Here is a 144,179-nt window from a genome sequence, read left to right on the forward strand (position 1 = left end):
ATCTATGGGGCCCTTTTACTAAGCCGTATAAGCTTCTACGCATGCCCAACGTACACCAAAATGGTGTTACCGCATGGCTCTTGTGGTAATTTCATTTTGGTGCGCGTCCGAAAAATAATTTTTATTTTCGGACATGCGTATTGGGCACGTGCTAAGTGGCATTTGACGCATGTAGGTCATTACCGCCTGGTTTCCACGTGAGACTTTACCGTTAGGTCAATGGCTGGCAGTAAAGTCTCAGACCCAAAATAGATGCGTGGCAATTTTCATTTTGCCACACGTCCATTTTTGGCAAAAATGTTAAAAAGGCATTTTTTGCAGGTGCACTGAAAAATGATTCTGCGTGCGCCCAAAACATGTGCCTACACTTCCGCAGGCCATTTTTTAGCGCACCTTAGTAAAAGGACCCCTATGTTTATACCTGAGGCATCGGAAGGTTATTAGGCTCATTTTCGAAAGAGAAGGACGTCCATCTTTCGACATAAATCGGAAGACGGACGTCCTCCCAGAGACGTCCAAATCGATATAATGGAAACCCGATTTTGATTTGGACAGCTCCAACTGCAGTCTGTCGCAAGGACGTCCAAATTTCAAGGGGGCGTGTCGGAGGCGTAGCTAAGATGGGACTCGGGCGTGCCTAACACTTGGACGTCTTTGATCCATAATCGAAAAAAGCAAGGATGTCCCTGATGAACACTTGGACGTTTTCACCCAGACATGTTTTTCTTACGGATAAGGCACAAAAAGGTGCCTGAAATGACCAGATGACCACCGGAGAGAATCAGCACTGGAAGTGTAGGAACATAGCTCCCTAACCTTGTGTGTTGAGCCCCACAAAAAAAAAAAAAAACCCACTACCCACAACTGTACACCACTAACATAGCCCTTATGGGTGAAGGAGGGCACCTAAATGTGGGTACAGTGGGTTTGTGGTGGGTTTTGGAGAGCTCGCAAGTAAACTAGTGGTTAGAGCACTGGACTTGCTCTTTGTGATCTTGGGCAAGTCACTTAGAGGGGCATTTTCGAAAGAAACAACCAAGTTGCGATTTGGACGTCCTTGCAAAATAGTGAAATCCAGGGGCGGGGAAACCCGTATTTTAGAAAAAAGATGGACGTCCATCTTTCATTTCAAAAATACCGTCAGAGACGTCCAAATCCTTAAATTTGGACGTCCCTAGACATGGTGTAACCAGGTGCCTCTCTTGTGCAGCCAAGGATAGAACAATCTCCTCCAGCCACAGGCTCCCGGTACAGTGAAGAAAAAAATGTCCACCAGTAACTTCAATCTTAAGAACTTTTATTCCATGCAGGTTTCTAGTACACAGTTCCAATAGCAGCATAGCACATACCAGGATTCAATACAGGCTTACAGGCTCCAGTCTGGGTTCTTTATCCATTAGGCCAATAAACAGTAATTCAATTCCCAAGACAAACAGTTCTTTCAGTTCATCATCACAGTTCAGTCACCAAGCAGCATTTTCTACCTTCTATCCTCTTTACCTTCAGGAGAGTTCAATATTTTAGGGACTCCTTCAACCCAAGGGTTTTCCCCTGCATCAGCTTCACAGTGAAGTCAATACTTTTGGGACTTCCTGTCACCCAAAGAATCTCAGCCTGCTTCAGTACTTTAGGGACCTCCCTGCCCAAGGATTTTCAGCCTGCAAATGCTTCTCTCCTTCTGCTTCTCCTGAACTAAACTCCACTCAACTCCTGGGGCTCCTTCCCACCTAGGGTTACCATTTTTTGTCCTCATAAAAAGAGGACACTTGCCCCGCCCCTTTCACATCCCCTGACCCGCCCCTTTCACGTCCCTGACCCGCCCCTTTCACACACTCGCCCCGCCCCTGACGCATATTCCCCTCCCCCGTCATCTCCAAGAAGTATCGCTTCTAGACTGGGTAACTTGGCAGCTTTGCAGTAACGGTGTTATTTTAGCAACAAAAAGGTGACTTTTAATTTTTGTTTCTATGTTTTATTGCTGTTGATTACCTTTAAAAGTGGACTAACCACACACACCTCTGTACTGAAGATGGAAGCAACACGTGAGAAACCGTCATGCCAATAAAATTATTTATGTTTGCTGTGGAGAGGTACATAGGCTCCTCATTTATAAAACTGTTCCTTTAATGTTTGAAACATGAATAATGATGTCTGTGGGTCTCCTTCTACTGATGTTACCGACACCCCACAGTTCACCCTAACCCCGGAGCTCTCACACTGCCTCTGAAGTGTTTTAGAATGCACTGCTGCAGCCTAAAAGCGTCCAAAGTCCGAGAGTCGGACCCGCTAGCGTCGCAAAGACTACACAAACTTTACAGCGGCCGGCCAATCACACAATGACAGCTCCTGCCTTCCTCTCCTCTCATTGGATGCAATGTTCAAGGCCACCAATAGGAGTAGCTTCTCCAAGGTCCTGGGGGAATCACTGTAGGCTGTAGCTAAGTGTCACTCTGGAGCACCTGTTATTATGGCGACGTGGGCTGTTGGAGCGCGAGGCCTGCGCAGGCTCCTACTTGACGTTAGCGGCGTTCTCTATGACAGCGGTGGGGAGGACGGACTGGGCAGCGCTATTGCAGGGTCTGTGTAGGCTGTGCATGCCCTCCCGCATGCACGTTTGTCCAGAAATCCAGACAAACATGCGTGCGGGCAAAACCCGCCGGACGCCCCGGACATGCCCTCAAAAAGAGGACATGTCCGGGGAAATCCGGACGAATGGTAACCCTATTCCCACCTGCCTAATCAATCCCTGGCTTCAGCTACCACAACCAATCATTCTCCTTCCATTAGCTTCCCCACACTCAAACCAGCTGAGTTAAGCATTAGACTAATGAGACCAATGATGAGCTCCTGAACACAGGGTTTCCTAACTCTCTTTCCACCTAGTGGCAGCCACTCTACACAACCTGCCAGCTTACACCCATGTCTTCCCCGATTGCAGCTAGGAGTCCATTCTGGGTTCTTCATCTCACCCTCTGGCTCCTTGCCTGCAATGCCTTCTGGGACTTGTATTTCAGACTGAAACTGCCTTAACCCAACTATCCTAGAGTTGACTTTATCACAATGGACGTTTCTGACTTTTGGCGATTTTCGAAACCAAAGACTTCCATGTAAAAAACGTCCTAATGCAAGCCATTTGGACATGGGAGGAGCCAGCATTTGTAGAGCACTGGTCCCCCTGACATGCCAGGACACCAACCGAGCACCCTAGGGGGCACTGCAGTGGACTTAATAAAATGCTCCCAGGAACATAGCTTTGATCCTGAGGAACTGAGTTCCATTCCCACTGCAGCTCCTTGTGACTCTGGACAAGTCACCTAACCCTCCATTGCCCCTGGTACAAAATAAGTACCTGAATATATGTAAACCGCTTTGAATGTAGTTGCAAAAACCTCAGAAAGGCGGTATGTCAAGTCCCATTTCCCTTTCCCTTTATTTCCTGTCACAGATTTTCTTCTTACTTTATTTACTGTATTTGCTGGCACTTTATGATCCTTCTGTCCCCTTTTGCTGTCACTGAATGGCAGGACTCTTATTCTAGGGCCAGGCAGGTACTCTATTACCTCTGTAATTGTACATTTGTTTAATTAATTGCTCATTTTGTTCCAGTACTGTCAAGTTGGCTCTGTGCTCCCAGGCATGCATGACTGCCTAAGAGGTGACAAGGCTCCAGGAGATGACTCTGTCCTTCTCATTTATTAATGACACCTGGTCATATGATCCTGTGCTAATTGCAGACAGGGTTGGTTGAGCCAGTCACCCAGCACAGTGGAACAGACTGCTGCCAGGAAAGATTCTTTTTCAGAAAGAGAGGAATAGTATTAGGCAGTACTTTGGCAACATATCTACACATTATGATGCCAATAAAGTTTCCTAAATATGAATTGGGGGGGGGGGGGGGACAAAACAAAACTGACTTACTCCCAATAAGATTTATCCATCCAGAACAAGTAATACTCCAGTGCAGCACTGCTTGCCCCGCACATGCACTGCATTGTGAAAAACAATATATAATGCACAAGCAGAAATGCATACAAAAAAAGCACTAAGAGGGGTCCAATGATCCTTAACATAAGAAACATTATGATAGGTCAGACCAAAGATCCATCAAGTATCCTCTTTTGATATGGCCAATCCAAGTACTCAGCAGGATCCCAGAGATCTATTCCTTGTTGTTCACTATCACTCCCCTGAATAAATGGTGGCTTACTCTGATTTACATAGCTAATAATGGTTTATGGACTTTTCCTCCAAGAACTTGGCCAAACCCCTTTCAAACCCAGCTATGCTACATTCCCTTATTTATTAGAATCTGATTTGGTATTTGTGCACTGGGTCAGATTTTTATGGGAATCTAAACATTTTAACAGTAATTATATGCACTTATTTATTTATTTGGACTTATTGACTGCCTTTATAAAGAGATTCACCCAAGGCCCTGTACAGCAGGTAAACATAAAACTTACAATTTTGTTAACAACATAACAATAGTAATATCAAATATGAGCATACATACAGTCAATGAGGTAAATTAGAAACGGCAAATTGAAACCAAGTTATAGGATGAACATGAAACAGTATCAGAAATATGGAGTGGAGGAGTGGCCTAGTGGTTAGGGTGGTGGACTTTGGTCCTGGGGAACTGAGGAACTGAGTTCAATTCCTGGCACAGGCAGCTCCTTGTGACTCTAGGCAAGTCACTTAACCCTCCATTGCCTCCCACATTGAGCCTGCCATGAGTGGGAAAGCAAAGGGTACAAATGTAACAAATATATATATATATACACAATTAACAGCACAGCAGAAGAATCATATTGTTTACTGTAAAAAAAAAAGTCTTATTCTGTATTATCCCACAAATTTTAAATGGATTTTCAGTTAACATACATAATTCAAACTCTCACAAAATAACAAAATACAAACCCAGTCCAACATCACAAAAGTCAAATAACAAATAACAGAAATATGATAAATATCAGTACAATACAAATGATTCTATAATAGACAGCATAGAAGAAAACTGAAATAACACAAATATGATACTAATGAAACACCTAATAGGCAGCATTAGAACATTCAAATAACTTAGATCTGATGCTAATGCAATTCCTGCAGTACAATAAAACATCTTACTATGTAGACAAGACAGCAAGTGCAGTTGGGCTATATAGAGGGGACAAGATGGGTAGTACAAAGTCATACGAACATAAGAGGAGCCATACTGGGTTAGACCAATGGTCCATCTAGCCTAGCATCCTGTTTTCCAAACAGTGGCCAAGCCGGGTCACAAGTACCTGACAGAAACCCAAATTGTGGCAACACTTCATACTACAAATCCCAGGGCAAACAGTTGCTTCCCATGTCTGCCTCAATAGCAGACTGTGGACTTTTCCTCCAGTCAGTTGAGACAAATAGATGGGTGGTGTAGCCAGACCTCGGCAGGAGGGAGGTTCAGAGCCCGAGGTGAGGGGGCACAGTTTAACCCACCTCTCCCAGCTGCCGACCCTCCCCCCGTCGCTGCCGCCACCAGGTACCTTTGCTGGCGGGAGTCCCCAACCCCCGTCAGCCGAAGCCTTCTATTTCTGTGAGTCCTGACTCCTGACGTCAGACCTCGGCAGGAGGGAGGTTCAGAGCCCGAGGTGAGGGGGCACAGATTAACCCACCTCTCCCAGCTGCCGACCCCCCCCTTCGACCCCCCTCCCACTGCCGACCCTCCCCCTGTCGCTGCCGCGACCAGGTACCTTTGCTGGTGGGGGTCCCCAACCCCCGTCAGCCGAAGCCTTCAGTGCCAGTCTCTGGCACCTTTGCTGATCTATTTCTGTGAGTCCTGACTCCTGACGTCCTGCACGTTAAATGCACGCAAGACGTCATGAGTCAGGACTCATAGAAACAGATCAGCGAAGGTGCTGGAGACCGGCACTGAAGAAGACTTCGGCTGGCGGGGGTTGGGCCCCCCCCCCCGTCAGCAAAGGTACCTGGCGGGGGAGGGGCGGCGGCGGGAGGGGGGATCAAAAGTGACAGGGGAGGGTTGTCAGCAGGGGGGGGGGTCAAAAGTACAGAGGGCCAGGGCTAAATCTGTGGGGGCCCATGCCCCCGTGGCCCCACCCAGCTACGCCCCTGGGTTAAACTGAAGGCAAATTATACGTACAACTGAATCAGCTATGAGGAACTAGTCTGTTACTTAAAGAGTAGGACTGGTCTTCTTTAGAGATGCATACGATACACACAGTGGCGTTCCTTGGCTGGCAGACACCCGGGGCGGATCACCGATGCGCCCCCCCCCCCCCCCCCGGTGAAATTACACCCCCTCCCCGGGTGCAGTGCAACCCCCCCCCGGGTGCATTTTTACCTGCTGGGGGGGTGCCGCGCGCCTGTCGGCTCCGAGTCTGCTCATTCCCTGCTGCTCCCTCTGCCCCGGAACAGGAAGTAACCTGTTCCGCGCAGAGGGAGCAGCAGGGAGGGAACGAGTGGACTCGGCCAACCAGCGCGTGGGACCGCCCCCACCGCCCCCCCCTCTTGGTATGCCACTGGATACACATACTATACCAGGACATGTTTATCCACTCTTACCCTAGCCAAGGCCCCTGTTTACAAAGCCACTCCAGCAGCTGGCAGTGCGATACTGCTGACACAACCCATTCACTTTTCTATGGGCTGGCAATGCCACCCGTTTTTGTAAAATGGGGGGGGGGGGGGGGGTAAGATAATATTCAAGCACTTTTCTGATTTCATGTGCAGCTTTCTTAAATTAGTCTCCTTTATTTACTAACACCTGTTACTCTATCCTACCTATTTATATGTTTCATCTTTGCTTACACTCTATGCTGTCTATTAAAATGTTTTATTATGAATTGTGTCGAGGCCCATACTATTTATGATGTCATTTTCAAAAGAGATAAATATCCAAAAATTGTCATCAAGCACCATTTGGATGGATTTCTTCTCCAAATGTCCAAATCAATATTTTTGAAACCTATTTTGCAGAAGTTTATCTATCCATTTTGTCTGCAATGTGTCCAAACCACAAGGGGGCATGTTGGGGTATTTTGAAGGCAGGAGTAGGATGGGCTTAGGGCGATGCCTAACATTTGGACGTTTATAGCCATAACGGAACAAAATGAAAACATCTAAGGTGAAAACTTCAACATATGACTTGTAGCACTATAGAAATAAGTAGTAGTAGTTTTGGTCTAGACCTGTTTTTTTTGTAATGAATAAGGCCCTAAATGAACAGATGACCACTGGAGTCTGGAGGGAATCAGGGATAACACCCTCTCACCCCCACATAGAGCAAAAACACTCCATAGAACTTGCTTGCTGACTGTCTACCTCTTTTTATCTGTCCATTACAAAGCACTTTCTACCCTATTATAACAACTGTTTATTGCAGCTCGAACAATCCACTGCCCTGTACACAATCTACAATTTATATAAGAAACCTGCCAAATAAATGATGTTAACATGCTTAAACAGAGTCATTTAGCAAAACAAATCATTTAAATGCACTCAGCTGCACAGGTAGGTAACAGGCTTTTTCTCTAAGTAATGAACTGGGCCGGTGCTGGACTGCCACTCTCTCCAGCAGTTGAAACTTCAGGAGAACCTGTGACTGACAGCTCATTAGAAGATGCCAAACTAGCAATATTCAAACTGTGGTCGGTATCTCTCACTTCCTCCTGCCTGGGTGTATTACTGGTCAGCAGTGGTCCGAGTGAAACAAAGATCTCCAGAAGAAAACAACATGAAATTTTAATTGCCCTGTAGAAAGGGTTGGTAATGGATCAGTGTAGGCACTATTACCTTTGAGAACCCCATATATTTACCCACACAGATACACACAAGCACTGATGCACGTAGGGGTAATTTTATACAGTACGTAGCAGGATTTACATGTGGAAAATGGATCTTATTCAATTATGTGCTGACAAGAGCATATGTACATTTAGGGGAACCGTGCACAGGCATTCCCAGGATTGGGAATGCAGCTTGCGCAGAGCTGGGGTAGACTTGTGATATAAATGCATATTCTATACATAGGGCTTCTATTTTCAGGTGTTCATAAATTGTCCAGCTGATATTCAAAGCGATTTAGACACTGACCGGTTAAATCGCTTGTTCACAGCTATCCAGTCATTTTCAGCGGCACTTAACTGCTTATCTTCACTGAAAAATGACCAGTTAGCACCAAATTCAAAAGCGGCTAACTTGTGGGCATTCCAGGGCCGGAATTGGGTTAAGTGCCGATATTCAGGTCCTCACTACATATTTAAACTGCTTAAACTGAGCCACATAAATAGCAGTCCTATCTTTACGTAGTTTGGCTTATGCGGATATGGGTTGAATATTGACTTAGCTGGCTATGTGTTAGCCGTTTCAAATAAAAAATGAATATTGAATGCAGAAGGCCCGGCACTGAATATCTGGGAATAATGCCGCTGGTGGGCAGTAAAATGCTCGCCGCTGCCGGCTGAATATCAGGGGTGTGAGTGTAGTTGTTTATTTTACAAATTAGGGGTTCTTTAAGAGTATTAAAAAAATCACACCAAGGTACTATTGCTGAGTAACTTTTGCAGTGGAATCAAATATGCAGTGTATTTTTTTCTAGCGAAATAAGGTACTGGTACTCAAATGCTAGGTACCGGTACTCAAACAAAATTCAATTATTTTTCATACTTTGCAGTGCATGGGCGCCTCCACCGACATGCGACATGTTTCGCAAATTGCTGCCTCAGGGTATGGTATTTTCCAAGCATAAGCTTTGGCGGACCACACCCTGATGCAGCCATTTGCGAAACATGCCGCATGTCGGTGGAGGCGTCCGTGCACTGCAAAGTATAAAAACGTTTTGATAAAGGATTACCATTGAAGTGTTTTATAAGCATTTCTACAGAACTGAAAAATGTTTGCACAAGCCAAGAATACATATTGGATTTTGTGACAATAAATAATTGAACTTTCCAATAATTTTGTTATGCAGTTTGGAACCGATTTTGAAATTTGAAGAATGAATTAAGAGATGACAATTATTAGATACAGTTGGGTTTATTCATTTTATAAGAGGAGACTGACACTGAACAATGGCTAGTTGTTTTGTTCGACTTGTTTGGACTTTGTAAAAATCTTAATAAGATATACAGTTAAAAATAAAATTAGCGCACGCTAATCATTAGCACACATTAAATCCATTAGCTCGCCTTAGTGACAGGACCCCTAAGTCATTTTGAGTGTGGCTGTCATAAAGGGCTTTTTTCTATATGGGTGTGCGCTGTTAGCATTAGCGAGCGACCTTACCATAGGAGCACTTATTGCCCCCTATTTAGGAGGTGCTAAGGACTCCTGTGTTACGGATGCGCTAACCAGTTAGCAAAGCGGTAATGTCAGCACGCTAGCTGATTAGCATATCCTACTACTACTACTTATAATTTCTATAGCGCTACTAGACGTATGCAGCGCTGTACACTTGAACATGAAGAGACAGTCCCTGCTCGACAGACAAACAGGACAAATAAGAGATAACGGAATATTAAGGTGAGGAGGATAAAATAAGGGTTCTGAACAAGTGAATAAGGGTTAGGAGTTAAAAGCAGCATCAAAAAGGTGGGCTTTTAGCTTAGATTTGAAGATGGCCAGAGATGGAGTTTGACTACCGGCTCAGGAAGTCTATTCCAGACACATGGTGCAGCAAGATAAAAGGAACAGAGGAGGAGAAAGATGCAGATAAGAGAGATTTACCAGTGAATGGAGTTCCTGGGAAGGAGTGTAGGGAGTGATAAGAGTGGAGAGGTGCTGAGGAGCTACAGAGTGAATGCACTTATAAGTCAGTAAGAGGAGTTTGAACTGTATGCTCATTCTCTGTCCCTGACACGTCCCCTCCAAAAAAAATAATAACTACTGCATGCTTAGCACACGCAGATGGCAAAACTATCCTGGAACACTTTAGCACATCCCATGCATTAGCACCTAACGCAGCTTAGTAAGAGGGCCCCTTAATTTCTTTGGACTAGAGTTTGTCTGTATTTCTTGTTTAAAACCAAAGACCTATTTATCAAATACACTTGTACACACAACAAGGAGCTGTGCAGATTTAAGTGTCACATATGCATGCAAATGCTGGTATTGTAATCAGATCTGTAAGTATGCAAACACATATGCAGATAAATGGCAATAATCGTTTATCGTTTATTCATTTACTATACCGTTACAAATTGTGTGCACAAAACAGAACGGTTTACAATATCAGTATATTTTATCACAGATTATTTTCGAACGTGTTTTGAAACAAATATGTTTTCAAAAATTTACGAAATTGAATGTAAGACTGCTCCAGTCTAAGGTTTTTGGGAAGGCAGTTCCAAAGAGAAGGGGCTATGCAAAAGAAAGCTGAGCTTCTGGTAGATTCCCATCTAGCCTTCTGTAATGATGGGATAACTAATCTATTATCTGTAATCTGGCTATGCATTATTCTGTAACTATGTGCACATCTTTGATTGCATTTATTTTGCAGGTGGAAATTCCCATGGTTGGAGTGTGGGTGGGGTGCACACTTATGTGCATAACTTATAGAGTACTATAAGTTATATGCATATCGCCCAAATCAAAGCACAAACATTTACATCAGCTCTATGGTTGGCATAAGTGAACATTTCTGAACACATACGTGCATATATTTTCACGCATATAAGGCGTACATTATACACATTTTTACAAACTGCGCACACTCTACACTATGGCCAAATTCAGTAAATTGCGCTCAAAAATCAGCTCTAGAAAAAAAAAGGCACTTAGTACTATTCTATAAAGGTCACTCTGGGCTGAACACCTTTACAGAATAGCACTCAAAGAATAGTTAAGCTCTGGAACTCATTGTAGGATGTAGTAACAGCAGTTAGCATATCTGGGTTTTAAAAAGGTTTGAACAAGTTCCTGAAGGAAAAGCCCATAGTCTGTTATTGAGATGGACAGGAGGGAAGCCACTGCTTGCCCTGGGATTGATAGCATGGAATGGTGCTACTAATTGGGTTTTTGCCAGGTACTTGTGACCATTGGTCTGACCCAGTATAGCTATTCTTATGTTCTAGAATGAGGGGGCATATGACAAAATTAAGATGGAATAGGCTTAGGAGTAACCTAAGGAAGTATTATTTCACAGAAAGGGTGGTGGAGGCGTGGAATGGCCTCCCGGTGGAGGTGGTGGAGTCTAGGACTGTTCCAGAATTTTAAAACTCATACAATCGGCAAATCTTTTTTTCTCTATAGAGATCTTTTGGATACAAACTAATAGTCCAAAATACTTATATTGTATCCCACTATATACCTTCATACACACCTCAATTCATACAACAAAAAATTTTTTTGAATTTTTTTTTAAATTTTCTGAATTTTTTAAATATTTAAATGGCCTCAGCGATGTCCATTGCCATCCAAAATTGTCATAATGGCAACGTTACACGACATCCATCATCTTCATAAGCCCACTTAAGTTGCTCTTTATTTATTATTTCAAAAACTATTATTAATATAATGTTAACTTAGCTTCTTTGTCTTAGATGTTCATTTCTTCTAACTCAGGGGGGAATGCCCGACATATGTTTCGCCCGAGACCGAGCTGTCTCAAGGACCACCCCTATAAATACAAAACCTCTTATTATTAAAAGAACCAAAACATCTTATTATTAAAAATTTTTATCCATTGCAAACATCCCAACTACTTTAATGGGACATAAGCATGGAACATAACCTTTAAGACTGACTTACCCTAAGAATTTTTAGCGCCAGCTCTGCCCTGAATTAGTTTGAACAAAGATGGCGACGGCGTCTTTTCTCCTAATTTAAATACCCTCCATCGACGTATATAGCCCCTCCCCCTCAGCTCTGATTGGACAGAGCCTAAATCAGCAATGTCCAATCAAGCTCCGCATTTAATCCTGCCGGAAAAACAGTCTGTAGAGAAAAAAAATATACCACTGTTCTCTAAAATTTAAAACCCTGTCGATGGTTCCCCCCTCTTTCCTCTCCTCAATATGCTCAACAACCCTCCACTTTATGTCATCCACTTTATGACCCATCTGCAGCCAATGTTCTGGAGCTTGGAGGTTCTGAGTATTTATCCGAGACTTATGTTCTGTAAGACGAGTTCTAACAGATTGTGAACTTCTCCCTATATAAATCAATTTACAGGGACATATAATAGCATATATAGAATTCTTGCTATCACATGACGTATTAACATTCGAGATTAAAGTTCTATTCTTCCCCGGGACCACCCAAGAGCTGCCTATGATGGCCGAAGGACACCATTGACAATGTCCACATATATTATGAGTACCTCCATCCCCTCGCACTTCCCCCTCCTAAAAAGCACTCACAGACCCAATACACAAACCACCAGAATTCTTTGTCAGTTCAGACAAGCAGATTCAATAAACTAAAAAGGTTTAGTGTCATAAAAATATTGAGCAGTGAACTATAAAAACAGATGGAAAATAGGCAAATAGGTAACTGAATAAGGATCAATTATAAAACTATATAAACATTTTATCACTACCTGCATAGTGCCTGGGAAGTACAGGAAATATAGCTGCTCACAGGTAAAAGTATATAACTGCTCACAGGGTCTCAGTAAAGAGGTCTTTATCTCTCTACTTCCAAACTGAGACTGGAGACAAATCCAGTATTTCAAGACTGAATTTGAGCTCCCCCCACGAAGGAACCCCCCTGGGTGCACGCCGCTGGGGGGGGTGTTGCGTGCGCCTGTCCTCCGTTGTTCCATGCTTCTTCTCTGCCCTGGAACAGGAAGTAACCTGTTCCGGGGCAGAGAAGAAGCATGGAACAACGGAGGACAGGCGCGCGCAGCACCCCCCCCCCAGCGGCGTGCACCCGGGGCGTACCGCACCTACCGCCTCCCCCTAGGAATGCCACTGGTTAGAGCCGTTCCATACCGAATTCCATAGCGAATCGGTAGGGAACGGCTATGCATGAAGGAAAGGGAATGCAAATGAGTTGCTTGTTGCAGCTCATTTGCATTCTCTAATCCTTCGTAAAACCGTCGGATAATCGGCCGGTAGAACATACGCAGAGCAGCCAAGCGTTATGCTGGCTGCTCTGCGCATGCCAAGGACGTAAAAAAAAAACCCACGTCCTTTATGGACATCCATTATGGACGGCCTTGCCCCCCTCCCGCCCGAGGTCGCCACCGCCACCGCTCCCTGCTCCCCCTCCCCCTGCATTGAAATCAGAACTTTACGCAGCCCCGGCCCCCCTCCCTTCCTTCCTTCCTTCCTTCCTTGAAATGACAGCTTCCAGAAGGGAGACCGGCGCTTTTGCTGTCGATAGATGCAGAGAAGGCCTTTGACCGTGTGGATTGGGCCTTCCTGCAGTCCCTGTTATTGAAGATGAATATGGGAGAGAGATTTGATAACTGGATAAGCCTTATATATGATAAACCCTTAGCTCTACTAAAAATTAATGATGGGCTATCCAATCCGGTGCAACTCTACAGAGGCACGAGACAGGGATGCGCCCTCTCCCCTTTATTGTTCGCTTTAACAATAGAGCCTTTGGCCAGAATTATCAGAGAGCACACAGGCATTAGAGGAGTGGTTAGGGGTACATGTGAACATAAGATAATGCTTTTCGCGGATGATATTCTATTGACTATCACTGACCCGGTCCGCTCATTGCAGAAATTGATGCCAGTAATTGCACAATATGGGAGAATGTCAGGATTTAAGATCAATATGGCAAAATCTGAGATATTAAATCTATCAGTAGGCCAGAGAGAAATTCAAGAGATACAGCAAAGATACCCATTTATATGGGCACAAAATTCTATCAAGTATTTGGGTATCCAGATAACAGGGAAAATTGACCAGCTTTATCAAACAAACTATCCCTCTAAGGTTAAAGAACTATTTTTGGAACTAGATAGATGGGAAGCTATGACAATATCATGGTCGGGTAGAATCAATGCAATAAAAATGATCATACTGCCCAAGCTACTGTATATGTTTACGGCCCTCCCGATACCTATACCACACACCTTCTTTCAGCGATTAAATAGGAAAATATTTGCATATATTTGGAAAAGGAAACCTCCGCGGGTACGTAGGAGGGCAATGCACCATCCATCAACGTCAGGGGGGATGGGAGTCCCTGATTTCTACCTATATTATCAGGCAGCCCAGTTGAAAATCTTGGCCGAATGGCAGCCCGGTAACAATAAAAAATGGCTCCACTGGGAAAGAGCATGGATGGGCACGAAGTTTTTAGGTAATATATTGTGGGGACCAAAGCAACAGATACTGGCAGCAAGTCGCAGTCTGCCAGTGGGAATGGCCCACCTACTTACTACATGGCTTCAAATCAGAAATAAAGTGTTTCCTGAACGACAATACTTTCTGCAAACGGCTATAAGTGAAGCTCCTGGCTTCCCTCTGGGGAAGGAAGAAAAAGCTTACCAGCTGTGGGCCAGAAAAGGTCTATATAAGCTGGGGCAATTATGGGAGGAGAATACGGTAAAAGATTTTGAGATAGTAAAAGAAGAATATGATCTGACAGGGATCTTGTATATTATCACTGTGTAAGGAACTACATTCAGAGGAAAGCTAGAGATGAATTAGAACTAACTGAGACGGGTTTAGAACGGGCGTTAAGGGAGGGGGGAGGGAAGGGATGTATAACTAGACTTTACAAAGCTCTTTTACTCTTGTCCTCCCCGTTAACATTCTATACAGACAGATGGGAGAAAGCTATGAAAAAAAACTTCTCCATAAAATGGTGGGCGGACAGTTTTAGATTCTTATTGCACACGTCAATTACTCAACAGGTGATTGAAAATGGATATAAGATATTATTCTGGTGGTACTATACACCAGTACGCCTACATAAGATATACCCGAAGATGTCTAAGAACTGCTGGCGTAATTGTGGAGGCCAGGGAACTTTCCTACACATCTGGTGGGAGTGCCCCAAGATCTGTACATTCTGGGAGCAGATAATTAAAGTAGTTAATGACTTGGGCACAGGGGGATATACACGACAAATAGAATATTGCCTGCTACATGCCCGCCCAAAAAAAACGAAGGTACAGGAACATAAACTAGCAATTATAATATTTGCTGCGGCCAAGATGCAACTGGCGAGAGCTTGGAGATCACTGGAGGCCCCCCTCCTGCGGAGAGTGGGGTATAAAGTAGAATATATATATCAAATGACAAAACTGACTGCAATGAAAAAGGGCTCACTGAGGATGTTCCAAAAAGTATGGAGCCCATACGAAGAGAAAAGAGAGAGAATCTGGTTACCAAGCTGAGGGGAATTTCAGGGGAGGGAGGGAAGGGAGATGGGAATTAGGGAATAGATGTGATAAGGGTTATCTATAGTATTTGAATGTTAAAATAAGTGTTACAATGAGGTTGTTTGTTAACCCTGAGGAGACAATATGTGCAATGATGTTTCCAGTGGAATGTTAAAATAACAAAATTTTCAATAAAATATGTTATAAAAAAAAAAAAGAAATGACAGCTTCCCTGCCATCTTCCGCCCCCCCTTGGCACCGCCCCCCCTGAGGTCATCGCTGCCGCCGCTCCCCCCTCCACCCCCCCCCTCCTTCTGCCACCGGGCCCTCACAGCGCCTTTCACCTCCATGTGAAGGCGCTGCACCAGCAACAGCAGCTGATCGCCTCTCCGGACTTCCCTCCTTTCCTCCCTGGCCCGCCCTCGTCTGACGGAGGTGAGAGGCGCTGTGAGGGCCCGGTGGCAGATGGAGGGGGAGCGGCAGCGGCGATGACCTCAGGTGGGGGCGGGGCCATGGGGGGGCAGAGGATGGCGGGGAAGCTATCATTTCAAGGAAGGATGGAAGGAAGGAACGGAGGGAGAGGGGCCGGGGCTGCGTAAAGTTCTGATTTCAATGCAGGGGTGAGCATGGAGTGGTGGCGGCGGCGACCTCGGGCGGGGGGGGGGGGGCAAAGACATCCATAAAGGACGCTCCTGACAAGCACTTGGTCATTTTTGCCCCCTCCCATTTTTTTTTTACATTTTATAAGTTTTCCAAGCCCGCGCAGCCCCAACGAGAGGTACAGACCTCTCATTAGATTTCCCAGCATTTTCCAGCGTTAGGGCAAACGGAAAAGCTTAGTGTATCTCATTTCAATAGGGTTTCTACACAATTTGCTCATCTGCATTCCGTTTGCGTTAGCTGCTACCATTGTTGGAAAAAAGTATTTAGTGCATGCCAGGGTTTATTACTTGCTCATTAATGGCTCGTTATTGGCTTGTAAAGTTTAGTGCATCTGGCCCCAAATAAGCATAAAACAGGTGTATTTTTGAGGTTTCACTTGTAAGTCTTATATGTCAGAAACCCCTCAGCCCGCATTTTGTATATTACAGATTATGACCTAAAAGACCTGAACTAATTTTTATTTGTTATGCAAGTATTGACCGATGTTATATATACAGCAGCATTTTCAGAATCTAAAGGCCTTCATCACCTCCTCAAGGGTAATTTTCAAACTGGAAACTTCACTTTAAACTTCAATTTTAGAATGAGCATGTGGTAACTGCATGGCAGAAGTGAAAGTGAAACACAAACATTTTATTGGTATTTCCAAGTATGTAGAGCCTGGATAAAAGTAAACATGTGATGTTTGTGAGTCCTTGGCCCAGAGGCAGCTGTGTGAGGATCACTCAAACCACCTCTGGGTAGACAGAGTCCCAAAAGTATCCCAAAGAACTGGACTGGATTGCAAGTGAAGGTGAACTAAGGTAGCTTTAATGGCAGCAAAAGAACACAAGTCAAAAAGGCAAACGAACGGCTCAGCAATAATGTAAGAGAAGCGAGGACAATAAGCACACATTCTAACACTAGCTAAAGCAAAACAAAACCTTAAGCATACAATATGGGCAAATAGAAAGACAGCCTAGCTGTACAAGAGGAGCAAACATAGTCAAAGGCCCGCCCTGGCGGGGCAACGGAAAGCAATAGCACTTAGCTGAAAGTGGTGAGACCGCTGGCAGTCAGATAAAGGTTCATTCTGTCAAGACTCTCACGTAAGCCATGGGACCTCCGCGGCAAGCTCGCTCAGAAGCAGCAGCAAAGCAAAGGAACTCAAAATAGTCTCTTCTGGAAGAAAACAGTCACAGAGGCGCCAGATCAGACTGCTCCCAGGGCAAACAAGTTTAAGCAAAGCAATGCCCAAGCCAAAGCTCCCAGGGCAAACAAGGTTTAGCAAACAATGCCCGAGCCAACACTCCCAAGGCAAGGGGATTAAACATAGCAATGCCCGAGCCAATGCTCCCAGGGCAAAGGGATTAAACAAAGCAATGCCCAAGCCAAAGCTCCTGGAGCAAATGACACACAGGCACAGCGCAGCAAGCAGGAACCAGGCACAGCCCATGCGGATCCATCCACCCTCCAAGCACAGCCACCTCGTCCAGTGATATTTCTTGTCCCAGCACACACAGTCCAGAACACAGCACAGGGCCTACTCACTGCAGCCAGCAACCAGGGACTCACTGTGGATGATTAGGGACTCAGCTGAAGGGCAAGAAGCTCTCAGGACTTCAAGGTTTGGAAGCAGGCTTCACTAGAACAAAGCAAGAAAGAGAAAGCTGCAGCTATGCTTCAGGGCACAGCCTGACAAGGAAACAGCAGAAGGAACTAGCAGAGCCTCAGACAGGCCTGAGCTCAATCAGGGATTATTGCCAGAATACTGAGTGCACATAAAATCCAGTTTAAAGGGCTCAGCACTGATGACATCACCAGCTTTTTTCACCACTCTACAGTGACCCCACAGGTCACTGGCTAGAACTGCAGGTAAAACTAATGGGTTTAGATGGAATAAGGCACTGACGAGCAAGGCACAGACGTCGACGACCGTGACAAAACAAAAGCCAGAGCTTCCCAAATGGGGTCACAAAACCTAAGTTTGGGGTCATGATCTAAGTGGGCTTTCCATAGGTGTGTCATTATTCTGCACCTGGTGTTGCTGCCTTTTGATTCATATACAGCAGATCAGAGAGGAAAATGATGAAAAGTAACAGGAAATGATGTAAGACAACAGGAAATGGAATAAGAATTAGTGTTTTCTCTTACTGAGCCCTACTGTAAAAAATTAACACTGGGAGTTTGGTAAACTTAAATTAACACTGGGAGGTTGGTAAACTTATTCTATAAACTATGCACAGTTAAGAGGGAGCATCAGCTGCCTAGTGGTGTGGCTCCAACTTGTGGAGGGTGCAAAAGGGCAGATGCATAAATGCACCCAGATATGTCTAGCCAGATTTAAGGTGGAGTCTTTGTAAGCAGATCTTATTTGTCTTCTTTAATGAATAAAATATCTGGGTGATATGGGACCTTCTTGTCCCCATCAGAGAGAAATGCTTTTCCTGGGAACTTGAAGCTTAGTTATTAAAAATGAAACTGTCTCAGTCTTTCAGATCAGCTTCATCGGCTTCAGTGAAACATCAGCCGGCAAAGGGAAGAGGATATCTTCTGAGGTGGAGAGCAGCACCCTCCAACCTGTGAACTGTGAATGTACAAGAAAAGGGAAAAGACTAGTTTCTTATCCTTTGGAGGTGAAAACTCAGTGTTCCTTGTAGTGAAATCCCTTGATGACATTCTTCTAGGAACCTTCCAAATTACTGACAGATGCTATGCAGTCTTGATATCACAGCTGTCTATCATATCTTGACGGTGAAATGCGGGTAATGCAGGTGCTAAAGGAAGAAAAGGGAAGGTAGGAAAGTCCAATGCTGTAAAGGTTTATACTGAGCTGTTTCTAATATTTTTGTCTGAAGGGGTGTTATTTGCTTTTTTTGTTTTCCAGTTGAAAGATAATTTAATATAATACTAATATATTTATTTATTTATTGTATTTATTTACTTATAAAATTTTATATATATACTCCTCCTGGCAAACAAATTGTCATTCAAGATGAAATCATAAAACACATAAAATCTAATTTTAAAATCTAGGAAACACATTTTCAGTGTCTTCCTAAAGGCCAAATACAATGGTATTTTCCTAATCTCTCAGACGGTAGCTATTCCTGTGGTTCCCAAACCTGGTCCCGGAGGCTCACCAGCCAGTCAGGTTTTCAGGATGTCCACAATTAATATTCACGAGAGAGATTTGCATGCACTGCCTCCACTGCATGCAAATCTGTCTCATGAATATTAATTATGGGTATCCTGAAAACCCAGCTGGCATGGGTGCCTCCAGGTCCAGGTTTGGGAACCGCTGGCCTATTCCATTCTTAACAGCCCATTGTCAGAAAGCCTTCATTCCTCTTCTTTTCCTATAAAAACTGACCTACTTAGAATTACCAAATGGTTCTGATCCATAGATCATAATCTACGATTCAGGACCTACTGATGAATGAAAGAGCAAAGCAATTGTAGAGTTTGTGAATGCAAAATCTTAAAAACCAAAATTAACATTTTAAGCAAACAATGCTCCCATTTTAGCAACAGAGGGAATGCACTTGTTCCCTTCTTACGTTTTGTCAAAAGCCTAGCTACTGTGTTCTACACTACCTGAAGTGTCCTCAACAGGTAGACCCACAGTAGTCAAAGGATGAAACAATAAAAGCCTGTACTACCATTGTAAACAAATTGGTGGTTAGGAAGGGGTGTCCATCTTTTGTTTTGATAATATGATCGGGGACGCCCAAATCTTGACATTTAGGTCATCCCTAAAGATGGTTGTCCTTAGACTTGGTCATTTCTGATTTTCGGTGATAATGGAAACTAGAACGCCCATCTCAGAAATGACCAAATGCAAGCCATTTGGTCTTGCGAGGAGCCAGCAATCGTAGTGCACTGGTCCCCCTGACATGCCAGGACACCAAACGGGCACCCTAGGGGGCACTGCAGTGGACTTCAGAAATTTCTCCCAGGTGCATAGCTCCCATACCTTGTGTGCTTAGCCCCTCAAAACCCACACCACTATCATAGCCCTTATGGGTGAAGGGGGGCACCTAGATGTGGGTACAGTGGGTTTCTGGTGGGTTTTGAAGGGCTCACATTTACCACCACAAGTGTAACAGGTAGGGGGGGATGGGCCTGGGTCTGCCTGCCTGAAGTACACTGCACCCACTAAAACTGCTCCAGGGACCTGCATACTGCTGTCATGGAGCTGGGTATGATAATTGAGGCTGGAAAAAATATATATATATTTTTTTCTTTAGGGTGGGAGGGGGTTAGTGACCACTGGGGGAGTAAGGGGAGGTCATCCCCGATTCCCTCCGGTGGTCATCTGGTCAGTTCGGGCACCTATTTGTGGCTTGGTTGTAAAAGAAAAAGGACCAGGTAAAGTAATCCAAGTGCTCATCAGGGACACCCTTTTTTTTCCATTATGGGTCGAGGACACCCACGTGTTAGGCATGCCCAAGTCCCGCCTTCGCTACGCCTCCAACATGCCTCCAGGAACTTTGGTCATCCCCGCGACGGAAAGCAGTTGGGGACGTCCAAAATCGGCTTTCGATTATACCGATTTGGGCGACCCTGTGAGAAGGACGCCCATCCTGCGATTTGTGTTGATAGATGGGCGTCCTTCTCTTTCGAAAATAATCCTGTTAGTGCCATACTAGCATGCACTGATCCCAAAACCACTGCAGGATGCCTTAGTGAGCCCCACGGTGGAGCTTTTTAACCTACAATAAGCACCCTTGAATACTTACTACAGCTTAGCAAAAGGACCCCTTACCATGACCTTTGAAAATACATTAGTATAATTGGGGTTTTCTTAGATAATTTATAATTTGTTGTCAAAGAGTCCTCCTTCAACCTTGACACATTCACAATGATGATTAAAACTAAACGTGGGCACTAGAGGCCATTAACACTGTACTAGTGCCCACATTTATCAGCGCAGAATGATCAGAGGGGTCTTGCGCAGCAAACAATGAGCGCACCAGGCCTTAGCGCAGAAAGCAAGCAAATGTAGTCAAGTTTATTTAAATGAGGTCATTTTCTATTCCTCCCCAATGATCATAAAAAAAGCGCCCGAAACAAAGGTGCCTTACCACTGTAAAAACTAACGCCAGGTCCGAGCAGGCGTTAGGATGTTGGAAGAGAGGATTTCCCATGATTCTCATGCTTCTCTCGTGATTCTTTCTGCAAAATCTACTGGATTTGATTGCTTTTGGAAGCAGAAGGAAGCCTGTGCAAGCCCTTGAGCGCTGGTTGTGAGAAACAGCAGACCTGAACTTGAAGCATACATTGGCGCAGTGGCGTAGCTACATGGGGCCACGGAGGCCTGGGCCCCTGGTTTAGCTGGCGGGGCTCCAAAACCCCCACCAGCTGAAGGCTTCGTCCAGCGCTGGTCTCCGGCGCCGCCGCATTGCCCGCTCTACTCTCTGTTCCCCTCACGTCCGGCACGCTCCTTTTAGTGAAATTGGGCATTGACCAAAATGTGCCCCCCCCACACCTTGGGCTCTGACCCCTCCGACCTCAAGGTCTGGCTATGCCCCAGCATTGGCGTTCTTGTCCTGTGTCTAATTTAAAGTGGCCACTATCTATCACAACGAGTCAACACCTCCTCAACCTTTGGAGCTTGCACGGGTGTTTAACAGCATTTGCACGGACCATTTTGGACTCCTTTATCTCTACTCTTTTTCTTTCTCTCTACTCTGATTACATATCTATTTAATATTGTATTTGTATATTCACTGGATTGGCACTAGCTTTTTCAGTCACTTGTAAGCCACTTTGAGCCTGCATCTTGCGGGAAAAGGTGGGGTACAAATACGATAAATAAACAAATAAATAAGGCTTCGTCCCGTTTCCCTCACGGCACCTTATGCCTGGAAAAGACTTCCTGAGCCTGTACGTCTAGCTCCATCTCTACCTGTTTTCAAATCCATGCTAAAAACCCACCTTTTCACCACTGCTTTTGGCTCCTAGCCACTACTCAATTACCTCCCCTTGTTCCTTCTCACCCAGTACTTCCCTCGCCCTTAATTGTCTTGTCTGTCTGTATTATTTTTAGATTGTAAGCTCTATCGAGCAGGGACTGTCTCTCTATGTCAGGTGTTCAGCGCTGCGTGCGTCTGGTAGCGCTATACAAATGTTAATAATAATAATAAATAAAAATACAAAGCACATATTGACATCTGTTACTTGCATCTAAATATAAGCATCCAGAAAAAAAACAAAACTAAAACCGCTTATATTTAGGCTGCAGAAAACAAAGAGCAATTTGTGCTCCTTGTTCGGGGTTTACTAGGCGCATGCACACAGGAGCTGAGCTTACCGTTGAACTCTTCTGCACATGTGCCAAGCACAATCCTCCCGCCAAACTCCCTAATGCTCAAAGCTATGAGCATGCCTATATTTGCATCTCATTAGCTTTGAGCATTAGGGCCCTGTTCTTCTGTGCTGCTCCAGCACTATTTTTATGGCACTATTCAGAATAGCAAAACAGCAAAAGTAGAGGCTGACCAATACGCAAACCAGTAGGGAGATAATATCAAAAACCAGTTTATTCAGAATATTCATATCAAGGACCCGACACGGTCCGTGTTTCGGTGCCAAAGCACCTGCCTCAGGGGTCACAATCAACTTTCTCTGAGAAGAAGCTGATAGGCTTGAATAATTCCTTTATGTATGCAAGTTAATCCACAGAGAGAACAAAAGAACAGCCAACTGATCAGCAAACACCATGGCCTATCAGCTTCTTCTCAGAGAAAGTTGATTGTGACCCTGAGGCAGGTGCTTTGGCGCCGAAACACGGACCATGTCGGGTCCTTGATATGAATATTCTGAATAAACTGTTTTTTTATATTATCTCCCTATTGGGTTTGCGCATTTGTCAGCCTCTACTTTTGATGTTTTGCTTTGACTTTCCGTGGAGGCTCCTCCTGTCTTCTTGGATTTACTATTCAGAATAGCACCGGAATTTTGATCATCTGCCCCAAAGTCTTTGTTGCCACTGAGCTGTTGGCTCAATTAATTCTGGGGTTTCATTAAGAACTCAACTGTTTAGTAAGTTCAGATCTCAGCAATGTCTTGAATTTCAGGCAGAAGTTTCTGCTGCAGTAGGAGTTTTGGGGTTATTTGGAAAAATGTTGTGGGTCTCGTTTTTTTCTGGACATCATATATTTAGTAGCACTATGTGAATGACAATAGTAACAGTAAATATGAGTAAAGGAAAAAGAATGTTTCTTCTAGTCAGAGAATATAACACAATGATTAAAGTGCTTCTCAGTGATACATTTTTTCTTCACACACGAGCAATGAATTAAGGTGGCTAGCGAAATGCTAAAGGTTACTCTCTTTGTAGCCTTCAGATTAAAGAGTAGGGTATGATGATCTTCTTGGAAATAAACCCAACATGTGGGTGTCCCACTCTCTCCCTTTAAAAGGGTAAATTGTATTCATAGGTAAAACAGCCTTAGCTGATGGAAAAAGAAAAAACATGTATTTTTCTTTGTTATAAACAGATCAGCTCAAATGTTAAATAACATTTTAAGGGCCTGAGTCACTGTTTCCTCACAGAAAAGGAAGGAGTGATAAATCTCAATAAATAGGTCCCACAAATTTAATAAGGTCATTTTATAACAGGTGAAGGCTAAGTAGGCATCTATTTCTAATCAACTTTATAAATACACATACCCTACTACTACTACTATTTAGCATTTCTATAGCGCTACAAGGCATACGCAGCGCTGCACAAACATGATTTGAACCAGCCACCCTAATTATGTAAAAGTCATCAAAAATTGTGTGTGCAATTAAATTAAATAACAAGCTAATTTGTGCAAATAATTAGCTTTTTAACAAGCAATTATTGGCACTAATTAAATTTAATTGAACTTTACAAGCGTAAATTTGGACACAGGATCCATGCCTAAAATTTATATACGATGAAATGGGAGGATTATGGACAGAATGGGGGCATTCTTAACATTTTATGTGTGTTATAGAATGAGGGGGATATGTGATGCAAATGTACACTTAATTGAGGTGCGTGGATTTGCACCATGTTTCAGTTGGTAAAAATGTCTGCACCTAAAGATAGGTGCAATTCCCAGGCATAAGCACTATTCTATAAATTTAAGTATATTCTACAAAATTTAGGAGTACTTTAGAGAATGCAGCTTTTATAGAATTAGGGGGATAATGACTAGGGCAATTTTATAAAAACTTCTTTACAGACAAAAATACATTTACGAATTTAGGGCTTTTTTTTCTTATCAAGTTGAGCAGCAATGCCAACGGGGCTTATTCAAAGTGAATGGCCTTTGTCGGCATTACCGCACTGGAAGCCACTAGCGAGGCTTGATGAAAGAGGCCCTTACTTTTCAAAATAACCACAGAGCTTGCAGATACGTGGCTACCTTGTACCCAGAGGTCTACAAGCTCTCTGAGGAATATAGGTTGAGAAACTACACACAGTAATTTCAGTAAACCCTTCCCCCCTCCCCCACCCAAACCTCAGATAAAAGTACTCTAGATTAAAGTAGGCACGCTGTGAACAGCACATGTACCTTTTACCCACACTGGTGGCAAGGGAAGAGGGGTGAGCAATTTTCAGACATGAGTAAATACTTGCTTACTCACATAAAAAGTTTGGAAATTCCCCTTCCCATTGGCAATGTTCAGTAAATTCTTATGTTTTCCGTTTTTGTCTATTTCCTGGTCCCATTCCTTCCTTGTTTGTTCTTACTCCTGTCAGTTCTTTTTCTTTTTTTTTTTTTGTGGCCTAATGCATACTTGTATATTTATACGTTTCTGGAATAAAATTTGGCCGTGGCTCTGTTTCTAAAACTGTCTTTCCCTATTTCCACTTTTCTAATGTTTGAATAAGTATCCATGAGTTAGAGAAACCGGAGACCCCAAAATATGTAAAAGCAGTTAACTTACACTGTACCTACTACATGCAAGTTCATTAACATTCTTTCCTGTTGTGTTTGCAGGTTTTGAGTGACATTTGATCATTCATGTGATGGGCATGTGGGCACTGTACTGAAAGTTGACATTTTTTCCCTCTGATCACTGTACCCTGACCTCAATCTCACACTCTCTACCAGCTGTACTTTAATACTGTTTTCTGCCAGAAAGCAAGATGGTCAAACATGTGGATTCCTTTATTTGTGAAGGGAGTCACATGCTTAATACCTCTGTGCATACAGCAGTTTTGGGTCTTTATGGCTCCTTCCCTTTGACACTCTGTAATATTAGAGTGGCCACTGGGTGGCACTGTATGAGCAGTACTCTTACGTAAGAGTGAAGCCTGCAGAGCAATCACAGGACACGCCAAATTACACCCGGATTCTGGAGGATCCTGGCAATGGAATCAACCCCAAATTTATTCCTTGGATCTCCATAGTGACATACCAAGGACTATGTGAGCAGTGAAATCACACAGAGCACATATATGAAGAGGTGCAAAAATTGCTCCCAGCCCACCACCTCCTCTCATTGCCGATGGTGAAGTGAGGGGGGGAGAAGGAGAAGCACCAGTGAGTGAGTGACAAGATGCAACCATAGCTGGATATAAAGTCCTGTGTCTGCACAATTCTTACCTCCAACAGTAGGTCTAATTGGCTTAAGTGCAATTAAGCAATTAACATTCCAGTGATGAACAATTACAATTTGCCTGACTTGTACTCCAGTTCTACATATGATACTGCAGCAGGAGCTCCTGGTCTGGCACACTCTGTTCTAGATTTAATTGCTCACCATTTCCAAAGAGATGTTCAGAGCAAGTTTCAGTCAGGTATACATGATATTTCCCTACCCCAGTGGACTTACAGTGTAAGTCGTAACTGAGGCAATGGAGGGTGAAAAGACTTGTCCAAGGTCACAAGGAGTATCAGTGGAATCTGAACCCTAGATTCTCAGCTTGCTGCTTTAACTGCTAGGCTCATCTTCTTCTCTGATAGTCTATGTCGATGTGAATCCAGCACTTATTACACAGCAACAATTACCATTACACAGGGGTCAATGCAGAAAACCTTGCAGTAGAGCCAGCTTAGCACACAGCTCTACCTCTAAATTATCACTGGAAAACAACCGTGACATGCTATAAGCAATGAGCCTGCATGCAGCAGTAATTCGCAGCTCATTGCAAGATGTCACCCTTTTTTTCAGGACCTGTGCAGTGATTAGCTCAGACATTGACAGGAAGGGTGACATTAAAAAAAAAATTGCCAGTGGTCATCGGCCATAATCTCCCTCCCCTCCCACCGGATCTGACACTCCCCATGATATATATATTTTTAAACTTGCCCTCAGTAGTCTAATGGCTCCCTCTCTTCCTGAAAATTCCCTGGTAATTTAGTGGCCCCCTTCCTCCCCTCACTTCCTAAAAATTCCTTGGTAGTCTAGTGGCCTCCCTCCATCTTGCTTCCAAAATAGTCCCTCCCTCCTCCTCCTGACCCAACTTCTTAAGAAACCTCACTGGTGTTTAGTCGCTCCTGCCTCTTCTGTTAAGGTATGGCGGGTGGGCTCAGGTGGTCCTGGGTGGAAGGGTGCCACTAGATATCATGGATTTAATTTTTTCTTAAGCAGGGGAGGGAGGGCCACTAGACTACCAGGAACATGAAGGGGGAAGGGTTGGGTCATGTTTGTGCAGCGCTGCGTATGCCTTGTAGCGCTATAGAAATGCTAAATAGTAGTAGTAGTAGTAGTAGTAGTAGTCATCAGGGAGGGGTCAATGCTAAGTATCTGGGGCAGGGTGGTCGGGGGAGGAGAGAGGGGGTGCCAGAAGACACCCACTGCACTCACCCAAACCTTCTACGCTGCCCTGGACCTCACAAAAATTTTCCCTCAGTAGCCATGTATCAAGAGCATTCTGTCTCTTTTTTTTTTTAATGCTGCGAGATAACAAATTCACTGCATTTGCATGCGGTGTATGGTCAAAGTTTTTGCATGAGTTAACACCTGTACTAAAACTCTTTCTTCATTTATTTAGATTTTGCTCACACCTTATTCAGTAGTAGCTCAAGGTGAGTTACATTCAGGTACACTGGATATTTCTCTGTCCCTGGAGGGCTCACAATCTAAGTTTGTACCTGAGGCAATGGAGGGTTAAGTGACTTGCCCAAGATCACAAGGAGCAGCAGTGGAATTTGAACCAGCTGCCTGTAGATTGCAAGACTGTGCTCTAACCACTAGGCCACTCCTCCACTTTCTTCATTGCCATCCCATGGTAAAACAGTGTAAAACCCATGCTGTGTAGTAAGTTTCAGGGCCACCTGAGCTAGGCCGGGGGTAGGGCCACCACCACCAGGCCCACCCCCTGGATCGCCGCCGGGCCCGCCCCCCCCTCCCAAGATCGCTGCCACCCAGAGCAACTGGAAATACCTTGACTGGCGGGGATACCAAGGCCCCACCAGCAGAAGTTTTCTCCTCCACTCCAGCGTTGCTCTTCTTCACAGTTCTACTGCGTGGCCTGCACCTGCAGCTGCTTTTTATCTCCAGTCGCGCGTGCTTGGTTTCAAAACTGAGCATGTGCGCCTGAGGGGAAAAGCAACCACTTGGAAGGCAATGCGGCAGTCGACTGTGGAGAAGATCTCTTCTGCCTGCTGTATCTGCTGCTCCTCTGGATCCTCCCCAGCCTCCAAGGGGGGCCCAGCGCTGGAGTTTTCTCTCTCCTGCTCCTGTCGGGACACGATCACCCAGGTCCTGTCAGGAGGAGCAGAAAGAGAGACCCCGGCGCCGGGCCCCCTTGGAGGCCCATGACTGGGGAATTCCCCCCCCCCCCCCCCGGGAAGTTTTCTGCATCAGCCTTACAGGAAGCATGCACAGAACAGTATTCACTGAGGTCCTGATACTCAAAGCTTACTGTGCTTGCAACGTTTGATTTAAACTGATTGTAGCCGGACTAGCGCACATGTTATTCAGTATCTAATGCACAAAACAGTTCTGCGTTGCTTTTACCATTCTCGGTAGCAGCTACTGATAATCCTATGCAAATGTATTACGACAGACTCATTAGTAGTAAAATGAGCATTCCACGGAATGCACAAACATTTACGTGCAATGCACAGAAATGAGCACCTACCTTTAACGTTCAAAATATTCCAGCAGGTCTTGAGCTGTCATTGCATAAAGGTGACTTCTTGGTGGAGCAGTCTGTTTGCAGTTTTTAATAGTATCTGCATGTGTGTGTGAAATGTGCCATGTGTGTGTATTATATGTGTGTGATGCATGTAACAGTAGTGTTAAAAAGTTGTTGTGGGAAAAAAAGGAAGCTCCATGTGACATCACTGGATGCACGCCTACGATGTGGTTGTCACCTCTTTTTTTCCTGGGCCTATATAGAACATCGACGTGTTCTGCAAAACTGTTCTGTGCATGAGCTAGGCGCAGAATTTCTGCGCATCTCATTTGCATATGATTTCTTTTGAGCATCGATCACTGTTTCAAAATCAGTAATTTCAACTGCGGATGTAGACGAACTCGGTATTTATGCAAATGTTTTTATTAACTATACCAATACAAGCACAACGTCAAGAAAATGAAAACCTGGCAAAGAACAGTTAACAGCAAAAAAACAGTACTGTTCCCTCTCTCTGTTACGTTAAAGAACAGTTAACCCCATAAGCCCCCCCCTCCCCCCCCCCCCACACACACAGAAGAAACCAGTATTCAAGCTAAGCAAAGGAACAGTACCTATTCCGCCCTCAAACATCCTCAGTATTTGGGCCTGAGTCAGCTCTCACTTCCAAACCATGGAGAAATAATAGGTAAGAAACACATGGTAGGGGATAAATCACAAAACCCAGAATACTTACAGTTTGGTGCTAACATTCTACAAAATAACAGCTGATGGGGGGGATACTTTGGAGGTGCCTGTGAAATAATTTTGCACTTAAGAGTCTCTGGAGCTTCCCCTCAGCCTCTTGAAAGCTGAAACACTAACCTCTTGACTTAAATCCACTTACTCCACATTCCAGTGGCGTAGCCAAAGGTGGGCCCAGGCCCACCCAATTTGAGCTCTGGCCCACCCAGTAGCAGCACACCTATGATGTGGCTATCTCCAAGCCCCACCAGCCGAAAACTCCCAACAACTGTCCCTCCTGAATACTGACACATACTGTTCACACCAGCCCCACAGCCTCCCCTTTGATGTATTCCTGCCTATGTGGAAACAGGAAGTTGCATCAGAGAGAAGGCTATGGAGCTAACATGAGCAGTGCGTATTAGTTGCTGTTCGCTGCCGGTGAAAATCTGCTATTTAAAAGGTATGTAGGGAAGGGGTGATGTTTGAGAGACCATATCGCATGCAGGCAAGAGAGGGAGAGACCAAATCACTCGTGTGACAGGGTGGAGTTCTGCCCACCTATCTTGGGCCCAGGCCCACCCAAAATTGGGTGTCTGGCTACGCCCCTGCCACATTCTCCATCCAAATGTATCGGGCCAGTTTATGTCTTTATCTCCCCCATCCCATAGTCCTTACCCTAGTTATTAATGTTCAAATGCTGATGGATACAGCTGCACTACAACTGACTGATGAAACTACTTTGTGCTATGTTATTTTATTACCTACCTTTTTAACAGATAAATTCACCTAATAACTGTCACAGATGCAGTGTTGTGGTTTGTAATTCAATTCAGCCCTCAAGACTCAACATACTAGTCTGCTTTTTATGATTTCTGCAATGACTCTGCACAAGGAGTGGCCTAGTGGTTAGGGTGGTGGGCTTTGGTCCTGGGGAACTGAGTTCGATTCCCACTTCAGGCACAGACAGCTCCTTGTGACTCTGGGCAAGTCACTTAACCCTCCATTACCCCATGTAAGCTGCATTGAGCCTGCCATGAGTGGGAAAGCGCGGGGTACAAATGTAACAAAAATAAAATAAATAGTAAGGAATCAAGGAAGCCACATGTACTGACCCAAAAGTATATTGGAAAACAGTTGGGAGGCAACATGAGATGAGGGGGCAATGAATTTAGATTTTCACAGGAAAAAGTAGCAGCTTTCAGCACAATGCCAATGTCCCCAAGACACCTCCTGCTACCCCCTGGAATAATCATGTTCTCATCTTCTACAATCCAAATTCTCTACCTGTCAGCCCTGTTGCACTCTGCCCTAACTGCTACTGAACCCTCTTACGCTCACATTCCCATCATCTCTGGTCAGAGGAGACTCTCACCCCGCATGCCATCTCGTAATTCGTCACAATTTGCCCAACTTGCTACCTCTGTTGCTCCTAAGCCCCACCCTCGCAAGCAATATCATCACACTCTGGTTCCCATTGTGCATGCGAATCAAGCGCAATTCCAATCATTTCATGTGGGCTATATAAATGCGAGATCTGTAGTGAGTAATCCCGAACTAATATCCGACTGGATTTCCTCAGATGCTCTAGACATGTTGTTCATCACGGAAACCTGGATAAGAACACCTAAAGACCCCATTGTGCTGGATCTCTGCCCAGCAGGCTACAAGATCATCCACTGGGACAGATTAGACAAGCGAGGGGGCGGGTTGGCGCTCATTTACCGCTCTCACCTCATAGTAGATGCAAGTTCGGTTTTGATCTCCTCGTCGCTGGAAGTTGCTGCTGTCAAGGTTCATCATCCCTCCCTTCATGGCCAGCTGGCCTGTGTGCTGTTTTACAGGCCACCAGTTACCTGGTCAAGCAGTCATTCTGCGCTTCTGGATTTCATCTCTAATATCTGCATGAACAACGCGAATATACTTTTCTTGGGTGATCTCAACCTTCATTTGGATAATCCCACATCCCCAGAAGTATCCCAATTCCTGGATTTTCTCCACCTTTGTGACCTCGAATGTCCTATCTCTGGTCCAACTCACTGTAAGGGTCACTCACTTGACCTCCTCTCATTTAAATTTTTAGACGATCAGAACTTTTCTGTTCATGATATTAGCTGGCTGGAAACGGCTTGGTCGGATCACTTTAAATTACAGTTCACACTACGCTGGCAAACCTCAGGCCCCCTCCGGCCTCGTCATTCTCACCAACATTACACCAGAGGGGTCATTGACCCCAGCTTGTTCTGGAGGTCTCTTTATAGTCATGGCTCGGATCTGCAACCATCCTCGCCCACTTATCTCACTGACTGGGACCACACTTGTAACGCAGTGCTGAATACAATTGCACCCCTGCGTCACAAATCCTCGCACATTCGTAGATTATCACCCTGGTTCTCAACAGACCTGAGAGCTTTGAAACGTGAGGTACGACATATGGAAAGAACCTGGCGAAAAGGTAAATCTGATCAGGCTCGGGAGGCCTGGAAAAGTAGTCACCGCAAATATAAACATGCCATCCGATTTGCAAAGCGCACCTACTTTTCATCTAAGATGCAGGTGGCTGGCCGGGACATCCGACAGATATATCAACTACTAAACACCTTTCTAGATACTCGCAAGCTAGAACGCTCCAGTGTTGATCCTCCCTCAGCTACACAACTTGGATCTTACTTCAAGGAAAAAATTCTTACCCTGCGGTCTTCAACCGTCAGCTGTCTCTCTGACGTGGATGACTTTCTGGCATCCTTGGACGTGCCTTCGGGTGCTTGCCCCGCTGACCGCTTTTGGACCAAATTCAATCGTCTGTTACCCGATAACGTGACTGCTGCTCTACGTAAATTCATAAATAAATGCTGCAAATTAGATGTATGTCCGACTCATCTCCTAAAAGTCGCACCAAATTGTTACATTGAAGAACTGACTTGTTACCTTAACAATATGTTAAGCGCAGGATTTTTCCCGCCAGGTCATGGAAACATCCTTCTCACTCCAATCCCAAAAAATTCAAAGATCAAGCCAGATGTCATCTCTAACTATCGCCCAGTGGCTTCGATACCTCTAGTTATCAAGCTGATGGAGAGCCTGGTCAATGTTCAGCTCAACGAATTTCTAACTAATTTTGATATCCTCCATCATTCGCAATCAGGTTTTCGAGCTCATTACAGCACGGAGACTGTCCTGGTTACCCTCTTATCCAACTTTCGACAAGAACTATCTGTTGGACGAAAGATTCTCCTGCTACAATTTGACATGTCTAGTGCTTTTGACATGGTGGATCATGAACTCCTGCTCCATCTACTGGATACTTTTGGTATAGGAGGACCAGTTTTGCATTGGTTCAAGGGTTTCTTGACCTCAAGGTCCTATCAGGTCATGGTGAATTCCCACACCTCTGAACCGTGGAATGCTTCTTGTGGGGTCCCTCAGGGCTCTCCCCTCTCACCTACCCTATTCAATATAATGATGATGCCTCTAGCCACAGCACTTGCAAATCTGGACCTCAACCCTTTCATCTATGCGGATGATATTACAGTCTACATCCCTTTTCAATCCACAGTATCAGAAGTTGCTAACCTCATAGATGCCTGCTTCTCCACTTTAGAACAATGGGCCAGGGTGTTTCGCTTCAGGCTAAACAGGGAAAAAACTCATTGTCTCATCCTCTCGTCCAAGCACGCACATGTAACAGACACAATGCTTCCAGTTCTGGGCTCTGCCCTCCCGATTGACAACAGCCTGAGACTTTTGGGAGTGCACCTGGATTCACATCTCCAGCTGGTTGATCATGTACACTTGGTCTCCAAAAAAATGTTCCAGGCCATGTGGAGGCTTCGACGTATCAGATACCTCCTTCCCAGAGACTTGTTCCGTACCCTTGTCCACTGGCTTGTCCTATCCCACCTGGACTATTGTAGTGGTATCTATGTGGGTTGCCAGGCCTCCTTACTGAAAACTTTCCAAACGGCTCAGAACACCGCGGCGAGGCTCATCCTAAACGAGCGGCGTTTTGCACACGCTGACCCCCTACGCTTTAAACTTCATTGGCTACCTGTACAGGAGCGCATTGCTTTTAAGATCTGCTCCCTAACACATAAAATCATCTATGGGGTTGCCCCGGAATACATGTTCCCCTTGATTGACCTTCCGCCTAGAAATGCCAACCCTGCTGCTCGGTCCTATCTTCACCTCCATTTCCCGAATTGTAAGGGAGTCAAGTATAAGAAAATCTTCGCCTCGTCTTTCCGTTACTGGAGTCCCAAATACTGGAACACGTTACCTCGCCACCTTAAAACTCAAGTGGACCATGCCCTTTTTAAGAAGTTGTTAAAGACATTCCTCTTTGCTAAGACTTATCCCTCAATTTACCATGTTGATTAAAACATCCCTTGTCCCTTACCCTACTTAGTTCACTTTGTTAGTTTCTTCCCCCATGTTTACTTCTTTATGCTTGCCTAAGCTGTTAAGTTTGTACTCTTATGTAATTCTCTGTAAGCCACATTGCGCCTGCATGTGTGGGAAAATGTGAGATATAAGTAACAAATAAATAAATAAATAAATAAATCAAAACTAGGGCTGCACATTGATTACAAATTTTAATCACATGATTAATCATAACTAAAAAAATGTTTACCTCAAGGGCCCCGTTTACTAAGGTGCGTTAGTGTTTTTAGCACGCCTACACTTAGCGCACACGCTAACTATGTAGGCACCTATAGGGATATTGTAGGCACATACATGGTTAACAAACGTTAAAAACGTTAATGCGTCTATAACGCTGCTTAGTAAACAGGGCCCTAAATATCTTTATTGACATATTATCAAAGATGAAAAAAGCAAAACAAAAGAGAATACAACATGAAAACCAAAGAATAACATCCCATAAAACTAACAAATCATACCTGCTAATTAAAATTTTTAATCGCATGATTAATCACATAAAGCAGTCCTTCTACTAAGCTGCGGTAAGCACTAATGCATGCTTACCACAGGTTAAAAAGCACTACCACATGATGTAGGGTTACCATATTTTGTCCCCCCAAAAGGAGGACACATGCCCCCCCTTCACACCCTGCCCTGCCCCTTTTATGCCCTCGCTCCACCCCCTCTCATATTCCCCCCCCCCATGTCACACACCCCGTCACTCCCCCTCCCCGTCACCCCCCTCCCCTTACCTTACTACTGCCCTGGTGGTCTAGTGACCTCTTCGGGGCAGGAAAGAGCCCCCTCTTTCCTGCCCAGAGCGCTGCCCTGCATGCATCCTTCCTGTTGGTGATCTCAGGCCCGATTCAAAATGGCCACCGAGAGTTGAAGTAGTAAGGCAGTAGTAAGTAAGGGGAGGGGAGGCTAGCAATCTGCCCGTTTGTCCGGATTTCTGGACAAACGGGCAGGCTGGTGGGCGGGCCGTTTGTCCAGAAATCCAGACAAACGGGCAGATTGGCAAAACCCACCTGGTTGCTTGGACATGTCCTCAAAAAGAGGACATGTCCGGGTAAATCCAGACATATGGTAACCCTAGCATGACGTGCTCGGGCACCTGGAGGTAGTTTTGAGATCAGCAAAAAATAGACTTAATTTTTTAGTGCTGGGGTGGACAGCAGGCGTGTTCTGTTCTAATCAGTTAGTGCAGCTACATCACTGCGTTTTAATCAAGTAGCACGTGCTTAGCGCATGAGTCCTTACCGCCTAAAAAATAGGTGGCGGTAAGAGCTCACACGCTAATTAGTCATGTGCTAATGGGGAAATTAGCACGTGGCCACTAATTGGATAAATAGAAAATGAAGGCCATTTTATCACTGCGTTAAAAGTGCCACAGCGTGCAGGAAAGACCTACGCTGGGGATAGTGCAGGACACTTTTTAGCGTGTTTGGTAAAAGGGCCCCAAAGTGTCCCCCTTACATTTCCTCCTGTACAGTGCAAAATATAGACAGCAGGTATAAATTCTCAAAACTGATATATTTCAATCACTAAACTTAAAATCATTTTTCTTACCTTTATTGTCTAGTCATTTTAATCATCTTGTTCCCTGCCTCTGATTAAGAACATAAGAATAGCCATACTGGGTCAGACCAAGGGTCCATCCAGCCCAGTATCCTGTTTCCAACAAAGGCCAATCCAAGTCACATGCACCTGGCAGAAACCCAGTTAGTAGCAACATTCCTTGCTACCAATCCCAGGGCAAGACGTGGCTTCCCCATGTCTGTCTCAATAGCAGACTATGGACTTTTCCTCCAGGAACTTGTCCAAACCTTTTTTAAATCTAGATACTCTAACCGCTGTTACCACATCCTCTGTCACTAGTTCAAGAGCTTAACTATTTGTTGAGTGAAAAAATATTTCCTCCTATTTGTTTTAAAAGTATTTCCCTGTAATTTAATTGAGTGTTCCATGGTCTTTGTACTTTTTGAAAGAGTGAAAAATCAATTCACTTCTACTCCTTCTACACCACTCAGGACTTTGTAGACCTCAATCATATCTCCCCTCAGTTGCCTCTTTTCCAAGCTGAAGAGCCCTAATCTCTTTAGCCTTTCCTCATATGAGAGGAGTTCCATCCCCTTTATCATTTTGGTCGCTTTTCTTTGAACCTTTTCTAATTGTGCTATATCTTTTTTGAGATACAGAGACCAGAACTGAATGCAGTACTCAAGGTGGTTCTGCTTCCCTCTGTCTATGCTCTGAACTCTGTTTCCAGGGCATCCTGTCCATTCATTATTTATTTTCTCCCCTTCTTTCTTCTTCACTTCCTGCCCTATATCCATTTTTCACATTCAACTTTCTTCCATTTTAATTCCTCCTGAAATCTGTCCAGTTTCCTTCTTTTTTCTTCCATTCCCCTCTCCTCACCTCCATGGATGCTCTCTTCTCCCATCTCCCTTCCCTTCACAGGTACCATCTCATCTCTTCTCTTCTCCCATCTCCCTTCCCTTCCCTCCAAGGGGCACCATCTATTCTCTTCTTTCTTCCCTCCCCTCCCCTTCAAGGGCACCATCTTCTCTCCTCTCTTCCCTTCCCTTCCTCTCCCCTCCCTGGGCACCATCTCCCTTTTTTGTTTATTCCATCATCTATTTTGGGTCCTGGCATCTGAGCCTGGATGCCTCTCCCCTGCCCTTTGCCTGCACTCTGGCATCTCTAACTCTTCTCCCCACCCCCCCCTCAATGGTCTGGATTTCTCTCTGTTTTTTCTCCTATTGGTCCCGTCATCTCTGCCTGCCTCTCCCTTTCCCTGCACTGATGCATCTGACTCTCCTTCCCCCAGTTCACCAAGCTTGCCTTTATAGTCTGCAGTGCAACACACACACTGCTTCTCTCTTACCCCCACAAGCATATTCCTGGTGGTCTAATGGACCCTCCCTCCAAACATCAGCCCCAGTCCCCCCAAACCTTAAAGAATGCCCCTGTGGTCTAGTGTCCTCCTCCCCATCCCATTACAAAATAGCCTGGTGGTCCGGTGGCCCCCCCCCAGCCATGCTGGGTCACACCACCTCCCCTAAGTCACAAGTCATTCCCTGGTGATCTACAGAAGGTCCATGACCCCCATTCCCTGTACCTTTCATTGGAAGCAGGAGTAATGCCCACTCGCTCCTGCTTCTCTGGGCCGCCATCTTCAAAATGGCAGCACCCTACCCTGCTCAGTGCATTCTGGGATGTACTGGGTGGGGCCTATCTAGCATATTACTTCCTTATATGATAGATAGGCAAGGATGCAGTGCACAGGGCGGGGCACCACCACTTTGAAGATGGCAGCCCTGAGGAACAGGAGCAAATGAACATCTCTCCTGATTCCTAGAAAGGTGGAGAGGATGGGGGTGGACCTTCTCTAGACCACCAGGGAGTGACTTGGGAGAGGGGTCCAGCCCAGCCCGGCCCAGCCTGGCCTGGGGGGGGGGACCAATGGGCCACCAGGCTATTTTGTGATAGAGAGGGGGAGTGGGCCACTGGGGCATTCTTTAAGGTTTGGGGGGAGGCCGATGTTCATGCTCAGAAGGTTTTTTTAGGAGAAGCCCATCTGGGATAGGGTGCTCGGGTTGGAGAGAGAGAAGGGGTACTACTAGACACCTCTTCTCTCAACCAACCCTTCTAATGCTGCCCTGAATCTGCTGGAAAGTTTCTGGTGCTAAACATACCTGAGAAACGTTATTTTGTGTCTGTGCATTTCTGCAGGGTAATTGACCCCATTCAAATGTGGTCTGCGCTGAAACCATTAGAGCATTTGGCATGCAATAATATATGCGCAAACCCAACGCTAACCCCCTTTTAGCACTGGTGTTAGTTTTTTTTTTAATTTATGTATTTATTAATATTATCCAATATTTTACAAGACAATCCTCTTGTTCAGGAAAAGTATCTAATAATCTACAAATTATGTAAAAATAATAAAACAAACAGGAAAAAAAAAGTGAAGCTTAAGCTTCACATTAACAGGAAAACTATACTCAAGTCCAACATGTGATCCAAGATTTCAGGAAAATACTGGAGAAAAATTATCTAAAGGTTAATCAGAAAAAATAAATTATACAAATACTGTTAAGTAGAGCAAACACTTGTAATTAACGCTTATCCATTTTCACTGAGGTTATGAGTGAAGATACATGAGACGGCTCTGTAAATACATTTTTTTTCCTTAAACCTTATTATACACTTGCAGGGGTATCTTAAAAAGAAGGTACCCCCCAAGCATAGGCGTAGTTTGACTGTTTCATTTGGGGGGGCAAAGAATGGGCGGAGCATATTAGCATATCATTTGCATATATACATATGCAAATGAATATGCTAATGTGGAGGAAGGAATTGAATTTACAGGCAAAATATCACAGATGCACATTTCAAAAAGCTGACACATTTCAATTAATAAATTATGAATAAAATACTTTTATCTACCTTAGTTGTCTGATCATTTAGTTTTTCTATTCGCTTTGGTCCCAGTGTCTTCTGTTTTATTCAGTGTCTTCTTTCCAGTAGGCTTCCCTCTGCTCCCCACCCCTCGCAGTCCCATCCATCTCTTGCTCCTTCCCTCTGCTTCCCACCCCACCCAGTCCCATCCATCTCCTGCTCCTTCCCACCCCTCCCAGTCCCATCCATCTCTTGCTCCTTCCTTCTGCTCCCCACCCCTCCCAGTCCCATCCATCTCTTGCTCCTTCCCTCTGCTCCCCACCCCTCCCAGTCCCATCCATCTCTTGCTCCTTCCCTCTGCTTCCCACCCCTCCCAGTCCCATCCATCTCTTGCTCCTTCCCTCTGCTTCCCACCCCTCCCAGTCCCATTCATCTCCTGCTCCTTCCCTCTGCTTCCCACCCCTCCCAGTCCCATTCATCTCTTGCTCCTTCCCTCTGCTCCCCACCCCTCCCAGTCCCATCCATCTCTTGCTCCTTCCCTCTGCTCCCCACCCCTCCCAGTCCCATCCATCTGTTGCTCCTTCCCTCTGCTCCCCACCCCTCCCAGTCCCATCCATCTCTTGCTCCTTCCCTCTGCTTCACACCCCTCCCAGTCCCATTCATCTCTTGCTCCTTCCCTCTGCTTCCCACCCCTCCCAGTCCCATCCATCTCTTGCTCCTTCCCTCTGCTCCCCACCCCTCCCAGTCCCATCCATCTCTTGCTCCTTCCCTCTGCTTCCCACCCCTCCCAGTCCCATTCATCTCCTGCTCCTTCCCTCTGCTTCCCACCCCTCCCAGTCCCATTCATCTCCTGCTCCTTCCCTCTGCTTCCCACCCCTCCCAGTCCCATCCATCTCCTGCTCCTTCCTTCTGCTTCCCACCCCTCCCAGTCCCATCCATCTCTTGCTCCTTCTCTCTGCTTCCCACCCCTCCCAGTCCCATTCATCTCTTGCTCCTTCCCTCTGCTTCCCACCCCTCCCAGTCCCATCCATCTGTTGCTCCTTCCCTCTGCTCCCCACCCCTCCCAGTCCCATCCATCTCTTGCTCCTTCCCTCTGCTTCCCACCTCCCAGTCCCATTCATCTCCTGCTCCTTCCCTCTGCTTCCCACCCCTCCCAGTCCCATTCATCTCCTGCTCCTTCCCTCTGCTTCCCACCCCTCCCAGTCCCATCCATCTCCTGCTCCTTCCCTCTGCTTCCCACCCCTCCCAGTCCCATTCATCTCCTGCTCCTTCCCTCTGCTTCCCACCCCTCCCAGTCCCATTCATCTCCTGCTCCTTCCCTCTTCTTCCCACCCCTCCCAGTCCCATCCATCTTCCCTCTGCTCCCCCCCCGCCCCCGAGGTCCAAGATGGTGACTCCGTTTACCCCCTCTCTTCCTCCCTCCCTCCCTCCGCCGCAGGCAACAGTCTTCAGCTTTTCCAGCGTTCCTGGCAGCGGTAGCGATGTACACGCTGCCTTCGGTCTGCCCCGGAAGCCTTCTCTTCAAGTTCCTGTTCCCACCTATGCGGGAACAGGAACTTGAAGAGAAGGCTTCGGGGCAGAGCCAAAGGCAGCGTGTACAACGCTACCGCTGCCAGGAACGCTGGAAAAGACTGCTGCCTGCGGCTGAGGGAGGGAGGGAGGGAGGGAGGGAGGAAGAGAGGGGTAGACGGACACGCTCCTCTCCGTCCGCTACTCCGCTTGGTTTCCCTGCCCTCTCGGTCTGCGTCCCGCCTTCCTCTGACATCAGAGGAAGGCGGGACGCAGACCGAGAGAGCAGGAAAGCCAAGCGGATGGAGAGGAGCGCGTGCGTGCATGTGTTTGGTTTTTTTTTTTTTAACTAATGGCGCGGCGGCGCCTCATCGTCGTTTGGGGGGCATTGCCCCCCCTCGCCCCCCCCAGTCTACGCCTATGCCCCCAAGTGTAAACCTTCAGGCCTAAGGAGCAGGAATTGTTTCCTTCGTCGTCGTGTCTCCTTGGAGACATCAGGAAAGAGTAAAACTTTTAAACCCAAAAAGGGTTTATCTTTATTTCGAAAAAACAGACGAAAGATCCAATTCTTGTCTGGTAATAGTGCAACTGTAGCCACCAATGTAGCTGCAGTTGCTAATTCGGTATCAGAAGTCTCAAGCAAGAGAGAGACATTTATCGGAGCTTCGGGTTGAGAGGTTCCTTTCCCAGGGATATAGTAAACCATAGTCATTGGTGGTAAGTTCTGTTCAGGAATTAGTAAATTTTCACGCATATAGCATTTCAACATATCCATAGGAGCAACATTTTGAAGTCTAGGAAAGTTGACAAATCTTAGGTTATGATTTTTAGTGTAATTATCAAAGGTTTCCATTTTATCTCTAAGACTCGTCAAATCTTTCATCATAATAGGTTGTACCGTTTCAAGCTTCATAATTCTCTGATCCAAGTTAACAAATTTCCCATTCAAATCTTTAATCTGTTCCTCTTGTACCACCAGATTACTTTCCAGAGATTTAACTTTAGGCTGGACATCATTTATCTGCTTAAAGAAAACTTGTCCTAGGTTGGAAACCAGGTCCCACAAAGCTTCTAATGTCACATCTTTTGGTCTAATCATAAATTCTTTAGGAAGTTCAAACCTTACAGGCTGGTCTCGGTCCTCACTCTGCCCCTCTGCTCCTCTCCCCTCAGTTTGCGATGTTTCCACAGGCAAACTGCTCTCCAGTCCTACCTCTGTAGTAAGGGAGGCTTCGATTCGGCGATCTTCTGGGCCCCTAACCTCTGCGGGAGTGGACCCCGTCGAATCCAGGAGGAAAGAGCTGGCGCCAATCGGCTGGGGAGGGGGAGTGCGTTCAGCGGGGCTGAGAGTTACTTCAAAGCCAGAGAGCGCCGAAGTGTCCGTTTCGCCAGCGCGCACCTCTGGAAGCGAACCGCCGTCGCGGTGAACTCCCTGAGATCTCAAATATCGATCCATCGGACCAGGTAATGAGGGAGTTAGCGGGGAAGCCCTACCCACTAGTCTCCCTCTTCGTTTCGGCATTTCTTTTTTTTAGGAGCGTGAGTCGCAGCAACCTAACAGCTTGCGGCCATCTTTGTCTCCACTGGTGTTAGTTTTGAGCATCAGCTCCCAGGTTGGGGCCAGCAGCAGCGGAGAAAAGGAAGCAAGTTTAGAGGGTAACACATTTGATATACTGCCTTTCTGTGGTACAACCAGAGCAGTTTATATATTGTATTACAGGTACTTTCTCTATCCCTAGTGGACTCAATCTAAGAGGCCCTTTTACTAAAGTTTAGCAGACACTAAATGCTATGAAGCCCATTCTATCCCTATGGGCTTCATAGCATTTAGCTTAGCAGGTGCTAAGCTTTAGTAAAAGAGCACCTAAGGTTTTGGACGTGGGGCAGTTGAGGGTTAAGTGACTTGCTCAGGTCCACAAGGAACTGTAGGGGGGGGGGGTGAACTTGGTTCCCTGGTTCTCAGCTACATGTAGCTAAAAGAGGCACTAACCATTAGGCTAGCCCTCCACTCAAGCAGACTTCTAGTTGGTAAATCACCACTCAATAATATCCTTACAACCAAATCTGTTGTGTGAACCTCAAGGGCTGGGTATGATTAGCAGGCTGGATTTAGGCATAGACATCATAGACAACTACTAGGGCACCAAAATTTAGAGATGTCAAATATCCTGGCCAAAGGATAGCCTACTAGAGCTTACTTTTAAGGCAGGAGATCTCAACCCAGTCCTCTGGAACACCCAGCTAGTCAAGTAGTCAGGATACTATATGAATATGCATTAAAGAGATTTTTGTAGAATGGAGGTAGTACATACAAATGTATTTATTTTATATCCTGCCTTCAACCAAGGCAGGTTACAAAGCAAACAGTCATAAAATATGTCATGCATATTCATTGTGGATTTTCTGAAAACATGACTGGCTACTGGCTGCACCCCTGGGGGTCAGTTGTGGCTAGGGCCTGCCCAGGGGCTCTGCATCCTTGCAAGCATTAGCATGGTGGGAGCAGGCTCGACTGGAGAATCCCATTGTCCTGCGTCTTCTTTTCTCCCTTTGCTCAGAAACACTTGTGTTATGGTGTTGCTGGCAGTGGTGCTTGGTGTCATGCACTACTCATCTGCTACATGCCACCCCATAGGGTGGGGGGGGGGGTTGTGAGGCTTGGTCCTTACATGGCTCTCCCCCTTTAGATTAGGGTGAGTAACAGTCTATTTGCATATGCAGATCATACGGAAATGGAGTTACTCACTCTGTTACTGGGTCGCTCATTCCCAGCACTAGCTCCCAGAAGCCTAGCCCTCCATCACCTCCCTCATAGCTTCCCTGATGGCTATTTCATCCCACACAGGGGTCTCAGTTCTTCTCCTTAACTGTAAGAGTGGGCTATAGGACTAACCTCAGACCCAGGTGGTTATCGTCTATGGTCTCACTCTAGTATTATTGCTCTGTGATGGGATAGAGCTTCTCAGGTAGCACTTCACCACTCTCTCAGGACAGGTAGTTAGTATTTGTATGCTCTGTACCTCCCTAATCCTCTAATAAAAACTCATAGGCATGCAGGGCTAAATGCCAATGCATTAGTTTAATAGTGTTGTTGTTCTTCATTAGGTCTAACCATTTTAGTGTAGCATGGTTTGTTATTAAAGCGAAATACCTATCTGAAGGGTCAAGATGGCAATCAAGGCAGACATGTGGGTTTGAGTTTCAGGCATCTTACAGTTTTGTTTTTCAGGGACTTCTCCATTTTGCCCATACTTGTCATGGGCAAGAGGAAAGCCAAGATCCGGGGTGTCCCCTCTACCTCTGGCTGGTAGCTGAACCAGACAACACTGGAAAGATTTGGCGTTCAGCAGCAGGAGGAAGCAGTGCTCACTTTAGTTGGGTCCGCCAGGACAGTGTCAGACCACAGTGCCGAAGGAGTATCGCTTAGTCCTCCTCGGAGGAAGCAGTGCTCACTTTAGTTGGGTCCGCCAGGATAGTGTCATACCACAGTGCGGAAGGAGTATTGCTTAGCCCTCCTCTGATGGCAGTGCCCCCACAACCCGGAAGCGGTCTTGCGGCAGGAGAGGCACAGAGCGACAGAACACCAAGTGAGGTGTCTGTTTCTCCAGTTGTGCGAGGGGGACCCACTGTGACTTCTACCCCTTCTGCATCTGTAGGGGGGCAGCAGGCTGGTTATCAGCTTTTATCAGCTTTTGCCTCCGGTAGGAAGTCTGACCGCCAAGGATCTGGGAATTACAGAGACAAGCTGCTGTGACCATGGAGTCCTTTTTTGATCTGATTCAGGGAGTACATCATCCCTTCAAAAGATTTCAGACTCCTCTGGGAGTGAAGTACAAAGTCTAAGAGAAACCTGTGGAACCCTATCTAATGACCTGGGGCAACAGGGTACAAGAATTGATGCGTTAGATGAAGGAAATAAACAACTTCAGAGCTTCTCTTTGACTACAATCAAGAAAAGAAATATTGTGCCTCGTAAGTTGAAGTATTTAGAAAATCAAACTAGAAAGAATAATCTGAGGTTTCTTAATTTCCCAAACTCTCCTTTGATTTCACCATTGGACATGGTTAAAAAAAATATTTTCAGGAGATATTGAGGATTCCAGCAGAGGGTTTTCCACCTCAGTATCTCTCAGGACTATCTAATAGAGCTGGCGATAGATCTCAAGCAGAAATTAATCTGACTGAATTTCTAGAAAGCTCCTTGGAAGTGGTAACTGAACGCACCACATTGCTTGTGACTTTTGCTCTAGAATTAGATAGGAATAATGTTTTCCGTTTATACTTTCATCATATCAATGTAGTTTTCTTGGGTTCAAAAATACAGATTTTTTCTGATTTGACAAGAGACATTCAAAAAAGAAGGAGGGAATTTTTGGCTCTCGGCCGAGTTTCTTTTCCTAAATAGGACTTTTGAATTGAAATCTTCCTGTCGATGTTTAGTGTCTTTAAACACTATTAATTATGTTTTCTTTGACCCCAAGAAACTGTTACAATGGATAATTTCCAAGGAAGGTGAACTGAATGTACCCATGACAGATCCTGCAAGATAAGGATGTACGATTAGGCTGGCTGTGAGTATTAGCTTTCTTTGTCTGCCTTTGGGATTTTTTATTTGTAAAAGGAATTTTAATTACCTTATATATTTTCTCTTATCTTGGCTCTAAATTGTGGACTAAGTTAATAGCATTATTTTTCCTTAAGACATTTTAGTCATTATTGTACTTTTCTTATGTTTCCACTATCATTTATAAGGTTATTTTATGAATGTTAAGATTGTAATGAGCATAAATGTAAAATATAATTTAAAAAAGTAAAATACCTAAGCGGAATTACCAGAGGGCTTCTACAGCCTATTTCACAGCCAGGCACTCCTTTTCCATGATCAAGTATTTCTGCCTCTGGAGAGCTTCCTGCTAGCATACATGACAGGGTGTTTCTCCTCTCCTTTTCTTCTGTTCCCAGCCCCACCCCTGAAGCGTCTGTTTGTAAGATTGAACCCCTGGCTAAAGTCAATATTCCTCCTTAGTACCTATTCCTTACAAAGGGTTTCCTTTAAGATTTTAAATGCTTGCTCAGCAGCACCATCCCAAATCAGCCAGGAGTTTTTCAACAGGGCTATGAGAGCAGTAGCTTTCTCTGAAAACTGAGGAATGAACTTCCGGTAATACCCTATCATTCCTAGGAATGCCCTCAGTCGTTTCTTTGTCCGAGGAATGACTACAGCCTGAGTACCTCAGGTTTGGATGGCATTGGCTTCACCCACCCATTCCCCACTCAGTGCCCCAAATACTGAACCTCTCCCTGACCCATGTATTTCTCCACCAAGTAACACTTCTTAGGGTTAGCAGTCAGTGACTCTTCCACGTGGACAAGAAAATTACCACATTATCCAGATAGGCATTGGCATACTCCTGATGGAGACTTAACACCATATTCATAACTCTCTAAAAGGTTGCTGGGGTCCCATGAAGCCCAAACAGGAGGACGGTGAACTGTTATAGCCCCTGGGGTGTAATAAAGGCTGTTTTCTCCCTAGAAGCTGGCTCAAGTGGAATTTGCCAGTACCCTTTCTTTAAATCTAGGGTAGATATGTAGTGGGGCCCTCCAACTGCTCTGCCAAATCGTCAATTTTGTTTTTTTTTGTTACATTTGTACCCCGCGCTTTCCCACTCATGGCAGGCTCATTCTGGACATGGGGTAGACACCAAAATAAAATACAGCATTGACTTGCCTAAACTCAATGCAAAATCGGGTCGACTCATCTGGCTTGGGTACCAGTACAAGAGGACTGGTCCATTCGCTTATGGATTCTTCAATGACCCCCTAACTTCAATATATTGGCCACTTCTTTTCTTACTGCCTTTCATTTGGTCTCTGGGAGGTGATAAGGCTTTTGCCTTATCACTTTCTCGGGTTATGTAACTATTCTATGGACCCCTAACTGTGTGTGGCCTGGCAAACGAGAAAACACATCCTGAAATTTCAAAACTAAATGTTCTATTTGTACTCTCTGCTCTGGGGTCAGTGATTCCCCTATGTTCACACTTTGTTCTCCCTCCAACCTGGCTGAATCCGGTCCTAAGTCTTCCTTTCCTTTGAGGGTCTGTACCCCCAACCCTTCTCAAGTTATTCAGGCTTTCAACAAAATTCATATGAAATATCTGACTTCTTTTTCCTTTTTGGTTGACCTCGTAATCCACTGGACCAACCCTTCACCATACCACAAAAGGTCCCTTCCACTTAGCCAACAATTTGTTAGTAGAGGTGGTAACAATACTAGCACCTTATCTTGGGGCTTAAATAGCATTTTTGTCATAGTAAAATTTTTGCTGGGCCTGGGCCTTCACAAGTTCTCTCTTTACTCTCTAATTATTTTCTCTATTCTCTCTTTCTGTTCCAAGGCATGCTCAACTACTGAGCCCACTTGTCTATCTCTTACTGTCCAGCTTCCTGTACTACCTCTAACAGGTTCCTGGGTTGGCGGCCAAACAATAATTCAAATAGGGAAAAACCTACGGAAGCCTAGGGAACTTCTCTATGGGCAAACAATACATACGGAATTACCATGTCTCATTCTTTTACATTATCTTCATTACGCTTCTTCACCATACGGATGAGGCTCTGGTTAAATCTCTCTACTAACCCATCCATCTGCAGATGGTAAGCTGCCATTTTCAAGTGCTTCAGCCTGAACATCCTAAAAACTCTCCTAACGTGTTGGGAAATCAGTTCCCCGGTCTGTCAATAGTTCCCTGGAAACCCAAACTGGCAAAATATTGCCATCAGCTCACGAGCTATTACCTGGGCAGAAGTCACTTGCAGGGCAAAAGTCCAGGAAAACCAGGTTGCATAGTCTACCACTATCAGAATATATTGATTGCCAGCAGTGCTGTGCTCCAGTGGCCCTATGATATTAGCACCTACGCTATGGGGAAAGGGTTTCGAGAACTTTTCTCGGGCAGCCGGCTGGGGTACCTTCTGACATTCAGGACAGGATCGGCAGTACTCTCTCACTTCCTCATAAACCTTTGGCCAAAAAATTGTTGTATAATGCAGGCTACCATTCCATGCTCCCTTAAGTGACCCACTAATGGGTGGGCATCGGCTAGGGTCAACAGGGTCTTTCTAAATACTTTGGATATTAGTAGCTGTAAATGTTCTACCCGATATAGAAGACTATTTTTCTTAATAAAGTATGGTCCTCTACTCTCCTCCCTCTTCCCTGGTCCCAACACTCTGTCAGAGAGGGATCCCCTGTCTGCTCCTCTGGTAACCTGTGAAACCGATTCATATGTTCTTCCCCTAAGGTTTCTACTGTACCTGGAGGAATTAACCCTTTCTATTTCTCAGCTCATTTTTTAGACTTAGTTTTCCAGTTCTTCCCCAGTTCCTCTACAACGCCTTGGGTGGCGAAGGGAAATAGTTCTCCTAATTGCAAGTCCTCAGCGTGTGGAGGGGAATAATTCCTAGCTCTTGTTGATACACATATTTCCTTTGGGTTTAGAACTGTCCCCATTCCTACCCAGACTCTCGCTAAAATTAGGGGAAAGGGCAATTTTTCCACCACAGCTTCTTGAGGGACTGTGTTCTTCCTTCCCAGGTCTCACCTACCTCATAGGTAGGTTCCCGCTTTATATCCCCATGCACACAATGTACCAGTACCACCTCACTAAAGTGGCCTTCCCTCTTCCCTATACAAAGGGACCTGGCTAACGCTCTGGACATGAGGGACTCATTACTCCCGGTGTCTAAAAGGGCTTCCAGACTACATCAGCTACTCATACCCCCATTTTTATGGCCAACCCCTGACCTCCTGGGGCTGGGAATGACTTGACTCCTAACCCCGAAAAGGAGAAGTCCATCAGAGGGTAATCTCTTTGAAAGTGTCCCTCCTTCCCGCAAGTGAAACACCTATAAGTGGGGCGGGTTTCCTGGCGGGAAATGCAGCTCATGGTCTCCCACTTTACCCTTCCTAAATCCCCAGATGAAAGGCCCACTCAGTCCTTCTTGGAATCTACAACCTCTTCCCTAGGGGGTTTAGCTATCTTTTTCCCTACTAGAGTATTGGGGTTTTCTTGGGGCCAGGCACTTCCTTTCCCTTGTTCCACCCCTCTTCTGCTTCCATGTATTTCTCCACCAGTAAAGTAGCCTCCTTGATTGTCTAGTAATCCAGGATTTTATAGAAGAAGGCAAAATGGTTAGAAATTGTTCTAATACTATGGACCTAACCAGTCCTGCGATATTTTCTGTTCTGGTTCCAACCCCTGGGAGGCTAAGTCCATCAATTGTTGTATAACAACCCGGGGTCACTCCTCTTTCTGAAACATACAGGCCCTAAACCTTCTTCAATAATTTTCAGCTGTGAGGCCCAACCTGTCCTGTATAGCTACTTTGACTTCTTTATAGTTCAAGGCTTGGGTGGCACTTAATGCCCTATATGCAGCTTGGGCCTCCCCGGTTTGGTAAGGAGCCAAAATGATAGCCCATTGGTTCAGGGGCCACTGTGCCGCAGTGGACACCCGCTCAAATGTAGTAAAAAATGCTTTTGGGTCATCTTCTGGTCCCATCTTAGTAAGGGGCAACCCCCTAGGCCAGTTCAACCAGGAGATCCCAACTGCTCTATCTGAAAGTTTCACCTCAGATTCCCATTGAGTCTCTCGTTTCTGAAGGCCAGACACAAGGTTGTGTAGTTCCAGGGCCTGCCCTTCCAGTAATTGCAACAAAGGTTGCTGCTGTTGCACCTGTTGTTCCAAGGTCCTGGCAAAACTGGAGGTCCATTGCTTCTTGTTGGGCCTTAACTTGCTCCATGACCCACTTCATGAAGGCTTCCGATGCCATCTTCTTGCAAAACTTGGAAAACAAACAACACCAAGTGCCACTCCTAAAACTTCAGGTGTGCCCTCCCCTTTTGGTTGCTAGGCCCCACCCAGCCCTTCTTTGAACCCCTGCTTTATATCCTCAACCTGTATCCCCAGGGTACCTTACTAGCAGTACAGGTGAGTCTGCATTCTGCAAGGGTTCTTGGGCTGTTCAGCACTGCATGTGGTCTCAACGATCCCAGTACTACCAACACTTATCATATACCTCCCACCCAAAGGTAGTGGGGGAGTCAAGTATCTGTGAATTTCACAGCAACCCAATAATCCAGGGTCAAAGTGGATCAATAAATGCTTTGCAAAAGTCCAACAGCAAAAGAGTGTTTCTTAAACAAAACTCTAATCCCCCCCCCCAATCACAGTCAGTCAATTACTAATTCACTTACTCACTCATTCTTTGTAAGAGAAAGCATTGTGTCCACCAGCCACAGGGTCCAGACTTGGCTCTCCCCTTAAGTTCAGGGTGAGTTTACAACTCTACCACAATCTATCCCCCTGTTTGCCCTAAAGTCCTGGGATGAACAGATCTTTCCCCTTTTGGGACTAATAGGGGGCCTTTCCTTGGCCCTATTAATAAGGAATGTTCACAATCTATCTGCCTATGCAGATCATATGCAAATGATTACTCTTACTGGGTACCTATCACTTGTTCCCAGCAGCACTCAGGGAATTATGTCACTAGCACCCAGAAGGCTAGTTCCCCCTCCCCCATCATCTTCTTCATAGCTTCTCTGATGGCTACTTCCTCCCAAGCTGGGGTCAAAGGTATTTGGCTACAGGGCTAATCTCAGACCCAGGTAACTGTTTTATATGATTGCATTCTGGCAGTATTGCTAGGCTGGGAACCTTTATCTGGCTGTGAGGGGTTATACACCCTGTTGTACACAAATATTTGTGATGATAGATGGGGTGGGGAAGAGATTCATACCAGCAGAGAAATGCATGGTGATAAGAGGGGGATGAAAAAGATGCTGCAGAGAAATGGAGGGGGAAGGGATAGAAACAAATAGATGCTGCAGAGAAATAGAGGGGAGGGAAGAGAGAGAGTTAATTATTGGATATGGAGGAAGGGAGAGATGCTGCAAAGGGTGTGAGGGAAGATAGAGGGAGAATATAAGATGGGGAAGGAGGGAAAGATGCTACATGGATTAGGGGTAAAGAGGATTGATGGAGATGAGGTGAGGAGATGCTACATGGGTTGGGGAGAGAGAGAAATGTTGGATTTGGGGTGGGAGAAATGATGTGCAAGAAGGAGAGGGGCAAGAAAGGGGGAAATGTTGAATATGGGGTGGAGGGGATTGAGAGATGCACAGGGAGAGGAAGAAATGTTGGAATTTGAGGTGGGTGGCAGGGAAGGAGGGAGGGAAGGAGAGATGTTGCATGGGGAGGGGGGAGGATGAAAGGGAGCCAGAGCACAAGGAAGAGGAAGAAGAGGTTGGACATGGGTGTTGAGGAGAGGGAGGGAGAGATATGCACAGGAGGGGGAGGGGAGGTTGGATCCAGGGATAAAAAGGAGGGAGAGATGCTGGACAATTGGAGGGAGGGAGGGAAGAAAGAGAGAGAGAGAGAGAAATGCTCAACCATGGGGGAAGGGGCAGGAGGGAAGAAAGAAGGGAGAGGAAGATGGAAGGGAAGGGGCAATGTCAAGCGGTGGGCAGGGGAGAAAGAGGGAGCAGGTGCTGGGCTAGAAGAGTGGAGTGAAGAAGATGCTGCAAACGGTGGAACTATGTGGGAGATGTCAAACTGGGGGGGAGGCAAGAAAATGAATGAGATGAGGATAGTGATTACAGGGGGTAGAAATATGGTAATGGGGAGTTGAACAGGACAGAGGAGAAAGACAAATGTACAGCGGCCGCTTGAAGGAGAATTGGTAGAATAGAAAAAAAAATTATTAAATGGAATATGTTAGCTTTGGGAATTGAGCATAGTAAATGCTTTTGTATTGTGTTCAACAGTAAAGGAAATGCATTTCTCTTTTTATTTCTCTAGTGTGCAGTACATGCGGTACATGCTAAATTTAACTTCTTGGGGTTCCCAGTTACATTTTTGTGATCCCTTGTTCTGTATTTGGTGAGGGTCTGTTGTATGACAGTGATGGCAGCTGGGAGACAAGAGGGGAGGCAGGAAAGAGAGGGGAGCAGGAGCATCCCCCTTTTATTTTCTGACCTGTGCCCCAGCATGTTTAACACTAGTCCTGACCCTTGCTGTAGCTGGTGGGGATACTCCAGGCTCCGCCTATTCTGCCTCGCCTCACCCTATGCTTGGAATAAACTTCCTGAGCCCTTACGCCAAGCCCCCTCCCTACCCATCTTCAAATCCTTGCTCAAAGCTCACCTCTTCAATGTTGCTTTTGGCACCTAACCTTTATACCTTTCAGGAAATCTAGACTGCCCCAATTTGACTGCCCCTACTTGACTGACTTTACATTTGTCCTTTAGATTGTAAGCTCTTTGAGCAGGGACTGTCCTTCTATGTTAAATTGTACAGCGCTGCGTAACCCTAGTAGTGCTTTAGAAATGTTAAATAGTAGTAGTAGTAGTGGTGGGGATCTCCAAGCATTGCCAGCTGAGGACCTCCTCCAAAGGCAGCCAGAATTTCCTTCTGCCAAGTTCTGCAGTGTGCAGCACTGTCCTTCAGTCACTGACAACTACACATGCATAGGGTGCTGACATCTGTGGCTCAGGGTCATTTTTGCTGCCTGCAGCTTCCAAACTTGATAAAAGGAAGCTCTAGCCAACTTCAGAGGTAGTCTTCAGCTGACAGACCTTGGGGATTTTCATTAGTTAAAGTATTTATATTTTGAGTTGTGAGGTGACAGGGGAGGGGTAAAGATGGTGGTGGTAGGACATGAGCAGAGAAAATGTGACACCCAGTTTGGGCTCAGGCCCACCCAAAATTGTCTGGCTACGCCATGGGCACTACTAGACACTGTTGCCTTCAGTGTTTGGCAGAGCTGCCAAGTTACCCACTCCAGTTTGGGCAATCTTGGTTTTAAACTTACATCTCAAAGTGTAGCATTTGTAGTTCCTGATTCTACTTATTAAAATCAGTGTGGTGTGTCCCATAATGCAACATGATGAGGTAATCCAGGACTGGCCAAAAAGTCTCCCTCCTGGAATAGGTACCAGGCAGCTCTAGTTGGGTCACTTAATTCCTCCTCCCCCCTCCCTTTTATTTGGAATACACTGATTGGTGTTGCCTATCTATGGCAGCAAAATCTAAAATCTGATCCTGATGACCGGTCCAAGTACTCGTATTGACCGTTGGATGCGGGGTTGTTTTTTTGTTTGTTTTTTTGCAGCAGGAGTAGCGCTTCGGATTTGGTAAAACTTCAAAATGAAGACGAGCAAAACTGTTCCTGCTGCGGCTTCACGCCACATTCGCCTGGGGTGGGGAGGGCACCCTTCACTGATGAGTTTTCGCGCTGTTGCTAGGATCGCGCGCGCGCACTGTGCTTTGGGCCCTCCTCTCCCCACTTCCACCCCCACCTGCCGCAGCCCAGCTCGGGGACTCTGAGTCTCTGCACCGCGCGGCGTGACGTCACGCAACCCTCGTCAGTCAGCTGTTCGCTGCTTGCGACTGCCGCTAGTTTGCAGTGCGGAGGCCGGACTCGGGGGCGCTGTGCCGCTTGCTTGCTTTGGTGAAGTGGTCAGGAAACCAGAAACCGATCGCAACTGGGAAGAGTGTGGCAGACCCCTGCGGTGCTCTCCTACACGCTGAAGCAGATCAGGTGAATGAATGATCGCAGGAGCCAGACGTGAAAGACTTTTCCCGGCAATGGCGGGAGCTGATGGCTGCACGTTCCCTTCTAGCAGCAGGTAAGTGTGGTCTCCCTTACCTTCCCGTTTTAGGGCGCACATAATCATGTGGGTAGCAAAGAGGCAACTAATGAGCTCGTACTGGAAAAGTTGAGAACACTTTGCAGCCCGTATTTTTTTTTTTTTTTTTTTTTGCGAGTTTGAAAGCACTTGTGTCTCTTCCCTGACCCCCCCCCCCCTCCCCCCGTTTTGGACGAAGGGTCTCTCTCTGCAGTGGATTGGATCATCAGCAAATCATTTGATTAAAGTTACCACCAGTTGTCTTTTTAAACGCTTGTACCGCGTGTTATTTTTCCTCTAGGATCGTCCTTTTAGTTATTCTACTCCACTAAGTTTCAAATAAAGGGACGGGTTAGGACATGTTCCTGTAGCAACTTTGTGAGTTACCATCCATTGTGCGCCCCATCGGCAGAGCGAGCCGTGCAGACAGGCAAGTTGGCAAGGGGTCGTCGGGCTCCCCATCCTCCATTCCCATACAATACCGGCCGCTGATCTTCATCCATACGGTGACCAGAAGCCCCTGTGGCACCTGACAAGTGTTTATACACCAGACAAACCCAGCGCTCGGGGCAAAAGTACCTATTGCCTGTCCCCTCCCAGGGCACGGTATAAGCAGTTCGCATTTCAAGCGATCGTTGTGCGTAGTTCGTATATGCTGTGCACTAATACATTCTCACAATGTGGACACACCATTATTAAGGTAAATACCCTGCCTTACATCTTCAGCTTATCATTCCGTTATTAAGGTGAACCTGAGCAAAGCCACTGCTTATCCCTGAGGGTACAATCTTGCTACTTGTAGGGATCCTGCATGAATTGGCCACCACTGGAAAGAGAATGCTAGGCGAGATGGACCTTTGGTCTGACCAGTATACTAACTTTTATGTTATCTTGTAGAGACTGCACCGCAAGAAGACTCGGGGGGGGGGGGGGGGGGGGTTACCGGCCCCTCAATGAGAGACCTGGTTGTAGATCTGTTGAGTTTCTTTTTTCGTGACTCAGCACTTATTTGTCTCGCACTGTTTCGGATGCTAGGTGCAGTGTTCCTTGACTAGACGACCCATCTAGCCCCCTAAACTGCTACCGCAGACACAGATAAAACGGAAACGTTGCAGCTGCACGATTCCTGACACTGGAGGAAAGACGGGCTCTCGGATCCAGCACTCGGGCAGGGTTAGCCATAAGTTTAAATGATTTTTTCCTGTGTGATTTGAAAAGCACCTGCAGTGCAGCGTCTGGATTTGAGAACCTCCCGGTGCATGCAGAAACTGGAAGCTGCGATTATTGCAAAATGACATCCACAACTGTAGCTGTCAATCTTTCTGCTACCTGAGCGGGGCAGAACCAGACAGACCTCCGAAACTGCAGGTGCAACATCGGTTTCCTACCTGAATGCGCCCAGAGTACCAGGAGAAAGTCCGTCCATCCACTTGTGCCTTAGCCCCCCAGGACATCTGTCGTCCTATATTATCAAACCATCTCATACATCGAATATGAAGGTTACTAGAGAAATGCTGATGCCCCATAGCAGCACTGAACTCCACAAGAATACGGCTGGTTCTCAGGAGACAGTACTATTGTCACACAGAATAGTGCATGACAAAGGGATGCAAACATGTCACGAGATCCTTTAAATGAAACTGCACCCACCAGATATTGTACAGTATTAGCCAAAGTTTGCAAACAAAGGAGTGGTAGTACACGTTTTGTGTGTCACTTACAAAACGTTAACAAAGGGCTTCTCTTCCATTATGCCTCAATGAAAATAAAGCTTAGTGAATCAGACCCAGAAATTCTTTTAAGGTGCTTCTTTGCAATTTCCCTGCTTTTCCAAAAAAGGGACAGACTGGATGGGCCTTGTGGTCAACCTCTTATTCTGTGTTGTTTTGGTTTGTTTTTTAAAGGAAAACTAACTCCCTCCCCTTAAGGATGATGAAAATGCATTTGATTGTTCAAAAGTTATTTCTGTTTTATTTCTTACAGATTTTGAGCTCCAGAAAGAGTGACACCAGTAAGTTAGGTTATGTAGAGCTGGTACATAGCCAAAGTAGGCGACTGCTCCACTGGCTGCTCGGGTTTTGGTTAAAATGTTCTTTTCCTTCTGGGTTTCCCTGTATATCCAGTCTGTTTGTCCTTTTTCATGCGGCTACATAAAGTGGGGAGTAGCCTAGTGGTTAGAGCCCTGGGCTGACAAACCAGGGAAACCCAGTTCAAATCCCACTGCAGCTGCTTGTGATTTTGGGCAAGTTACCTACCTCCGCCCCTTTTTTTTACAAAGCTGCACCAGCGACTGCTGGTCCTGTAATGTCAACACAGTCCACTCAAATGTAGATGAGCTGTGTCAGCATTGCTGTGTGGCTCTGTAAAAAGAGGGGGGGTTAATCCTCTATTCCCATGGGTACAAATTTACTCCCTTTACTAAGCCACGCTAGCGGCTGGCGGTGCGCTAACGCTGACACAGCCCATTCACTTTGAATGGTCTGTGTTGGCATTGCTGCATGATGTGTAAATGGGGGGGGGGGGAGGGGTTAGATTGTAAGTCCTCTGGGGACAGGGAGATACCTAGTGTAGCTGAACCCTTAAATAAATATTAACCTACCAACATTAACATTTGTGAAAAGAAAAACGGCTATGTAGTTGAGTGGAGACAGATGTTTCTTCTTAACATACAACCCTTTAGGACTACACAAACCTCTCCGTCTCAGGCTTTTAGATCCTCAAAACCTTTGTTAGCACAGACAAATAAGACAAATAATAACAGATAATGCCCTGTGGATATGAACCTGCATAAAATTATTTTATATAGTTTATTATGAGCTTCTGATCTATATTTGAACTCCTGAAAAGTTGTTTTTCAAGCTCAAATAGCAAATAAGATATTCACCCAGTCTTTCCAAACAACCATTTGCTTCTGCTTCCGAGCAGACCTGTAGATGGGTGAAACCGTCCCCAATGTGTTGTAGCTGAAATGTATTCAGTATTCCGTTAAAAAGAGCTAGTGTGAGCTGCAGATATTGCCTTTTAGAATGCAGAATTTGGATCTGCTGCTGCTTCTTAGTCAAGTGATCATTGAATCATCCAAATCAAAAGGTGGCATAGACCAGAGGTGTACAACCCTGATCCTCGAGGACCTTGAATGGCCCCTTCTTTCAGGATACCCACAATGAATATTCATCAGACAAATCTGCATAGCTTAATCAGAGATTCAGCTTCATTTGCATAGTTTGGTTACCTGGAAAAGCAGACCTGTTGGTGGACCTGGACAACAAATGGTGAGACTCAGGCCTAGAACATTCTTCACTGTGGAGTTGGAGGCCCAAGGATCTGAAGTTTCCTTCTTTCTCCAGTTTACCTTTGCCAACCTTTTTCCGCCCATTAAGGTGGCAGAATCTTACAGATCTGGAGACACAGAAGATTACCACAAATCCTCCTCTACTGGTTTAAAAGAAGCTAGCCGGAGCCAACGTTTTATTGCTTCTTGAAGAGCTGCCTCAAAATGCATCTGGATAACTTAACTTTTCTATTGCCAGCTCTCGCTAATGTGTTTCTGGATATCTAGTGCTCCTAAAAAAAAAAATAAAACTGTAAAGGGGAATGAGTCCCACACAACAGATCAGTGCAAGCAGGGTAGAGACTGAACCAAAGTGAGTTTCATTGTTCAAAACTGAGGCAAAGACGATAGAAAGTGAACAAGTTGTCATCTGTCTGTGGATTGCGGTCTGCAAAAATGTTAGAACTCATGCTTTCATATAAGAAAAAAACAGGTAAGAGCTTAGTGACAGACACTGTCTCCTGTTAGTTACCCCTCCTTCGGGGCCAGCTGCCCTCTCCTGTCAGTTACTTTTAAGCTGCAGAAATGTCAGAGGTGTGCTTCAGAGCCATGGCCCTGGAGTGAGGTCAAAGTAACATTTATGAAGTTCACCTCTTGGCCCTTTTGCCTAAAGTTTGAGCAATGAGCTGGGGGAAAGTACCAGCTTAGCCTTTTGTCTGAGATGGAGAACCTGTAGAACATGTGAGAGTATCACTCTATCACCTGACTCCGCTGGGTACATGAAATTATTTGGACCCTGGCTAAATGGGAGGATTAAATTTTCTGTTACACTCCAGTGGTTTCTCTATTTATTGATGTTAAATAACATGGGACAACTGTGCTGTGTAAACCTTTGAGAAGTCAGGGGCTTTCCTGCTGAGGTACCACAAAAGTTTATAACCTCTGCTTGTGATGTGACTGGCAGCTCTGGATAAATTAATGCAAAACATACATCTTTATTGGAACTACTGTAATATGTACTTGTCTTACATCAGTGAGTCACGGGTGACCAGTTTTGACCTTTCTTTTCCTCTCTTGTTGTAAATACTGTAACGTACAACAGGGTGCGCTGTAATGCTGAAATAACAGTATGCTCATGCGTTATCTGGCAGGCAAGTGGTGAAGGCTGGTTGTGTGGTTGAATTGTAAACACTTTGGGGAAGGAAGTCGTTATCTCGTGTACCTGTATGTCTTATGTTTGTCATGGCTTATGCGTCTCCCTGCTTCTGGTGTATGTGTTCTGAATTTCAGGGAAGACTGTCAAAATTAGATATGTAGTGAAAACAAAACTATGTAACTGCATCAGTTATTTTGAAGTTTTAAACTTGATTCCCTGTTGTATAGAATTCAGGACCTAGACCATATGCTCTGAAACAAGAATTCAGGGTACATAAATTGTATTTCATAGTGGGACTGAAACCTGGACAACAGAAAGCACAACAGAGGAAGGAGACTGGCAGGCACCTAATAAATTACTCTTATTATGCTCAGGGTAAATCCGTTAAGACTTGCTTTTGAGTGACTAGATTTTTATGATGCACATCAAGCATTATCTTAAAGGCCATAGTACTTGCTTACCTTCTAATTTATCACATCTATTCAAGTATGCTTTTACCTGTATGTATTGTATACCGTCCACATTGATCATAAAAGACATACTTCATATAAATCACCCAGGTCTGCCTTTGTTCTGTGATTTCTCAGCGCCCATTATCACAAGTAAACGCTGGATAAAAATCCATATGTAAGTGACTTCATGCTTTTATTCATCCCACAAGTTGTGGTCATGCTGGTGACAGCTCAACTTACTCTATAGGCCTCCTAGGGGAAACGAAGCAGTTACATCAAAGGTATAACACAAGGTAGTGTAATATCATGATTACAATAATGAAAATTCCTAATTCAGCCCAACCATATCCTTGTTCTCACTAGGGAAGTGATAAGCCACATCACATAATAATATTCTCTCACAAACAATTCAATAACGTACTGATCTCTTGATGTGAAATATGGAGAAGGTCAGTGCTTCAGCTCCTCTATTTTGTTTTACTGTCCAACTCCAGCTTCAACTCCGATTCCTACTGATATTAATTAGGCTTTAGTTTTTTTATTTTGTTCTGGATTTGTAATGTTTGTTTATTTCGAAACTGGAGCTCTTACATTTTTATCAACTCCGACTCCACCCAAAATTGCTGCCGATTCCATAGCCCTGGAGAAGACATTATAAAGTAGCATACTATGCCATATTATGTATTGTTGTTTGAATATTTTTACTGTTGTAATTGTCTGTTGCTTATGTTTAACTTATTTTTGCTGTACACCGCCTTGAGTGAATTCCTTCAAAAAGGTGGTAAATAAATCCTAATAAATAAATAAATGTCAAGTCTCCATATCCTTCAGGGCCATAAAAAGGGGCAAACTGAGAAGGGGACTTATTAGCCGCTATGATGCCCTGATGATCAATTCCTCACACTGTTCAGAAACAGCTCCCTAAAAATAGCGCTCCAACAGTGTGGGGAATTAACTCCTCAATGATCAACGCTAATAACATGCAAATTTATGCACGTTATTAGCGTTGATCATCCTGGGAAAGTGCGGGAGGATGCTCAGGCACAATCCTCCCGCACTTGTTTAACAGGTCCAGGCTGTCAAAAGCCAAGGGCAGTCGAAACACAGGGGCTGGAGGTCCATAGGACCTCCGGACCCCAAAGCAAGGCCCTGGTGGCCTAGTGCCCCCCTCAAGCACCCACTCACCCCCGCCATGCCACGAGGGCACGGGGTGACTGGAGGTCCGGTGGATCTCCAGCCCCTCCCAACACCCCAAAAAAATCTGGTGGCCCAAGTAGGCTTCCAACGCAACCCCCTCACCTGGTGGTCTAGTGGTAAATCCTCCCCCCCATACCTCGCGGAGGAGGGAGCAATACTCCCTCTTCTTCCAGCCAGTGCCACCTGCAAAATGGTAGTGCCCTGCCCTGCCTGTTGCATCGCCATTTTGAAGGTGGCACTGGCTGGAAGAGGAGGAAGTGTTGCTCCCTCCTCCAACAAGAGGTACGGGGGGGGGGGGGAGGATTTACACTAGACCACCAGGGATGGTAGGAGGGAGTTGCTTTGGCAGCCCACTTGGGCCACCAGGTAGGGAAACCCTACCCAGTGCATCCCAGGATGCATCGGGCAGGGTGCCACCATTTTGTAGGTAGCGCTGGCTGGACGAGGAGGGAGGATTTTCCACTAGACCACCAGGGTGGAGGTTGCGTTGGTAGCCCACTTGGGCCACCAGGTACATTTTCTTGTGTGTTGGGGGGGGGGGGCTGGATATCCACCAGACCTCCAGCCCCCATCGGACATCCAGTCCTGTGTGTTCTCGTGGGTGGGGGGGGGCCTTGTTTTGGGAGGTAGGTCTGGGGGCTCTTGGACCTCCCATACATGGTGGGAGCCTTAACCCTATGCCAGCCCTGAGCTGGCGTAAGGTTAAGGTGCCATTCTGGCCCTACGATTGGAGCACTGTTCTCTGATCTTAGGGGCAGAATACAAGCAGAGCTCATTTAAATCTATTTTAAATGAGCTCTGCATTATGGTTTTGCTTTGGCACTTTCATCCCAATGATCATGGCGCAGGTAACTGCGGGCACTAGTCCGGCGCTAGTGGCTTCTAGCGCCCGTATTTACCTTTCATCATTGGGTTGTGAGCCATTTAAAAATTTTTTTTTTTTTTTTTTTTTTAAGAACTTGTAGTCTGGACTAACATTTTTTGGGATGGGGCTAATTGTAAGCGGAGAGATGAACAGCCAAGGGTAGATGTAGGGTAAGTGGGGCAGTCACCTGGGGCGTAAGAACTGGTGCTACGAGAAACCCCGTTAGTCTGGAAAAGGAGCAGGGCCAGCCTACCTATTAGGCAAACTAGGTAGTTGCCTAGGGTGTCAGCTTCTGGAGGGCAGCAAAGAGCAACTGCAGCAACAGCACAACAATAGATCTGACAGTCACACTAACTCTAGGAAACATTAGCATGTACTTGTATGTATCTCTACGCTGACGACTCCCAGATCTGCCTCTCTACCCCTGACGTCTCAACCGGCATCCAGACCAAAGTTTCAGCCTGCCTGTCTGACATCACTGCATGGATGTCTCAACGTCATCTGAAGCTCGACATGGCCAAAACCGAGCTTCTCATCTTTCCCCCTAAACCTACCTCCCCTCTCCCCCCTTTCTCTATTTCGGTGGATGGCACTCTCATTCTCCCTGTCTCATCTGCTCGTAACCTTGGGGTCATCTTTGACTCCTCTCTCTCCTTCTCTGATCACATTCAGCAGATTGCCAAAACCTGAGCACTCTACCAGAACCCTCATCCACACTCTTATCACCTCTCGTCTTGATTATTGTAACCTACTTTTCACCGGCCTCCCTCTTAGCCATCTCTCTCCTCTTCAATCAATCCAAAACTCTGCTGCGCAACTCATCTTCCGCCAAAGTCGTTATGCCCACATTAGCCCTCTCCTTAAGTCACTTCACTGGCTCCCTATCCGTTTCCGTATTCACTTCAAACTTCTCCTATTAACCTATAAGTGCATTCACTCTGCCGCTCCCCAGCACCTCTCCATTCTTGTCTCTCCCTACGTCCCCCCTCGAGTACTGCATTCTGTAGATAAATCTCTCCTATCTGTCCCTTTCTCCTCTACTGCTAATTCAAGACTCCGTTCCTTTTATCTCGCTACACCTCACGCCTGGAGTAGACTTCCTGAGCCTGTACGTCTTGCCCCGTCTTTAGCCGTTTTCAAGTCCAAACTCAAAACCCACCTCTTTACCACCGCTTTTGACTCCTAACTCCTTGCCCTGTCCTTTATCCTTACCTCTTTATTCCCTTACCCTTAATTGTTCTTTCTTTATTCCTTTACCCTTAATTGTTTTGTCTGTTTACCTGTCTTATCTAGATTGTAAGCTCTTTGAGCAGGGACTGTCTTTTGTGTATGGTGTACAGCGCTGCGTATGCCTTGTAGCGCTATAGAAATGATAAGTAGTAGTAGTAGTAGTACTTGCAAAAAGGATGGGCAGTTTTCAGGTAGCCCATTTACTAGGGAAAATAGCTTTTGGAAACATTGCCAATGTTTTTTTTTTTTTTTTTTTGGGGGGGGGGGGGGGTATATGTGTATGCATATGAATGTATATATCTGTGCACACACAAAGTAAAGTTTAATACTGAAAAGCATCATGTCCAATTCTGTACTTTTACAGGGTCATTCTGGGAAGGATATGTTGGAATGATCATAAGTATCAAAGACCTGGGGAGAGGGAACTAGGGATATAAAATTTAATGGGGAGGGGGGTGCTGAAGGCTGAAGATTTGCCTAAGGCACCTAATACTCCTGCAGCAGATCTGGAAAGGAGAGCATAGATTGAAAGCACACATGAACTGGAAAAGGAAATAAATCCACCCCCACCCACTTCCTGCCTACAGTCTGTTCTCTCTCCTGCTTTGCCAGTGCTGCTTCTGGGCCATCATCGCTGCCTTCACAATATAGAAAAAGAGCGGAGAAAGAAATTGCATGAATGTCCCTTACCTCCAGTAAAGGAAACATTGCCATCAACATTGCTAGTCAAGGGGCTGCTATTGACATTCCAGGAGGTATCCAGGGCACCACCTGTACCAGAGCTAGCCTAGATACTATCAGCACTAGAGAGAAAAATAACAGTGTGGTCAAATGTATTACTACTACTACTTATCTCTCTATATAATAATTGGTCAATCTGCGTCCCTGGATGGCTGGCTGGGTTCATAACCGTATGCTAATGAGCTTACGTCAGCTCGCCTCCAGCGTTCCCTTCCCTCTCAGTGTCCCGCCCTCGCAAAAAGATGAAATGACATCAGAGGAGGGTGGGACGCTGAGAGGGAAGGCTGGAGGCGATGTGAGCCCAGTCTGCTGCCGCTGCGACCTCAGGTATGGAGGGGAGGGGAGGATCGCTGGACATGGATGAGATGGAATGGGAGGGCAGGGGAGAATCACTGGACATGGAGGGGAGAATCGCTGGACATGGAGGGGAGGGGAGGGCAGGGGAAAGAGACGAGAAAACGCTTAGACGACAGCCTTCCTAGGGCTCATTTCATTTACTCCGAAACGGGTGTTTTTGCTTGTCATTTCTATAGTGTTACTAGACGTACGCAGTGCTGTACACTGGATATGAAGAGAAAGTTCCTGCTCAACAGAGCTCACAATCTAATATAGGCAGCGAATGGAGTGGGCCAATGGGGCTGTGGCCTGACAAGCCTTTTGCTCCACATGACATCAACTAGGGAACCTGAGGGGCAGAGAGGAAGTTATCTTGTCCTGTGTCGTCGTCCCCCCCCCCCCCCCATTAACTAAAATGTTATTCCACTACCTCTGAATATCCCCTGAAAACTACAGTCAAACTCATTTTCCTTGCTTTCTTTTCCTGTACTGTGTATAGTAAAACAGTATCTACTCCAATACAACCTAAGTTGCATTGACATTACACAGCAATGCAGAAAAAAAGGGGGTAGACCATTGTGGTTCCAACATGTGTGGTTGATTGGGTGGCAACACCAGTAATTGGGAAGCAAAACCAGTGCTGGCCAGACTTCTGCGGTCTGTGCCCTGATCGTGACTGAATAAATATGGATGGGCTGGAGTGTAAATTTTAAGGGGCTTTAACATTAGCTTCAGAACTTAGTACAAGAACAGTGCTGGGCAGACTTCTACGGTCTGTGTCCTGAGAAAGGCAAGGACAAATCAAACTCGGGTATACATATAAAGTATCACATACCATGTAAAATGAGTTTATCTTGTTGGGCAGTCTGGATGGACCGTACAGGTCTTTATCTGCCGTCATTTACAATGTTACTATGTTATTGACAGACAAAAATTTCTGTATAACTACATCAATGACTGGATGCAGTACTGCGTTTCGACAGCACAAGTTCCTGCTTCAGGAGTCAAGCAATGTAATCCTTCACAATTGATCAGCAATAAATTAATAAATGACAACTGGTGAATACAATTGTTCAAACCAAGAGCATCAAACTGCAAACAGAACAACAAGGGACTCAGGACTCTGCATTCTTGTCAGTGTTCTGTTTGCAGTTTGATGCTCTTGGTTTGAACAATTGTATTCATCAGTTGTCATCCGTCAGTTTGTTACTTATCAACTGTGAAGGGTTACATTACTTGACTCCTGAAGCAAGTGCTTGAGTCGCCAAATTGCAGGACTGCATCAAGTCATTGAGGTAGATATACAGAAATTTATGTCTCTCAATAAATCACACGTGTTGCAACGTTGGTCTACCCCCTTCTTTTTTATTTCTGCGTTGCTGTGTTATTGGTAGGGGGACACTTCTGCTTCTTTTTTTTGTTTGCACTGACATTACACTGTGTTTGCATTGCAGGGAGTTCAGTGGGGGTGGGATTTTTTGTTGTCTGTTTTGTTTTTAGGAAAAAAAAAACAGTTTTTGGAGCTTTAAGGAGGATGACTTTTTAGGGAAGTGCTGATTTTGACTTTTGTTACACACTTCCCCCTTTTGAGACTATTGTTTACATTCTTCTCTACCCCTGGGCTCCTTATTCCTGTCAGACGTTTACAGGAACTGAACTTCTTAGTCACCAACCCAGAGCCTGATAGAGCTTGGGGGTGGGAGGACAGAGAGAGATTAGAGAAGAGAGGGAGAAACAGAGGCCTATGCAGAAAGTCTTGCGGTAGAGCTGCGGGTGGATGTCTGAGCATGTGATTTGTACCACAAGAGCAGGGTTTTTTTTGAGGGGGTACTTGGGGGTACTGAGTACTGGCACCTTTTCCATTGTCTGCTAAAATTGACCTATGGACCCCAAGTTTTAATGGAAGAGCTCAGGCTCTACACACCAATTCTGCCTTGTCATAGATTCTGTGACTGGTTGCAGGGGGCCTGGCTATTGTGGGGTGGGTCCACCAGTGATCACCCCATCCCTGAAGGGTGGCCTAGCATTTGAGTACCGGCGCCTTTTTTGCTAGAAATAACACACTGCACAAGAGTAATACCGCAGCAGGTGGAAAGCAAATTGCATGCAGATTTTATGCATGGCAAACCTGCTGCAAAAGGTTTTGCAGTAAGCATGGCTTCTTGTGGGTATGTCCAAAGCAAAAACAAAAGTGTTGGCACATGTTGGTGCTTAACTTTCTGCGCCTTAATATGAGCCTTGCACAAATTGCTTCCACTTGAAATTTTTAAGAGGCTCATATTTAGGCCCAAAAGCACAGGTACCGATGTGTGCTTTCACTTTCACTTTTGTTTAGATATGTGCACATGTTTTGTAACTTACCAACAGTACCAGAAATACCAAAGACAGGAAAGGCGAAGAACGCACAATGAGAGAAAAATCAAGGTGTGCCGTAGAAACGTTATTGGTTAGCAAAGCAAGACTCGACACGAGTCGTGTTTTGGCCGCAGGGACTCCATCAGGAGTCTGAACCAAACCAACCTGTTATACCTGTGGGTAGTGCCGCTGGATAAACTGGCAACACACTAACCTAACAAGAAAACAATCGGCACTCGGGTTGGGTATTGCACATGCTATATGCCAAAATCATGTATATAGCACTGAACAGAGCTCTCTGTTCAGTGTTACATACACAATTTTGACATATAGGACTAGATTCTATATATGGGGCCTAAAAATTGGTGCTGAAAATATTTCCACCTAGGTGTATTCTGTAAACCCCACCTAGATTTAGGCGCTATATATGAAATATGTCTAACCGGTTTATAGAATACACTTAGTGGCCATGCCTGCGCCTAACTGTAGGCGTGTCCATTGGCGTAAATACCAGCACCTAAGTTAGACGCAGAGCAGATGTATTCTATAACTGTATGTGTAGATTTTAGGAATGCCCATGGTCCACCCATTGCCATGCCCCCTTTTTGGCAGTGTGCATTAGAATTTACACACACCACTTTACAGAATACACCTAGCAAGTTATGCACGTAAATTCTAATTAATGCCAATTAGTATCAGTAATTGTTAAGTGGCAATTATCGGCACTGACTGGTTTGTTAAGTAATTAAATTGTGCATACAAATCCAGAATATGACCCGATTTACATGTGCAGTTCCGGTCGCGCTATATAGAATCCGGGGGATAGTGTGTATGTGATACCCAACCCCCGAGTGTCAATTGTTTTCATGTTAGGTTAGTGTGTTTCCAGTTTATCCAGCGGCACTACTCATAGGTATACAAAGTGGGTTTTGTTCAGACTCCTGATGCAGGCCTAGCAGCTGAAACACGACTCATGTCGAGTTTTGACTTGCCAATCAATAAAGTTTCTAGGCCACACCTTGACTTTTCTGTCATTTTGTGTTCATTGCCCTTCCATATTTGTAATTTACTATCTGCCTCTAAAATTTGCACAGGCTTCCTCCCTCCTTGCATAATAAGACAAAACCAGCACTTTAATGTGAAAGATTGACAAGAAATCCTCTCTGTAAAACTTTCTACACTACTCTGGACCCTGGCGAAAAACTTCTTGCATTGTGCGTGTGTCAAAATTAGGCAGGGTACTCTGTGCATTGCATGGGATACCTAAATCGGCTCAATCAGCAAACATTTTAATGCAACATCTGGCTGTGTCTTCTGTGCAAGTTAACACCTGTGCACAAATCCTTTCTGCATTGCTTGGCACATACAACCGGCGTCCAACTCTCGGTAAATCTGCGGCTAAGCCCGTGGCTGCTTTCTGCATCATCCTCATAAATAGTTAGGGGAAGCCTTCCTTGAGAAGGAAGAGTGCAACCAAGAAGAGGTAGGTTGGGGAACTGAAAATAAACTGAGGGATGGAGTTACAACGAAGGAAGACAACCACCAAGAGGAGAAAGTAAGCATAGAGTGGAGAAGACCTGAGGAAGATGGGAGAGGCACTAAGTACATAAATATTGCCACACCGGGAATGACCAAAGGTCCATCAAGCCCAGTATCCTGTTTCCAACAGTGGTCAATCCAGATCACAAATACCTGGAAAGATCCCAAAAAAGCTCAATACATTTTATGATGCTTATCCCAGAAATAAGCAGTGGATTTTCCCAAGTCAATTTAATAATGGTCTGTGGACTTTTCCTTTTGGAAACAGTCCAGACCTTTCTTAAACCTTGCTAAGCTAACCGCCTTTATAACATTCTCTGTCTACAAATTCCAAAGTTAAATTACACGTTGAGAGAAGATAGATTTTCTCTGATTCATATTAAATTTACTATTTTGTAGCTTCATCGCATGCCCCCTAGTCCTAGTATTTTTGGAAAGAGTAAACAAACGATTCATGTCTACACGTTCCACTCCACTCATTATTTTATAGACTTCTATCATATCTCCCCTCAGCTGTCTCTTCTCCAAGCTGAAGAGTCCTAGATGCTTCAGCCTTTCCTCATAAGGAAGTTGTCCCATCCCCTTTATCATTTTCATCACTATAAAGAGGATGAAGAAGGAAAAGAGGCAAAGTGCAAGAAGAGGGGAGAGAGAGAAAGAAAGGGACAAGAGAGAGGCAAAAAGGAAAGTGATGAGAAAAAGAGGTACCAAGATAAGGAACAGGGTGAGAGGTACCAAGAGAAAGGGTGAGGCATGACCGTCACAGTACCAAGGTATGAGCTACTGAGGAGAGATCAGACAGAAGAGGAAGGGGGCAAGCACAGGAAGCAAAGCACTGAGAGGAGTGTGGGATGGCGAGAGACCCTGTAAATAGAGGGACAGAGCAGAACTAGTAGGAGGGAAGCGAGTATGGAACACAACCTAAATTTCACTTCCTCATTAACACAGGCAGCCGTGACTTTTCAATCCGGCATAAAATTTCAATAACCCACACAAATTAAAACAGGATTCGTGCGTTTGCAAATGGCAATAACTTGGCCGCAGCTTTATTTAAATCCAACTTGACTTAAAATTAGGACACCCAAGTCAACCTAAACCTTTCAAGCTTTAGCATGCCAATCCCAGTCCGCCACCATTAGCAATTCACCAAGCAGCAAACCAAAACTCTCCGCCTCACAGCAAGGTGGCTCAGCCTTAAGTGCGCTGTCCCAGCTACAGAACTTATCTGACATCAGGCTTGGGTACACCCGCTCAAAGCTGCAACATTATGGTTGAAGGTTATCAATAGAAATCAAACAAAATAAAACATGGAAAAGAAAATAAGATGATACCTTTTTTATTGGACATAACTTAATACATTTCTTGATTAGCTTTCGAAGGTTGCCCTTCTTCGTCAGATCGGAAATAAGCAAATGTGCTAGCTGACAGTGTATATAAGTGAAAACATTCAAGCATTACTATGACAGTCTGACAGGGTGGGAGGATGGGGGTGGGTAGGAGGTATGCATGGGGACATCAAAGCATATCATTGATATTCTAACAGGATGGGTGTGGATAGGTGAGGGGTGGGGTGAAGGTTGAAACTGATCGATTTAGGGAGGGAGGAAGGGATGCACCCTTCCCCCCCCCTCCGAGCACCAGCCAAAGATGGTACTCTGCATCTCCCCAGGGGTTATTTACCTCTGGCTTTCTCTCCACCTATCTCAGTAGGGTGCTGGTGCGCAGCAGGAAAACTCCCCAGCCGCCCAGCACTCACCCCACTGCCTAACTTTGTGCAGCCTTATCGAGTGCACGGCGCCAAACATTGTTGATGTTTATCAGACTGGATGGACCGTACAGGTCTTTATCTGCCGTCATTTACTATGTTACTATGCGTGCACCCGAGGGGCACTATGCCTTTTTTTTTACATCTAGAGATACAGCTGTATGAGGAGACAGTGCTGCAGGGTGTGGTTGAATGTGATTTGAATCCCTTTCAGTGAGTCATCCTCATGTCTCCCAGTTCAGTGTTTTTACATTTCTTGTGTTGGGCCTCACAAGGAATAATTACAGAAAGTAGTTTCCTCACTTCTCCCAGGCTCTGGGGACAGAATATTCCAGGCATCCCTTGTCTGACTGTCCTGGGCATATACCGCATGACAGCAACATGAGACTTCATCTACCACTATTTCCTGCTGCCGCTGGAAGATGTTAGGCTGCTTCACATCACTAAATCATAGATATCTAGCACTTTTCCATTTTGGAGAGCCAGGGGTCCTCTGAAGATGGCATTGGCTGCCCTGTTTTCCCACCTCAGTTTTATCATATTCAGGGTTTGTTACTTTGTTTTTGTGAACATGTTGGAATTCCTGACTTCTAGTTTTAAAAGGGGCTCCTGTAACTTGTTCCCATCAATCATTCACTTTTTCAGACAATCTCATTAAAGGATCTGAAACTAGAATGCATTTAAACTTGCTGCTTGTACAAGCACAAATTACAGTGAACTTACACTAAATCAAAGATTTGCCCACGCATTTGGTTTTACTATTTGAAGAGTTGAGCTTTACAGAGCTACAAAATATCATACAACTGCCTGTCCAGTACAACATAGGCTTTTCAGGGTGTTTCATGAAACAACTTTCATTTTCACAGGAAGTTTATGCAGAAGGAGGGTTTCACCTCAAGGTGGCCTGTTGAATTCACACATGTCTAATCAGAGTCACTGTTCATTCTAATTGGTTATTTGAGTACTTAGCAGTGCTTGAGCTCATTACTTTATAATGGGGCTCATTTTCAAAGCCGGTTACTATGGAACTTTGTAAGTCTAAGTGCTTTGAAAATACACTTCAAAATGTCTCCTAATCCTTTTGACTCTCATCCCATTACTTTAATAATCCATGCTGCTCCTTGAGAGGGGAGGGAGTGTGAGTGTGCAAGATGACCACATTCAAGCTTTGTGTTTGCAGCAGGGGCTTATTGTTTTTTTTTTTTCCAGTCTTACATGAACCTTTGCTTTTTTGCTTAGGAGACATTCTTTTAAGGCAGAAGACATGGATCAAGGATATGCAGTGGAGGATTATTCGAGCCTAGAGCTGGATGATGAGGTTTTTCACTCTGATGACTTTGTCTGCTCTGGTACACCGGAAAGAGTGACCCCCACAGCTGTGTTCTCACAGAGCCACCCCTGCACCTGCTTCTTTGGCAGGTTCCAGTTGTTTCCCCTCTCACATTGCTGTGGCCCAGGGATCCGGCATGTAGAACATGAAGATAAGGCAACCCAGACACTGAGCCCCTCTTCACCCTGCCAAGACATCATGTTACCTTGTGGAGTAACTGAAGAGCCTCACAGACTCTTCTACGGTAAGGAAACTAAACCAGTCTGTTGTCCCACCTAACCTTGGCTTGGTCTTTCTTTCTTACATCCCAGATATACACTATCTACTTTATTCTGTGTTCTTGGATTTGTCTTCTGTATATAAAGGCACTGGGGTCTATGTCTGACAGAATTCTATTTCTCAGCACAAGCCTCTTGGCCTTCTTACTAACCAGCCTATGTACCACTTCTGATCCTATAGAAAGTACCTAAGAAAGGGCTTTGCTCTTACCATTACTGATTTGGCTTGGGTCCTTTCTGCTCTTGGCCGGAAGGCGAGGCCTGCATCCATTGCTGGCCTTCCCTTTACACTGGGGTTAAAGAACGGGTTAAGGCTGTACGTTAGTATTGACCCTGTAGCCTTTTTCAGTATAAATATGTGTTCTAGGGATGGCCGAGTAGCCTTTTTCAGAGAAGCACCTTGGGTTTGGACTTGAAGTTTTCCACTGGAATTCAGAGGTAGGCGATAGACTTTATTTTAGTAGTCTTGAGTGATTCTGCAAATGTGGAGGGTAGTTCTATAAACAAAAAGCACCTATTTTTAGGCATCAAAAAGGTGCCTATTAGAAGCCTATTCTATAAAGAAAAGTTGGCGCCAACTTTCCTTTATAGAATACTAACACAAAAGGTCAAATAAGCGCCTATATTTTAGCGTGAGGACTTACAACTGCCATACAGCTGCTATAAATGCTAGTGTCTAGATCAGGGGTTCTCAAATCAGTCCTCGGGACCCATCCCCAGCCAGTCAGGTTTTCAGGATAACAACAATGAATATGCATTTGCATTCAATGGAGACAGTGTGTGCAAATTTATCTCATGCATATTCATTGTGGGTATCCTGAAAACCTGACTGGCTGGGTGTGTCCCAAGGAGTTGGTTGAGAACCTCTCTGGTCTAGATTGTTAAAGAATGCCCATAGATTATATTATTTTATAATCTGTAAGTGTAAATGTGCACTTTGCCCAAAGTCCAGAAGGTAAACAGACATGCAAAAGACTAGATTAAGGGCCAGGGCTGTCTTAAGGCATGAGCCAGGTGAGGCACTTGCTCAGGGCACCAAAAGCCTGCCTTGCTGGCTCGCCCTTCATATAAGTAAGAGTGGGTTTTGTTCTCACCACTATGCTTTCTTTTCTGCGTGGTTGCCAGCACCACCGCAGGTTTAAAGCTGATAGCAGGTACTTTCCTGTTGCACTTAGACCTGTGGTGGTGCTGGCCATTGTACAAGGAGAAGAGAACAGTGGCGAGGGCAAAAGAACATGCTCTGTCTGCTGTTTAAAGATTCATTCTGACAGACAAGGGGATGGCGCTGCATGGGAAGGGGTAAAGAGCCACAGCTGGTGCAGGCCGCCACAGCTTCTTGAGCCTGCATGGATACCAACATTTACATATGTTTTTGCTGCCTAAATCTGAGCAGCTCCTTGTAAAATTACCCCCTAGTTGTCTTGGGACCACACACTCTTGCAATCAGTTTGCTGTTACGTGTAGCACTATAGTTGTCATTGGTGTCACTTCAAATGTGCTTTGATTTTTTTTTTTTTGCTTCCCCAAAACATTCACCTTTGATTAGTACAAGTGTCACCATCTGGTACTGGACCTCTGCTTGGATTTAGTTGTAGGCAAGGGACACCTTACACTGTGTGTCCTGTTCAGCTGTCTTATCCTGGCACTTTGCAAACAAGTCTGATCAGAAATCCAGCAACAAGAAATTGTACCAATTCATGTGTACTATAGCAGCAGACAGGGTAACTGATATGCTATGCTTTATGTCTGATGTTGAAACAGTGGCGTAGCTACATGGGGCAAGGGGGGCCTGGGCCCCCGTAGATTTGGCCCTGGACCCCCCTGCCGACGACCCTCTCGATCCCCCCCTCCCGCCGCCAACCCGCCGTCGCCTGCCTTTGCTGGCGGGGGACCCCAACCCCCGCCAGTCGAGGTCCTCTTCTTCTCGCAAAAGGCTTCCTTCTGTTTCTGACGTCCTGCACGTACAACGTGCAAGGCTTCGTTCTGTGAGTCTGACTTCCTGCATGTTGTACGTGCAGGACATAAGAAACAGAAGGAAGCCTTCTGCGAGAAGAGGACCTCGGCTGGCGGGGGTTGGGGTCCCCCTCCAGCAAAGGCAGGCAATGGCGGGTTGGCGACGGGGAGGGGGGGGCAAAGTTGGGAGGGGGGTCAGCAGTGCCAGGGGGGGCTAAAATGTGCCCTCTCACCTCAGGCTCTGGACCCCCTTCCCGCCAAAGTCTGGCTACAGCCCTGTGTTGAAGTACTAGGAAGATAGCAAAATTGCGATGAGATTAATCTTAATGTGTGAGGGTTGAAAATCTGAGGACAGGCCAGGTGATTGTTGTGCATTGTGCTACTGAATAGAAGCCATGCCTGTATGCTGTTTTCAGACTGGACAGAGGAACTGAATGAAGCTTCCTGTTCCAATGTATTCCAGGGAATGCTGGGTACCGTTTGCATTTCCCAGACAGTTCAGAGCTGAATTCACGTCTTCAAGAGGAGTCACAGCAGGGGCAACAGGAACTGAGTGCTGAAGCCCAGATTGCACACAAACTTCAGTGCATCGGAGACCAGTTTCACAGGCTCCACTTACAGAGGGTAGGCATCCGCTGCACAGCAATTTTATGGTCTGTATAAACAGCATCACAGCAGCGGGGCTGTTGGGAGTCATGTACTTATGGATTTCCACTCTTTTATTAAATCCTCTAAAATGCAATGCATGTAACTAGCCACAGTATTCACTATGACTGTCTTGCATAATGAGCAGTAACAAAAGGCTAGATGAACTAAGCGTTTTCCTTATAATGGAATAAAACCCTTTTGTATATCAGGTCCTAAGGTAATCCATCAGCCAATGTTCATATTGACTGTGATTCTTGCAGTAATAGTCTAAACAGTAGAGTCATTAACTTAAGCCCAAAGATCTGTTTAAATTAATCATGACTGAATGCTAATGCACTTTGGGGGGGGGGGGGAGGATTTGCAGGTGATGTAAGTTTTTTAAGCTCCCTCATTTGCTCAAAATGCTAGGCCATAGAATAATTCTCTGTATCCTAGGGATATGTATTTGTTAATGCCCAAGTGGGGGAGTTATCAATGTGGGCCACCTTTAAGATGTGGTTTTTTTTTACTGTTAACGCCAGTTATTAGTAACTAGATCTCATAGCATAAAATGGGATCTGTGTTAGAGTTGTATGAGTTAGTGATAAAATAACAAGTCTTAATGGTAGCCTATGGTGATAACTACGCCCCACTGTTTGTTGTCATGCCTTTAAAAATGTAGGGGTATGTTTACTAAGGTGTGCTAGCATTTTTAGCACACGCTAAATTTTAGCGTGCGCTAACACTAGAGACACCCATATATTCCTATGGGTGTCTCTAGCATTATCACGCACTAAAAACGATAGTGCGCCTACAGCGCGGCGTAGTAAACAGTGCCCGTAGTGCGTGCAAAATCAGTTTAATGAGTGTTTAATCCATGAATTGGCATGCATAAAGTTGATTTGCCCACATTCAAAGTTCTAACACGTATAAAACATTTTTTATTAACACAAATATATGAAACAAAAATCTGAAAACCAAACAAAAATTTGTTTCCTGGGCACATCTGTACTGCAGCCTGCCAAAGTCCTTAATATTTGAGATGTGGGAAGAAGCAGCAGCAGCAGCAGCAAAGCTGCGGGGATGTGGGAAGAGCAGTGACCCTGTCAAACAGGACACCACAAATACAATATGTATTGTGGCCATTGCAATATATATTGTGGCAATGCTATACTCTGTACCATGCAGTAGTTGTAAGAAACTGCCAGCAATACAAAATAAGTCACATGATTGCAAGGATCCTACCCATGTAATTTACAATCCGACTTTAAAAAGAGGGTCACAGTGGATAGAGGAGTTTGAACTGGGGTCTTCAGTCTTCACATCTTGGGTTTCCAATCCCTGCTCCAATTTTTAAATATCCCTGATGTTCCCTTTCATTCAACCAAAAACATCTCTACTCACAGGGAAATATTTCTTTGTACAGCAGCTGCTCGTTTCTAGTCATTAAAAAAGCCCCTTTTTATAGCCCTTTTACTAAAGTACAGTAGGCAGTTAAGGCATTAATTAGCATACGCTGCTAATGGACAGTCACATTAACAGTTAACTGCACTGGCATGACAGCGCATGCTAATAATTCATGCACCAATAGTGGCATATTTAAACTAGGTGCATCAGTGGCGAATACATCCTCTGTCAGACCCGGTCCTCCCCATCTTAAAATCCTCTCAGCTTTAGTCTTCACCTGGGCAGCAACAGTGTGGCACTGATAAGCTGCCTGCGGCCTGCTCCAGGACTTCCTTCCTGAATCGTCCCACCCCTTCTGATGCAACTTCCTGTTTTGTGAAGGGCTGGGACAGTTCAGGGAGGAAGTCCTGGAGCAGGCCACAGGCAGCCTTATGAGTGCCGCTGCCACTACCCGGGTGAAGACTAAAGCCGAGAGGATTTTAAGGTATGGGGTTTTTGGTGGCGGTGATGTTGAGGGGAGGTGGGGGTGGTGGCACGGGGAGAGATGTACTCCCATAAAATGTTTCTGACTATGCCACTGTGCTCTAACTGCGTCTTGTGGAGTGGGGTGGAGAAGGGATATGGACAGCGCCTTGCAGTTAACACACAGTAACTTACCATGTGCTGTCACTGCTTCACATAGTGCAGATGTACTTATAACCTGCTATGTGTGAGGGGAGCAGTGAAACTGCCATTGCACCTGAGTGGGAGGCAGTAAGGGTGCAATACCTGGGTGCCTCCATTTCAGTAACCTTGACACGTAAGTTCCATTGTAGAATACTAGTGTAACCCGGTACCAAAGCGCCTAACATGCCAGCCAACTGGCATGTGTGGGCATCTAAATCCAGCAGGGACACGTGGAACTTATAGTATGCTGTAAGTTATGTGTGTAAGTGGAAGCCCCGCCTATGTCCCACCCATTCTCCACTCCTGCGTACGCCCCCTTACAAATAACACTCTGTGTAAGTTAAGTGAGTATTTGCAGAATAGCACTTAGGCATATGTTGGGCCAGATTCAGTAAACAGTGCCCAAAGTTGGGTGCCAGAAAAAAATCTGCACCCAGTGTTGTATAAAGGGTGCTCTAGGCTGAGCGCATTTTATAGTGTGTAGCACCGATTCCTGCACCCAATTTGGGCACATATCTGTGGTATTCTGTAACACTGCACAAGTTTCTGGAATGCGCCCCTGAGCTGGCCATGCCCTCTTTTAGGTTGCATGCTATGGGATTTGGGTATGTAGTTTTATAGTTCGTAGCAAGATGCATGTAAGGGTAATGTATTTCATATACTGTCTGTCTGTGGTACAACCAAAGAATGTGCAAATCCAAATTGGAGCCAGTTAACATAATAATTGTAAGCGCTCAATTATTTATTTATTTATTAGGATTTATTTACCGCCTTTTTGAAGGAATCCACTCAAGGCAGAGTACAGCAAGAATAAGTCAAACATAAGCAACAGACAATTACAGCAGTAAAAAATATTCAAACAACAATACAAAGTATAGTATGCTATATCACAATGCCAGCAGAGTACACAATAAAACATTTTGATAGACAACATAGGGTGTGAGCAAAGATGGAACATATAGGTAGAGATAGTGACAGGAGTAAGAAAATGAGACTAGTTAGAGAGTTGCAAATGAGGTCAGAAAGGTGCTTGAACAATTAATTGGCTTGTTACACAATTTAGTTGCTTGTACATCTCAGGGTGGTGCCTAAGTTTAAGAGGCCTTTATAGAATCCGGGGCATTATATGCACATCATTATTTTAAACATTTGATGTGAGCGCCTAGTTTGTACAGTTGCTGTTCAACCGCATGCACGCTGTCACTTCTGTTAACACATGGGAAAGGTTTTTTCGTTTGCAGCAATTGACATCTGAATGGGCAGATACTGGTAACTCTCCCAACAGTTACTACAGAGGCTTTGCAGTTACTCGGGCGCAGTTTGGGGGGGGGGGGGGGGGGGGGGGAACAGACCTCTACTGCACTTTAGTAAAAGGACCCCTTTGTATTTGAAACTGCTCCTATGCTGGCCTGTTGATTTCCTGCTTGGCTAGAGGTGTGAGTGAAACTTACAGCTCAGAGGAGATTCTGGGCATGTGCTGTGCTTTGCAGTTGTCCTGTACCTGGCTTTCCAGTGTGTTTTCACTCAGCCGCATCCCACGGTTTCAGAATTTTGATTTATGGATTATTCATTCTGGACCCGCATAAAGGTCAAGAGCTGAAACCATTAGTCAGCATCACTTTGACAAATAAACTGTCTCGTCGTTCCCTAGCCGAGAAGCTAATGTACCCTGCCTCGTCTTGCTGCTGCTAACCTTCACGAACAGCAAAGGGTTAAACCGGCTGTTTAGGGGGAGTATTTAAAGGAAGCGCTGGAAGACCCGGTTGTGCAGAAATTTGACTCCTTCCAGCTGGTGGGAGTGTGGCCATTTCAATGCCTTTGTCAGGAGAACGTGTCCAAGAATGAAAGAGGAGAAAAAGCAGCGGCTCCTCCCCAGGGCACTGACCTAAACCCGGGGAGGAGGAGGAGGGGGCGCGAGCGGGGGAATCACGTGCTCTGTTAGCAAACAAAGGCGATGGGCGGCGGCGGCGAAGCCGGCGCCAGACCCGTGTGCTGTTAACCCCTTCACATCCGCCCCAACAAAATGAACCAAAAAGAAAAGGGACTTGCTGACAGCTGCTCGGTAATGTGTGTTGCAAGGGCATCAGTCCTGAAGTTAGGGAGTCCCGAGGGGTCAGTTTTGAGTGAGATACAAACACTCCCGGGCTAGTGTCTTTCAATATGTTTGGTTTTACTCATACTGGGACAATAACGAACCTCACTGTAAATAATGCTGACACCATCAGTCTCTCCACTGCTTAGTGCTCACTCAACTTAATATATGCGTTCTGCCAAAAAGAAGTTGGCTGCGGTTTGGGTCCAAGAAGGCAGTTGTTTTTGTGAAATTACAGAAAATGAGCTGCCCATTGTGTTCCATTCTGTGCGGGGTGCTGTCATCGGGTCTAAGTGAATAAGATCAACGTTTGATAAGAAGTCGGTAGTAAGTGTCTGTGAATTGTTTTTGACAAGAGCACCATAGACTGTGCAGTACTTGGCATGGAGGCAGCAGCAGAAAGGGACTTTTGTAAGAAAATAGGTAAAAAAAAAAAAAACCAGATCCGGCTTGGAGGGCTTGTGCCAGTAGAGGTGCAAACAGAGTGGAGCAAACTGAGAATCGGAAAACAAAGGCAGAGCACAGGAGGGGGAGGGGGAATAGCGTGAGTATGAGTTGGAGAAATGCCACTGTGTTTGGTTTGTGGCTGGCTCCCTGTTTATATGGCTCTCTATATTTAGTCTGTGAGTCATCACACTGAGCTACTACCCACAACTCTGGGCACTGCACCTGACTGCAGGGCTCTGCTTTCAGAGCTGCCAGAAAGGACTCATCTCTTTTCAGGCAGTTTTTCTACAACAGTAAATTACTTCCTTTTTTCTAGTAGCAGGTTAAAGCCTTTTTAAAACTAGGTTGAAAGGTAACACTTCTGTCATGAACATCATTACCCCTTATCTTCACCTTACAATGAAAATACACCAGCCATTCAGATGCTGATATTCAGACTGCGGGAGGCAGCCTGGCTAGCTCAACATTCAATGCTGGGTTGTTTTTTTTTTGGCCACTGTGAACCTAGCTGGTTAAGCCAATATTCATCAGCTGACCGGCTAGGTTATACTGTAGCAACCAAAGATGAATCTGTGGGTGTCTATCTGGCTGCATAAATAGCAGGTCCATCTTTGGTCACTAAACTTTGTCAGCTGATGAATATCGGCACTAACTGGCTATGTCGCGCAACATAGCCGGTGACCAGACTAGCCACAAAGTGGTAATATTCAGCCAAGATAGCCGGCTATCTCATGCTGAATATTAGCACAGTCGGCTTAAGGCTATTTATTTATTTATTAGGATTTATTTACGCATCAGTTTCAAAGCCCAGACTTTAATCCACAAGATAATACACGGAGAATCTCCAAATTATATGATAAATCTGATCGACCTTCCAGGAAGAAACATGGCTGTATCCTCACAAAAGTACCTCAACCTGCACTACCCCAGCTGTAAAGGTCTCAAGTACAAAACTTATTATGGATCCAGTTTCTCCTTCCTGGGCAGCCGTCTATGGAACGCTATCCCTAGACCTATCCGAGCAATCCATGACCACACCTTCCATTCAGAAAAGCACTAAAAACCCATCTATTCAAACAAGCCTACCCAAAAGACCCAGATTAATCTCATGAACCCATCTACCTTACATATCAAACATATAAACGGCGAGTGACCGTACTCACTTGCAAATGCGCAGTAGAGACTTCCATATCATCAAGCTGATCAATCCATAGACTGGTGGGTTGTGTCCATCTACCAGCAGGTGGAGATAGAGAGCAAACTTTTGCCTCCCTATATGTGGTCATGTGCTGCCGGAAACTCCCCAGTATGTTCTCTATCTCAGCAGGTGGTGGTCACACACAGCAGCAGCTCTGGCTAGGCCTCCAAGCCTAATCCTTAGGTTTTGTTGAGGCCTGGGGTTGAGGGCTCTTTTGAGCAAGTGCAAACCTGGTGGTGCCAGGTCCCTCCTTTTCTCCCCCCTCCCGCTGGCTCCGTTTAAAAAAAAAAAAAAAAAAAAAAAATTTTTAAACGTCTTTAAAGGCGTTTAATTCGACGTTTCTTTAAACGTTCATTTCAGCTACTCACTGGGACACCAGTTCGTTGCAGCTCGGAGCGGCAAGCAGGTAATTTTACCTTTTTATAGCGGGCAGGGGGTTCCCCGATTCTTCTCCTCGTGGCAATGGCGTCGGAGAGCGAGGGCGCAAAGGGTCGCTCCCCGGATCGCTGGAGCGCTTCTAGAGGGGATGCGGGGGTTTTACAACCTGATTCGCCCTTGATGGGTGATAGTTTAGTGACCGATGAATGTCCCGGTCGTTCCTCCGGCGTGGCGGTTTTTTCCCGCCATAAACGCCCATCCCCGCTCCTCGCCTCCGCCATCTTGGCCGGCCACGCGGCTCGGACGGCTTCTTCGGGGCCGTCCTTGAGGTTGGAGACATTAATGCCATGAACGCCCTTAATTTGGGCGACGGCACAAAAGCGGCTAAAGTTAAGCGCCGTTCTTCCCGCGCGGCTCCTTCATGGAGTTTCGCGCCGGACGCCATTTTGGATGCGCAGCATGTCTCTCCCCCGCTATTGCGAGCGCCGGTTGAGAGTGCGTCTAGGGCTGTTGCCCAGGCTGCGGAAGTGCACAGTCTGGGGGGTTTCTCCCCCGAGTTTGTTTTGCTGCTGCATCAGGCTTTCCTCATGCAAAACCCTGCCCCTGCTCCCTCTTCTGATAAAGAGGTTGAGGTTCCCAGAGGTAAACGCCCTCGGGTTGATTTCCAGGCCTTGGAGGACTTTTGTCTCCTCCGATGTAGATGAGGGCAGCGTGTCTGAGGTCTCCCAACGATCCTTTGCGGATTCCTTGGAGGAGATAGATCCCCGCTTGGATGGAGCGGATGACCCCTCTGCAGCGCGGCTTTTTAGCCCAGAGGATTTGCCCAACCTGTTGTTACAGGCCATGGACACTTTGAAGATTTCCTCTCCGGAGGACGTCTCTCCCTCAGCCCCTGTTGGCTCTGCCATTATGCTGGGGACGAAGCGCCCGCCTAGAACCTTCCACGTGCATGATGCCATGCACACCTTAATTGCGGCTCAATGGGATGTCCCGGAAACGAGCCTTAAAGTGGCTAGGGCTATGTCCCGCCTCTATCCTTTGGCTGTGAGTGAACGTGAGGCCTATCTGTGGCCTACCGTGGATTCTTTAATCACTGCGGTGACTAAGAAAACGGCGTTGCCGGTGGAAGGTGGCACGGCCCTAAAGGACGCCCAAGACAGAAGATTGGAGGCGGCCTTAAGGTCGTCCTTTGAGGCAGCTGCTTTAAGTTTGCAGGCCTCAGTTTGCGGCTCCTATGTGGCCAGGGCGTGCCGGACTATGGTGCAGCGGGCTTCCCCCTCGGATCATTCCTTGAGGGCTGATTGGCCGGCCCTGGAATCGGGCTTAGCCTATTTGGCAGACTTGCTGTATGATGTCTGGAGAGCCTCAGCTAAAGGCATGGCTCAGACAGTCTCTGCGCGGCGGTGGCTCTGGCTGAAACATTGGTCTGCTGACCACGCCTCTAAATCCCGCCTGGCTAGATTGCCTTTTAAAGGCAAGCTGCTCTTTGGGGTCGAGCTGGACAAAATCGTGACCGATCTCGGCACGTCTAAGGGCAAGAAATTACCAGAGGTCAGGGCTCGGGTTAGTACTCGTCCCGATACCTCCAGAGGACGGTTGCAGGAAGCCCATCGGTACCGCCCGGGCAAGTCGGGTTCCTCTGCCCCCTCTTCCTTCAAGAGGAATTTCTCCCCCAAGCAGCATTCCTTTCGCAGAGACCGCAGTCCCGGAGGTGCTCCCTCCGGTCCTCCCCCAGGGTCTCGTACCCAATGACGGGGCCTTGGTCCACGCCCCAGTGCAGATTGGAGGACGGCTGTCCTCGTTTCTGGGCGAGTGGACCACTATAACTTCAGACGCTTGGGTGCTGGAAGTCATCAGAGACGGCTACAAGCTCGAGTTCTGCCAACCCTTAAGAGACGGGTTTGTACTCTCTCCCTGCAAGTCTCCGGTCAAGCTGTGGTAGTGCAGCAGACCTTGGACAACCTGATCCGCCTGGGGGCGGTCGTTCCGGTGCCAAAAAATCAGATTGGCAAGGGACGTTACTCCATTTACTTTGTGGTTCCAAAGAAAGGAGGTTCTGTCCGGCCTATCCTCGACCTCTAAGGGGTCAATCGAGCCTGGAAAGTGAGGCACTTTCGCATGGAGACTCTCCGCTCTGTTATAGCGGCTGTGAAGGCAGGAGAGTTCTTGGCTTCCTTGGACATCAAGGAAGCGTACCTGCATATTCCCATCTGGCCTCCTCTCCAACGCTTTCTGCGTTTTACAGTCCTGAGACGACACTTCCAGTTCAGAGCCCTCCCTTTCGGGTTGGCTACTGCTCCGCGGACCTTTTCCAAAGTAATGGGGGTCATAGCGGCCTTCCTACTAAAGGAAGGAGTACAAGTCCATCCTTATCTGGACGACTGGTTGATCCGAGCCCCCTCTTATGCAGAGTGCGGCAAAGCTATGGACCGGGTAATTGCTCTTTTGAGCTCCCTGGGATGGATCATCAACTGGAAGAAGAGCCAGCTGCGCCCGACTCAGTCCCTGGTGTATCTGGAAGTTCGATTCGACACCCAAGTGGGCAGAGTGTTCCTGCCAGACAATCGGATTGTCAAGCTTCAGGCTCAGGTGGACTAGTTCCTAGTAGCCTCTCCTATTCGGGCTTGGGACTACGTGCAGCTGTTGGGCTCTATGACGGCCACGATGGAAGTAGTGCCCTGGGCCAGGGCTCATATGAGACCACTACAGCTATCTCTGCTGCTGCGCTGGACTCCGATGTCGGAGGATTATGCTGTGCGCCTTCCCGTGGACCCAGCAGTGCGCAAGGCGCTGAGCTGGTGGACGCAGACAGACAAGTTGTCTGCAGGATTGCCTCTGGTGACCCCGGAGTGGATTGTCGTCACGACAGACGCCTCTTTGATGGGCTGGGGAGCCCACTGCTTGGGAAGGACAGCGCAGGGGCTCTAGTCTCCTGCAGAGGCAAGTGGTCTATCAACCTCCTGGAACTCAGAGCCATTCGGTTGGTGTTATTGGAGTTCATCCCGGTACTGGTGTTGAAGCCTGTACGGGTCCTGTCGGACAATGCCACGGCTGTGGCCTATATCAACCGCCAGGGAGGTACCAAGAGCGCCCCTCTAGCCAAGGAGGCTATGAGTCTTTGCCAGTGGGCGGAAGCGAACCTGGAGCAGCTTTCAGCGGCCCACATTGCCGGAGTCATGAATGTCAAGGCGGACTTTCTCAGTCGCCATACCTTGGAGCCCGGAGAGTGGCAACTATCTGCTCAGGCGTTCTTGGACATCACGAAGCGCTGGGGCCAGCCGAGCCTAGATCTGATGGCGTCATCGGCCAATGGCCAAGTGCCGCGCTTTTTCAGCAGAGGACGGGACCCTCGATCCCTGGGAGTAGATGCTCTTCTCCAACAGTGGCCGACACAAGAGCTCCTCTATGTGTTCCCGCCCTGGCCCATGTTGGGCAGGGTGCTAGACCGGGTGGCAAAGCATCCCGGCAGGGTAATCCTGGTGGGTCCGGATTGGCCCAGACGTCCCTGGTATGCGGACTTGTTCAGGCTCTCAGTCGACGATCCTCTGCGGCTGTCAGTGGAGCAGGGCCTGTTACATCAGGGTCCCGTGGTGATGGAGGATCCCTCTCCCTTTGGTCTTACGGCCTGGCTATTGAGCGGCAGCGTCTGTGGAAGAAGGGCTTCTCAGACAAGGTCATCGCCACTATGCTGAGAGCGAGGAAGCGCTCTACTTCTACTGCTTACGCCAGGGTTTGGCGTATCTTTGCAGCATGGTGTGAAGCAGGCTCACTTTCTCCCTTCACTGCTCCAATTTCTTCAGTGTTGGCGTTCCTGCAAGAAGGTCTGGAGAAAGGCCTGTCGCTCAGTTCCCTTAAAGTCCAGGTAGCGGCTCTGGCTTGCTTCAGGGGCCGCCTGAAGGGTGTTTCCCTGGCTTCGCAGCCAGATGTGGTGCGCTTTCTCAAGGGAGTTAATCACCTGCGCCCTCCTCTGCACTCAGTGGTGCCTGCGTGGAATCTCAACCTGGTGCTAAGAGCATTGCAGAAGCCGCCTTTGGAACCCTTGTCGAGGGCATCTCTGAAAGACCTGACGTTGAAAGCAGTCTTTTTGGTGGCTATCACTTCAGCCAGAAGAGTTTCCGAGCTCCAGGCGCTCTCATGTCGAGAGCCTTTTCTGCAGTTCACTGAGGCAGGAGTGACTATTCGCACAGTGCCTTCCTTCCTGCCTAAGATTGGTTCTCGCTTCCATGTGAATCAGCAGCTCTGTCTCCCTTCCTTTCGTAGGGAGGACTACCCAGAGGAGTACTCTGCTCTTAAATATCTGGATGTGAGACGAGTCATCATCAGATACTTGGAAGTGACCAATGATTTTCGGAAATCGGATCATCTGTTTGTCCTGTTTGCAGGTCCTCGTAAGGGTCTGCAGGCTGCTAAGCCTACAGTGGCAAGATGGGTCAAGGAAGCCATTGCAGCGGCTTATGTGGCCGCGGGGAAGGTGCCGCCTATCCAGCTGAAGGCTCACTCCACGAGAGCTCAGGCGGCCTCGATGGCAGAGGCCGGATCCGTCTCCTTGGAAGAGATATGCAAGGCGGCAACTTGGGCTTCGGCTCATACATTCTCCAAGCATTACCGTTTGACTGTGGCTGCACGGGCGGAGGCCCGGTTTGGAGCTTCAGTGTTGAGGTCAGGGATTTCTATGTCCCGCCCTGGGTGAGTACTGCTTCGGTACATCCCACCAGTCTATGGATTGATCAGCTTGATGATATGGAAGGTAAAATTATGTATAATCATACCTGATAATTTTCTTTCCATTAATCATAGCTGATCAATCCATAGCCCCTCCCAGATATCTGTACTGTTATATTCTGGTTGAATTTTAGGTTCAAGTTTAGCCTTCAGTTACTTCAGGAGGACTTCGTGTTCAAGTTCTTCTTTCACTTGGATTCTTCAAGAGTTGAGACGAGTTTGTGTTACAGTGAGCTGCTGCATTCCTCTCCCCTCCGTTTTACGGGGCTGGATTGAGACATAAATTCTGCCGGCACTCCCTCCCGCTTCGTGCGGCTGTAAGGCAGCTTTGTACCCCTCCCGCTTCGGCGGTGTTAGGGTCAGTCAGCTCCTCCCGCGGTTGCGGTTGCAGGATAAGCCAGATCCCCCCGCATCGGCGGGTGTGGTGTCCCTCCCCCGCTCCGCGGGGATGAGCTGGACGGATTCCCCTCCCCCACTTGTGTGGGGATGAGCTGGGTTAATTCCCCTCCCCCGTTTCGGCGGTGGTGAGCTGGGCAGAGTGTCCCTTCGTGGGTGTAATTCTCTAAGTGCTGAGTCCTGCGGATGGAGCTTTGATATCGACATACTGAGGAGTTTCCGGCAGCACATGACCACATATAGGGAGGCAAAAGTTTGCTCTCTATCTCCACCTGCTGGTAGATGGACACAACCCACCAGTCTATGGATTGATCAGCTATGATTAATGGAAAGAAAATTATCAGGTATGATTATACATAATTTTACCTTCCCTCTGCCCCGCCCCCACATCAATACGTGATGACGGGGGAGGGACAAGAGGGAAGTCTCTACTGGCATGCTGCAGACGTCGGAACCGCTCTCCCGGAGTCGCCGCCGCCCCTCCATCTGGCCCAAGCACTGTGAACTTACATCACCACGCAGCTGCCGTCGGGCTTCCTTCTCTGCCTTTGTCCCGCCCTTTCCGACGTTACGTCACATGAGGGCGGGACACAGGCAGAGAAGGAAGCCCGCCCTGACGGCAGCTTTGCTGATGTGCCTGCTGCTGCATGCTGATGTAATTTTACAGTGCTGTTCGGGCCGGGTGGAGGGGCGGCGGCGGCGGTGACTCCGAGCTCGGGGGGGGGGCTCGGAAACCCCCCCATTCCAAAAGTAGCCCGTTTTCACGGGCTCAACAGCTAGTATTGAAGAGAAAACAACATTGACCCAGAATCTATCTCCCACCTTACCCTCCTCTCTCTATCACCTGTCTCTACCTACCTACCCATCCATTTACTACCCATCCATCCTTCTATAATGTTATACTTAATTTCCTACTTTACATAACAAAATTCTGTGTTACCTATTACTATATAAGCCGCATTGAGCCTGCTTTTAGTGGGAAAGTGCGGGATACAAATATAATAAATAAATTTTTGAGGAATTCACTGAAGGCAGTGTACAGCAAGAATATGTCAATCATAAGCAATAGACAATTACAGCAATAAAAATATTCAAACAATACAAAGTATGGCATCGTATACTACATTACAGTGTTCAATTCCAAACAATGTGGGAGAAAATAATGAAAATAATTATTAAAAAAATATATATACAAAATTCTGGACTGATGAAGATAATAGGTTAAAAGTTAGAGTCAAAAGATACAATTGAATGTTGAACTCTATCCACCTTCTGATGGTCCTTCTATACATAAATTTATTGTGGGAATGATATTACGGGTACTCATTGTTCTGAACTGAAGTATGTTTTGGAATCCCGTAGTTCAGAGTATTTTGAGACCACAGTTATTTGTTTACATTACAATGTCAACACAATATACAATAAAACATTTTAATAGACAGGATAAGGTCCTGGCCAGTTAAATAGTGCTGTAGTGCTGAATATCCCCCGGGGGGGGGGGGGGGGGGGGGCAGCATTTGTATTCAAATGCCCTCATGATCAAAAGCAAACTCCGGCGCTAGAGGCTGTTAACGCCATACTAGCGCCGGAGTTTGCTGCTGACCCATGATCAGAGCCCTCGAGCGCCTGAAACAACGCACTCGAGAGCTCTTAGCGCAAGTAGCATGCAAATACATGCTAAACAGGGCTTCGAGTGCAATTAGCTTGCAAGTGCATGCTAATCAGCGCTTAACGCATTCATCCCCAATGATCAGCGGCCAGCACGCCAAAGATTGGGTTGCTGGCCGCGGCAAAATCAACGCCAGCTCTGAGCTGGCGTTAGACTTTGCGGATCATTGGGGAGGAATGGTGAGCCCTGTCTAGCATGCAGTTGCGTGCTGGCAGGCCCCTGTTCCCCCCCAAAGCAAACGCAAACAGGGGACTGGACCTCGTCCCCCCAACGATCCAACCCCCTCCATGCCCAGGGAGGGCTGGAGATCCAGTGGGTCTCCAGCCCCCCCCCCGAACCCCCATAAATCGTGGTGGCCACCTCCGCTGTCCCACCCTCCCTCCCACTCAGCGATGGGGGGGGGCTGGAGATTCGGTGGGTCTCCAGCCCCCCAAACCCCCAGAAATCGTTGTGGCTGCCACCCTGTTATGCATTGATGGAGGGGGGGGGTGGGGGCTGGAGGTCCGGTGGACCACCAGCCCACCCCAACTCCTCCCCCTCACCGGCGTTCTGAATCCCTGGTGGTCCGTGGTCACCCACACTCCCTCCCGGCCGGCCCCCCTACCTTTTGTTGGAGGAGGGACGCAGCCTGCCTGCCTCCCTCCTCTTCCTGTCGACGCCGCTGCAAAATGGCGGTGCCCAGCCCCGCCCATTGCATCCTGGGATGCGCTGGGCGGGGCTACAGACCATGTAAGGGAGTGATTCCCTTATATGGTCTGTAGCCCCGCCCAACGCATCCTAGGATGCAATGGGCGGGCTGGGTGCCGCCATTTTGCAGCGGCGTCGACAGGAAGAGGAGGGAGGCAGGCTGCGTCCCTCCTCCAACAAAAGGTAGGGGGGCCGGGAGGGAGGGTGGGTGACCACGGACCACCAGGGATTCAGAACGCCGGGGGGGAGGAGTTGGGGTGGGCTGGAGGTCCACCGGACTTCCAGCCCCACCCCCCTCCGTCGATGGATAACAGGGTGGCGGCCACAACGATTTCTGGGGGTTTGGGGGGCTTGAGGCCCACCGAACCTCCAGCCCCCCCCCGTCGCTGAGTGGGAGGATGGGACAGCGTTTGGCTGGAGGCGGCCACCACGATTTATGGGGGTTTGGGGGGGAGCTGGAGACCCACCGGATCTCCAGCCCTCCCTGGGCATGGAGGGGGTTGAATCGGTGGGGGGACCTCCAGCCCCCCCGTCGCTGGGTAGGAGGGTGGGAAAGGGTTTGGCTGGCGGCGGCAGCCTCAACGTTTTCTGGGGGTTTGGGGGGGGGGCTTGAGACAACATTCGGTCCTCCAGCCCTCGTTGTTCGGGCCTCGGCAGGCTGTTTGACAGGTTTGGGATTTTGACAGCCCAGACCTGTCAAACAAGTGCGGGAGGATTGTGCTGAGCACATGCTCATGCGCAATTCTCCCGTGCTTAAACATGATAAAGATAATAGCGCTGCTTAGATTTGCATGCATTATCTTTGATCATCGATGCAGAAAAGCCCTGCACTGTCCCGGCGCTATTTTTAGGACGCTGTTTGGAACAGCACGGGGCTTTTGATCATGAGGGCAAAAGTGAGCTGCTGTGTATTGGTCACCTCGACTTGAGTCTTCACAAGAACAAACATCTTGTCCCAAAGAACTCATCCATTTGCAGATTATCTAGTATGTGGGTGACTACTCTGCCATTATTAAGGGGTTAGCTGCCTTCAGCCACCTTTGGTTTCATACACCATCGAGTGGATACCTGCCATATAAGCAAGCCATCCTGCCATGACTCAGTGGGAGCTCCCCCATTCCATGTCCTTACCCTAAAAGGCCATATTTCACATCTTCCGCCAATTCTATTACATTAACCCTATAACAATGACCTAGTGCGTCAGGTTTCCACCACTGTAACATGACAACCGAGCAGCAGGCAGGTGCCAGAAGCAAGGAATGTCATCTCAAACTTGCAGAACTCTGTAAACCCTGCTACTCTCCACCCCTAACCATTCCCCTTCCTCGTGCTCCCACCACCACAAATCAAAAACTCCAGATTCATTGGCCTCTTTGCTTGCTTCTCCTACTGAACCTTCAACCCTCTCTCCCCACCAGGCATGATGGCCACTTAAGATATCCCCCTTTCCACCAGGTGAAATATGACACCACCAGGCTGTAGTCCATGTTAGGGCCTATTGGGAGATAGAAGAACACCTGGTTTCAAACTATAGGGTTCATTGAGTTCAGGTCTTATCACAGTGCAGAATACAAGCTCAGATCTGCTTATGTTGTCTTATTCCCTGGATTTGTAGATTGAGGTGATTTTTAAAGTTTGATTTCAGAAGAACAAAGCAAAAAAAAAAAAAATCAACAACTATTCCAATTTTCCCCAGTTGATATGTATTATTTTTTTTTATCAGGGATTTATTTACTATAAAAGCATGAACTAGCCAGGCTGATTGTTCAGTTCAGTATTGCCAAGGCAAAGCAAGAGGCTTCATTCAGTACCTGTATCAGCTGGGTTAAAAGTATTAACCATACCTCAGGGGAATACAGTTTATGCAGCCCTAGGATAGGAGGTGGGCAGCTATGCTCTTGGAAGGCCACATCCCAGTCAGGTTTTCAAGATTTCCACAATGACTGTGCATGAGATTGATTTGCATGTACTGCATTCATTGTATACAAATAGATCTCATGCATAGTCATTGTGGAAATCTTAAAATCCAACTGGGTTGTGGCTCTCAAGGACTGTGGTTGCCCACTCCTGTCCTAGGAGAAGGTGTGGCCTAGTGGTTAGAACAGTGCCCCGCCCCACCACACACTCCACCCCGCCCCCTTTCACGCCCTCTCCGCCCCCTGTCACATTTTCCCCTCCCCCTGTCATACACCCCATCACCCCCCTCCCCGTCATCCCCCTCCTCTTACCTTACTACTGCCCTAGTGACCTCTTTGGGGCAGGAAAGAGCCCCCTCTTTCCTGCCCGGAGTGCTGCACTGCATGCATCCTTCCTGTTGGTGATCTCAGCGCCGTTTCAAAATGACCGCCGAGAGTTGAAGTCTCACAAGGTCACTTCAACTCTCGGCGGCCATTTTTAATCGGCGCCGAGATCACCAACAGGAAGAATGCATGCAGGGCAGTGCTCCGGGCAGGAAAGAGGGGGCTCTTTCCTGCCCCAAAGGTGGAAGAACGAAGAGGTCACTAGACCACCTGGACAGTAGTAACTAAGGGGAGAGGAGGGGAGGCTAGCAATCTGCCCGTTTACAAATTCTGCTTCTTTCAGAGATGCTTCTTGGGTGAATCATGTTGAGTCTATTTTCAAAGCAACTTACACAAGGGAAAAGCATTTTGTTGCATTAATTGGCTGTCTGAAAAAATGTCCTCTCATTGTAGTGAAAAACATATGCATTCTTCCATGATGCACGTATTAACCTAGGCAGCCTTATGTTCCCCCACCTCCTTCTAGCACCCAGAATTAATACACAAACCATTCTGACAAACAAGGTTGCAGGTTTATTCGATGGTCATGATTCTGATTGTTTATTTGCTTTACTGCCTAATTTGGGAGCAAGTCTACACCACTCATTTGTAGCATGTAGTCTTGCCCTCAGCCCTCCAACCAGAGCTAGCTAGGCCAAGGCCCTAGTTGTGGTGGCCATGCAGAGCCAGCCCACACTCCATTACCCCTTATGCCCCATTTAGGACAGTTTGAAAGCTTTTATGTAAGCTCATTGGGGCAGGGAATTGCCATACTTGTATAGAAATTGTAAAATACCACTGTTATCAAGCTGTTGTACGTGACAGGAGTGAGACCTTTTAAGCACAACTTGCAAGAAATGAAAGTCTATGGCTTGTTGTGGTAATTCTATGGCCCCAGTGGAGTCGGGGAGAATGGGGAGGGGGGGCAGGGAGTTAACGTCACCCCCTCCTCCTGTCCCGTGTTACTCAGTTTCTCAATCTCAGCCAAAAAAACACAGGAGGAGTCATCCTTAGCTCATGACTCAGATCTTATGTTTGATCTTAGCCAAGCAGAAAGGATGAGAAAAGATCCTTCCTCTCCCCTGCCTTTTTTTTTTTCCTCCTTGATGTTTTTCTCGAGTTCTGGGATCGCTTTACCTTTATTGTCTTGCCACTTGTTTGATTGTGTGGTATTAAATCCAGTTTTGCTTGTCCAGACATGCTTTGTTGTTGGCCTAGCTGACTGAATCCAGGTCCTTATAGAATCTGATCTGAGATGTTACAAAGCAAGTCCATGACCACCATCTCCTGTTATCAAATCAGCTATGAAAGTAAACGAATAGTTTAGTTACATTTATTTTCAATGCTTAAAAAAAAAGAGAGAAATAGTCACCACCGATTGCTCAAGACGGAAAGAGAGCTGCCTGTGGCCCTGGGAAAGTCCTGGCCTGCTGCTGCCCCTTTGCTGTTGACAGCTGATTGGCTGTTGTCAAGGTGCTTGTCTGTTTCCACTTCCTGCTTGCTCAGATCACACGGGCAGGCAGGGACTGGCAGCGTTCTCTGCTCTTTGTTTCCAAAAACCTATTAAAAAAAATGGCTCAGCTGCTGTCAGACCTTGATAGGAGGTGGTCTGTAGCAATCTCTGCTGTTTCTCTAACTAGAAGCTACAATTTGCCACTCTTAAGTAAGCTCCATGCCAGCTTTTGGCTTTCTGTATTCTCAAATAGAGGAGTGTGGTAGCCGTGTTAGTCCACTCTTAAGGTTATCAATAGAAATCAAACAAAATAAAACATGGAAAAGAAAATAAGATGATACCTTTTTTATTGGACATGTATTCTCAAACACATTTCATTAAACTCTTATTTTTTTTTTCTGTGTGTGCAGAAAGGAGACACTCAGCTAGGAGTTTGAGTTTCTCTTAAGTGCTGCAGGGCCAGGAGGAGGGGAGTATATTTTACATCCACTTAACCATTCTGAAATACCTGCCATTTTTAGTATATGTAAAGGAAGAACCCCGTGGGTACTTCAACAGAGTTGTGTTCAAATTAACAGGAAGACTATTAAGCACGCAGCTCTTTATTATCAACCAGAGATATTCAGAGTAGTCAGGATGAGAGCTTGGACTGTGGGGTGGGGGGGGGGGGGGGGGAAACATGGAGAGAAGCAAATCGGAAGTGCTGCACTTCAGGTGTGTAGTAGCCCTGTCCTGTCTATGGAATTTTAAATAAAAAATCTGTGTGATGTTGAAATCACCTGGCCTCGTCACAGGCCTCAACAACGACCTTTTTCTGTTCATTTTTATCGTTCTGTGAGAAGTGCTTAAATACACCCAGTGAAATATTTTATCATTATCAGCTTCTGAGTAGGGCCATTATCCAGACCATCTTGCTAATTTATATTCAGAAAATACAGAGCAGAATACAACATAATAAAACAATCATTATTAAAATACAATATTAAAATAACCCATAAGCCCCCTCCCCCCCCCAAAAAAAAGCAAAGCTCAGCATCTTCAACACACACAGACCCTTAATATTAATGATTAAAATATTTAATAAAAGCCAAGTCTTCAACTTATGGTGAAAATGTAAGTAAGATTTTTTTTTTTTTTTTTTAGTTAATTAGAAGCTTATTCCATAAGCTTGGGACAGCCCCAGAGAAATCTTTTGTCTTTAGATTTTCATTTTGTAAAATTAAATTACAATTAGACACAGATTGAAGGATCCAAACCGGGGAGTGCAGCAGTACTTTCATATTCAAATGTAGCAGTCATGGTGAAATGCAAGACTTTTGTTCCAGCTTACAATCTCCTAACCAGAAAAAAGTGCCCTTTGTGCTCCTTTATCCAGCCATGATGGTAAGGTTACCATCTTTACCCAAGCTGAAGAGGCCTTGCAGCTTGCCCACAGTTGCTGGACCCAACAATGTAACCAGGAAGTCTTGTTTAGACTTCTTGGGACCATATTTGTGTGCTACCTTTGCTCTGCATGTACTACTACTACTACTATTTAGCATTTCTATAGCGCTACAAGGCATACGCAGCGCTGCACAAACATAGAAGAAAGACAGTCCCTGCTCAAAGAGCTTACAATCTAATAGACAAGAAATAAAGTAAGCAAATCAAATCAATTAATGTGTACATGAAGGAGGAGAAGAGGGTAGGTGGAGGCGAGTGGTTACAAGTGGTTACGAGTCAAAAGCAATGTTAAAGAAGTGGGCTTTCAGTCTAGATTTAAAGGTGGCCAAGGATGTACTGTCCTTTTAAGCAAATATATTAGTTGGCAGGTTTCTTATGCTGTCCCCTTTTTTGCAGATAAGATTGGGATCTTATCTCAGAAGAGTGGCATGTTTGTATCTGCTTGCCCATACTTAGCAAGCTCTTCACTGGAGGTGCACCTGTTGGATTTATCCATGTGAATTTTTGCTATACAGCTACATTGCTTTAGCTACCAACTTTATGTCCTCTACATGGATTGGGGCATAGCATTTTGTAGTGGTGTTGCTATCCAGCACTCATTTGCACAGTTACTCATGTGCCCTTCTGCAATGATTGCCCCCCCAGGTAGAGATGAGGCGCTAGACCTACGAGGGCCTTTTTTTTTAGCTTTTGGGTTTTATTCTACTCTCTCGTGTATTTTTGTTGTTCATCTACACAGTTGATTGGCTTATGCCCAGGAGGCCACGCGTTTTATTTTGGTGAATCATTTTGGAAGATCCTTTTTTCAGTTTCTGATAGCCAACAGAAGTGTCTAAAATTACTTTCTGGAAAGAATTTCTTGGGAACTTAATTGGCGATTATTGGATTTTGTCATATTAACCCGTTAAAGACCATTAAGAACCTAATGGCTCCAAACTATTGCTACATTCTTGTGTGTTCATATTTTGTGGCTATTGCTGTGTTAAATGATTGATGTTAATTTTTTATGATCTGCTGCTGGATAAGTTTATTGTTATTCTTATATTAAAGTGGATGTGGTGGGGAGAGGGAATTGGGAAGCATACCTTTTCTGACCCCAGTCCCATATGTGGACTCTGTTTCTTTGGAATGTAGAGGAGAGGAGTTGGGTGAGGGGGATAGAAAGAGAGAGGTGAGGGGTTTGAGGTAAGTTGCACCAAGTGGAACAATATTCTAAGGTTTTGGTTCTTCTTTTCCTTTTCTTTGCTTCTTCCTTTTCCTTTTGTTTTTTTATTTTTACTTCATACTTTCTGCGGGTCATATGGGCAACAAACAGCTATCCCGCGTGATGTTTCATGTTTTTGTCTCATTGGGGAGATTGCTAGCTGGGAAGATGTTCCTTTCATTCTTAGCAAACAGGCTCTTTTGTTTCTTATGCGTAAAGAATATTGTCTCTGAGCCCTTTTAATAACATCTTCTTGGAGTGTAGGTGGGGTGATATCGCCTATCAAAAGGCAAAAAAATCCTGCAAACATTGAACAGACAGAACATAGATATGGGTTTACTACAGGAAACCCATCTTACCACAGAAGAACATTAAAAAAATGTCAAAAATGGTGGGTGGGCTCCCTGGTTGAGACCCTGCAGTTCATCGGAAAGTGAGAGTTCTCATTTTATTTTGCAAAGACCTAAATGTACAAATTTACTCTCTTGTGCATGGACCTGATGGTCGCTTTGCCATAGCTAAATTAACTTTTGAATGCTGTCCTCTAATTTTGTGCAATGTCTATGCACCTATCTTTATGATGATCATATTTTCAGATGTTTGATAGATGCTTTGCTCCCCTGTTTAGATAACAACATCATTATTGGAGGGAATTTCAATACAGTTTATGACCCAACTATAAATAAATCTAGCCCAAGGGGGAATACTAACATTAACTTTTATAGAGTCCTACCCCTACTCTGTAGTACTCTTGACTTTATTGATGCATGGAATCTCTTACATCTGGGAGACCAGGATTATATTCATTCATCCAGAGCTCTCTCCACTCACTCTAGAATTATTTGTTTATATCCAGAATATTCTCTGACTTGCTGTTGGCAGAAATAAGAAGCTGTGGAATGAGGGGGCATAGGATGAAGGTGAAAGGGGATAGACTCAGAAGTAACCTGAGGAAATACTTCTTCATGGAAAGGATAGTGAATTTGTAGACCGGCTTCCCGGTGGAAGTGGTAGAGACAAAAACAGTATCTGAATTCAAGGCAGCTTGGGACAAGTACATTTGATCTCTAAGGGAGTGATGGGGGGGAGTAGATGGCATGGATAGGCAGACTGGCTATGCCATATGGTCTTTATCTGCCTACATTTTTCTATTTTTTTCTTATGAAGTATCTGATCATTGCCATTATTTTGCTCCTTATGGACTTGGGTTCCCTGAGGCAGGGCAGCTTTCAGTGGAAATTTCCTTTAGCTCTTTACTGGCACCAATCTTTCCGATCTTTTTCGCAAGAAAATGGGCACATTTTAAATCTCACGACAATATTAACGACCACCAGCCTATTCTTTTTTTGAGACACAGCCAAAGCTGTACTCAGTGGTGAAATCATACCATATGTTTCCAGGCAAAAAAAAAAAAGGACAGAAATTTTACGTCTTGCAAAGTGACTAAGTATAGAATTGCATTTGGTCTTCGTCACATTGAACATCATAAAAACAATCTCTTAGCATTTCAAGCAGCCTCAAACGCATTATTTCACCAGCAGGCTACTAAATCACTGTTCTGTTATAAATACCAGCTTTTCCTTCATGAGGGTAAAAGCGGCAAGTTACTTGCTCACTTGGTTAAAACTAAACAGGGTCCTTCTAAGATCTTATATTTACAAGATAGTACAGGATTTGGAAATGAGTGTGTTTTAAAAGCCATTTTATGAGGCCCTTTATGCACCACTGGCTGCAGGTCCCTTAGATGGTCCATGTACTTGGATACTCTAGATCTCCCCAGAGTTTCAGACAAGCATCAGGTGTTACTTACTGCCCCTATCTCTGAAGGGGAACTCACCATAGCCATACAACAAAGTGCCCTTCAAAAGGCACTGGAGTCTAATGGATTCTGGGCCGAATTTTATAAAACCCTTCAGGAGCAGATTGGGCCTTCTCTGCTGAATTTAATTATATGGTTCATAATAAGGTAATGCCAGAATCCTTGAAAACAGCTCTATGATACCCCGAGTGAGAGTTGAGGGTCAGCCTGTGAAATAAAACAGCTGGACAAAGAACAAATATTTAATTGAATCCTGAGGCCTGAAGTGTCACAGGACCAGGAACACAAGGTACAACGCCTCTGTAGTTCAAGAAGCACAGTCTTAATCAGGCCTCTGGCTGGCAGGCCCAAAACACAGTCTGTGGCTGGTGGGGCTACCACACTCCAAACACAGCCTGTAAGCCCTTCTCAGTTCTTCTCCAAGTTATAAGGTCTGGCTCCAGCCAAACCTCAGAGCAAGGCTCATAAGTCTCAAATAGGAACAAAAGTGGCTTACCTCAGACACCAGGTCATATTCATTAAACTTCCTGGTCCAGACTCCACTCCTGGAGCAGGACTAGTGCTCTTAAAGTGGCTCAGGCTAATCTGAGGGACTATTCTTAAGGGTGAAGGGCAGCGTTCTGTAAACCCCCTCACAAGCTCAAATGATAGTTTTGTTAATACTTGGAAAAGATCCTTGTTCTTCCAATTCTTATCACAACATATCTTTGTTTAATTATGAAACTAAACTATTTGCAAAAAATTTGGCAAATCATCTGTCTTAAATTCTGCATTCTCTTATTGAGGGTTCTCAGATAGGTTTTGTGTGGTGTAGAACAGCCACACAAAAAATATTCGAGCCATCTTAACCTTTTTGGAAGAGATCCAGTGACGGAATTTGCCCTCTCTGCTTATTAGCTTTGATGTGGAGAAGGTATTTGGCCATGTTCTCTGGGGTTTTCTTTTTAAGGTGTTGCAGCCAGTGCATGTTCTGTAATCAGATCCCAAAGCTAATATGTGTATTAATGGGATTCACTCACAACCTTTTCCCTTCATCATGGCACGCACCAGGGATGTCCACTGTCATCCTTATTGTTTATCTTAGCTCTGGATCCTTTTATCAGAGAGATTCATATATTTCCGGAGATTCATGGGGTACATTTTAAAAACTTACAATTCAAAATGTCCGCATTTGTGGATGACCTTTTGGGGCATATTACTGCGCCCTATACATCAACTTACTGCGCTAATGGAACTTTTTGCTGAATATGGGGATTTCTTTGAGTTTAAGTTAGATCTAACTAACTCCCTGGTGCTAGCTTCTTCGCATATGGTAAGGCAGGAATGGTATGGCCAGTTTCCTTTACAATGGGTGGCTCATTCTTTTAATTATTTGGAAATACACTTATCAATGCACACGTCAGATTTATATAAACTTAATATCTCTCACTTGTTTGATTCCTCCTCTGAGACATTAGCTGGTTGGCAGCAGCTCCCTCTTAGTCTGCACAGTAGGATTCACTTGTTTAAGATGATTGAATTTCCACGATGGTTATATGTAATACAAATATTACCCCTTAAATTATTGAAAAAAATATATACACTATATCAGTTATTAGCTAAATTTTGTCGGTTTAGCAAAAAGTCTATGTTGAAATGCTGTTTTGGTTCCTGGCAAGGTGTGGGGGGGATGGGATTACCCGATTTATATAAATATAATCAAGCTTGTTTGTGCCACCATCTTGGTGATTGGTTCTTAGGAGATTATGCTTCAATGCAGATGGAAACTGACTTTTTTTGATCCCTGGCACACAAATTTCCTATTACAGGCACCTTTTAAAGTTGTTCCTGACATACCTTTGACGGAATATTTTCCTATGGCTCTTACAAGCGCTTTGGTGAGATCTGACTAGATATTACTCTGCTGTAACTCTGCTGCACGTCTTATCTTCCGCCTGAACCGATACACTCACATCACCCCTCTCCTCAAGTCACTTCATTGGCTTCCGATCAGGTACCGCATTCAATTCAAGCTTCTGCTACTAACCTACAAATGTACTCAATCTGCAGCCCTTCCTTACCTCTCAACCCTTATCTCCCCTTACATTCCTACCAGTAACCTCCGCTCTCAAGACAAATCCCTCCTTTCAGTACCCTTCTCCACCACCGCCAACTCCAGGCTCCGCCCTTTCTGCCTCGCCTCACCCCACGCGTGGAACAAACTCCCCGAGCCCATACGTAAGGCCCCCTCCCTCCCCATCTTCAAATCTCTGCTTAAAGCCCACCTCTTCAATGTCGCCTTCGGCACCTAACCTCTACCCAGGAAATCTAGACTGCCCAACTTGACATTTCGTTCTATGGATTGTAAGCTCATTTGAGCAAGGACCGTCCTTCTTTGTTTATTTTGTACAGTGCTGTGTAACCCTAGTAGTGCTCTAGAAATGTTAAGTAGTAGTAGTAGTAGTAAGTAGTATATTGGGGCATATTCAGGGCAATGCAGCATTCCCTTCATGTACTAATAATAGGGTTTTCAGAAATTAGGATTGAAAATGTATCTTGTGTTTAGAACATGTATTGCAACCAGATAGTAAGTTATTACCTTTGAGGATGCTGGGAGGAGGTTCTGTGGTTCATTTAGGTGATTCCTTTGCTTACCATCAATTGCAGCATTTTTTATTTATTTAGATTTTGCTCACACCTTTTTTAGTAGTAGCACAAGGTGAGTTACATTTAGGTACTCTGCATATTTCTCTGGCCCAGGAGGGCTCACAATCTAAGTTTGTACCTGAGGCAATGGAGGATTAAGTGACTTGCCCAAGATCACAAGGAGCAGCAGGGGGATTTGAACCGGCCACCTCTGGATGTCAAGACCAGTGCTGTAACCACTAGGCCACTCCACTACCTTTCTACCCTGAATGTAGCTACTTTATCTGCTAAATACAGTTCTATACTTACTCGCTTTGGAAGATAATCCTCAAGGATAGACTTTCTGTATCTGAGTTTCACAAATCTCTTTTAGCATTTCACACCCAAAATGTATGGCTGGTTTGAGGGCAAGGTGGCGTGCAGATCTAAATAGATTGCCCGCTTCCACTGACCTTTTAAAGCTAATTTCTAGACTATCTGATGTGATAGTTAATGCTGAATTGCAGGAACCTGGGCCAGTTCAGAGTAATTCATCACACATTCATTACTTAAACCCAAATATTTAAAATGGGTGGGATTGATTCACCTCTTTGTCAGAAATGTGCCCAAGCTCCTAATTCCTTTTTTCATGCCTTTTGGGAATGTTCCAGTGTTCGCTGTTTTTGGAGATCGATTGTTTATTACCTGGAACAATTATTAGGTACATCAATTCCATTTTCCACATCTGGTTTTCACAGGCATGAGGTTTTTACATTGCAGAGTAGGGATGGCAGTTTATTTATAGGTAAGGTGGCTTTAATTGGTAGGAAAATTATTCCCAGGGTGTGAACTGTTGCAGACCCACCCCTGTATTAGGGTTGGCATAATACACTACATCATGTCATGTTAATGGAGAAGCACAAAGTATGCTTGTCTCTTAGGCGTAAAAAGCCATTTTTGTTAGTCTGGGACCCTTATAAACGTTCTCTTTCTCATAGAGCCCGTAGTTTGGTACTTAACTCACTGTAAATTGGCAGATATAGGAGGATTAATGGAATGGAGGTTGTTTCCCCCTTTATTTTTTAATTATTTTTCTGTTTCTCCAATCCCTTTAGGTGAGGGAGGCCTCTTAATTACTTAATTTACAACTATAAGATATTTTTTTCTCTTCTTTCAGTTATACTCACCTTTTGAGCTGTGCCTTGCCAGTTTCTCTCTCTTTGGTGCTTGATTTAGGGGAGGGTAGGGTGGGTTACGGTTTTCAGGATATATTTGTTTGGAGAGTTTTGTTGGCAGTTTTCATGTGGCTTTATAGCTTCTGTATATATTGTTTACGAGCATCTTTGTTCTAGTATTTTATTTGAAATATAGTTTTACTTACCTATCACAGAAGGTCTATGGACCTCTTCGCATTTCTGGTTCCAACATTGCGTAATATTGGAGGCCCACTAGGGTAGTACTGACTGACATTTATGCGGCCCTCTGTGTATTAAGATTGTCCACCTCTGCTATAAGTGAACAACTTGGCTGCAAAATTCTGCATTCTCTGCGGTCTGGCCAATAATGTTTTTACAAGCCAAGGTAAATCGCATTATAGTAGTCCAGATGAATAGATACCGTCATCTGGGCCAGTGTATCGCAATCCTGTGATTTTAACATTAGCAGTTGATGTGCTAATCAGGATGAGAGCAACTTATATCTCACCTCACTGCTGCTTACCCTGTTTAGGTGCACAAGACAGATGAAAAAATGAAAATGGATGTTATCAGTTTTCTAAGCAACTTTTACACAACAATGTCTCCATAAAGGTTGCTCAGAAAACTGTATTACATTTATTTATGTTTGTGATACTGGTGATGATGTTTTGTCATTTTGGAAAAATAAGCAAAAATGCTGGCCAAAACTAGCAAAACTTGCACTGGGAATCCTGTGCTTTCCTGCTGTCAGCACATCATCTGAGATGACATTTTCTATTGCGGGAAGGACTGTGGAAGAAAGGAGAACTAGACTGAATCATGAGATTGTTGATGACACATTATTTGTCCACCGGTTAAAATCATAACAGTATTTTGATTAACATTAAAAATATACACGTAATGTTTTCCTTTGGTTATATTGGTGATAGGCCTACAAAAGAGCCTACATATTTTGTTACACTGGACCTGCTGTACACCTCTTTGAGTGAATCTCTTCATAAAAGCAGTTAATAAATCCCAATTAATAATATCGAAAGAACTGAAAGGGGAGCAGCTTCAAACAGCTACTGGTGAAACACGTCAGCACTGCTTCCCCTTTTGAAAATTTATATTCAGCTAAGTGATATTTATTATGTTCAAGATATTTAAATATTTAAAGTCTAAAGTATATTTTAAAAAAATGAAAGAAATGATGATGCTTTGGAATTGACAAGAATAACATCTATGGTACTGATGAAGAAGCTGATGTACAGGGATTCCCTTTGCAAAAAAATGTTTTGGGATCAGCATCACTGATGCGCCAAATCTAAAAACTTGACTGATTTATTAGTGAGAGGGTCACAAGGAATCTTCTTTGAATTCATATGGTTATTTGATTCCTGCACCTCTGTTAAATACACTATCCAGCTTATTTTCGAAAGAGAAAGACGCCCATATTTCGACCCAAATCGGGAGATGGGCGTCTTTCTCCCGTGGGCGTCCAAATCGGTATAATCGAAAGCCGATTTTGGGCATCTTCAACTGCAATCTGTCACAGAAACGGCCAAAGTTGACGGGGTTGTCGGAGGTGTGGTGAAGGCGGAGCTGGGGCGTGTTTATCGGCCGAGGAAAGATGGGCGTCCTCGGCCGATAATCAAAAAAAGAAAGGCGTTTTTAGCGTGAATTTAGGTCACTTTTTTTGGACTCTTTTTTTTCACGAACAAGTCCCAAAAAAGTGCCCTAAATGACCAGATGACCACCCCTGACTCCCCCAGTGGTCACTAACCCCCTCCCACCCCAAAAAAACTTTAACAACTTTTTTTTCCAGCCTGTATGCCAGCCTCAAATGTCATACCTAGCTCCATCACAGCAGTATGCAGGTCCCTGGAGCAGTTGTTAGTGGGTGCAGTGGACTTCAGCCAGGTGGACCCAGGCCCATCCCCCCCACCTGTCACATTTGTGGTGGTAAATGGGAGCGCTCCAAACCGCTCCCAAAACCTACTGTACCCACATCTAGGTGCCCCCCTTCAGCCATAAAGGCTATGGTAATGGTGTAGAGTTGTGGGCAGTGGGTTTTGGGGGGGATTTGGGGGGCTCAGCACCCAAAGGAAGGGAGCTGTGGACTTCAGAGGTAGTTAACTGTTTATTTTAAATTGTTACAAGTGCCCCCCTAGGGTGCCCAGTTGGTGTCCTGGCATGTGAGGGGGACCAGTGCACTACGAATCCTGGCCCCCTCCCATGAACCAATGCCTTGGATTTGGTAGTTTTTGAGCTGGGCGCCTTCGGTTTCCATTATCGCTGAAAAACGAAACCGCCCAGCTCAAATCCGCACAAATCCGATGCATTTGCCGGGCACAAACTGTATTATCGGAAAAAAGATGGACGCCCATTTTTTTTTGAAAATACGGTTTGTCCCGCCCCTTCACATACCTGTTCTTGGAGATAGACGCCCATGGAGATGGGCGTTCACGTTCGATTATGCCCCTCCACTTGTGCCAGTGTTTGTGATTAATATATGGTATCGTCATTCTCAAAGCAATTTCATGGCGGTTCATAAGCCAAGGTATCTCACCAGATACCAGACAAAACAACAACAAAGAAATCCAACAGTAACAACATGCAAAAATGAGAGACCCAAAAGGGGTGAGTGAGTATGCATAGCAGAAGAAAGAGCCATGGTAGTCCTGAGAACAGAAACTGAAAACACAAGGTGCAACACAATGGGGGTAATTCTCCAGAGATCACCTAAAGTGGATGCTCTAAGTGCAAATTCTCTAATGGCAATTTTGTGGGTAAAACTGAACAACATCAGCATACAAATAACGTTTAAAACTCAACCTTTGAATTTGCTTAGCCAAAGGGCTAAAAAAAGATTAAAACGAACTGGTGACAAGAGAGAGCCTTGTGGCGCTCCAATCTCAAGTGACATCAGCTGTGATCTTTCATCACCATTGTCATCCTAAAAGTTCTGTTTCTTAAATACTCAAACTATATCAGCCTTCTGTGAACTGGTCTGGATGCCTCAGTCATTAGTTTTCTCTTCAGATAATATTTAAAGGGGTAGCCATGTTAGTCTGTGGAAACAACTAATGGCGCAGAAGCTTGTGGCCCTTTATAGACTGACATATTCATGAGGCAGAAGCTTTGGAGAACAGGAGTTCACCATATGCAACTAGGTGCATGGATATATGGAGAGAATTCAGTTATCATCAAGTGGCAAGATCAGGTCTTCTCGTGCTTTCCTTATCTATATCTGTGTCAGCAGCAAAAAAAATCCCGAAGTTTAGAAATGCACTAGCCTGACATAAAAGACAGGACAAATGGAAAAAGAAATATATGAAACTCATGCTATGTTCAGTTTGCAGAGTTTCTTTCTGCATTTGATTCAAGCCTGCATGATTGCATAATTTGTTGGATAGTGTTTACAATCATAGAGAGACTCATGTTAGAGATGATTCAGCCTACTGGCATTACCAAACTGCCTGTGATTATAGAGCACTAAAGTGTAGTGGTATCACCTCAGTAAAATCACTTTTTTAACCTGGGGAGTGAGGGTGACATCAGCAAGAAGCATGGTAGTTTTAGAGTGGAGCTTCTGAGATTTTCAGGTTAGAGTCAGTGTTATCAAGTAAAATTTGCAACATAAGGGATTGGTGACATGGAATGTTGCCACTGTTTGGGTTTCTGACAGGTATTTTGACCTGGCTTGGCCATTGTTGGAAACAGTATACTGGGCTAGACGGACTATTGGTCTGACCCAGTATGGTTATTCTTATTCTTATTTAATGAGCAGGTTCTAATACCAAATAGTAATTGGGGGGGGGGGGGGGGGAGGGGAGCCCAGATTTAAAGACTACTTGCTACCTAAGAAAAAAAAAAGCAGTATGCACAAGTTGTAGGGCTAGAATCCCAGAATGCTATGGCTATGGTGCTGGGTGAAGAAGCATGGGGTGAACATACAGCCCTAAGAAATCCACTGTCCTCAGTGGCACTGACCAGAATGATCTGCACACGTGGAGGGGCATAATCGAAAGGGACTTCCAAGTTTTGCTGAGAACGTCCTCGCAAAACGTCCCGGTGGAGGGGCGGGGAAAACTGCATTATCGAAACAAGATGGACGTCCATCTTTCATTTCGATAATACGGTCAGGGACGCCCAAATCCTGAAATTTAGGTCGTCCATAGAGATGGTCGTCCCTAGACTTGGTCGTTTCTGATTTTCGGCAATAATGAAAACTAAAGACGCCCATCTCAGAAACGACCAAATGCAAGCCCTTTGGTTGTGGGAGGAGCCAGCATTTGTAGTGCACTGGTCCCCCTGACATGCCAGGACACCAACCGGGCACCCTAGGGGGCACTGCAGTGGACTTCATAAATTGCTCCCAGGTACATAGCTCCCTTACCTTGTGTGCTGAGCCCCCCAAATCCCCCCCCCCAAAACCCACAACTGTACACCACTACCATAGCCCTTACGGGTGAAGGGGGGCACCTAGATGTGGGTACAGTGGGTTTTGGGGGGCTCAGCACACAAGGGGGTAATGGTGAGTTGTGTACCTAGGACCTTTTATATGAAGTCTACTGCAGTGCCCCCTAGGGTGCCCTACTGCTCTGCTGGGATGCCTATGTGGCCAGTCTACTAGGAAACTGATGCTTCCTACGTCCAAATGGTTTGATTTTGTGCGGGTTTTGCTTGGACTTTTTTTTTTTGGGGGGGGGGGGGGGGAAGTGGTCCAAAAAGATAGACATATTAAGCACAACAGCATCTAGGACATGGTCATTTTCAAAGAAAAATTATAGACATTTTTCTGATTTGAAAAATGGTCATTTCCACTACTTGATTTTTGGACGTTTTCACCAAAACGTCCAAAGTCAGATTGAGATGACATATTGAAAATGCCCCTCCACACCTTCTATTCATACCCTCATTCTACTTAAGCGCAAATTGATTATTTCTTGGTGGAGAGAGGGATAGATAGCCAAATAATGATGGGAGATACAGAGAACATCTCAGCGGTCAGATCAAACTGTGGTACATATGACAATGGAGAGTCCTTGGGGAGGCTAGGTGTGGCAAAAGATGGATGCCCATCCAAGCCTTGCTGGCTGATAGTACATATGCTTAAAGCTCTTAACAGTGCTATATTAAAATATTTTCAATCGAATGAAAGTGAGGAAATGTTTTAAGATCAGTGGCGTAGCAAGGGCGGGGCGGTGGGGGCGGTCCGCCCCGGGTCCACGCTGCTGGAGGGGTGAAGAGAGCAGCCGCGCGCCTGTCGGCTCCGCTAGTTCCCTGCATCCTCTGCCCTGGAACAGGTTACTTCCTGTTCTGGGGCAGAGGGAGCTAGCGGAGCCGACAGCAGCGCGGCTGCTCCCAGCAGCTATGAATGCACCCGGGGGGGGGGGGGGGGGGTTGATGCGCTGGGGTGGTGTATTTGTATTTGTTACATTTGTATCCCACATTTTCCCACCTCTTTGCAGACTCAATGTGGCTTACAATACATCATGAATAGTGAGAATACATGAGAAAGTATACATTTAGTAATAGCAGAGAATTTTTGGTAACATGATAATGATAGAACATGGAAGTATTTTAACAAGCAGACATATTAAGAGATATTTAGGAAATGAATTATAAAGAAAATGTGCATTTAGTAATAATAGAGGATATTGGGTAACATGATAATGAAGAAACATGTTAGTAGTTTGGCAAGCAAATATTGTAGGGGCAATTCTGGATGTGTGTACAGAAATTCATATTTGTTGATCTTTGTTGTATGCCTTGTTGAAGAGATGGGTCTTCAGTAGACTTCGGAAGTTGGTTTGTTCATAGGTCGTTTTTAGGTTTCGCAGCAGCGCATTCCAGAATTGTGTGCTTAGGTAGGTGTCATGCTGCACCCTGGGGGGACGGACGCCGCTGCACCCGGGGGGTGGGGGGGTGTGCAGTGGCGATCTGCCCCGGGTGGCAGCCGACCTAGGAACGCCACTGTTTAAGACATACATACTGTAACTCACCTTGAGCTACTACTGAAAAGGTGTGAACAAAAATCCAAATAAATAAATAAATAAATAAGAGGCAAGATAATACAGTTAGCATCCAGGAAGAAATAAATAAAGCAGTCGGCAGAACATGAGTTGAATTAAAAATGTGCAAATGAAAATGTTACAGAATGTAAGAGGCCATCCCTCCCTTCTGAGCAAACTGATGGAGCATAGATAATAACTGGAGGACCGTGATATGAAGAATTTTTTATTTGAAATTTAAACAGATAAAACAGAAATACTAGAAAAATTGGGATCAGCCTAAGAAGCTAATGGCACACCAGATAAAGAAAAAACAGTGACATTATGTAGCCAAGATATGTTCCAGTGAAGGGAAAATGCTATATGACAAACCTTTCCCAAATGTTATCAAACTTTGTATGCAGAAGAGATGGAGAGAATTTCAGACTGAGAAGAGCAGTATTTGGCTATCCTTTCACTCCAGATGTTAGAGCAGGAGGCTAGGGATTTCTTGGATGCTGAAATTTCCAGGAAATGATCGGGCTATAAAGCACTTACCATCAGGAAAGTCACCGGGGCTAGATGGATTCTCATAAAAAATGATTAAAGTTTGTCAAGTGGAGCTTTTATCCCCATTGCATAAACTTTTTCATAAGCTTGAGGAGGACACAAGCCAACAACTACCATTCTGAAAAGGGGAAAGACCCCTTTCAGGCTTATTTTCAAAAGAGAAGGGTGCCCATCTTTCGACACAAATTGGGAGATGGGCGTCCTTCTCCCAGGGTCGCCCAAATCGGCATAATCGAAAGCCAATTTTGGGTGTCCTCAACTGCTTTCCGTCGCGAGGATGACCAAAGTTCACGGGGGCGTGTCGGAAGCGTAGCGAAGGCGGGACTGGGGCATGCCTAACACATGGGTGTCCTCGACCGATAATGGAAAAAAGAAGGGCGCCCTGACGAGCACTTGAGCAACTTTACTTGGTCCATTTTTTGTTACAACCAAGCCTCAAAAAGGTGCCCGAACTGACCAGATGACCACTGGAGGGAATCAGGGATCACCTCCTCTTACTCCCCCAGTGGTCATCAACCCCCTTCCACCCTAAAAAAAAAAAACTTTTTAAATATTTTTTGCCAGCCTCTATGCCAGCCTCAAATGTCATACCCAGCTCCATGACAACAGTATGCAGGTCCCTGGAGCAGTTTTAGTGGGTGCAGTGCACTTCAGACAGGCAGACCCAGGCCCATCCCATTACACTTGTGGTGGTAAATGTGAACCCTTCAAAATACACCAGAAACCCAATGTACCCACATGTAGGTGCCCCTTCACCCCTTAGGGCTATGGTAATGGTGTACAGTTGTGGGTTTTTGGGGGGTTGGGGGGCTCAGCACACAAGGTAAGGGAGCTGTGCACCTGGGAGCAATTTCTGAAGTCCACTGCAATGCCCCCTAGGGTGCCCGGTTGGTGTCCTGGCATGCCAGAGGGACCAGTGCACTAGGAATGCTGGCTCCTCCCTCGACCAAATGGCTTGCATTTAGTCGTTTCTGAGATGGGCGTCCTTGGTTTCTGTTATTGCTGAAAATCGGGGACGACCATCTCTAAGGACGAACTAAATGTTGTGATTTGGGCGTCCTGACCGTATTATTGAAACGAAAGATGGACGCCCATCTTGTTTCAATAATAGGGGTTTCCCCACCCCTTCGCCATGACGTCCTGCGAGGACATCCTCAGGAAAACTTGAGCGCCCCTTTCGATTATGCCCCTCCATGTCACCTAATTTTCTTTTTCAACGCCTGACTTTTGGTGCACTGTATAGAATTAGGGGGTAAGCACTTTGAAAGAGCCAAAATATTAAACCTGAATCATCCAGATGCTTGGGGGTCATTTTAACACATCCATGTTTGGTATATGCCATAAATATCTTTCCTCTAACATTTGCATTGCACTTGTGAGGCAATACCAGATTCATAGGAAGCCCCAAACTTATAAAGGGCAATTTCCAGAAGGTTTGGTCCCTGTCGTTGGCTGACAGTACCGCTGGGTTTTTTTTTTGTTTTTTTTTTTATTTGTACCCTGCACTTTTTCCCACTCATGGCAGGCTCAATGCGGCAGGCAATGGAGGGTTAAGTGACTTGCCCAAAGTTACAAGGAGCTGCCTGGGCTGGGAATCAAACTCAGTTCCTCAGGACCAAAGTCCACCACCCTAACCACAAGGCCACTCCTCCACTTTACTACGCTCTGAACCCAGAGACTGAGAAGGTCACCAGTGGTAGCCCTGCTGTCATGGAGCTTAATTCACTAACCCCCAAATTGTATATGGTGCCTTAAGTTGTATGTACTAATTTGGCCGCACAGCCAAATTGTATGCACAACTTAATTGATTAATAAGCCAATTTGTACTGATAATTGGCGCTTAACAATCAATTAGTGACACTGATTGGCTTTAATTAGAATTTACATGCACGACTTTCTCTTATTCTGTGACGTGGTGCGCATAAATTCTAATGCACACAGTCAAAAAGTGGGCTTGGCTACGGTGTGGAATGGGCGGGTTGTGGGCATTTTAAAAAACTATGCGCACAATTATAGAACACACCGAATGTGCGCCAACTTAGGGGCAGTTATTTAGGCCTGGTTTTAGGTGGCCTAAATGAACGCGCCTAAATTTTAGTCACAAGAACAGCACATGAGCGTAGTTTATAGAATCACGCTAAGCATATGGTTTTATGGCACCGATTTTTAAGGCGACAGATATAGAATTTCCCCCTAAGGCCTTTTGCCCATTGTAGGGATAATTTTATCAAGATTTTTCCATGTGTAAATCTTGTTTTACATGCAGAAAAGGCCTTTTAATAAAATCATGCATTGGTATATGCGCACTGACAAAATGGCAAAAACTTGTATTTGCACCACGAATAAGTGTTCTGGGGCCTAGTTTGGGGTGGAGCAGGCTGAGCACGTGCACATATGTATTTTATTTCTTTATGTATTTATGAAATCTTTTAGCCCACTGTTGTCCAAAAACAGGTTTGGGGTCAAAGTGGCTTACAATTTACAGTTAGGTGAAAATTACAATGATGGCTTACAGTTAATTTATAAAATACTCATGCAAGCATTTACACCTCTGTGTTTGCTGGTTCTGGGAGCCTATTTGCCTTTATAAAATATGTTTAAAACAGCATCTCCAACGAAATTTCACCATAAATCAGCAAAAAAAACGTATTATATATGTAAACAAAATCAGTGCAACTAAATATATTTGGCTACACTGTTTACATGTGGTTTTTGCTGATTTATGCTGAAATTTCATCTGAGGTGAAGATATTTTGGTTCACATTTCCACCCTTTTTTTGGATGTTGGTTTTGCCTTTATGAAATAGGCATCCTGTTATAAAATCGGATTCTCTGTCTAGGGGGAGTCCATGGTCAGAGTTCACTCCTGCACCTAAAAAGAAGTGCAATGACCACTGCAGAACAGGATAATTGGAGAGGTGATTGCAGTGCTACCTTAGAAAAAGAGGTTATGGAGAGTGTGTTGAAGGGCTTTTGTGTGTACGCCTCTCCTGGATCATGAAGCCTGCACATCAACTTCGGGTTTCGTGCCTGACAATGGGACCTGCACTGCTCTTAATTTCATGTATGTTCTTGCTTTAAATGTAATTGGCTCCAGCCAGCAGAAAAGGGCTCCAGGGCTGAGTATTTATGGCTCACTGTCAAATGTAGCTATAAAAAGAGGCAGTGTTATCTTGGAGATGCTGGGGAGTGAGGCAGTCAGGGGGGAGAGAGAGTGTGTTTTTGTACTGGATGAAATCAGAGTTTTGCTGTCTCAGCAGTGTGGTTAAAATTGAAGATTAACCCTAAGGACCTTCACGGTGTTAAATCACTTACAGATGGATCACTGGTTCTCTCTCTTCCTCCTAGCAGCTCCACTCCCCCCTCTCTTCTCTATCCCCCACCAACCCTCCCTCCCCCTCTCTCTCTCTTTTTGTGAAGTTTTTTTTTGTTGTTGTTGTTGTTGTGAGTGCAGCTGGGGCGTTGATGTTAACAGTTTGATCCATTTAAAAGCAAAGTTTAGCTAAACTTTGCAAAATTCTGACTGTAAACAAGAAAAAGAAAAGTTTAGTCACTGTGCACAGTGTCTTCAAGGCTCTGTCCTCATGTTGCCACATGTCTCCAGATGGAAGAGAAAGAAAGGCTGTTGTCTCCTGCATGAGCTCCAAGGCTCCGTGCTCATGTGCGTACATCTGTGTACACTGTTTTCTTGGAATGGATGCAGTTTTGTTATTTTTTTGTGTTAGAAACTTTCAGGCACTTTTCAGACTCTTTGGGGTTTGGGCTGACCTACTACTGACTCAGACTGAGAATCTGTATATATGGGAGGTTGCTACCAGCCCAGCGGGGGACACAAAGGCATTTGGATCATGGCCAGAGGAATTACAATCTGAAAAGAAATCTTGTATGTGTACACACATGCACAAGCGGGACCAGCTTATCAGACTGTTCCTGGCTAAGATCAAAGGAGCTGAGGGTCTGTCCCTTCTTGACTATTTGGCTGAAATTGAAAACATGTAAAATAGGGTTTAACACCCTGACACCTGACCCCGCTGGGGGGCACAAAACTGTTTGAACTCTGGCCAAATTGGGAGGGCTAAATGTCTCATTAAAGGGAAAAAAAAACCCACAATAAAGGCTGTGTCCCTGTATGAGAGCAAGCATGCACACAGCAGCACTAAAGATTGGGCCTGATTCACTGAACTTTTTTTTTTCACATAGACATAGCCTGAGAGAAATGCTATAGGCTAATCAGGCCACAATGGTAGAATTAAGCCCTACAGTAGTGCATACACACGCTGGGAAGAAAGATTGCCAGTCCCTATATAAGGGGAAGATGCACTAAAGACTCGTTAAAGCCCTTCCCTTGCCGATTCCTAAGGAACAGGCATGCATCAAGGAAAAGGAATGCAAATAAGCTGCTCCTTGTAGCTCACTTGCATTCTCTATTCCATCGGTAAACAGTCGGCCGGTCGAGCATGCCGCATGCCGCTGAGAGACCTTGAAGTCTCTGAGCCAATCACAACGTGTTTAGCTGAGCTAAACGTGCTGTGATTGGCTCAGATACTTCCAGGTTGTACTGTCTACAGAGCAATTTTTTTTTTCATGAAAGACCACGGTTTTTTCAGTAAAACTGAGCTGATCAAATCCCTGCACTGGCTCTACCCCCTTCCATCCCTGCTCTCTTTCCCAGCTAAACACGCTGTGATTGGCTCAGAGACTTCCAGGTCTCTCAGCTGAGTGAAGGACATCCAAAAAGGCCGTTTTTATTATTGCAGGGGGGGGGAGGACGTCAAAATAGGACGTCTTTTTGGATGGACGTCCTCAACTGCACTCTCCTGCTATGATCGAGCCGCATCGGAGCCTTCCTGCAGCAAGCCATGGAGGGGGTGAGCGGCGCGGCGTCTTCCTTTTGGGCGTCACAGGTTTTTATTAAGTGAAAGACATCCAAAAAGAACGTCTTTGGAGTGGAGGTTTTTTTTTTTTTTCAAGTGAAGGACGTCCAAAAAGGACGTCCCTGATGACATTTTTTTCTTCTGATTTGCCCCAACGAGAGGTGTAGACCTCCTGTTAGGTTTTTCACAGTAAGGGGATCGGAAAACCGTAGTGCATCTCATTATAATAGCCTTGCAATAGCCTTTGGATCATCTGCATTCCGTTTTCGTTAGCTGCTACCGTGATGGGAAAATGGCCTGTAGTGCATGCCAGGGTTTACTACTTGCTCGTTAATGGCTCGTTAAGTTTAGTGCATCTGGCCCTAAGTGTATATAGATCCCACCAATAAAGCCTCCAGCTCAAAGTCGCAGGTAAAGTCTCCCGAGTGTTCATTTAAATTTAGAACTGAGCTTAGTTGGATAATTTAAAATTCCCCTTCCTGCCTCCTATGCACTGTAACAGAATTTTCTTGGAGACCGCCAGGAAAGACAGGTTTGTTTTTAAATGCCATTTTTAACGCATATGCCTGACTGTTTCTGTTTTTTTTAACAATGTGTCCCGTGCAGATCCAGCAGAACAGAAATCAAGTCTGGTGGCAGATCCTTTTTTTCTTCCGTAACCTGATCTTAACGCCAGGCGAGAACAGAAATGAAGCGGGGTGGAGGTGAGACCGCTCCTGGAGAACCAACCTGACTCAAGAGAGCACTGAAAGAAAGAACACGGGTTCAAGTGAGACACACCGCAGGACGGATGTGGGAACTCTTTTTTTTTTTTTTTTAATATACTGCATTGTACTTTGTCTTTCAGTGTTCAACTGTTCAGACATCTTTCCATGGATTTGTTGTTCTCAGCCTCACGAGGCAGGGAACATTTGTCAAACACTGTTCAGGTGAAGGCTTCTGAAATATTGACGTCGGTGGGAAAAATATCTTTGATAAGAAATCGCAAGCTACTGATTGAAAAGCAAACTTTGCAGGCATTTAAAATGAGACAGCTCGGCCTGCTCTGTTCCGGTTAACAGCTGAAGTAGTGTTAAAGGTGACCTCTCTTCAGCCACCCTGTCTGGAATGAGGCAAAATGCTGTTTGAGTACTGTATTAATTCCTTGAATAATAACTTTTCAGTCTGGTGCAAAATACTGGGGGCAGAGATCGCTGGAGCGTGCAGAAGCAGCCTGGCCTCCTGCAGGGAACAGCAGCTACAGTGCCGCCATCTTTCCTTCTTTGGATGTTAATTCACACTGTTATGACCTTCCTTTGAGGACTGAAATGCCTGGCTGGTATTGCAGGTTCTGATTTATAAACTGCAACGGTGTATTCTCCAGTCAGCTGTAGCCTGATTGCTGCCTTCATGTGCAGTGTCTTATAAAATGGCCCTCGCAAGGGCTAACACTGTAATAATTCAAAACAAAAAACAGCCCCTCCCCTCAAAAAAAGTGCTAGAAATTGTATACCATACTCAGGCTATATACAGCAGCCATTCCTCAGTTCCACCCCTCGCTGAGATGAGCACAGTGGGGTAAATGCTGAAAGGTTGCTGAAATTTAGGTGCCTGGATGACGTGCATTAAACGTGAATTCTGTAGTGGCAGTTGTGAGCTCGACCGCCGCTATAGAATACTAGTAGAAGTCTGCATTTATGCGCCTAACTTCAGGCGTGAGCACTTACACCAGCTCAATGGCTGATATAAAAGCTCGCACCTAACTCTAGGCCGCTAGATGTATAAATAATAGTGTTCTCTAACCTGTGCGTCTAACTGCCTGACCCACCTGCAACCTGCCCATGCCCCCACCAGGTCCACGCCTCTTTGAAGTTGCGCACTCTGGAATTTCAGTGCACAACTTATAGAATAGTGACTAAGGGCAGTTACACAGTTGACCTTATTCTGTAACTTGCACGCTAGTTGGAACTTTGAGCGCACAAGTTGATAAAATTGTGACTGTGTTCTGGACGTCACCTCACTGAGCACATTGGCACCTGTTCTGCAAAACGTCTGGAGCCCCACGAATGGCTCCACCATGCTTTTACCTCATGCTGAAAAACAGCTGTACAGGTCTGCTCAGGGGATAGTTGACTCCATTTCATTTTGAAACTATTACTTCAGTGCATCATTTTTTTTACTTTTTGCACTTCTCTCTATATTATGTTGTAATATAGTGTTAAATTGAGGGGACAGAGAGAAAAATATGTCTATTGGTGGCCCCCACAGGCTCTGTCGCAGTGCCTTAATGGCAGAGCAACTACATTATTAAGCGTTTTAATGCAATCAGAAATCCTCATCCCCCAGAGAGCAATGACTTTGTGTTAACCAGGTCTCGTGTGGCAGAGAATACTGTACATTACACGTAGATCTAGGGAATGCAGAGTCCCGTTTAAGACACTACCTTTGCTTCTAGTAGTCATTTCGTGATAGCAATACAGTGCAACTGGCCTTGTGTTTATGAAAATGATCACATTTCTCAGGTGAGCTAAGAGTTTAATTTTTAACTTGCGCTCCTGACTCAGAACACCCTTCAGGCGTGTGCAAACTCCTGCCTTTGCACACAGCCAGTCACATCTTACTGCTGAACTAAGGACAGCCATTCCTATACTTTGTAGGCAGCTGAGGATGGCACTGTGAGTGGGGTGCGGCATGCGCTTCCACAGGTCATTTGAAAGTATTTTTAATTTAGAGGGTCTTTTACAAAGGCACGCTCATGTTTTTGGCGTGCGCTAAACGTTAGAGACGCCAATGCATTCCTATGGGCAGCTTTAATATTTAGCGCGCTGAAAACATGAGTGTGCTTTAGTAAAAGACATCCTTAGTAAGAGAAGTAAACGAGCTGCTCAAAAAAAGGAAACCTGTCTGTCAAAAGTCATTTTTGAAAGTGTAAAATTCAATCATTGGCTAAAGTATGGCTAAGAACTACCCCTAGAAGGACTCATTTTCCATTTCCACATTGAATTGCTGCCACCACGATATGTAAACATCTGATTTAAGTGGGACTTGTGTCACATCTGGAGGGATGGCTCTTTATGCACGCTGTTCCTTGAAGTCACTTGGTTCAGAGCAAATGTCAGATTAAATTGGGCCGTAATCCAGTGTTGTCTGGATCACGGTACTTTCCCAGGTGGTCTGCTAAGAGGGAATATGAGAACAGGCCAGTCTCTGTGTTTTTTGGGATCAGATCTAATAAAGATTCTTCTCCCAGAATGGGAGGAAGAAGCTCAGTAAGTGAGGCCTCTGGCGATTGAGGCAGATATTTCAGAGAAGCACCACATTAGGAAGCATCCCAGATAGATCTCTTGTCGTCCAGGGTTTTCTGTGCTGCTTTGATTTTCAGAGAAATCACTGTATTTTGCACACCATTTACAAGTTATACTGAACCAACGAAATAGGGCCCAAGGATTTTCCGTTCTTTTGGATCTGTGGGGAAAAAATCTCTTGCTAAATCCTGCTTCTAGTGATTCTCTTTACACCTTGCTTTCATTTATGCTTCCTTAACTTCCCTCTTCTTCATATGTAGCTCAGCTCGGTCAATGTGTTATGTGTGCCACTTTCAGCTCCATGCAGAGACAGCAATACCTGTGCTGCACATTGGCAGTCAGAAGTTCCCTGCAAATTGGTCAGTCCTACCTCCATTTAAGGGAATATCAGAAAAATACTGGAGACCCCCACAGAGAGGAAGCAGGTATTTATCCTTTTGCTTTGCCCATCTTCTGTCATACTGGACATTTGGTAGATGGCTGTGCTGCTTCTCAGCTGGGTTATATCAGATCTTTTTGTGCTTGTACTGAGGGCTTACAGCAGTGTTCATCTCAGTCTTCAAACCTTTCCCCTGGTTATACTGTTTTGATAATGAGGCCACAGGTTTTTTTTTTGTTTTTTTTTGGGGGGGGGGGGTTTAAGGCGAAAGGATCATGGGTCTGATCTACTGCCTTTCTGTGGTACAATAAAAACAGTTTACATTTATTATATGCAGGGCTTCAACAGTGATTTGAAAGGACCTACATGTGATTACACTTGGGCTTCACCTAGCTCACTACAATCATTGCCCAGAGCACCCTAATGATCCCCCCCAAGCTGTAAAATGATTGGAAAAATGTTCAGCTTCTCATGGTTGTTCAATGCTGTGAAACGTAGAGGTGTGTGAAAAAAATAACACAGGCATTCGCTTCTGTAGGGCACAACTAAACACCCATAAACTGGCCCATCATATTTTTTTAAGTCTCTTTTTTATGTGATAAAAAATACGGTAAGCTGAATGTCTCTAGATGTTTGTCCTTGTATCCAGTGTATGACTGACAGAACTGAGGCCTTCATAAAGTGTCATTGCTGTTAAAGCAAAACATGGTGTGCTCAAAATTTGCACTTTCCCTCAGGCAATTCAACTTTATACCATCACTTCCTGTACTTCACTTCCTTTTAAATCCTCGATGATGGGCATGTACATGCAAGCAGTCACATCATAAAGCATCTTTCACCCCTAATCATATCTATGTTAGCAATAATGAATATTGGACAGTGGAGAGAGTATTTCTTGGCAGTGGAGGCCCTGTCGGATGCAGCCAGCCGCACATCCTTCTGGCACTTCCTGCAGCTGAGAGCCCTTTTGGGTCTTTGTCCTACTCTGAATCATTTACAGCTTAAGTAAAAGCAACTGAGCAGGATGTGAGAGTGCTTGAGACTTTATAACATATTTATTGGGATTAGTGAAATGAGGCCTTATGCCACTCAGAGCATTACACAACTGTTGATAAATCAATATTCACCTGAAACATGATTTAAAATATGTTGGAATCATTGGAATTTTGTAAGCACGTTTATCGATCTCGAATTTGTTAATGAAACAATTGCACGGGTAGAAAGAAGGGTCTTTACTTTTAGTTGGGATTTGGGAATCTAGTGAGTGCAGTTAGCTAAGTGAAGAGCTTTCTGTTTACTGTGCCTGGGAAATGCTTTGTCTGCTGGACACACTGACCGGACATGATTCAGACCTTCAGTGTGGGTATCTGTCTCCCACACTGAAAGGGGATAGACACGAAAAAGATCACTCAACCAATGGAACTGAGCAGTTGGTCTGTGGAAGAGAGGGTGTGAATCTGGCCTCTCAGGCACTTCACAAATTATCTGGTTTGGATATGACAGATTACCAGCCATGGAACAAGCATTAGTAAAAATTGATGTAGGGAGGCCAAAAAAATGAAATTACTATATATCCATTCTGTGGAAGCAACAGCAGGAAGGCAAAGTAAGAATGTATCCATTTAGGTTTGTTTTTTTTTAAGGAACATTTTAGAGTCAGATATCTTGTCATCCTCTTTTTCTAGGGGTTTGAAAGTACAAAAATATCTCCAGATTCAAACAAAGTTCATTTTAGTCTGATGTGTGATGGGAGTTGTGTTGAGTTGCCTGCAGGGTTGTTTCAATGGAGAGACACAAGCAAACCTGGGTGGGGTTTTTCAGAAAGTTTATCAGTGAAGAGTCTTGTGTGAAAGCGATCCCAGGGATAGAAGATTATTTAGTAGATGTGCATGCTTACAATTGCTGCCACTATAGTTGGGGTGCAACCAGCAAGGACATTTTGTGGTTTTACTGGTGATTTATTGATCGAATCTTCCTTCTTTGGCACTTTGTATTACAGCAGGCAATTTTACCTCATCAAAAGTGAAATAACAGTGGGAGAAAAAAAATGCAGCCAGCTGTGGGGAGGTAGGGGACAGCAGTTCTGATGCCAAAGAAAATACATTCCAGAGAAATTCTTGAAAGTAGGGTCAACTGAACTCGTCATGAGTTTTCATAAAACATGTTCACACTTTTCTTGCAGTCCTGCCTGTAGTATAGCAGTCTCCCATGCTACTTAGGGAAATCAGAAAATTAAAAATATATCACAACCATGTACAGCTTTGTCAGTACGATGCTATATATGCTACAGGCTAGGGAGGGCCGGCAGGGCCTCAGCCTGGCCAGCTTGTTGTCTCAAGCAGCATCAGCAACAAGGGAGCATGGGAGTCAGGCATGGAGGTTGATTGGTTTGGTTCTCCACCCCCGCCCCCAACCCAAAAGGTATCCACTGCCTCTGGGCTCATGGTTTTGTGGAATCCTTTCTGCTGGACGGAGATCAGTTTGTGTTACGCGTTGCTCGGCAAGATTGATCTCGCATTTCAGTAAGGCATTTGCGAGTCAAAGACGCACTAGCATTTTTAGTGTGCACTAATGATTTGCGCACGCTAAACACTAGAGACACCCATTGAGGTATATTGCAGTAGCATACCAAGGGGGGGCGATGGGGGCGGTCCGCCCCGGGTGCACGCCACTGGGGGGGTGCCGTGGCGCGCGCCTGTTGCCCTGTCTCCGAGTTCGCATGTGTTCACTGCTCCCTCTGCCCCGGAACAGGTTACTTCCTGTTCCGAGGCAGAGGGAGCAGTGAACACATGCAAACTCGGAGCCGACAGGCGCGCACCGCGGCACCCCCCCCCCCAGTGGCGTGCACCCGGGGGGGTGTCATTTCACCGGGGGAAGGTGTCATTTTGCCGGGGGGGGGGGGGGTGCGCCGCATCGGCGATCCGCCCTGGGTGTCAGCCAGTGTCGGAACGCCACTGGTATATTGGCATCTCTAACGTTTTAGCATGTGCTTATTTTTAGCATGCACCAAAAACGTGCACCTTTGTAAAAGGACCCCTTGGCTAAGAACCATGCAGGCAACAAGTTTAAGACTAATTATGATAGTCACAACAGGAAAGAGTTTGAAGCTAAGGGAGCCCTAAGACTGAACTCAGTGTTTATGTTGAATGATTTCCTAAATCCCAAAGCCTCCCCACATATTCAACAGGCAGAGCCGTAGCGAGAGGAGCTGACACCCGGGGTGGGTCGCCGCTGCACACCACCCCCCCGGGTGCAGCACGGCGCACCCTCCTCCCACTGGAGCGCACCCCCCCCCCCCCGGAGCGCATACCTGTAGCGAGGGACGGGCGGGAGGGCCGATCCGCCCCGACTGCACGTTGCTGGGGTGTGTCGGCTCCGCGCTGGTTCACTGCTCTCTCTGTCCCGGAACAGGAAGTAACCTGTTCCGGGGCAGAGAGGGCAGTGCACCAGCGCGGAGCTGACACCCCCCAGCGGCGTGCACCCGGGGCAGACCGCCCCCCCGCCCCCCCTTCCTACGCCACTGTCAACAGGTATCTGTGCGAATAAAATATGTTATTCATTCCCTCATGTTCTTTCTGGTTTCAACAAAATAAAGAGTGTATATGGTAGGGAGCAACCTTTCCCCAGGAATCCTGAAGCAGCTTCTTAGGAGAATTTTGAAGTAGGTTTGACTGCTTGATTCTTTCTGTGCCAGCCCTGCAGTCAGAACCTTTTGCTGCATTCAATGAACTGGGTGTTGGAAGGTGATACTCAAATGAAAGTTTCCTGCAGTTCTTAAAAGCTGAGCCAGTATTTAGTGTTTTGTAAAGCGATTGCTAATAAAGTATCTGGCTTAGGTGTGGAGATAGAACAAGCAACAGTCTGATCCTTTGATTTCAGCATTCTTCCTAGTCACCAGAAGAAGTAGGGTGTCTTCTGTGATGGACTGGTTCTAGCTACTTCGCAGGTGACTTTCTATAGCTGTTCCTTCTGTTTTGCTTTGGCCAGGATTATGCCTGTTCTTCACAGTTGAGCTTGGATTTCTGGCCACATTACTTCAGAAGCCTTGTGTGCTTGTTCTGTGTTGGATATCAAGGAGATTTTATTTTATGTTGGCCTCTTGTTTGAGATTCATTTCTCCGCTAGACAGATTGGGCAGTTTAGTAGAATTTAGTTCTAAAGGCCTTTGTCTAACCTCGGGACAGCTGCCTGGCAAGGAACGAACTGGTTTTGCCTCTCAAGACTTCTAAGAAAATATGAAGAAAGCACTCTGGGGAAGTCGAACTTGGCTGTAACATTTATTTAGACCATACAACTTCTTGCCTTTTTCTAGAGATAGGACAGGCAAACTATTGTGCACTGGAAGGGGAGTTCCACCGTATTTTATTTTAACAAGATTTACATTATTTACCAAATAGCAGCTCAGGAAAATTCTAGAGCCTCACAGAGACAAATATTTGGTTCCAAAAAGAACTCTAAAAGATTTAAGACAACAGGTGCCTTTCCTTTGGCCAGAACTCTTGAGATTATTACTGCAGTAAAAAGGGAACTCAATTACCAGTTTTTGTGTGTCAGCCAGGATGAATAATGCATTAAAACAATATCAGTCTGCATTATATTGCAGAACCGCTTCCATCAACAGTTGGAAAGGGAAAGGGGATGGGATTTGATATACCGCCTTTCTGTGGTTACAATCAAAGTGGTTTACATATTAAGCAGTTTAGTGGAGCAGACTTGATCCTGGTGAACTGGGTTTGATTCTCACTACAGCTCCTTGACTCTGGGCTAGTCACTTAACCCTCTATTGCCACAGGTACAAAATAATTACCTGTATTTAATATGTAAAGTGCTTTGATTGTAAGCACAGAAAGGTGGCATATCAAGTCCCATCCTCTTTCTCATAGTGTCCTATATGTAGTTACTTATTTTGTACCTGGGGCAATAGAGGGTTAAGTGATTTGCCTAGAGTCAGAAGGAGCTGCAGTAGGAATTGAACCTAGTTCCCCTGGTTCACAGGCCATTACATTAACCATTAGGCTACTCCTCCACTCCACTTATACAGAGGTGTTTGGAAAAATCAATGGTTGGAATGATAATGTAGAAATTAGAAATGGCAGCCATTTTTATTTCAGATTGGCTCGTTTCCTGTTTTCACAAAGACACGTCTCCCTTACAGAGGCGTCAAGACCATTGTTACAAGATCACTAACAATTCCTACTTTTTTGTAAAGTTTCTTTTGGTGCTTGCTCACCACTATGGTGCAAAAGTCAGCTCTGGACTTTAAGCACGAACAAAAAATTGACCAAACCGACTGAATGCACTGGAATGTTGTATATTTTATATTCAACTACTGTTAACAGTCTGCAGTTGTCAGCTATGACCTTCCTTGTTTTGGGCCTCCAATTTGCTGGAAGCCATTGTATGTACTAGTGTAATCTGACTGCATTTTTTTACATTTTAATCCTATATGTTTTGTTGATGTGTTGTGAAAAAGACAGATGACCTGAATATATGTACAGTTTTCTGGTTCTTTAGTTGTGGGCTTTGCTGTTAGGGGTTTATGCCCAAGGGACAGAAGAGAGCACCTCCAGAGTGTGATCAGCTGCAGAGAGACCAAACCCATGGAGTGATACAGTCCACCACCACCATGGTTCTGCTAAATTAGCAAATTCAGAACAGCAAAGGAGAGACAGACCGAACACTGTATCCCAGTACTGAGAGCAGGTGTGTACTGCGAAAATGCAGTTAATGACTTGTTTCCTCCTTTTCTTTCTGAAACACAATGCAAACTTGTCTGTAGTAGTATCCCAAATTCCCCTTGGTGAAACACTTATGAAATTTGAGGAACTTCCCTCTTAGTGGAGACTTCCAGCTTCTTTATTTAAAAGTGTTTGCATCAATATCATTTCTGAATGGCCAACCGTCTTGGGAATTCTCTCCGAGAATGTGGTTAGTACCGAAGCTTCAAACATCGTGATGACAGATTTTAAAAACCTAGCAGGCATAGGCACCAGCATTTCAAAAGTACTGGGGAATGCCAAACATAATACATTAATTTCCCTTCCCTGGACACAATCACTAAAAACCAACCTGTTTAAAAAGGCATACCCTACCGATCCAACTTAAATGCTTAATCTCTGCAACACAACCAAACTAAAGCACGTAATGGACATAACACAACTCTTCCATTCTCCAATTCCCTAATGTGGCTGTGCCACATGAACTTGATCTTACCACAACATCACCCTGTATTTGTTCACACTGAAGCCTGCAAAGGCCTCTCTGGTACTATGTAAGCCACATTGAGCCTACAAATAGGTGGGAAAATGTGGGATACAAATGTAACAAAATAAATAAATGAAAGAGCTTGCTGAATAGTAGGGGTGCTCAGCACCCACAGAGCTAGTTACTTTCCTCACCTATTATCTTTCTCATGAGCAAAAGAGCAATTTTGTGGAACTGTTTTGTCCCATTCCAAATGAATTGGCATTCCCAAGAGAGAAAACCTCTAAATTACAACCCTCACTACTGATTTGGTTGGAAGTCTTGATCCTACTTGGCTGGTAAGTTTCTCAGTGTACACTACAGTGGATAGTGTGGTATGCAGGAGGATGCTGCTGGTCAGCTACCTGGATGCTCTCTCTCCCTCTGTTGCTGGAATGGTCCTGAGGTACACAAGCCTTCTCTTCTCTATGGACAGAGACCCAGTGAGAATGTAGCAGTTCTGTAATGTGTGCCTGCCTCCAGGACCCCATCCTACCCTCACCTGTTCAGAATGGGGGAGGGGATTCTCTAATATCTGTGCAATACAGCTGTATAATCAGCTTGCTCATCTTTTCTTGTTTACCCTTTGTTTTTATATTTGGAATTTTGTGGTTTTTATTTTCATTAACTGGTACAATTTGTAATAAAAATATGGTAAAGCAGATATTCTTGTCAGAGTTTCTCTGATTGCTGCTCTCCTTTGCAGTTTGATTACAAATTATTAACCCTTATCACTACTGTTGCTTATCATTTCTTAGGAGGTACTGATATACATTGCATTATACCAAACAAGTACTAGAGCTGCCAACCGGCCTTCACTGAACTGTTCTTTTTTTTTAATTAAAAAATTAACATTTTCTGTTGGTTCAATGGCAGCACTTTTCATTGTCATGCAAAGGACCTGGGTTAATTTCCCAGTTCAGGTCTGGTGATCCCAAATAGGCAGGGGAGTTCTTTGTGAGAGGGAGCCATAGCCATTATGCAACAGTGACACCTAGTGGTCGGATATAGGGCCTATTATTGCTGCCTTCAAGTAGGAGCAATTGTATATGATATTGGCAAAGGGCTGTGTCACAAAACGCATAGCCACCTGCCTGGGGTTACCCCACAGCCACTTAGAGGGTCTATCAGCATAGCTCAGGTCTGCCTGAACCTGCTGCTTGTGCACTACAAGCAACCTCCTCCCACAGACTGGGTCCCAACCGCCTCTGGGTGAATCTCCCGCTCTCAAATTATCCCCAGTGATTTCTAGGTTACTGGAGCCACACTCCTAGTGGTCCCACTGTTCCCAGAAAGCACTCACAGACCCAACTCACAAACCATGAGGATTCTTTATCAGTTCATACAGGCAGAGGCAACAAACTACATTGTTTATTGACTTAAAAATTGAACAATTAACAAAAATGTGCAATCAGCAAACAATTAACAGGTAACTGAAATATGGATCAATTATAAAACTATCTAAACATTTGTTTACTTTCTAACAAGTACCTGGGAAGATCAGGACATATAACTGTTCACCGAGCCTCAGCAAAGAGATCTGTCTCTCTTTTCTCCCTTGCTAAGACTGGAAGCAAAATCAGTACACTCTAAAGGAAATGAACTTACTCCTCACCGGCCTCCCACTTAGCCATCTATCCCCCCTTCAGTCTGTTCAGAACTCTGCTGCACGTCTCATATTCCGCCAGAACCGATATACTCATATCACCCCTCTCCTCAGGTCACTTCACTGGCTTCCGATCAGATACCGCATTCAATTCAAGCTTCTCCACCACCGCCAACTCCAGGCTCCGCTCATTCTGCCTCGCCTCACCCTATGCTTGGAACAACCTTCCTGAACCCTTACGCCAAGCCCCCTCCCTGCCCATCTTCAAGTCTTTGCTTAAAGCCCACCTCTTCAATGCTGCGTTCGGCACCTAACCCTTACCGTTCAGTGAATCCAGACTGCCCCAATTTGACTGCCCCGATCGGACCGACCGTTCACTTGTCTATTAGATTGTAAGCTCTTTGAGCAGGGACTGTCTCTCTTTGTTAAATTGTACAGCGCTGCGTAACCCTAGTAGCGCTCTAGAAATGTTAAGTAGTAGTAGTAGTAGTAGTAGCTCCTGGGCCAATCAGAGCCCAGAACAACAAAATTCAAAAGTATACTGCTTCTTACTTCCTACCTGTATGCTAAAACTAAAGAAAGAACATTAATTTCTCTGTAATAGCTTTACAGCAAAGAAACACCACCTGCTGGCCAAATAGGAGAAATACACTTCAAGACATAATGAAGACAGGAAAATATCCAATATATATTACTGGCTTAAAAATATTGTTTATTCACAGGCTGTTAGTGCAATGACTAGACTAAAGTAAGTTTGGAGAAATATAAAGAGGGAAAAAAATCCCCAGACTTATGACTGGAACTCAGAGGAACAGAAAGAAGCCAGTAGGTTCAAAATGTGGGCATCTTTCAGCTAAATTCTTTTGGTCTAGCACAGTTCAACTGGACATTATGGCCTGTCCCTGAGGTTGGTCAGCAGAGTTTGCAGACAGTTACTCTAAATCATGCATGTCAAGTGGTGCTTAGATGGCAACTCTGGCTGTATCAACTAAGGCTGATGCTGGGCTGGCTTATATGGTCTGAGTCCTGCATATGGCGATCTGGTTTAGGATGGACATGGTTTGAAACATGAGGACAGTGCCGGGCAAACTTTTACGGTCTGTGTCCCGCAAATGACGAAACAAATTTGGATAGGCTGGAGTGGTCTTTGATGCAACTCCAGTAGTTGAAACCTAAGGACAGAGCTGGGCGGACTTCTATGGTCTATGTCCCAGAAACACCAAAGAAAGACCATGATCAAGTATATAATATCACATTCATTGCTAATTTAAATCTTGAATTGATAATGAATGTGACTGTTGGGCAGACTGGATGAACCATTCAGGTCTTTATCTGCAATCACTTACTATGTTGCTCACAATGTCCTGCTTCAAAAAGGTGTTAATGCCCAGGTCAGTAGGTGTTCAGTAAGAAGCTAAAGGTCACTCCTAAGGGGCACTTGAATCTGGCTCTACTGTTATTAGTGGAGAAGGAACCACAATTGATCACAAGGCCAAAAAAGACATGGAGTATCAAACAACTTTATAGTAGCAATCAAATGAGCCCGATGTGGCCACATTACAATGTAAAGAAACATATATACAAATTTCACACAATATATAAAATAAATAAAATCATATCCAGATTGTATTTTTGCTGTTCTTGATGTTGTACTTGGATTGGGGGGGGGGGGGCTGGGTGACTATATATTTTTCTTTCTAACCTTATAAAATGGGGTCTGCAGTTGGGGGCACAGAAGTCGCGCACCTTATGGTGCCCTTTAGAAGATGAGGGGGGAGGGGAGGGTGGGGATCTTAATATGAGGGATGGGAGGGTGGAGGTAGGCAGTGAATATTGGACTGTCACATGGGAGTATTTGCAATGGTTGGCTATCTGGTTGTGGTGGTGGGTGTACTGGCTAAGATACCCTACCCTATCACGCTGTTAGAGTGGTTTTCAGCTTTCTGTACCACTTGTTCAGTGCTGTCACGAAATTCCCTTCAATGTAGTGACCTGGAATGTGGGTGGTATTTCCATACTTCAAGTGCTAAACCATCAGAAGGTGTCCATCGTCCTTCAGGAAACACACCTAGATTGTAAGGAGCATCTGAAGCTTGGTCGCTGGAGGATTGGTTCTTATTTAGAATCTCCAGCTCGGGACAAAAAGGTGGGTGTCATACTAATTAGGAAAGAGATTCAGTTCACTACCCATAAAATTATTCATGATGATGCTGGTAGATTTTTGATGGTTCATTTAACTATTGAACGCCAGCCATTGCTCCTTTGTAATGTTTATGCACCACACAATTACAGTAAAGTCTTTTATAGACAGATTCTTCATCATCTCCAGAGCTTTGATGGGGTTCCTTTTATGGTGGGAGGGGATTTTAATGAGATGGGGGATCCGAGGTTAGATGGATCACATGGGAAAGCAAGTGGATCCTACCATGTGTTCCGGGGTATTCCACTGCTGAGTGAGGTCCTGGACATGGTGGATGTCTGGCACACTTTACATCTGGTGGATCAGGATTACACCTACTTGTCTCGGGCACATGCCTCCATGTCCAGGATTGATTACATTTTAATCTCTCACTGTTTGTTTACAATAATGCAGGCAGCAGAGATTGGACCCATTAAAATATCGGACCATGCTATGGTGTACGCGTGCTTGGAGTTCCCTGGGGCATCTCCACAATCATATCAGTGGCAGTTCCCAGTTCGTCTTTATGGGGATGGGAGATTTCTAGACTTCATCCTGCAGAAGTACCAGATATTTAAAGAAGGAAATGTTGCTCATGTGGATACTCTACTCCTATCTTATATTGGGATACTGCTAAAGCAGTTCTCAGGGGAGAGATCATAGCCTATGTTAGTCACCAAAAGAAAGTCAGGGAAAGGGAGCTACTCCGTTTGGAAAGGGAGGTTACATGCTTGCAATGTCTTTATGGGATCCACCATAATGCTCAGGTCAAAACTCAGCTTTTAGAGTTGCAACATACCTTAAACAAATTGATTCATCACACCACCCAAAAATCACACATTTATTTTAAATATCAGCTATACAAGCTTGCAAATAAGAGTGGTAGATTGCTAGCCTGCTTGGCTCATCTTCATCAGGGTCACTTTAAGTTTGATGCTCTGTACTCTTCCAATGAGGTTCTGGAAAATAGGGATACTCAAATTAATCGTATTATGGGAGATTATTATGCTCAATTGTATTTGTCCCCCGATCCTCCCCTGTTGGAAAGGTCTATGTATCTCTGTGGTTTGGATCTTTCACGACTGGATCTGGAAAGTTTAACTATACTCACATGCCCCTTTTGGAGCAGAGGAGGTTTCTTGGGCTATACAGAGGGGACCCCTTGGTAAGGCTCCTAGACTTGATGGTTATAGAGGGGAATTTTTATAAGAGGCTAAGGGAGAACGTTGTTCCTTCACTGACTTCTATGTTTAATTCTATAGTAGGAGAAGGACAGCTGCCTGAATCCTTACGGCTAGCCCAGAGAGTCATTTTGCCAAAGCCGGGTCCAAGAGTCATATAGACCGGTCTCGCTGGTCAATTATGAAGCCAAATTATTTGTAAAAGTTTGGGTAAATTGTCTATCTTGAATACGTCCAGATATGATTAAGGATTCTCAAGTGGGTTTTGTGCAAGGCTGCAATATTACCAAGAATGTGCAGAAGAGTCTTGCTATATTCTCAAACATGCTAACTTTGAAATATTTATTTTTTGTTACATTTGTACCCTGTGCTTTCCCACTTATGGCAGGCTCAATGTGGCTTACATGGGGCAATGGAGGGTTAAGTGACTTGCCCAGAGTCACAAGGAGCTGCCTGTGCCTGAAGTGGGAATTGAACTCAGTTCCTCAGGACCAAAGTCCACCACCCTAACCACTAGGCCACTCCTCCACTGTTGCTACTATTTGAGATTCTACATGGAGTGTTGCTATTCCACTAGCAACATTCCATGTAGAAGTCGGCCCTTGCAGATCCGCGCAGGCTTCTGCTTCTGTGAGTCTGTCAGACTCACAGAAACAGAAGCCTGCGCAGCCTTCTACATGGAATGTTGCTATGGAATAGCAACATTCCATGTAGAATCTCCAATAGTAGCAATGTAGAATGTCCAATTGTATCTATTTTATTTTTTTACATTTGTACCCTGCGCTTTCCCACTCATGGCAGGCTCAATGTGGCTTACATGGGGCAATGGAGGGTTAAGTGACTTGCCCAGAGTCACAAGGAGCTGCCTGTGCCTGAAGTGGGAATTGAACTCAGTTCCTCAGGACCAAAGTCCACCACCCTAACCACTAGGCCACTCCTCCACTGTTGCTACTATTTGAGATTCTACATGGAGTGTTGCTATTCCACTAGCAACATTCCATGTAGAAGTCGGCCCTTGCAGATCCGCGCAGGCTTCTGCTTCTGTGAGTCTGTCAGACTCACAGAAACAGAAGCCTGCGCAGCCTTCTACATGGAATGTTGCTATGGAATAGCAACATTCCATGTAGAATCTCCAATAGTAGCAATGTAGAATGTCCAATTGTATCTATTTTATTTTTTTACATTTGTACCCTGCGCTTTCCCACTCATGGCAGGCTCAATGTGGCTTACATGGGGCAATGGAGGGTTAAGTGACTTGCCCAGAGTCACAAGGAGCTGCCTGTGCCTGAAGTGGGAATCGAACTCAGTTCCTCAGGACCAATGTTCACCACCCTAACCACTAGGCCACTCCTCCAACAACAACAGCATGGTACAAATGAAGCAAACTGATAAAGACAAATGATTCCCAGGAAATCATTGGCAATGATTATTATTTTATTTCTCCACTGGAGTCTTGCAGTTACTAGGTAACTGGTTATATAGAGCTTGTTTATTGTAATTGTAACTTGTGTAATTCAGGAATTCTTTGTATAACTGTGACCAGTTTTTGTCACCACATGCAACTGCTACATTTTGTATAATTGCACACAACTTCAATGTGATTGGCGCGTTGCCAAAATGGAAATGCAGTGAGTGGCAAAAAGCAGGTTTGTTCAAAACGTTCCATTTTGAAATTTTCTCCAAAACAGTCTTTAAGTTTGAATGAGTTCCTTCATTTTCTCACACTGTTTTTATGCAGGGCTCCCTGATTTTCATTCAGGATATGGTACCCTAAAATAGTTGAAAAACTAATTCTAACACAGTAGCTATTTTCCTATGTGACTGTATAGTTACTGCTTTGTCAATGGTTCATTTTTAATGTTAATTACTGTAATCCATGTTGAACACAATAAATCAACAAAGGGGAATATATGGTGACTTGTAAAGTGTTATAATGCAAAAAAGAAAAGATGGACAAAAATTCACTGAATACTACCAAAGTGTGACACACAAAACCCAAATCAGTGGAAACCACCATCTTGCACAGGATAATTTATTGAAGTAATTTAACTTCTGAGAGAAAAGACCTCATATGGCCAACACAATGACTATAATGCCAATGAGCAAGTGAATATTCACATATTTCGGCCCATTTATAATCATAGGTCAAAAACTCATCCTATATAATAATTTGCAGCTCTGCACATCCGTCTGGATGCCTGGGTTCATAACACCTGGGTTCGTAACACAGTTCCCATTGGTCCGCCCTGGGGATGACGTCACAAATATTAAATATTGAAAACAAGTAATAAATATTTTGTAATAAAGGGAGTTTTTGACCTATGATTATAAATAGGCAGAAGTGTGTGAATATTTACTTGCCCGGTGGCATTACAGTCATTGTGCTGGCCATAGGATATCTTTTCTCCCAGAAGTGAAATTAATTCAGTAGATTATCCTGTGCAAGGTGGTGGTTTCCACTGATTTGGGACTTGTAAAGTGTTTACACTCCTATTTCATTGATCAATATAAGATTCTTTACACTTTCAAATGTTCAAAAAGTAATCAAGAATAAGAAACCAAAAAGCCTTAATTGCACACATCTTCATACCATTTGTCATAAGAAATCCAATTTAGAGATGATTCCAAAATGAACCTTAATAATGCACATAAGAAGTTAAATAGATCCTACATGTTTCACTGCTCTGTGCTTGGTCTCTAGGCCAAGGGCATGTAACTTCAGCCCACAAGAACTATAGACAAGCCTGGTTTTCAGGATCACCACCTTGAATAGTCATCAGCTTTATTTGCTTGAACATGGTTCATTTGCATAGTTGGATTACCCTGAAAACCAAGCCTGACTCTGGCTTTTGTGTTTCTTCTGGTTGCACTGCCAATCTATTATGGCCAGACAAGCTGTAGTATGAGGCTTTCAGCTCCCTAGGTTGACCCCCAGCACCCTGTCTGTCATCTTTCCAGGTGGGTCCCTGCATTTCTCCTTTCCACCAACTCCTGCTCCTTCTGCAGCTCTTCCCTTTCTGCTACCTGGGTCCATGGGCTGTCTGCCTCCAGTACCACGGCTATTCTTCCACTCCTGCACTCCATGCAAACCGAATGGGCTGTCTTTGCACATTGCGCCTTCCCTGTGGCAGTCTACATCAGAAGAGCACCATCAAGCAAAGGGATACCATAGCTGTCGAGCACTACGGATTTAATGCAAAAAGCTACCTGGAGCCTCACTACATGGTTATGGTGGGATGTTACTATCCGAGCAATGCAGAGAGGGGTTGAGTGTGGGTATCAACTGACATGGAAGACAAGGCTGCAAAATGCATTGAAATGTATATTAATGAGGCCTTCTAAGTATTCCATTGCAATGCACAGAAAAAAAAGAGGGTGGCTTCTAACATGCGGTTACAGTGAGAAATATTTTCCCAGGTCCAGGCAGAGTAGCTTAGCTTGACCCCTTTACCCCAATAGCTTTCCTGTCAGTGCCTGAGCATGAGGGTCTGCATCAGGCCTTCCAACCCAAACCCTGACCCCAAACTTAAACACATCCCTGGTGTCTAGTGCACACCCCAAACTCTGACTCCCTCCACCACCCAGTTCATACCTTAAAGAAGGCAGGAGAAATGCCCGCTCACTCCTTCCAGTGCTGCCATCTTTAAAAACAGCAGTGCCCAGCCACATGTGGAGCATTCTAGGATGCACTGGACAAGGTCAGTTTGCCATATAAGATCATTTTGCCTTATTTGGTAGTCTCCATCCAGCTACCAAATAAGGGAACAATATTCATACATGGCAGATTGACTCCAACCTGGTGCAGCATCAGAGGCAGCAGGATTAAGTGGGCTTTACTCTTGACTCCTTTAAGGTATGAACTGGAGGAAGCTCAGAGGAGGCTGGGGAGGTGTTGGGATGGAGGTGAACTAGACACCAGTGGGGAAGGAGAGATAGGAGTGCACTATACATCAGAGATGCATTTTAAGTCAGGGTTAAGGGGCAGTTTTATAAGGGCTTGGATTGGAAGGACGCCAATGCAGGAAGCTGCAACTTTTTTTTTTAATGTGAACTTTCTGCTCAGGCACTGACAGGAAAGGTGGATTACTGTAATTTGCATACTCATTGCTTATCACATGGCTGTGGAATTTCTTCCTGATAATTGTGCAGTAGAACTGGTGCACTGAGCCATCTCTACCACCTGTTTTTCTGCATCAGCCCCTAAATTCATACTATATATATATATATTGGCTCTGATTAGCCAAATCGATTCATTAGGTGGTGGTAACAAATAAAAAAAAAATAAGATAAACGTTAAGAAAATTAAATCATGGCTAGGAAGAGGATGCTACATCACGTAACCTGCATTTAATTTTAAAATACCTTGCAATCTGCCACCAAACCATAACAGTGGGATTATGCTAGTGATAATGTCACTTCATCTAGAACAGAATTAAAGGTGTACAAACAAGTAGTAGGTAATATATTTTTGACTGGCTTTTGAGAGCCCTGCTTCTTGCTCACTGCATTTGCATATCTAAGCAGGCCACTTGCCTTTTTTTGGCTAAGATCAAGCCTACAGTCTGAATCATGTGCTAAGGATTGTCCCTCCTTGGCCTTTTGGCTGAGACTGAGAACCTATACCGGGAGTGGGGAGGGGAGGTTAACACCCTGTCACCTGATCCCACTGGGGACCTGAAACTAGAAAGATTTAATCTCTGCTTAGGAAACAAAACAAAACAAAAAAAAAGTACACCTTATCTCATTCTGCCTAGCTAAGATACTTCTTTGCAATGGAAGATGATAATATTTAACAACCCAAACCAGAGGGAGTGAACTACCAAAGGCTAAAGCTCAGGTAATCAGAGGGTTCTAGGTTTCAACAATGTGGTGGTTTAATAAGGACTGAAGCTGGGGCCAAAGATCTCAGGCAACTAATTAAAAAAACATAGTGGTCTGTGGAATTAACTGTGACTTGGGCTTACTGGTCTGGGAGTTGAAAGGCCTGCAGACATTTTGCTAAATGACTTCATTCTTTCTCAGTATTACAGTAGGCCTTTTTCCCCCTTTGAAATCTGTATCAGCACTCTTTGGGATTTTTCTCTGTCCCTTTGTGTCTCTGTTTTGCCTGAGGCCAGGCTTCTGAGATTCACAAAGGCTGCTCTGTCTTTGCTGGGCTCTGGGTAAGAGAGAGTCACATGCTTTTTTCCTTCTAACCTCACAGTTATAAACGAAACATCCATCTGTGGCCAGAACTGACCTTGTTTATGTCTGAAGGCCAAATCAAAACAGCAACAGTCCTGAAAGCTGCCTGCTTTGAAAACTCTGCTTCAGTTCATGGATACCAAAGCTCTGCATTGCATATGAGAAGTTAGTCCCCTCTAGGAACAGATTTTAGGAATCTTTAGCTGAAATTATGGAGAAACTTTCTTTTGAGCCATCCAGCAGAAAGTTATGAGTTTATCTTTTTTTGTTACATTGGTACCCTGTGCTTTCCCCACTCATGGCAGACTCAATGCAGCTTACATAGGGCAATGGAGGGTTAAGTGACTTGCCCAGAGTCACAAGGAGCTGCCTGTGCCTGAAGTGGGAATTGAACTCAGTTCCTCAGGATCAAAGTCCACCACCCTAACCACTAGGCCACTCCTCCACTCAGTTAGGCAAACTGGATGGACCGTACAGGTCTTTATCTGTCGTCATCTACTATGATTGCCATGCGAGTCAATTTGAAAGTTCAAAAAATAAAGATTAATAAATAAACCCCAAATTGAAATAATATAAGGTGACTAATTTTTATTGGTCTAACCCAATACATTGTTTACTAGCCTGTGAGAGTTAGAAACCCCTTTCCACAGAATAGTGAGGAAGGGGGTTTTAGTTCTGGAAAGCAGTCAAAAATGTAATTAAACTCAAATTTGTTGCCAGAGAATGTGATAAAAGCAGTTAGCTTAGCAGGGTTTAAAAAGGTTTGGATAATTTTCTAAAAGAAAAGTCCATAAGCCATTATTAAGATGGACTTGGGAACATCCACTGCTTATTTCTAGGATAAGCACCATAAAATCTGTTTTACTCTGTTGGGATCTTGCCAGGTACTTGTGACCTGGATTGGCCACTGTTGGAAACAGGATACTGGGTTTGATGTACCTTCATTCTGTCCCAGTATGGCAATGCTTATGTTCTAAGCTAGTCCAATAAAAAGGAATCACCTTTGTTTCTGTTTTGTTGTTATTTCTATTATCCTTTATTTATATATTTCCAGCATACTTATTAACCTGTATTTTATACACTGAACTGTATGATACACATCCTAAGGACCTGAAAGGGAATTTGTAGACCTATTGGTAGCAATAACCTATCACTAAATTCAGCTTTGGTACCCAAGGATAGGATGGTGGCCAATGTGATACCAATTATTAAAAAGGTCCCTGGGGGGGGGGGGGGGTTCCAGGAAACTATAGACCAATGAACCAGGCAAAATGGTGGAGGATGTTCTGAAAATCAAACATACTCATCACACGGATAAACATAGCTTAATGGATCAGAGATAAAATGGATTCACAGAGGGAAGTCTTGTCTAATCAATCTGTTACATTTTTTTTATGAATGCATGAATAAACATGTGGATAAAGGTGAGCCAGTACCTGTGTTTTCAGAAAGCATTTTTTTTGTTACATTTGTACCCCGTGCTTTCCCATTCATGGCAGGCTCAATGTGACAATGGAGGGTTAAGTGACTTGCCCAGAGTCACAAGGAGCTGCCTGTGCCTGAAGTGGGAATTGAACTCAGTTCCCCAGGACAAAAGTCCACCACCCTAACCACTAGGCCTCTCCTCCATTCCAAAGTTTCTCATGAAGAGTGCTGAAGAAATTAAAAAGTCATGGGATACTTATAATTTCTAAAGCGTTACTAGACGTATGCAGCGCTGTACACGTGAACATGAAGAGACAGTCCCTGCTCGACAGAGCTTACAATCTAATTAGGCCAGACAAACAGGACAAACAAGAGATAAGGGAATATTAAAGTGAGCATGATAAAATAAGGGTTCTGAACAAGTGAATAAGGGTTAGGAGTTAAAAGTAGCATCAAAAAGGAGGGCTTTTAGCTTAGATTTGAAGACGGCCAGAGATGGAGCTTGACGTACCGGCTCAGGAAGTCTATTCCAGGCATATGGTGCAGCAAGATAAAAGGAATGGAGTCTGGAGTTAGCAGTGGAGAAGGGTGCAGATAAGAGAGATTTACCCAGTGAACGAAGTTCCAGGGGAGGAATGTAGGGAGAGATGAGAGTGGAGAGGTACTGAGGAGCTGCAGAGTGAATGCACTTATAGGTCAATAAGAGGAGTTTGAACTGTATGTGGAAATGGATAGGAAGCCAGTGAAGTGACTTGAGGAGAGGGCTAATATGAGCATAATGACACTGGTGGAATATTAGTCGTGCAGCAGAATTTTGAACAGATTGAAGAGGAGAGAGATGGCTAAGTGGGAGACCTGTGAGAAGCAAGTTGTAATAGTCTAAGCGAGAGGTGATAAGAGTGTGGATGAGGGTTCTGGTAGTGTGCTCAGAAAGGAAAGGGCAAATTTTGCTGATACTATAGAAAAGAAACGACAGGTTTTAGCAGTCTGCTGACTATCCAGCTTATAATTGAAAGACAAAAACGCCTATATTGCGACCTAAATCGGGAGATAGGCGTTTATCTCCCAAAAACGAATAACGCGGTATAATCGAAAGCCGAACTTGGACGTTTTCAACTGCACTCCATCGTGGAAGCGTACAAAGTTGACGGGGGCGTGTCGGAAGCCGTGGTGAAGGCGGGACTGGGGCGTGGTTATCACCCGAACAGAGATGGGCGTCTTTCGCCGATAATGGAAAAAAAGTATGCGTTTGTAGCTAGAATTTAGGGCACTTTTCCTGGACCCTGTTTTTTCACGAATAAGGCCCCAAAAAGTGCCCTAAATGACCAGATTACCACCAGATGGAATCAGGAATGACCTCCCCTGACTCCCCCACTAACCCCCTCCCACCACAAAAAAATGATGTTTCACAACTTTTTATTTTCACCCTCAAATGTCATACCCACCTCCCTGGCAGCAGTATGCAGGTCCCTGGAGCAGTTGTTAGGGGGTGCAGTGGACTTCAGGCAGGTGGACCCAGGCCCATCCCCCCCTACCTGTTACAATTGTGCTGCTTAATGCTTAGTCGTCCAACCCCCCCAAACCCACTGTACCCACATGTAAGTGCCCCCCTTCACCCCTTAGGGCTATAGTAATGGTGTAGACTTGTGGGCAGTGGGTTTTGAGGGGGATTTGGGGGGCTCAACACACAAGGGAAGGGTGCTATGCACCTGGGATCTCTTTTACCTTTTTTTTGTTTTTCTAAAAGTGCCCCCTAGGGTGCCCGGTTGGTGTCCTGGCATGTGAGGGGGACCAGTGCACTACGACTCCTGGCCCCTCCCACGAACAAATGCCTTGGATTTATTCGTTTTTGAGCTGGGCGCTTTCATTTTCCATTATCACTGAAAAACAAAAACGCCCAGCTCACAAATTGTCGAATAAAACATGGACGTCTATTTTTTTCAAAAATACGGTTTGGTCCGCCCCTTCACGGACCCATTCTCGGAGATAAACGCCCATGGAGATAGACGTTTTCGTTCAATTATGCCCCTCCACATGCACAGAAGGAGAGGGAGGAGTCGAAGATGACCCCAAGGTTACGAGCTGATGAGACAGGAAGGATGAGAGTGTTATCCACAGAAATAGAGAATGGGGGAGGAGGAGAGGTTGGTTTAGGGGGAAAGATGAGAAGCTCAGTCTTGGTCATGTTTAGTTTCAGATGGCGCTGGGACATCCAGGCAGCAATGTCAGACAGGCAGGCTGATACTTTGGCCTGGATTTCAGCTGAGATTTCTGGTCTGGAGAGGTAGATCTGGGAGTCAACAGCCTAAAGATGATACTGAAAACCATGGGATGAGATCAGAGTACCAAAGGAAGAAGTATAGATGGAGAAAAGAAGAGGTCCCAGGACAGATCCCTGAGGTACACCAACTGACAGTGGGATAGAAGTAGAGGAGGATCCACTAGAGTATACACTAAAGGTACGCTGGGAGAGATAAGAAGAAAACCAGGAAAGAACAGAGCCCTGAAATCCAAGTGAGGACAGTGTATCAAGGAGTAGGCTGTGATCAACAGTGTCAAATGCAGCAGATAGATCGAGAAGGATGAGGATAGAATAGAGACCTTTGGACAGTGGCATACCAAGGGGGGGGGCGGTCTGCCCCGGGTGCACGCCGCTGGGGGGTGCCTCAGCGCGCGCCTGTGGGCTCTGACTTTACTAACTTTGCTCGTTCGCTGCAGCTCCCTCTGCCCTGGAACAGGTTACTTCCTGTTCCGGGGCAGAGGGAGCTGCAGTGAACGAGCGAAGTTAGCGAAGTCGGAGCCCTCAAGCGCGCACCGTGGCACCCCCCCAGCAGCGTGCACCCGGGGGGGGGGGTGTCATTTCGCCGGGGGGGGGGGGCGTGCTGCACCCGGGGGGGGAGGTGCATCGGCGATCCGCCTCAGATGCCATCCAGGCTGGGAACGCCACTGCCTTTGGATCTGGCCAGGAACAGATCATTGGAGACTTTAGTAAGCGCTGTTTCAGTTGAATGAAGGGGGTGAAAGCCAGATTGAAGTGGATCAAGAATAGCTTGAGATGAAAGATAGTCAAGGCAACGGCGTTGAACAGCACGTTCAAGTATCTTGGATAGGAAAGGGAGGAGGGAGATGGGGCGATAGTTGGAAGGACAGGTAGGGTCCAATGAAGTTTTTTTAAGGGGTGGTGTGACTACGGCATGTTTGAAGGCATCAGGAACAGTCGCAGTGGACAGTGAAAGATTGAGGATATGACAGGTAAAAGGGATGACAGTAGGAGAGATGGTGTTAAGTAGATGGGTGGGAATAGGATCAGAGGAACAGGTAGTTAGTTTTGAGAAGGAAATAAGATGTGTATTTTCCTCTTCAGTGATTTCAGAAAAGGAGGCAGGGGTTGGAGGGTTGAGAGAATGTACTAAGGGAAGGAGAGGTGGAGGTGACCTGGTTGAGAATTCAAGTTTAATCTTGTGAACCTTATCATCAAAGAACTCAGCCAGAGTCTGGGGGGAAAGTGAAGGGGGGGTTGGAGGTGAAGGCACTTTGAGGAGAGAGTTCAGTGTGGCAAAGAGACGTCGAGGGTTTGAGCCAAGAGAATTTGTCAACTGGATGTAATAGTCCTGTTTGGCAAGTAAAAGAGCAGACTGGAAGGAGGTCAGCAAGAATTTGAAATGTATGAAGTCAGCATGGGCACGGGATTTCAGCCAAAGGCGTTCAGCAGAGCGGGCACAGGAACGTAGGTAGCGGATTCTAGAGGTCAGCCAAGGCTGGGGTTTGGTACATTTTACAGAACGGGGAATGGGAGGAGCGAGAGTATCCAGAGCAGAGGAGAGAATAGTATTATAGGAAGAGACAGCCTCATTGACAGACTTGGATATAGTGGTAGAGAAGAGATTTGAAACACTGGAGGACAGAGTAGAAGGGTCAATAGCCTGAAGATTCCTAAATGTATTGGTTAAGATTGGATGGGACTGGGGAGGAGGGTGTTTAAGTGTGAAAGTTATCAGATGATGGTCAGAGAGGGGAAGAGTTGAGGCACAGAAACTGGAGAGTGAGCAGTTTGAGAAGAGGATAAGATCAAGACAGTGGCCATTCTGGTGAGTGGGGGCAGTGGAACACAGTTGAAGATTGAAAGAGGATGTTAAAGCAAGAAACTGAGAAGCAGAAGAGTCAGAGGGATCATTAGCATGAATGTTAAAATCCCCAAGAATGAGGGAAGGAGATAGGTTCAAGAAAGAAGGAAAGCCAGGCATCAAAGTCAGTGAGAAAGGAAGAAAGGGACTTATCAGGGGGTCAATAAATGACTGCTACTTGGAGAGGCAGAGGGGTAAATAAACAGATGGAGTGGACTTCGAAGGAAGAAAAAGTGAGACTGAGGTGGAAGAAGAGGTTGAAATCTACAAGAGGGTGAAAGTAGTAGCCTGACACCACCTCCGCAGCCAACTGGGCGAGGAGTATGGGAGAAAAGATAACCTCCATGGCATAGGGCCACGACTGAAGCTGAGTCTTTAGGGTAAAGCCAAGTTTCAGTTAGGGCAAGCAGATGAAGAGTACGAGAAATAAAGAGGTCATTGATGTAGGAAAGTTTGTTACAGACAGAGCCGGCATTCCACAGAACACAAGAGAAAGGCAGGGAAGAAGGGGGGGAGGAGAGGAACAGAAATTAGATTGGAGATATCATGGTATGACCTGCACAAATAGGATGAGAGCTGATGTGGAGGACCAGGATTGGGATTAATGTCCCCAGCGGACAGCAGGAGAAGGAGCAAGAGAAAGTATGGAGAAGAGTAGGAGAGGAATGACGATAGCAACGAAGGTGAGATGTACTCAGATAGAAAGGAGATGAATGAATGGAAGGAAGGAAGGAAATGTTGAAGGTTAAGAGCTCAGAAAAAGGAAGAGGAAAAAAGAGATGGTGAGATGAATACAGAGGGTGGACAATGTGTTCCTGCAGTGTACAGTGGTTTCAGATGGAGAAACAGATTAGGAAGGGACAGTACCAAGAAGAAAAAGTGTACTGGAGCCAAAAGTAGTAACTGGGAGAAAAATAAATGCAAAGATAAAAATGCCCTGCGCATGGCACCTAGAGCCGGATGCCCTGAGTGGATCGGAGTGGACCTGGAAGTCACCCTGGAGAAGGCTGTAAAGGATATGCAGATGAGCTGCAAGTCCTCCACAGCACCTGAAAGGCAGCTGCTGGTAGAGCTAGGCACCTCTCAGCTGAGGAAAGGCTTAACAGGGGTTAGGCTGAAGCCAGCATTCCTCCCCCTGAAGGTCGCCTGATCCTGTGGATAGGAGGCAATGTCCTGATGTGATTTGAGAACTGGTTAAAAGATAGAGAAACAAAGAATAGCATTAAATTATCACTTTCCTCAGTGGTGAAAAGGGATTAGTAGAGTGCCCCAGGGATCTGTACTGGAACTGCTGCTTTTTAATATATTTGAATGACCTAGAAAAGGAAATGACAAGTGAGGTGATCACATTTACAGATGGCACAAATATTGTTCATAAATACGGGTGGATTATGGGAATTGCAGGAGATCTTTACAAGAATGGAGAACTGGGCATCTAAATTCCCATGACTTTTGAATGTTTTCAGCACTCTTTCATGAGGGACTTTGTCAAATGCTTTCTGAAAACCCAGATACTGGCTCAACTTATCTACATGTTTATTCATGCCTTCAAAAAATTAATCAATTATCTCAACAACTTCTCTATCCTTCACTAGCCTCAATCAGGCTTCAGACCCCAGTACAGCACTGAAACAATGCTTACAACACTCCTATCCAACTTCAAGGAAGAAATCAGCAAAATCCTCCTTCTCCAATTCTACATGTCAAGCGCGTTTGACGTGGTCAACCACCAGATTCTACTGAGACTACTAGACAGGATTGGCATTGGAGGCCAAGTGCTTAACTAGTTCAAAGGATTCCTGATCTCTAGGTCATACCAGGTCAAGATGGGTGGCACACTATCCCATTCATGGAAAGCCGACTGAGGAGTACCACAGGGATCCTTGATCTCACCTACACTGTTCAATATTATGATACTGTCCCTAGCTACATTGTTGGCAAAATGTGGCTTCAATCTATTCATATACGCTGATGATATGTCAATTTACATCCCATTTGAAAGAGGCTGGAAGGAATCAGAGACCAGATCAGCCAGGGGGGGGTCAACATCCTGGAATCCAGGGCCACCACGTTCAAACTAAAACTCAACACAGAGAAAACACAATTTTTGGTCATAACATTGAACCACTGCAAGGACGATTTTCCCAGTATCAACATTGAAGGGACGACCTACCCCATCACTGACAATCTGAGAGTCCTCGGAGTTACAATGGATCGCAATCTGACGTTAGAAGAACAGGCATCCAATGTCACATCAAAAAAGTTCCAAACGGTGTGGAAGCTCAAATGCATCAGAGGATACTTCCTGAAAGAGGTATTCTGCATGTTGGTCCAAACACTGGTTCTATCACACGTGGATTACTGCAATGGAATATACGCAGGCTGGAAGGAACTAATCCTAAAGAAACTACAAATGGCTCAAAACACCACCAACAGACTGATCTATGGAAAAAAGAGGTTTGAGACAGGGATCCCACTTTTACAAGACCTATAGTGGCTCCTGATCAAGGCTCATATAAACTTCAAGATATGTACCATATCCTTCAGGATTTTTATTTTATTTATTTATGTTACATTTGTACCCCGTGCTTTCCCACTCATGGCAGGCTCAATGCGGTAGGCAATGGAGGGTTAAGTGACTTGCCCAGAGTCACAAGGAGCTGCCTGTGCCGGGAATCAAACTCAGTTCCTCAGGACCAAAGTCCACCACCCTAACCACTAGGCCACTCCTCCACTCTATGGCCTTGCCCCTGAATATATGACTAACCTAATTAATCTACCACTATGAAACATAAGCCCAGAAATTATAAATTACCTCACCCTCTATTACCCCAAATGTCAAAGCCTGACATACAAATCAGTCTTTGCATCAGGTTTCCCATATATCTGCACAAATAGCTGGAACATGCTTCCCATTGATATAAGAAGCATAAACAACTATGTGATCTTCCACAAACACCTAAAAGCCTTCTTTTTTTAAGAAGTTCTCCTATGAAGACATACTGTAATGACAAAGCTACACCAGCAACGCCCCAGCCGTTACTTTAGCCCACTATGCAAAGGTAGAGTCAATGTTAGCCTATATTAACAAGTTAGTAACACAAGATGTAACCATATTGTTCGTTTATGCTGTATTGGAAAATGTGGGATATAAATGTCGAAATAAATAAATAAATGCCAGATGGAATTTGATGTGGCAAGTGCAAAGTGAGGCATTTAGGGGAAAAATAAACCCAACTATAGGTGTTCAATGCTTGGCTCTGTCCAAGAAAAAGAAATCTAGGCATTGTTGTAAATGGTACATTAAAATTCTTAGCTCAATGTGCCATAGAAGTAAAAAAAAGCAAATAGAATACTAGGTATTATTTGGAATAGAATGGAAAATAAAATAAAGAGTATTATAGTACCTCTGTATCAATTTGTGGTGCAACTACACCATGTGTGTGCATTTCTGGTTGCTTCCTTAAAAAAAACAAAAAAGATACACTGTAGCAGAAAGAGAAACAGTTCCAAGAAAAGATCATGAAAATGATCATGACAATGAATGGCTCCCTTGAAGAAGTTAGGGATCTTTAGCTTGATGAAGAGATGAGATGACTGAGAGAAGATATGATAAAGGTTAAGGAGGTTAGATTGAGAATAGGAGATGGTATGAGGTCAACAAGATGAAGCAGTCTCGTCTCCACCCCCCACCCCCACATCTCCCCCATGCAGTCACAATTTTAATGCACCCAAAAGAAAGCAATCAAACCTATCAGCTACTGCACCACATTGTTCTTTATTGTTAGTAGCATTTTTATTTGATATCACTTATATTTTCAAACATGCCGGCTTGTGCAGCACTCACACTCAATATTCAGGCTAGTTTATAATCATCAAATACTGGATTCCTAAATCTATCCCAACACAACTTTTATATATCCAGCAGCAAGTTCCAATATATAAGGCTTAGTTGCTATTCTTCCAGAACAGTCAATATTATGTATTCAAACACTTATATCTTCAATCAGATCACATATCTCTCACTTGATTTCATATCAGTTTCGCTAGAACCTCAGTGATGTGAATCGCTGCCAATTTAAGCTCCCGCGATGTATACCACATCAAAATCTTCACCGGTTCATTTTTTATAAATATAAATGTGTATATATATATATACCATCTCCAAAAATTTACAAAAAGGACTTAAACTTGTCAGACCCAGGGGATCATCTGCCCGACATGCACGTTTCGCCCAACATGGGCTGTCTCAAGGACATTCCCCTGAAATACATAAATTGCATATTTAGTACTCTTTCCAGACCACCGCTCTAAACCTATGTCCAGAACAACTTCTCCGACAGATCTAATTTAAAGAGTCAGACTCACCCCGTGCTTTCTCCAGCGTCAGCTCAGCAAAAGCATTTAGTCAGCCAAGATGGTGCTGGCGTTTCTCTAAATCAGTTAAATATCTACTCAGAGACTGACGTATCTGGCCCCGCCCCAGGGCGTTCCACCGGCAGCAGACAGCCAATCATGTACTGCTGTCGGTGGCAAAGAGGATATTACTTCAAATCAGGGAAGCCCATTCAATTTTGGCATTTAAACCCTCCGGTACAACTGTCTAAAGCATAAAAATATTAAATTGCTCTCTAAAGTTCAAAAGTTTCTTTACTGACTCACCCTCCTCCCGATTATCTATACATTCTACAATCCTCCATCTAATATCTATGTACACAGAAGAAGTATTGGTTTCATCGGTTAGAATAGTAATTAGTTCTAAATGATAATCATTGTGTCATTTGGTGGGGGTGGTTTTAAGGACTCCTTGTATTCATGCACAGATGTTTTTACCTAGTAAAGGACCACCAAAAAAAAGCATCATGTTATGAGAATTAAGTGCTCAATATTCAGAGTTTCTATTTATAAGTACAAAGGTTCTTTAAACATTAATTAGGTAGAAACCTGGGAGCATTTAACATATTTTTTTTCCCCGTGTATACATCAAAAGAAAAAGATGGTATTTGGGAACTTGCTCCTTTTGTTTAGTGAAATGCAGTGGTATATTACAAAAATGCACTTAATTTTTTTTATTACTAGTATTTCAAAGAGAGGTATTGAATAATGAAGGAAGAGCTTCCTTCATGCAGAAGTTCTGTCCAGAATCAGTCTAAATGTACCAACATTGTTCAGTTCTGTTGTATATACTTATTTCTTCTTCAAGTCTGTTTGGTTGTAAAAGGCTTTGTATAATGTTTTGTTTTGGAATCTGTCTCCCAGTTGCATGTTTTTATGTAAATGAGTGTGATTTTATTAGGCAGACAAACAATACACCAGCAAAATACAATAGCAAGCAGCACACTATTAGCCGCCAAGTTCATACAAAGTTAATTATGTTCAGTGGAAAATAAATCTGTTGGCTACCTGCTATGTGAATATTCCATCACTGTTTTATTATTATTGCTACCAAGTATTACAAATTACAGGCATTTGCTTTAAACTTTTATTGTTTTAATTTGTTTATCCAGATCTTATATGCACATGGTATGCTTGTTAAACTTGAAGGTGAAACCTAAGGGTGGTTAAACAATTTGGTATAAACTTGTTGTGCTGTAGAAGTTGTTTACTTTTGCAATGTGTGTATGGATGCCTGTTCTGGTGTGTGCATGTGATAATGTTTGAATAACTGTCTATACTTATGGCTATGATTTCTGAACATGTGGCATCATTAAAGGACAGACTTTTAAATGCCCAGTTGGGTATATATGCTAATTTCAACTTTGTTAAATGTTTCAGACATATTCATTGACTTGCTCCCATGATGTTACTGAATTCTATTATTCTGTCTCACTGTATTTCCAAATGTAAGCTACATTGAACCCGAGTTTGCTTGGGATAATGTGGGATATAAATGTCAAATTTAAAAAAAATCCTTTATCCTGCATCTTTTAAGGCACTGCCTATCCAACTGAATGGTGATACCACAAGGAAAGCAAGTTTGGTCTAGTGAAGACTAACTAAAAATAACCTGTTCCTTAGCTGGGCTCTAGTTTTACCATATTGAAAATGCAACCATACTAGGCCTTTGTGGTTATGTTCCACTAATAAGTTAAATAATTAACTGACTTTCTTGAAAGGATGATCCCCCAGATTCTATATAGCACGACTTACATTCCGTGTGCCAATCTGGATTTGCATGCACAACCAAGCCAATCAGCACTGACAATTACCATTTAATAAACAATTATTGACTCTAATTAGCATTAATGCACACAACTGTCAAAGCGTATTCTGTAAAGTGATGTGTGTAAATTCTAAGGTGCATAGCTGAAAAGGGGGTGTGTCCATGGGTCTGAAATTTATGGGGCATGGGCATTTCTAAAAACTATGCACGTTGTTATAGAATACACCTGATCTGTGCCAAATTTAGTTCTCAGCGTTTACACTAAGTTTTACTTGGTATAACTGCCCGCAACTACATTTACTCACGCAGACGGGCACTAGGCATCAAACATATAAATTGCAAGTGACCGACTCATCTGGACATGCACAGTAGAGACTTCCCTGTCTGTCCCGCCCTTGCGTCAAGACGTGATGACGTCAGAGGGCGGAACAGAGAGGGAAACGGAGTCGGACTGTTGGACACTGCTGCTGCCACTGAAGCCTGGAAATTAACATCGCGCGCACCAACTTCCACCCTCCCCCTCATCCCCGCTGCTGCTCCCACCCCCATCCGTATCGGGCTCCCTGCACTGACCTGACAGCGCCTCTCACCTCCATGTGGAAGCGCTGCAGGCAGCAACAGAGTGATCTGCTGCTGCCTGCAGTGCTTTCACACGGAGGTGAGAGGCGTTGTCAGGTCAGTGCAGGGGGCCCGGCACGGAGGGGGGAGGGAGTGGCAGTGAGGAGGGTAGCGTTGATGGACGGGAGGGGAGGCCAAGGGAAAGAGGAGGGTTGCTGGATATGGGGGGGAGGATCGGTGGATGGGGTGAGGCCAGGGGAGAGAGGAGGGCTGCTGGATGGGGGGAGGCCAGGGGATACAGGACAGCTGCTGGACATGGGGGGAGGGCAGGGGAGAGAACAGAGTTGCTGGACATGGATCGGGGGAGGGGAGGGCAGAGAAGAGAGGAGGTTTGCTGCACATGGATGGATGGAGGTGAGAATTATTACATTTTGCAAAACACAAATCTCGCCCGTTTTAACGGGCTTAACGGCTAGTATTCTATAAACCATGCTGAAACTTAGGCATATTTCTTTTTGGTGCCAATATTCTAGGCGTGATATATAGAATCTAGTCCTATATAACCTTTGGATGCATGACTAAGAACAAAAACACACACTTATTTATTCAATATCACAATTCTTCATGTACAGCCACAAACCAACCTTTTAGGGTGGACTTTGTTCTCAATGAGCTCCTTTTATTATCGACCAGATAGAAAAGATAAGAGTTTTCAGTTCTGACACAGTGTAAGTCAACACAAGAAAAAAAATATAGAAAAAACCAGATCTGCATGAAATAAAACATTTATTTTGATTATTTTGACTTATAAAACCAACTTGTCCCTGAAACATGCTCAAAACAGAATAATCCATTTGTGTAACAAAATGTAAACTTCTACAAATGAGATGAAGTGATAAGGTGATTCCATGTGCCTCAGGGAAAGGATACTTTAATTTTACTTCAATTTAATTTCAATATATTCAATCTTTATAACACCAGGCTTCCAAAGGCAGATTACAACAACAGTTAAGATGAACCCATCAGGAAACAGGTGTGTCAACCTCCTCTCCCAGCCCCACCCACGGCTCCCCCTGTGTACAAACCTTTTAAGAAGTCTTCAGTGCTGCAGTACCAGCGGCAGCCATACTCACAGACTGCCTTGGCTTGCACCCTGCCTTTCCCTCTGACCTGTCCTGCCCCTCCGAAAACAGGAAGTTGGGGGGGGGGGCAGTAGCCATGAGGGGGCCTTGGAGGTTTGGGCCCCTCCTTCAGACAGTTTCTTACCTCCTGCCAGTTTGCCAATTGCTATGAAAATGACTTCAGCTCAGCACCACCACGCACTTTGACTGCATTACAGTTCAAAGTGTAGCCAGCATCAATTTGATAGTGATGGGAGTGGGAGGAAGACAGATGTTGCCTAAGAATCCAGAAAATCCAAACATCTGGACTGACTCGATCCCCGAGCAGTCTGAATTTTTGGCCTTCTACTGTAGTACTAACACTAGGGGACATGCCATGAAGCTAATAAGTAGTGATTTTAAAACTACCTGAAGAAAGTATTTTTTTTCATTCAACACCTAATTAAGCTGTGGAATTTGTTGTAGGAAGAAGTGGTGAAAGTAAAGGTATTTGGTGCTTTAGGCGATCCTTCAGTCCTCAATTAAGCTTTCATGCCTCACTACCAGGATTTTCCATGCATGAAAAAGGCCCTTTAAAAATTGTGCAGCATTATACATGGATATTAGAAGGGTGCCCACTGCCAAGATGGCACATTATACATGGATATTAGGAGCATGCTCACTGATAAGATGGCACATTAATAGTGGCTGAAGATCCTATGAGCCTCCTGAGTTAGAAAAGAGTTATCTTATAACTGTGAGGGAATGTGAGGATGGAACTGGGAAGAGCCCTTGGAGGGGAGGCAGCACAACTCCTGTCTTGCAATGGGGAGGATTCCCAGGTCCAAGAGAACATGCCAATCTGTGCCTGAAGGAATGGCCAGCACTGCCCACGCAGGAAACTTCCTCTGTGTTCTGGTCAATGGACAGGGAGAAAAGAGGACAATGCTCACGGAGAGGGGATGCAAAGAAGGAGGTAGCAGGTCATCTGTGGGATCTAGATTGGACTCAGGATGCAAAAGCCCTAGAGCTGGTAAGAAAAAATTAGTTAATCTGTTGCTCTGGGAGGGTCTGGTGGGAGGGAGTAAGTGCCATAATATAGTACAAGGTTGGTATATGGGGGGGGGGGGGGGGTAAAATAAGGGTAAGTTCTGTTGAGGTTCCTGTATTTTTGCTTAGGGTTAAAGCTATTTAGCTGCTTGAGGTATATTAAATCAGGATGGTGTGGTTGGATTGTGATTTGGAAGGGGGTCTGAGCCTTCCCTGTTGATTGGGGGATGACGGGGGAAGGGGCTGTGGGAAGTTGCTGGTAAATGAGGAGCCATGGGATGTTAGTGTGACTGTGTGTACATGGCATGCATGGAAGAAAGGGGGCTGAGGAGGTGAAATTTTGCTCATGGAAAGTGAAGGGTGCCAATAATCTCATTAAAGCTAAAAGCCTTTTAGAGGGATACAATGCAAATGACCTTCCTACAAAAGAAGCAGGGAATGGAAGAGAGATGGGTGTGAGTAAGGTGGATTGAGGAGTGTGTTGGTGTGGGATATCAAAAAAGAAGAAGCGTGTTGCAGTCATAGAAGACAACTTTTCAAAGTGATTGGGGTGTTAAATCCAAAGGAAATTACCCCACACTGGACACAGTCAAGGAGTTTGCTCAATATTAGGGATGCTCCAGCACCTATGATTGTAGTGGCTAAAGTCAGTGGAATTTAAGAGTGTGAGGAGGGTAGATATGTTATTATCCAAGGCCATATTAAGAATACAGAGGTAACTTGTGAATGCACCCTATTCTTAGAATCTGACTTAGCTGATCAACACTGTGAGTAGAAGGATATATATCATTGGGGGAGTTTCAGTCTGGTCTTGGGCTTGTGAAAGATAGGTTCGGTCCCACCCCACAACATGTAAGAGAGAGGGTTTACGAAGCAGGTACATGGAAACATGCAGGATTTAGGAGTGGTGGATGTGTAGAAGTGGAGGCGCCCTGCAGAGAGGGATTATACTTTTTTTTCCCAGTCATACTCCAGAATAGATATGTGGTGGCCGGGGGAGGAGAATTTATGGAAGATGGTGTGTGACACTGGAATATTGACAATATCTGTGTTTCATTGTTCCTGACACTTTGAGTAGACTCAGAGCAGGGCTAGGAGTTGTGGTAGCATTTTAATGAGGCCTTGGGAAGGATGAGAAAGCCAGGAGGTTAGTGGAAAAGAAATAGTGTACACATTCTGTGGGATGCAGGTCAGGTGACAGAGGGATTTTATTTTTATTACTTTCTATAAGAAGAGGGAATGGGAGACTACAATAAAGGAATTACAGAGGGAGGTTAGAGAATAAGAAGGTACAGTGGGGGAAATAAGTATTTGATCCCTTGCTGATTTTGTAAGTTTGCCCACTGACAAAGACATGAGCAGCCCATAATTGAAGGGTAGGTTATTGGTAACAGTGAGAGATAGCACATCACAAATTAAATCCGGAAAATCACATTGTGGAAAGTATATGAATTTATTTGCATTCTGCAGAGGGAAATAAGTATTTAATCCCTCTGGCAAACAAGACCTAATACTTGGTGGCAAAACCCTTGTTGGCAAGCACAGCGGTCAGACGTCTTCTGTAGTTGATGATGAGGTTTGCACACATGTCAGGAGGAATTTTGGTCCACTCCTCTTTGCAGATCATCTCTAAATCATTAAGAGTTCTGGGCTGTCGCTTGGCAACTCGCAGCTTCAGCTCCCTCCATAAGTTTTCAATGGGATTAAGGTCTGGTGACTGGCTAGGTCACTCCATGACCCTAATGTGCTTCTTCCTGAGCCACTCCTTTG

General features: G+C 45.1%; 1 protein-coding gene across 1 annotated transcript; it reads left to right on the forward strand.

Annotated features, from left to right (window-relative positions):
• The first annotated feature begins 51,491 nt into the window (after nt 1-51,491).
• BMF (Bcl2 modifying factor) lies at nt 51,492-111,893 on the forward strand. The gene is made up of 4 exons (XM_030214598.1): nt 51,492-51,756; nt 67,903-68,237; nt 70,688-70,848; nt 108,540-111,893. Exons 1-4 carry the CDS (start codon nt 51,677-51,679, stop codon nt 108,639-108,641), a joined length of 678 nt encoding a protein of 225 aa, XP_030070458.1. The 5' UTR covers nt 51,492-51,676; the 3' UTR covers nt 108,642-111,893.
• Nucleotides 111,894-144,179: the final 32,286 nt, after the last annotated feature.

Source organism: Microcaecilia unicolor, chromosome 9 (genome assembly GCF_901765095.1).
Source record: "Microcaecilia unicolor chromosome 9, aMicUni1.1, whole genome shotgun sequence".
In the NCBI taxonomy this organism is placed as follows: domain Eukaryota; kingdom Metazoa; phylum Chordata; class Amphibia; order Gymnophiona; family Siphonopidae; genus Microcaecilia; species Microcaecilia unicolor.

What these genes read in the sequence shown, in the direction of transcription:
- BMF (XM_030214598.1), top strand. Translation starts at nt 51,677, where the DNA reads ATGATCGCAGGAGCCAGACGTGAAAGACTTTTCCCGGCAATGGCGGGA. An exon ending in GCCTCACAGACTCTTCTACG is followed by an intron (nt 68,238 to 70,687) that starts GTAAGGAAACTA and finishes AATGTATTCCAG; the next exon opens with GGAATGCTGGGTACCGTTTG. An exon ending in ACAGGCTCCACTTACAGAGG is followed by an intron (nt 70,849 to 108,539) that starts GTAGGCATCCGC and finishes TGTCCCGTGCAG; the next exon opens with ATCCAGCAGAACAGAAATCA.